At 44.1% G+C, this 144,179-nt stretch overlaps 1 protein-coding gene across 2 annotated transcripts; it reads right to left on the reverse strand.

Moving 5' to 3' along the window:
• Positions 1–12,296: 12,296 nt before the first annotated feature.
• Positions 12,297–107,072, reverse strand: TAF1B (TATA-box binding protein associated factor, RNA polymerase I subunit B). Of its 2 annotated transcripts, XM_044290126.1 has the most exons (16): positions 106,921–107,072; positions 96,704–96,802; positions 94,812–94,902; positions 93,862–93,959; positions 92,673–92,768; positions 92,445–92,586; positions 91,079–91,241; positions 84,436–84,535; positions 45,300–45,447; positions 35,429–35,603; positions 33,066–33,109; positions 31,327–31,417; positions 28,126–28,196; positions 26,152–26,374; positions 13,117–13,336; positions 12,297–12,835 (listed from the first exon to the last, which is right to left on the reverse strand). In XM_044290126.1, exons 1-15 carry the CDS (start codon positions 106,936–106,938, stop codon positions 13,141–13,143), a joined length of 1,755 nt encoding a protein of 584 aa, XP_044146061.1. In that variant the 5' UTR covers positions 106,939–107,072; the 3' UTR covers positions 12,297–12,835; positions 13,117–13,140. The 2 variants fall into 2 exon arrangements, with proteins under 2 accessions (XP_044146061.1, XP_044146062.1); XM_044290127.1 differs by lacking the exons at positions 96,704–96,802; positions 106,921–107,072 and having other exon boundaries at positions 12,298–12,835; positions 93,862–93,961; positions 94,813–94,830.
• Positions 107,073–144,179: the final 37,107 nt, after the last annotated feature.

Consider the following 144,179-nt stretch of genomic DNA (forward strand, 5'->3'; position numbering starts at 1 on the left):
AATGGAATTCAGGACATATTGTACCCGTGTTTAACCGGCTGTATTCCAGATGTAACACCTGGTTCCCCATGACAATCTCTAGTACAATGCATGAAATGGTCATCCACAGAAGACTTATGACATGTGTTCCCCCCAACAATAAAAGGACCTATAAGCTCTCCTGATATGCCTTTTCGTACATACTTGTATTCTTTGTGAAATATTTGAGACACATTTCAAAGTATTCCTATACTTAAAGGGGAGCAAGAACGGGGGAGAAGGGGGTTGGAAAACCTCCCCATTCTACAGGACCTGCAAAGGGCGCCGGCTCCCCGCTCATTCTCCTCCAGGGCTGTGATGCTCCACCAATGTCAACATCCGGCGGCTAGCAATTGGCTGCAGCAGTGTTTGGCTCCCCTCGTGTCATTTGGCTAATCTTCAGACTATCTAGTCCAGGGGTGCATAACCTTTTTGGGTCCAAGGGCCACATTGTCATACTGAACCACTTCCAAGGTTCACAATAAAACTTATACACAGTAGAGCCACATCATTATGACCACCAGCTAATATCCAGAGTAATCGCCGTGTGCAGCACGGACAGCATCTAGACAAGCTGGGAGTGACTCAATAAGGTCGTGGTAGGTGGTCACAGGTATCTGGAAGAAAAAAATACTAAGAAAAAAACACAATGCAACAACACTCTGCAAACCAAATAAAGTACAGTAATGCCATAATAATAGAAAACATTCTGGTGCTAATGCTATGCTTATTTAGTAAATTTGAGTTTCTTGTGCAAAATTATTTGGGCCCGTCTGCCAAATGTCAAGGCCAATATGATGATAAAAAGCAGAGTGGACCCAGCATGCATGTGGAACTTGCACTTCCTGAATTTTATGGTGGCCGTTATGGCGCATAACAGGTAGCATTTAGTGTTAGGTTCCCATCTTACAGAGATCGCCTTGACGTTTGGCAGACGGGCCCAAATAATTTTGCACAAGAAACTCAAATTTACAAAATAAGCATAGCATTAGCACCAGAATGTTTTCTATTATTATGGCATTATTGTACTTTATTTGGTTTGCAGAGTGCTGTTGCATTGTTTTTTTTTATCTTTGTGTTTCTAGCCATGGCAGCGTGCACCTGCGCATTGGGATATGCTGACTGACCCTCTTTTTTTTCCCAGGTATCTGGAGCCATGCTGAGTGCAATGCATCCCACAGCTGCTGGCGGATCCATAGAGTGAACACAACAATCGAGGTGGTCCCACAGATACTCAACTGGGTTCAAGTCTGGGGAATTAGGGGGCCAGGATAATACTTGGACGTTTTGGTCATGCTTTTCCAACCAATGTGGGACATTTCAAGCCGTGTGACATGTTGCATTGTCTTGCTGGAAGATCCCATCCGCCCCAGGGAAGACAATCAGCATGTATGGGTGTACGTGATCTGCAAGGATGGATTCATACCCAAATTGGTTGAGTGTTCTTCTAGCAATGGTTCCAGGATGTTTGTTCTCTGATGTTTTTCGCCTCACACGCCAACATCCATCCATCCGATGAAGCAGAAAACATAACTCATCAGACAAGGCTACCATTTGCCAAACAATGGAGGTCCAATTGTGATACTACCACGAAAATTGAAGCCTTTTTTGCCGCAGTAACTTTAGAAGCAGAGGTGCAGTGACCCTCCATCTGCTTCAGAGCCCCAAACATAGTAGGGTTCATTGAACTGTTGTTTTACATAAATGTCTGGTAGCCTCCTGGTTCATTTTAGCTGGTGAGTTGCTCCACTGTAGCGTGTCAGTTCACCGTCGCACACCTTTGTAGCTGAAGTTCATCTCTCACATCAATGGCACGTGGTGCTCCGTAGTTTTCACGTCACTTATTCACAATGGTGCCATTTGTCCACTCAGTATACACTTTCACCACAGCAGCATGAGAACAGTTCAGAAACTGCGCAGTTTCAGAAATACTGACACCCTTAGGCCAAAAGCCAATAATCATCCCTTTTTGCAACTGCAGACAGCCTATCGCACACCGTATATACCCACCAAGCCAGCTCACCACACAAGCTACTCACTGCCAATGCCAAAAGTAGGAAGTGGTCATAAAAATATGGCTGGACTGTATATGCCATAAATGTCTCAAGGTGCAGGCTCCACTACCAGGATTTCCACCTTTTGGGGAAAATAGAGACTCTCCCCCCCCCCCCAATCATTACTCCAGAGGGGAAGAGAGCAAGCATGCATGTGGCTCTGTCCACTGATGACTATGGGTGCTGTGGTAACAGCCTAGCATTTAACAACTCCCATTAGCTATATGCCTAGATTACTTCTCTGATGCATATACTGCTTTCTCCTAAAATGTAGGGGCCCAGAAAAAAAGTGTACCTGTCCATCCCTACTCCAGAGCTGTATGTCACTAAGCTTCTGACATGGAAACCACGTGTGAGTAGCCATACACAGACAAGCATTTCTGTATCCAGATGGTAAATAGCATTTCGGGCCACATTTGGCCCCCAGGCCGCAGGTCGTTGACCTCTGGTCTAAATGTTAGGCATACCGTACATAGTAAATTTGTCCCAATGTGTTGTCTGCTGTCACATAATCATGTCAGGCTGTCGCTGACAACATGTTATTACCGCCACTGATGAGGTACTGAGCAATATACCACTGAATGGCTTGTCCTCAGGATAGGTCAAGAATAACTGAATGGTAAGGGTCCAAAGTCCCTGCCGCTCACCTGTTGGAAGTGGTTGCAATGTTCGGCAATCGCTGTGGTCTCATCCCGTGGTTTCATGCCCATAGGACACATGGCCTTCCTGCAGCTCAGTCCAATTCAAGTGAAAAGGATTGAGGTGCAATATCAAGCACAGCCGCTACACAATGTACGGTGTAGCCTGGTACATTAAACAAAGAGGTATCTCACTAGCCCCACCTTTTGGAAGTGGCTCCATAAGAGTCAAAGTCCGATTTTTCAACAAGCCTTGGAGCAATGGAAAATAGCCAAGCCAAATATCCATCCGCAAACAGATGTTTTGGGGTGTTTGTACCTCATCAGTACGGACATACAGCATTTCCCTTGTCATGCCCCAAGGCTTTTTAAAAAGTAACCTTCCAAATGGTCGTGCTAGTGAGGTGGTTCGCTTTCCCCTGGAGGTACCTCTTTGCATATTATATTCCCATCGAGCATTGCCACTAAAGGCGGGTTTACACTTTGCGATGTTACAGCCGATTGTCGGGAAGGAAGCGTTTTTTCCCGACACTCGGCTGCTTGTTCAGTGAAGGAGACCGCTACATGGAGCGGTCTCCTTCACAGTATAACGGACAAGGGATCGCTGCTGCGATTGCACATCCTCATACAGCTGCATTGCTTCTGGGCAGCAGATCGCTGTTTAGACTGCACAATCTGCTGCCCAGAAATGATTGATGTGCCTGCACGAACAAAAGGATCAGTCGGTGATCGGTGGCACATTTAGGCCCCTTTCACACGAGCGTCATTTCCGCGCGGGTGCAATGCGTGACGTGAACGCATTGTACCCTCACTGAATCCTGACCAATTCATTTCTATGGTGCTTTGTACATGAGCGTTGTTTTTCACGCTTCATTTCTGCGTTGCGTTAAAATCGCAGCGTGTTCTATATTCTGCGTTTTTCACGCAGCCCTGGACCCATAGAAGTGAATGGGTCTGCGTGAAAAACGCATTGCATCCGGAAGCAAGTACTGGTTGCTAAGAGATGTTGTTTGTAAACCTTCCGTTTTTTAACACGCGCGTGAAAAATGCATCAAAACGCATTGCACCCACGCGGAAAAAACTGAACGCAATCGCAGACAAAACTGACTGAACTTACTTGCAAAGTGGTGCGAGTTTCACTGAACGCATCCGATCCAATCCGCAATGCCCGTGTGAAAGGGGCCTTAGATGGGTAGATTGTCAGGAACGAGCATTTGCAGGAATGGTCGTTGCCGATAATTTGCCCGAAAATAGGGCCAGGTAAATCCACTTTAAGGCTGGGTTCACACCTGAGCGTTTTACAGCGCGTTCCTACGTGCTGTAAAACGCTCAACAAGGAGAAACCAATGCTTCCCTATCGGCATGGTTCTCACCTGGGCGTTTTACAGCGCGTACGATCGCGCTGTAAAACGCCCGACGCCCCAAGAAGTACATGAGCTTCTTTGGGGCGTCTTGTCGCGCGTTCCCGTACATAGACTTTCGGGAACGCGCGACAATGGGCGTTCGCTTGTCTCTGTATGCGCGATTGTAAACGCCGGTACAATCGCGCATACAGAGCGCTCCATCGCGAACGCTCAGGTGTGAACCCAGCCTAAAGGGGTTGTGTCATCTCAATGGGGGCATATCGCTAGGGCATGCCAGAGATGGGATTTGCACCTATCAGACGATCAGGGCATATCCTAGCGATATGCCCCCATTGTCTGAGATGGGAATAACCCTTTAAGTCTCCATACACAGCTGGTCTCTTAAAGAAGCACTCCCACAAAAGTTTTTATTCTCTGACCTGTTAGAAACATAGAAGACAGCAGAAAAAAGACCATCTGGTCCATCTATTTTGCCCTTATATTATTTCTTTTTTATCTTCTTAGGATAGACATGAGTCTATCCCAGGCAGGTATACATTTACTTAGGCCCCTTTCACACGGGTGAGACTTCTGCGCGGGTGCAATGCGTGAGGTGAACGCATTGCACCCGCACTGAATCCGGACCCATTCACTTCAATGGGGCTGTTCAGATGAGCGGTGATTTTCACTCATCACTTGTGCGTTGCGTGAAAATCACAGCATGTTCTATATCCTGCGTTTTTCACGCAAAGCAGGCCCCATAGAAATGAATGGGGATGCGTGAAAATCACAAGCAAGTGCGGATGCAATGTGATTTTCACGCATGGTTGCTAGGAGATGATGTTAGTAAATTGATAAGTCAATTTACTGCATTATTTTCCCTTATAACATGGTTATAAAGGAAAATAATAGCATTCTTAATACAGAATGCTTACTAAAATGTGGATTGAGGGGTTAAAAAATAAAAATTAACTCACCTCATCCAATTGATCGCGCAGCAGGCATCATCTTCTTTCAGGACCTGCAAAAGGACCTTTGATGACGTAATAGCGCTCAGGTGACGTCAGCGCAGGTCCTGCTGAATGAAGATAGAAATCTATCTTAATTCAGCAGGACCTGCACTGACATCACCACGTGGTGAGCGTGATTACGTCATCAAAGGTCCTTTTGCAGGTCCTGAAAGAAGAAGCAAGAAGACGATGCCGGCTGTGCGAACAAGTGGATGAGGAGAGTTATTTTTTTTTAACCCCTCAATCCACATTTTAGTAAGCTTTCTGTATTAAGAATGCTATTATTTTCCCTTATAACCATGTTATACGGGAAAATAATAAAAAATGAACACCTGAATAATAAAAAATAGAACACCTAACCCAAACCTGAACTTCAGTGAAGAAGCCCAGGTTCAGGTCTGAGTACCACATTCCGTTTTTTCTCACGCGTGTGCAAAACGCATTGCACTCGCGCGGAAAAAAATGAACATCGGAACGCCATCGCAGTCAAAACTGACAGCAGTTGCATGCCTACTCGCGCAATGCACACGCGACGCATCCAAAGCAAATCAGAGACGCCCGTGTGAAAGAGGCCTTACTGTAGATTTCCCAACCACATCTGCTGGAGGTTTGTTCCAAACTCCATCCACTCTTTTAGTTAAATAATATTTTCTGACATTGCTCCTGATCTTACCCCCTGCTAATTTCAAATTGTGTCCCCTTGTTCTTGTGTTTAGCTTCTTACGTCTTTACTTCCCTTCTGAACATTATTTAACCCATTTCCAACCGTAAAACGCATATATGTTTGTGGTCGGGACTTTAAATATGGCGCCCGCTCGTGAGTGCAACGGGCGCCATAGCCGCCGGGTGCCTGCTGTTTTAAACAGCATACAGCCGGGGCTAATGTATGCAAGCGACGGTAATGTCAATAGCACACATTTAACCCCTAGATGCTGTGGTCAAATGTGACAGCGGCATCTGGAAGGTTAAAAACCAGGAGCATGCGCTCTTGCAAGTGCACAGGGTCACCCTTACGACGATTTAGGAGCTGGAAGTAGCTGTCTGATATCAGGACACTTGAATCCTTCTCTTTTGAAGTCCTCGCTAACACAGAGCTGCCAATACGATATTAAGAGGTTCCTTCTTCCCAAGTGCATTATTTCACCTTTCAAAACATTAAAAAGCAGTTTCCACTGGCACATGATATAAACTGTACTGAAGGTAATTTTCTTGGAGATAATATATCAAAATATCACTTTATTCTCAAATATAATAAATAAGGGAAAAGACAGGATGGAAAACCGTGTACAGAGAAATATAGGGCAATATACACAATTGCGGGACCATGTGTGACCACACAATAAAGCATGGATCACCTACAGGTATGAATAATAATGGTGCATGAACAATCGATCCTGCGTAGAAAATAAAAGAAAAACCCAACAGGGGGTGTATATTATACAACAGGATCAAAAATCACTGAATGTTCATGGACCTCACATCAACAAAGATATATATGGATAGACATCCCAGACTCAGACATATATAATATGTCACAAATAAAAGGCGGTCACTGGATATCAAATATAATGGTGTCCCATGGAAGGTATCCTGGGCCTAATACGGATGTGAAGTGAGACCATGTATAGATATACCATAAAACTATACATGGAACGTACCTGAAGACATGATGGACGCAAGTGTAAGCCCAAAAGCGCAAGACCCCGACGCGCGTTTCACCTCAGCGGCTTCGTCAGGAGCCTCCTGACGAAGCCGCTGAGGTGAAACGCGCGTCCCGCAATTGTGTATATTGCCCTATATTTCTCTGTACACTGTTTTCCATTCCATCCTGTCTTTTCCCTTATTTATTATATGCGAGAATAAAGTGATATTTTGATATATTATCTCCACTTGCTTGTTTTGCTCATAGATTAGATACTATACAGGTGGTATGTGTTGCTGTCTAGGTTGGACAGAGGTGTTTGTAGGTTTAATAATTTTCTTACCAGTGACTGTATTTATGAGTTATCTCCTGTCTTCTGATCCTCAGCTGTGTCATGTGACCAGCACTCTGACTTTCCAAATAACACAGAATCTTATGTGTGGACAGGAAGCCAGTTTCTCTATGTATTCCTATAGGAGCCTCAATGTTAGTCTCAAAGGAATGAATAGAGCAGTGTAGTCACATGACACAGCAGAGGATCAGAAGGGAGGTTATAACTCACAAATACAGTCATTGGTAAGAAGATTACCTTCACTACAGTTTACATCATGTACCTTTCATCATGTACAGTTCAGACAATAAAAAAATTTGTGGGAGTGCTTTTTTTAAGGAGAGTCAGTACCCTGCCTAGGTATAATAAGACTGCAGCGCTCAGCTTAGTGCCATGGCTCCTTCAGACAGAGTATTGGAAGGGGTCCCAGGAGTGGGATTCCCACCAATCAGATACTTATGATCTATCCTGAGGATAGCTCATCAATATTTAAATGGCTTCTGTCACCCCCAAAACACAATTTTTTGGGGGAATATAATATGCAAAGAGGTACCTCCTAAAATGCCAGGACAGTATAAATACCCCACATGTGACCCCATTTTGGAAAGAAGACACCCCAAGGTATTCCGTGAGGGGTATGGTGAGTTCATGTAAATTTTTATTTTTTGTCACAAGTTAGTGGAATATGAGACTTTGTAAGCAAAAAATAAATAAATAAAATCATTTTCCGCTAACTTGTGACAAAAAATAAAAACTTCCATGAACTCACTATGCCCATCAGCGAATACCTTAGGGTGTCTACTTTCCGAAATAGGATAATTTGTGGGGTGTTTCTACTGTCTGAGCATTGTAGAACCTCAGGAAACATGACAGGTGCTCAGAAAGTCAAAGTGCGTAAATTAATTTTTTTGCACCATAGTTTGTAAACGCTATAACTTTTACCCAAACCAATAAATATACACTTATTGAATTTTTTATTTTATCAAAGACATGTAGAACAATAAATTTAGAGAAAAATTTATAAAGAAATGTAGTTTTATTTGAAAAATTTTACAACAGAAAGTGAAAAATGTCTTTTTTTTTGCAAAAATTTCGGTCAATTTCGATTAATATAAAAAAAAAAGTAAAAATGTCAGCAGCAATGAAATACCACCAAATGAAAGCTCTATTAGTGAGAAGAAAAGGAGGTAAAATTAATTTGGGTGGTAAGTTGTATGGCCGAGCAATAAACCGTGAAAGTAGTGTAGTGCAGAATTGTAAAAAGTGGTCTGGTCATTAAGGGGGTTTAAGCTAGGGGGGGCTGAGCTGGTTAAATAAGGATTTTAACAAGCCCCCCCCCCCCCCCAAAAAAAAAATTGTGTTTTGGGGTGACAGAAGCCCTTTAAGTACTTTTGACCCCTTTAAGTCAGGAACCCTAGTTACTTGCAGCATGGGAAGACACTTTAGCCAACATGAATCAGTGTTTATACAAGACACATTATATAATTGTATTTAGCCAAATCTCCGAGAGCTGCGCTCCTGGGATTAATGTGCATTTGACTCCAATGTTAAACAAACATAGATAGCAATATAGTAAATAAAAAATAAAAAGAACACCTAACTACAAGGAAGCACATTTTCTTAAAATACTTCCTACTTCCTAATATAACTTGCAGGTTCTGTCATTGAGGCGTGCAGGAAGAAGAGAATCTTAAGAAAAGCTACCAAACCCCAGGCATGGCAGAATGTATTATCTCATATGGCAATCCTCATTGTATGTATAATACAGCTCTATTTCAATAGATTTCATTTCTTACAGTGTATAACTATTAAAAAGGAGGAAATGTCAAGGCGTCATGGGCCTCATTTCACAGGAAAAACTGTCCTTTTTGCTCATAACACGCAATCGGCTTCCATCTGTCCTGACTGCTCTGATTTATTAAATACGTGCAGTCCTTATAAAACAACAATTCTGGAGCAGCTTTTCTTACAACTTTGCATTAACCCGTCCCTCTGCTACTCCTCCTGGAAACGTATGACTAAGGGTACTTTCACACTTGCGTTGTTTAATTCCGGCAGGCAGTTCCAGGATCCTGATCAGTCTGAAAAATGCATTGCAATACCGGATCCGTTTTTCCGGTGTCATCAGGCAAAACGGATCCGGTATATTTTTTTTTTCTCATTTCTAAACACGGATCCGGCATTCCGGTACTTTGAATGCCGGATCCGGCACTAATACATTCCTATGGAAAAAAAATGCTGAATCTGGCATTCAGGCAAGTCTTTTTCGCTGGAGATAAAACCGTAGCATGCTACGGTTTTCTCTTTTGCCTGATCAGTCAAAATGACTGAACTGAAGACATCCTGAACGGATTAATCTCCATTCAGAATGCATGGGGATATGCCTGATCAGTTCTTTTCCGGTATAGAGCCCCTAGGATGGAACTCAGCGCCGGAAAAGAAAAATGCTAGTGTGAAAGTGCCCTAAACTGACAACTGTGCATTACCATTCTATGGAATTCTGAATGCATCAATTATGACTTAATCTAAAACCTAATATAGAATAATTACAAAATAATATATATATATAATTATATGCCAGTATATAAAATATATATAGATCATAACATTATCTGAACATGGTAGAAGAAGGCACCTCAATCTTTTTATTGCATCATCAATATGAACCTAAAACAGGCTGGAGAGGACGATTACATTATACAATATTTCCATCTGTTAACCATGATGTTATAATTAAAGGCGTAGCCCGTATGGGACATTAAAATTGATTTTTAACTCAGTCATTTTACGGTCTCCATTCTGTCCACAGAGGTCTTGGAAGCGGAGTTCTGTGCTGCTGTTTGCAGGGTCCTTGCATTAAAATCCCACTTCAGGCGCTGGTTAGCAGTATCATTCCGCCAAATAAGGGTTCAGTGCTTGTTTGCCCCTGCCCCCCATCTCTTTTGCATGAACCTTTGTTTGCTTACATGGTGGGTGCTCTAGATCTGCACCTATGGTTTATTGCTACCCCACTGGGATGGTTTACAGATGACACTCCACTTTATAAGGAACCTGCCAGCTCTAGCAGTCTCCTGATTGGATGCTGCAAAGGATGGTGACTGGCGAAACATTCATTGCGGAGAGCTAAGGACAATGAACACTAAAGCCAGACACACACCAGCGAGTTCAATGTGAGAAACTCACAGCGTGTAACGTCCTGTTCTGACCTCCGCTCCTCAGCATTATACTGATTTAGAAGGCTGTGTGACCCTGACACAGTCTTGGAATCTACTGAATTACACTGACAAAATACTGTGTGATCCTGTCCGAGGTCAGAATGTGACCTCACACTGAGACGCTGCGAGTTTCTCACAATGAACTTGCGTGTGAGTATGGCACAGTCTCCATGGTACTTGCAATTGTGGAAAACGGGGAAGGGGGGTTAATAGCTGGACTTTTTGGTTATGCAAACTGCATGACCATCTCCACAGATACACTTACAGCTCTCCCTCCATCATCTATATAGCACCCATTTCAGTCAAGACTGCTAATACACTCCCTTTTGGCTTCCTTCACACTTTTTTGTGGAGTAGATTTATCAAAACTGGTGTAAAGGAAAACTGGTTTAGTTGACTATAGCAACCAATCATATTCCACCTGTCATTTTTCAGAGCTTCTTTGGAAAATGAAAGGTGAAATCTGATTGGTTGCTATGGGCAACTAAGCCAGTTTACCTTTACATCAGTTTTGCTAAATTTCCCCCTGTATGTTTTAATTATTTTTTTCCAACTTTGTTTTTAAATACTACATTTTTCTGTAATTTTTCCTACGCTTAGGCCTCTTGGACACAAACAATACGGATTAGGTCCGGATGCGTTCAGAAAAACTCGCACCATTTCGCAAGCAAGGTCAGTCAGTTTTGTCTGCAATTGCATTCAGTGGTTCAGTTTTTTTTCATGCAGGTGAAATGAGCGTTCATTACACGATTACAAACAACATCTCTTAGCAACAGTCACGGTGCGGTTCACCATGACGTGTGTTGCCGTGCAGACTGGCTGCACGTCTTTTGCGTACTGGCTGCAGGCGATACCGTGCAGGCTTTTGGCTGTGGTGTCTAGTGTGTTCTCTGCCCGTGTACGTGTACCCCTTTGACTGTATCTATGTTTCTGTTCCTGTATTCTGGTTCCGTGTTGCCAAGAGAAATGCCCAGTTCTGTATCCGTGTATGCTGGTTGCCAAGGGCAACGCCCAGTTCTCTATCAGTGTATGCTGGTTGCCAAGGGCAACACCCAGTTCTGTATCCTTGTATTCTGGCTACGCCCGTCCATGTATTCGCCTGTGTATCTTTTATCCGGTTCTGTTGGGGTTACTTCCCCTGTCTGCTGTGCCTGGATGTGGCTTCCCAGGTGCCTCGTTACCCAGCTATTTAGTCCTGTGAGCTGTGGTTCTGGGGGGGTCAGTCTTCGTCTGTCCTAAATCCTGTCTGTGGCTGCTAGGTGTAGCACCTCGCTTCTGTTCTGGGGGTTTTCAGTTACCCTTCGGCGTGGGGTCGTCTGGTTTTGCATCAAGTGTCTGTTCTCTAGTGTCTGTGCTCCGGTTCCTGTCCTGTTATGTGCTTTGCAATGTTCTTCTCTGTACTTGCCTATCTTATGTATTATGTTATATGTTCCCTGTTTTCGCCTAGCAATGCCTATCTGCATCTGAGCGCCTAGCAGTGCGTAACTGCATCCGTTATCTGTTCCTGCCCTGTATGTTTGTTTCTCGTCTCCTCTGGAAGGGGGTTCCTGGCTTCCCCGGAGGGGAACCTCTGGTTCTGTTTGTCTGTCCCGCCGGAGGTTTCACCAGCCTGTTCTGGCAGGTAGGGGCCAAGCATTCCAAGACCTTCCTGGAGATGCGACCAGTGAGCCCTCGGGCCCAGTCATCCCCACCATCTGGGGCTCTGTGAAGGCTCCGCCCTCCGGGTGTTGCTGTTTTCCTCTGGTACTCTTGGTCCAGCGGTATCGTTACCACTTCTGTTTACCTGCCTTTCTGTTCTGTATCCCTGTGACCTGCTCGTATGATGTCCCGGAGGTCTGCCTTGGACCCCCGACACGTGACAGCAACCATCAGTGAAAACCGCATCACATCCGCACTTGCTTCCGGATGCAATGTGTTTTTCACTGAAGCCCCATTCACTTCTATGGGGCCAGGGCTGCGTGAAAACCGCTAAATATAGAACATGCTGTGATTTGCACACAAAGCACAAGTGATGTGTGAAAAACAACGCTCATGTACACAGACCCATTGAAATGAATGGGTCCGGATTCAGTGTGGGCGCAGTGTGTTCGCACCACGCATTGCGCCCGCGCGGAAAAAGGGGGCCTTAAAGAGATGTCTAAGGAATAACACCAGAAAAACAGCATACCTAGAGCATATTGCGTTTTTGTTTTGCAAAAAAACACAAAAATGGCATTAAAAAAAGTTTAGTCTTTAGTGGTTTTCATAAGGCACTTAAAACTTTAACATCTTTACAAAAACACAGAACAAAAAAATAAAATAAAAAATTACAAAGAAAATCCTAAAAATGGCAATAAAAGACAATTTTTTTTTTTTACCTTTAACAAGGATAATGTTACTGAACCTTTAACAAGGATAATGTTACTGAACACATACCAAGGTACCCAGTAACCTTAGATCCTTGTGAGGGTACTGTAGAAGTTGGCATTGCTCGGTATGACAGATTATCAAAGGATAATATAACAGTATAACAGATTGCCTTTATTCACATTTAGGGCTCATTCACACGACTGTATGTATTTGCGGTGTGCAAAATAACACGGATCTGCAAAAAAAAAAAAAAAAAAAAGATGAGGTCTATGTATTTTGTGGAACGTAACAGCTGGCCCCTAATAGAACAGTCCTATCTATCCTTGTCCGTTATGTGGACAGTAATAGGACACGTTCTATTTTTTTTTTGCGGAACGGACATACGGAAACGGAATGCACACAGAGTAACTTCCTTTATTTTTTCTGGACCCATTGAAATGAATGGTTACGCAAACGGTCCGCAAAAGAAACGGAACGGACACGGAAAGAAAATACGTTCGTGTGCATGAGCCCTACCTTGTACAAAACCACATCTCAATGTCACAGATTTATTCTCCTCTGCCTTTTTACAGGCCTCCTTCTAGGGATCTTGCTGAAAAGCTTTTCCTCCAGCAGGCTGACTTCATAATGGATGACATTGGGTTCCACTCTCAAGACCGTGGAGAAGAGCGATATGACAAAGCAATAGCTACTCGGGAACAGAGACTCGTCATATTGTTTCCAGTGTTCACAAAAACTGTCAGAAAACCAGAAATGAAGAAAAACAGGTTGAGAATAATTAGAACTTCAGGTCACCTTCACATAATTGTCATGGAGGCCTAGTACTTCAATGTGTGTCTCACATGAAGGTCACTTACCAACGTGACTAATACAGTACATACATACTAATGTTTTGGGGGGTTCTATCATGGTAGCAGGTCATTTTCAAGACTTCAAATCAGCAATCTCATTGATAAACCCTTACTTTCAGCTTTTCTCCATCCTGAAATGTCTGATAAGACAATAGATACAATTTAAAGGGAACCTGCCCACACTGCTGAGAAAAATAATGTTTTGAAATGTCCAATGGAGGCATTTTACAGCACGTCCACTTTCTGACATGAGTATCCTTGCATGTGAATGGCTTTTGTTTCTTGTTAGAACAGTTTACCCTTAGAGAGGGAATAGACATTAGTCATTGAGATGAGGCTCCTCGAGAGCAGAAAATAAAACATAATAGCCCCGCTCCAGCGATACAACCTGTACCTGACAGTTCTTAAGCCTCTCGCCTTTATGTGACACTCTAGCAGCTCGGCGAGGGATATTTACTAACACAGTAACCCACAGCAACCAAACCAGCCATCAACCTTCTTCCTCAGCCTGTTCTACAGCAAGCCACGCAGCAAAAGCAACTGTGACCAGAAGCCGTAAATGACCCCTTATGTATGAAAGCCAGGAAGCATTAAACTTTATAAACCTGGACAAGGAGACCATTTTGTACTGGTCAGTGAACTCCCTTTTAGACTTTGATAAAAATGATGTTCTTGAGGGGTGCTCCTCTCAAAGAAGAAGGGTCAATATACATAAGAAATGAAAAACAAAAACATGCCACATAAAAATCCAGTCTTGATCATGATTGAAAAATTTGAGAGGTGGACAGCACCTAATAAGAGAGTGGTGGGTGCACATCTCCTTTCGCGCGGATAACATAATCCAAACAAAAAAGAAAAATGGAGACAGCATGTCCTATTCAGATGGTTTTAATCATGGTTGGTCATGATTTTCACTTATGTAAGGGTCTTCCACAACTTAGGACAAATCTAATCAAAAGATGCAAATTTTGGCACACACCATTTTTGGCAAAGAATTTAGGACTTTTTCTGGTTTTACTTCACTGTCGTCACTTCTGAAGAGCAAGTGGAAACGTGGTCATGGTTAGGTAGGTGAGTAGGTGTAATAGGAATGGAATCCAGCACCAAATTGTGGGAGAAATCAGAAGATCACATCACGGTTTCATGGCATGTCAATGCCCAAAAATGTTTTTGTAGAAAAAAAGATCAAGTCTGCTTGATAAAAATACAATTTATTGCAGAAGTCACATTAAAAGAGCACATCTCCAAGACACATTTCAACTGAATCACAGTCTATGATTAAGACCATGATTAGGTTGAAACGCGCCAAGAAGTGCCTTTTTAAATATGATTACTGGAATAAAGTCGTATTTTTTTTTACCAAGCAGGCTGGATCCTTTTTCTACAAGTGAAGGTGAGTAGGCGTTGCACAAAATGGAGCATTCAGTCCAGTAGGGGTTGGCGAAAAAACTGGAATCTATCTAGACAAAAGTGTTATTTTTAAAGATGCAAGGGGAAACGCATATACAAATCCAGTGAAAGGATTCGCGCCCATTTGAAATACAAAATATAGAAAAATAGTCACGTTGATGGTGAAACTACAACTACCAGCATGCTCCAATCACTTTCTATGGGAGTTCTGAGAACAGCCAAGCAAGTGTGCATGCTGGGAGTCGTAGTTTCACTATTGCTGATCTCTGATCTAGGGTTTTAGACACTTTTTTCATCCCACATGGGACAAGGCGGGTGGGTTAATATGCTTACAATTCCGGTGCAAAGTAAGCCAACTAATAGGTGGTATAAACTGGGACTAGACCATAAACCTGGCCCATTTTTAGACTAAATCTTAGACCGTATTAGTAAATCTGCTCCATTTACTATACAGATACTACGTTTTAAAATACTGGAAATTATTCAGTTTCAAGTTACCAAGAACCTGAGACCAAATCCGCCTCAGTGAAGGGACGAGTGCGGCTTCATCTGTTCCCTGTATATTAAATTATCACTACTGCCTCAATGTGCTGAGCTGCCTGACAATTACTGCCTAAACACATTTTGGAAAAATCTGCTGTAATCTGTGAAGGTACTGGTAGGAGGTGCTTAAATACCCTGCAGCGCCACCACAGGAGAAGTGAGGCATTACACCGATTCCATTGAACGGCACGTAAAACGCACAGACGAACCAGAGCCTAAGAAGCTCTTTGGGGCTGCTCTCCTCTCTGCCTTAAAGAGGTTTCTTTTATTTTTGGAATCACACACCCTTTGCCAGTTAACCCTGACAGCCTGGTGGGAGTTGTAGTTTTGCCACAAGGTGTAAACCATCAGTCTGTTTTGGATAATTCAACTGGCTTTGGGCTTGCTCTGTCCATGAACGTACATGTATGCAATGCATATATCTTTTCTGACTTGGATTTTAGATAAATTTAAGCAAATTGAAAAAAAATAAAAATAATGCCCAAGGATATTGAAAAAGGAAAAGTACAAATTTTCATAATATAATAGTAAATCTAACTGTACTGCGTACATCTCCTCGGGGTAAGAAGGTGAGATTTGCATAAGATAATACATATATTTAAGTTGTCAGAAAAATGTAAGTCGCATTATTAGTATAAGTGGGAGGAAGGTGTGAAGAACAGACAAAAGCTTCCGCTCTTACTGTCTTATGAAGCGGACACTATCTTTTTATTGGTGTGCTGCTCCCTGGGTTCACATGAATCAGTTGTGTCCATCCAGTTGTTTCACACTTGAGCCGGACACCACTGACATTTTTGTGCATCGTATTTTTTTAATCCCGGTGGCCTGCCGGGCAATATCCCAGGATGTTCCGTTCTCAAAGTCAGCAGTTTCATAACGGATTACTTTTACTAGAACACTGCCATTGGCCTCTTTCACACGGTCAGTATTTGTAAGCCAAAACCAGGAGTGGGTCCAAAACACAGAAGAGACACAATTATTTCTATCACACCTTTTCTCTGTAGGTTCCACTCCTGGTTTTGGCTTACAAATACTGACCATGTGAAAGAGGCCATTCTCTGGACCAGGCTGTCTTGGCAATAAGTTAATCTAACTAATGTGATAAAGTGACGTTAAACACATAATTATCGTTATGGCACAAATGGTGACAAACGTAACTGTCAAGCCCCGAAGATTAAAAGTGAACTGAGCATTAAAAAAAAAGGAAAAAACTAAAGCTCTCCACTTTCCAGCGCAGTTATCACACATTGTCACAAAACCTATTAAAGAGGGAATTGTAGTTTTACAACCGCTGGAGAGCTGCAGGCTGACCATCCCTGGTATAGACCTCTTAAACTGGCCATACACATAAGATTATGATAGGTCAAAATGTGGCCGATCAGCTGAATGCCTGATTGTTTGTACAAATGATCCTGCCAGCAACATGCGACTAAATGGGCAGATCAACAACAACAGCATAATGCGCTTGCGCAGTGGTGGATGATTGGCCTATGATGGCGTTCAAGTCTAGTTTCAGCCGACAATGGCTGAAGAAATTCCTGACAAATGATGGTCATCTCAAATGGTCAATATTGGCTATTTCAGCAGACTTCGATCTCATAAGTATACTGGCAAGGGAATCAAGATCTGATTAAGCTGCCAGAGAGCAGTGGGTGTGCACCATACATAAGGAGTGATCCTGGCAGGCATCAGCTTTCACCAAGTGCTGGAAGGTTCCTGCTCATGCAGAAGAATTTACCTGCACACAAAGCTGCTGTAACAGAACACGCTGTTTACATTTCTCCAACCACCAGTGTCACGCTACATGTGTAATGACACACAAAAGAAAAAAACTTGGGAAGAAAAAGCTAGAAACTAATAATAAGCGTATCTATTGAATTCACCAACGGACCTGACTTTAGCAGGTGGGCTACAGATGAGTAACGACTATGATCAACACGGTTTCACTTACCAACAATACTCGATTGCATCAGTGACCTGCTGGTACACGTACGAGGATGGGTTTGGTTTTTCACCTTTAATCCAATGATCTTGGTGATCATGGCCTTAACCGTTATAATGATTCATAAACTATTCCATTAAAGTGTTAGGATGGTGGAAGAGAAGTGGTACTATGGAGTATATTAAGAATAAATGTGATATACTCACTAAACAAGGTCTTCTGGAAACATCACAGACAAGTAAAAGCTATTAGCATCCAAAAAGACTGCAGGAGAAGACAAAAGAACCAAGAGAAACACCCTAAAGTAAAGGTCTACCCTTGGACTTCATTGTTTTATCCAAATGGTCCTAAAATGATGTGCTTATTGTGTCTGGATCTCCATTTTTCATTTACAACTTCCCTGTCTAGAGGGTAAAATTATTTAAATTCTCTCCTCCTACAGGCACCACTAGGTGGAGCTTACCTGCAATCTATATAAAAGTAAGCTGAACACTCCTATGCTCCCTCTAGTGGCTGTTGAAGTCAAACTGAATTTTATCATTGAAACGGGTTGGCTAATGAAAACCATTTATCATCTCTTCATGGGATAGGTTACGATGACAAATATATGATAGCTGACAGTCGTGGTACTACCACTGACTACAAGAAAAAGGGTCCCATGTCCTGTTTAAATCAAGTGGTGGTCATGCTTAAATGACTATGGGACCAGGGGCGGATTGGTGGGCCGATGCCCCATGGGGCCACCCAAGTTCTCCTCTCTGCTGCTGACCGGGTACATAACGAGCTCTCAACAGTAATTAATGCTGTGACAATCATGTACCTAGCCAGCAACCACACATGCCTTCCCGAATTCAACTGCTGTGCCCCGAACCTCACCTCCTAAGCCTCCTGCTCTAGAGACAACTGGAGGAGCACAGAAGATGGTAGCTAATGATGGCAACCACAGAGGGACAGCTTTTGGGGCAGTATATTGTGGTAAACTGCTGGGATGGTATTGTTGACCCCGCCTACTTGTGTTGCCCCGCCTCTGTTAATTTGGACCTACCTACAAAATGGGGCAACTTTTAGTTTTTTTTCCAGGGACAATTTAAGTTCCCAGTCCACCCCTGTATGGGACGGACAGAGACAGCAGAGTACGTACAGTATCTGTCAGTCTCATAGAGGGCAAATGTACCTATGAGTGACCACTGCTCCAACGATCAGACCCCCAGCCATCTTGCAGGTACGAGATAAAGGTTTTTCATGGCCCGTCCCCTTTAATTCTGTGCCTATGAAGGCGATGTGGATCTCTGTGCTGTCTTCGGTATTGCTATTCAATCTACTTGCAATACCAGACATGGCCAATGGAGAAGTGTGGCGCTCTTTGCATTAAGAAGCCCGTTTTTGCTAATTCTGTACAACATCTGTACTCTTATCCTATTCTAACACCCTCATAATGGCATTTTTGCATTAAACTGTAATAATAACTGGGGCTGTCCACGACAGGAACTTAAGTGCAGTAAAAGCTTGGAAGAGTAAAACACCCTGTAAAACACCCTGTATGGACTTTCTTTGGTGACCTCTCTGACAACCAGGTAAAGCTTGACACACATTATAGCAACACTGGTGCCCTATGGATGTACTGGATACTGTTAAGTCCCCATTAGTGTACTGTTGGCAATATCCTTCTCCTCCCTCCCCATTAAAAACAGATAGGCGCTCAGATGGACAGCGAATTCTTGAGTAGTATTAATGGTGTGTGGAAGATTTTTGGATCTACACACAGAGCTGGTTCTGGACAGAATTACACCGGCCTTGTGGTACCTGGTCAGTCAGCTGTTCTTCAAAGGACAGGACATGCTCCAAATTCAGATATTTCTGTAGTATGGTTTGAATTTGTAGCATGTCATTTGGGTTTTCATTTTTTTTGCAATTTTTGAATACCTATGTAACATGATTTTTTTTTTTTCAGGGCTTCCACTGAGTCATGATAACCCATTGGTCATCAGTCCAGAAGTTCTTGTTGAAGCGGCATTTCCAGTTATCCGGCTCGCACTCTGCAGTATGAAGTAAAAGCTGTTTAAACGTGTGTCCTGAGATAATCCGTAATGCTTGGCCGTCTAAACCTGTATAACTTCCAGTCAAACGAGTCTACAGCAATATTTTATGAGCCATTAGAAGCTCCCAAATGCCCAAAAATGTGAATTGGCCTGTCAACCCTGCTGCACAAATATTTGTGTTTTGGAACTGATCTACATATTATGTGATTTGAAATGTTCTACAAATAGTAAGGAAAAAGTAAAAAAATAAAATACAGTCAATTTAGATTTATAGAAAAACTCTACAGCCCAATTTGACGAATCGGGGAGAATTAGAAAGAGTACTGACATATCAAGACTGAGATTCAATGCAAAAGCAGGCAAATACATGAGAACATAAAAGAACAAAGCTATGCTGACAACTTTTTCCCTTTGTACTCAAAACGTGGAAAAAGATCTGGATATCCAAATCTCTATAGTGCCTGGTACGCAAAGAATCCGGGACCATGGTGGGACAAGTGTCATTGTGAATAATACTCTTGCAGAACAGAGCTGGGCAGTGAGTAGACATGCCCCCCCTGGAGACACCCCCTTTCCACATACCCCATTGGGGCATAGTAAGAGGTTTTCCCACAAAAAGTATCACGTATCCATACTGTAGGTGATAAATATTGTATCGCAGGGGGTCTGTAGAACAGAGGGTCCCCTATAACCTCTTCAACAGATAAAATGTTCTGTTTTCTGACTTGCTTGCTCTTTCCCAGTTTGGACCACCTTCCTGGTATTGATCCTGACCTCCACATCCATTCTACACTATATGCCTGCATAAGTCTTCTGCAGCAGGCAATCAATGACTATTTAAAAGCTGGCCATACATATTACCTACATGTTAGCTGAACCGGTCAAGCATCTAATGTGAATAAAGGTCTCCTGACCGCAGAAAAGGATCGGACAAGTTGGATTTCAAATGCCAGATCCTTTCGTTCTTGGCCTGTCCTCTTTGCTTCCTCTTGGTCTGTCATCGAGAACACATGCTTGCTCGGCCAAGACGAGAGGCAAATGTCTGAGTGAATCGGGATTAATTAGCATCACCAGCCTATGGGCCAGGACCTGGGGATCCAACCATGAAAGTGATTAAAAATGTACAAAAGGAAGGATTTCTTAAAGGGAACCTGTCACCGGCATTTTGTGTATAGAGCTGAGGGCATGGGCTGATAGATGGCCGCTAGCACATCCGCAATACCCAGTCCCCATAGCTCTGTGTGCTTTTATTGTGTAAGAAAACAGATTTTATACATATGCAAATTAACCTGAGATGAGTCCTGTCCCTGACTCATCTCACGTACAGGACTCATCTCAGGTTAATTTGCATATGAATCAAATTGATTTTTTTAAGCAATAAAAGCACACAGAGCTATGGGGACTGGGTATTGCGGATGTGCTAGCCGCCATCTAGCAACCCATGTCCTCAGCTCTATACCCAAAATCCCGGTGACAGGTTCCCTTTAAAGGGGTTTCCATTGGTGGCATATCATTAGGATATGCCACCAGTGTCCTATAGCTGCGGGTCCCATCTCCGGGAAACTGCTCATATCTCCAGTTCGACCACTCTCCATTCCTTCTATGGGAGTTCTGAAAATAGTTGAGTGCTCGCCTGGCTATGTCCGGCACTCCAATAGGGGGTTAATGGAGAGGCGGCCATACATTCACTTCTATGGTACTTCTGAAAACAGCCAGGCGTGCTCGCTAGGATATTTTCGCGACTCTCATAGTAGTTAATGGAGAGCACGGTGTGCTCACCTTCACTTCAGGGGGCCTGCACCTATCAAAGATTGGTGGCATATCCTAGTAATGTGCCACCAATGTCTGAGATGACACAACCCCTTTAAGGTGGCCATACACCTTACATAGCGATCAGCCAAGCGTGCATGTGCACTTGATGGAAGAAAAGGATCGGGCATGTTAAAATCCTAACATCTTCCATTGGGGGAGAGTCAGGACACCACTGTGCACATCTCGGTATGAACATCGTAACTAAAGTAAACCACTCTAAGCACGATAGTATAAAAACAACCCATTACGTGTTATTCTTACAGCCCTTTCCTATGGCACATGATGAACAATTAACAAAAGCTCCAACTTCGTTCTTACATTAATATACAGAATAAAAAAAATCCTGCACTGTTCTCAAGGCTGGCGCCATAATCCATATGCACCTGACACCGAGCTTAGCTGCAAATCCAACAGGAATGGGCGTGAAAGTGTCTGTTGGAGCGACAGGAAATCTGAACAAGTGCACGACCTGAACACAACACCTTTTGTTCGCGTGGAAAAAAGGAGCCCTGTCTATATATGAAGCATAAATGACATGCAGCAGAAAAAAAATCTGGAATACGGATACTTTTTTCATTTTCCTTGTTTGTCTTGGCGGCCATGGACGGTTGAGGCTTTGTTTATTCTTCATAACTTAGTTACCCGCTTGCACGGCACAAACTTTGCCTTTGTGAAAAAGAAAGAAAAAAAATTTGGTTTGTGGCTTGTCCCGAAGATGGAAATTAATCTGCAGCCTGTAACAGTGTCTGGGCTTCCATTGTGACACACGGCACCGAGACCTCCCGTTTTAATCCCGCAATTCAATGCCCTTCTTCCATAGAGCTCACACTGTAATGTAACCCATACACGGGGGTGTTTCGTGTCAAGCAGGGAGAAAACGATGCCCCAGAAAGAAGCTGGTCTGGATTACAATACATGACCAAAGTTCCCCCTCACGCAGGAGCCTGAGAACAGCAGCGGCGTGTGAATATTGCCATTTTCTTAAAGAACTGATGCATTAAATCAAGACAATGGCGGCGAACAAGCTCGTTCGTGGTAATGATACGTTGCGCAGGTCACTAGATAATGAAGGTAACATAAGAGGGGACTGCTGATAACAATCCTATCTATAAAGCACAAGCATCACTAGAGTCTTGCGTAATTATGGCGCACTGTATAAGTGTGAGGCAAGGGGTTGACTCAAGCTAAATTCTGTGTATTCAGAAACGCCTCCTCAAAGCTCTTCTATTACAGAGGTTAAAGGGATTCCCTAACATTAGAAAGAAAGGGTCCACTTTATATGAATGGGGTATAAGCTGCAAAACCAGACGCAGCCTATGGACAATAGTGGCGCTGTTATGGAAAAATAAGACACATTTTCAGTTTCGATCAATCCCTTTTAACCCCTTCACAACTGCCGATTTAATATATACGTCCTATCTGCACATACCCCCGATGCCTCAGTTACAGTAGAAACCGTGCAAGTTTAAAAAAAAAATATAAAAAAAAAATAAAGACAGTATCCTCCAGAGGACTTTTAATGACCTCTTGGGGGACATATGTGCCAAAAATGAATAAAAATATAAGTACAAAAAAAATACAAAAAGAAAAAATATAAAAAATGCTGTCGCTAACAGAAACCATCGCCATAGTCGCCTCGTCCACTCAACTCTATACATGTTACATATCAAAACCCATTGGAATCATTAATTTTTGGGTCAGTTTTAATATTAAAGAAATAAAAAGCTATAATAAAGAAAAAAGACTTTTTAATAGGAATTAGCAGTTTTCCCCAAATTCAACCTTAAAAAAAAAAAAAGAAAAAAACATGGTAATAATACGTGTCAAGTAAAAAACATAGCAAAAATGATTTTGGTAATCAAACAAATAAAAAAGTTATGGTCACTAAACCACCATGTGCACAAAATCGCAAAAAATTGCCTGGACATTCAGGTCTTTTTAGGCCCAGTCATGAAAGGGTTAACAAAAAAACAACCCCAACACGGGTTAGAAAAAAAAATACCCTCCCAATGCCCGCAAACATCAGTAAAAGTTGCTCAGCTAGTCAGTGAGCTGGCGGCGGGGAGGAGGTGGCGTTATTGGAATTTATTTTTCAAAATTTTTAATCAATTTAATATTTTATTCCTGCACTTTTTATGATTATCCTAAAGGATATGGACACGGGGCAATTTTTATAAAATAGCATTTTACTCATTTTGGTCTAAAAATAATTTTTTCAGTTAGTCTTTATTTAAAACGTTCAGACTGATTTTTAACCCCTGTATCTCAGAAATGCTTAGATACAGGGGTTAAAAATCTGTCTGTTTTCAAGCTGTCACCTGAGAGCTAGTGTGTAGCTCTTGACCTCATAAAAACTCATTATAACTCAACTTTTATCAAACTGAAAAAGCCTTCAGGTCAGGGAGTTAAGAGCTATGCATGAGCCGCCAGATGACGGGAAAGTGACAGCTTGCAAACAGACTGATTTTTAACCCCTGTAAAATGCAATCATAAAAAATGCACACCTAACGAGTACATAGCTTTTATATTTTCAAATTGCAGGATTTCTTGAACCATTTTCTGAAGTTTCAAATTGCATGAGTGTGAGTGACCACAACAAGCCTGTGAAGCAGCAGAACTTCTTGTGACCACTGTATTTACCCACAAAGGATGGTCACCCAAACAGGAAGATCGCATACCCAGTGGAAAGGGAAGAAGCTGCAAAACTAGAGAAATTACAATTCCTCCACTGTGTGTAATATTATTTTGTATCTATGCAGACATTGCAGATCAAAGAAATCTGTCAGCAGATGTGATCCCAACAAAGTTGCTTAGAGTTATCAGTGGCAACCCCCCCCCCCCCCACACACACTCTTGATTGATGTCTTCTTTCTTATCTGATGTTCTTTCTAGGAGATGTCAACTTAAGGCGGGTTTAGACGAGCCAATGGAGCGGCCAATTGTTGGGAAGGAAGTGTTCCTTCCTGACAGCCAGCTGCTCGTTCAGTGAAGGAGACCGCACATTTACATGCAGAGATCTCCTTCACAGTATGAGGACGAGGGATCGCTATGGCAATCTGTCGCCCTCATACAGAATCATGGCTTCTGAGCAGCAGATCACTGTTTAGACGGCACAATCTGCTGCCCAGAAACAATGATTGGTGATGCCTGCATGAACGATAGGATCACCTGATGATTGAGCGATTTGCTCGTTCATCGGGTATTCGGCAGCACATTTAGATGGCCAGAATTTTGGGAACAGGCGTTCGCAGTAGAGTACGTTCCCGATTATCTGGACTATTATTTTCGTCTAAATCCAGGTTAAGGCCTCTTTCACACGTCCGTATGGCTTCTTCAATGTTTTGCAGTCCATTTTTCACGGATCCGTTGTTCCGTTTTTTGTTTCTGTTGTGTTTCATTTCCGTTTCATTTTTTCGTATGGCATATACAGTATACAGTAATTACATAGAAAAATATTGGGCTGGGCATAACATTTTCAATAGATGGTTCCACAAAAATGGAACGGATGCGGAAGACATACGGAGTACATTCCGTATGTGTTCCGTTTTTTTTTTTTGCTGACCTATTGACTTGAATGGAGCCACGGACCGTGATTTGCGGGCAATAGGACATGTTCTATCTTTCAACGGAACAGAAAAACGGAAATACGGAAACGGAATGCATACGGAGTACATTCCGTTTTTTTTTCCCGGAACCATTGAAATGAATGGTTCCGTATACGGAATGCAAAAAACAGCCCGTAGACGGAACGAAAGAAAAAACGTTCGTGTGAAGGAGGCCTAAGAGCGGAGGGCAGGAGGTGTTTCCACTGACAACACAGGACACTACATATGAAAGATCATGAATACATACTATCATTTTAACTATATCAATGCAAAAATGCAGTGTATGTTTCATCTCTTTTTGACTCCCATATATTCAGCTCAGGTTTTCTTCAGTTTCTGTCGGTGGGCGGCAGCTCATCACATATGACAATTAAGCACCTGCATCTCCCAGGAGTGCATTGCATTCAGCTCTTGTTAACCCCTTTGCATGTCTTCCTCCCATAAAAAATAACCCCTCCCACACTGTTCCCGCGATTCCACTAATAAATAGCATTGTCGCATATAATGCCCCTCCCCCAATTTCATTCTGCACTCTATAGAGAGAGATATAGCTATAGAGGTTTCTATGAATTTAAAAGTAGGGATGAATGAAATGAGTCTCGGCCACTTCATTATAAGATCGCTACACTGCCAATGAGGGAAGAAGAATGGAGCAGGGAGGCTACTGAGCATGACATTCCACCACTGAATGTGAGAAGGTGGACCAGAAAGATAAGCAGCAGGGGGTGCCACAGAGAGGAAAATGATCATTAAAAACCTGACAATATTTTTATTGCACTAATTCTTCATTTGACAAGCCCAATTCACTGCATAGTAATACTTCTTGTGGGATAAGCACTTTAAGAGCTTATGGGGGACTAAGGCTAGACTTCTGCTTCAGGGGCTAATTATTGTTCAGGAGACCCTCAAATGAATATATGAAGAATCTACACTAAACTCTTCATGTACAAGTGACCTGCAAGAGCCCTTCTCCAAGAACAGGAGTGGATCCAAGCACCAGGGAGAAGAGAAACAGTTCTGATTTTGGGAACTAAAGATGGACACGAAAATGGATCTCCTAAAAGTCAATGTGAGTGCAGCAGAACCGAGAGGTCTCCTGAGACAACCCCTATTTTAGACATTTTAACCCTGCCCTGACTTTCACTGAAGACTCTGTCTAGTTTGGATGCATCAGTCTAATGCTGGCATGTCATACTGAGACTTGTAGTCCCTCAGCTATATCAAGGATCCACATCCTGATACCACTGCTAACAAACTGCTCAGTTGCCTTCAAAAATGCTGCCCGCTGAAGGACAATCTTGCAATCCTAACCAAAATTGTAAAAGCATTCACATTGCGTAGGTTCTTACTTGCTGCTGCATTTTTTCACGGTGTTCAACCAGTATTTCTTCTTTAGGTGGAAGAGCGGTTTGTCTTTTTGCGTAATCCCCTTCAGGCTGTGAGCATGAAAACAGATCTTGCCTGTGTTCGGCTCTTCCCAATTAAACACGAAACTTGATGGGCCCGGATTCCCAGCATCAGGTGCAGCGCCAGCCAGCTTGCTAAACTGACTCTGCAGGTTCTTTGCCATCCCTGTGTGGACACAAACAAAAGATGCCATTCATTACAGCGCAGGCTAATTATTAAAGCCGTCCAGGCCCTTGTTTTGTGCAGGTGACAGCTATCCAGATGAAAGGCGAGGATGTGTGAAAAACGACCTGCAGACCCTAAAACCAACAAAGGGAACTGCATTTATGAGACGCAACAGTGCTGCAATACCGGCCACTGACCATCAATAAGAGTGGCGTTGATTCTAGCAAAGTCTACAACTCCTCCGTTTTGCAGAAAAGCCGCAGGATAGAGACTGCCGAACCAGAATGACGATAGTTAGGCTCGGTACACATGTACACTCTCTGTGCTTGATGGACAGGTTTGAAGAGTGTCGCCAAGTCCATGCATACATCTTCCATGTACTTTATTTGTGGCACCTAGTTGCATGTGCTTGGTAGCCCCCGTAAGTATGCAAATGCAGCTAAGGCTACTTTCACACCTGCGTTTAGGTGCAGATCCGTACAGACGGATCCGCATCTATAATGCAAACGCTGGTATCCGTTCAGAACGGATCCGTTTGCATTAACATGAACAATGCAAACGGATCGGTTTTGACTTACATTAAAAGTCAATGGGGGACGGATCAGTTTTCAATTGCACCATATTGTGTCAGTAAAAACGGATCCGTCCCCATTGACTTACATTGCAAGCCAGGACGGATCAGTTTGGCTCAGTTTCGTCAGACGGACAGAGCGGAACGGAGACTGAACGGAGCCAAACTGATGCATTCTGAGCGGATCCTTATCCATTCAGAATGCATTGGGGCTGAACTGATCCGTTTTGGGCCGCTTGTGAGAGCCTTGAAACGGATCTCATAGGCGGACCCAGAAACGCCAGTGTGAAAGAAGCCTAAGCCTCATTCATTTAAAGCGGACACGTACAGCAGTGGAGAGATGAGCCAGCACTGATAAGTCTCAGGTGTGAAATATATGACTTGGATCCTGCTCAAATTACACTTACAGCCTACATCAAGTAAATGGAGACCTATGGTCACACTGGGGGCTGCTCCAGACATCTACACCCAACGTAGCCACAGGGCTCCATTACCTGAAGACAAATGTCAAGAGAGAGTCCTTTTAGCCTCTGTCATGCCAGTTGTACATGTGTTTAGTAGACTACCAGTGATGGCCAGTTCGCAGTGTTCGCCCGCCAACACATGCAGGCTGCGATCTTAACTCACAAGTCCGGCCGGACTTCTGAGTTAAGATGGCAGCCCGCATGTGTTCGCGGGTGAACACTGCGAACTGGCCATCACTGTAGACTACATCCCCATTGACTTGCACTGGGGTAATGTTGGATCCGTCTTGCATCCGCATCCCAGGGCGGAAAGCAAAGTACAACATGTACAACAAAGTACAACACAACTAAACGGAACGGAATGCATTTTGGAGCACTCCGTTCTGTTCAGTTCAGTTTTGTCCCCATTGACAATGAATGGGAACAAAACTGAAGCTTTTTTTTCTGGTATTGAGCCCCTATGACGGATCTTAATACCGCTAGTGTGAAAGTAGCCTTAGTTTGACATGTCCGATCCCTCATGAAGCCATGCTGATATGGCGTTATTTTCTCATTTTCATTGAGGTACTCCAAGATAGCATTGATAAATGTTTAGCGGTAAATAAACCCTCAGTAGCCTGCCAATCACCATTGCTGGAAGGAAGCCGCCTGCAGCAAGCAGAGTATTAGCACTCGCCTTCAGAAAACGTTATTGACTCTAAACAAACAGTCCTTACGTTTCCTTTTCATAAGCCTCCAACTGGACTTCCGAGTATAATACAGGACACTTTTACTATACCAAGGAAATCTGAAATAAGAAGGAAAATGCAAATGAACTGATGCAATCTAAGAGAATTAGGGCAACCAATCTGGCCACAGTCAGGGTATCTACCTGGATTGTAGATACCTGAAGTAACGCTTAGGCTGCAGCTTGGAGAAACTGTGCACAAAGCTGTTATTCATGGACAACCCATGAACTGTATGATAAAAAGCTCTGCCACTTTCCCAATGGGGAAAATGTATCAAGAATGGAGTTCCCATATACCAGTCTTGGTCCCCTGTGCACTGGAGTAAGATGTGAATAATTTATTAAGAGGCAGATGTCTGTCTGTGTCTCCCTGCACTTCCTGATGCCTCCTCCCCCTCCCTTCTCCATAGACTTCTGTGAGCAGCATGTAATCTTGCCTAGTCTAGAGGCAATTGTTGCAAAGTTTCAGCAGTGAAGATATGCTTGAGGAACTGACCTCCACTCCTCTGACAGGATAGCATAGCATTATAATGATTTATAAGGCTGCGTGACCCTTTTAAGCATAAGCGGTACATGTTGAACCTTTAGTTTATTTTTAAGAGGTGTGGACCATATAACTTTCTGATTAAGTAACACGTTTACCTAATATCAGCATTTTTAGTTTTTGGGTTGTTGTTTTTTTTTTGCAATTTTTATTAAAAATTAAACTCACAAAAAAATCTCTCTACCTCACCGTTCCTAAACTAACATTTTCTGCTGAATCTGTCTTGAGATATGAGATGGAATATTAGCTCACTGAAGGATCAGATTACATGCTGCTTACAGAAGTCAATGGAGAAGGGAGGGGGAGGAGGCGCCAGGAAGTGCTGAGAGACACAGATAGCCATGCTGCCCATAGAAGTCTATGGGAAGGGGAAAGAGGAGTGAAGTCTTTGGAGAAGGGATGGGGAGTGAGCTGCTAGATGGAGAAAATGCATTTTTTCCACTTTTGATTTAGGCAAAGTGTGTTCGAAATATAGTGACCATTTAAGCTTTTACCTTTTTAAAGTTGGTAAAATTTGGAACCATGTTATATGGCGTGTTACATTTTAATAGAGTAAGACTATAAGAAAAGGTTCAGTTAGAACAATTTTTATTTTTGACTCCCCAAACCCAAATCTTTCAAATTCCTATCAGTTGTACCAAAACACCGATCCTGGAGGATGGATAACATTTAATGTGTTTGCCATAACAGCTCCGATAGGGACTGTTGCTAAGTGCACGATTACATTTGTAGATTTTTCAGCAGATGATCGCAAATGCTCGATCATTGGGCAATCCACATTTTTTGCCATTAAAAAATTATCGTTTGCAAATGGCAGATTGTGGTGTCTAATCACAATCTGCCTCCGGCAAACCACTATACAGTATGGGGATGAGCGATGGCATAGCGAACGCTCCTCCCCATGCTGTGAAGGCGATCGCTACATGCAATAGCAGCGGTCTCCTCTGCTAGCGAGCCGGTGATTGCCGGGAGGGAACGCTTCCCTCCTGGAATCTCTGCCACATTGGGCTGTCTAATACAGCCTTAAAGGGGTTGTCGCTAGGATATGCCCCCATTGTCTGATAGGTGCGGGTCCCACCGCTGGGACCCGCACCTTTATAGGGAATGGAACCCCGCAAGGTGGTGGCTGGAGGACTCTAGTCCGGCCACCACCAAGAGCACTCCCCATAGAAGTGAATGGGAGCACACCACACATGACCGGCCACCACTCCCCTTCACTTCTATGGACCCAACGAAAATAGCTGAGCCAGTGGCTCGGCTATTTTGGCTGTGCATGCGCAGTGCGCTCTCCACCACTTTCGGGACTCCGTTCTCGATATAGGCACGGGTCCCGCACCCATCAGACAATGGGGCATGTCCTAATGATATGCCCCCATCATCTGTGATGAGACAACCATTTAAGGCTTTCCAAAACCTTAAAATGCAAATCTGCCTAGTAATGCAGCAATAACCCCCCCTCCTCCCCTTCCCCACTTGCCAACACTCTGCGTGGCAAGGCTGGAGGGAGAAATGTTGGAAAGTGGAAACGTCAAACTGGAATATTTAAAAGTTTATTTATCCAGTATGTGGAAAATTACCTGGAAAATTGAGGGATAAAAATCAAAAACAGCAAAAATGTTTAGGGTAAATAAAAATTGAAATATGAAACACTTTTGCAATAGTTGTAAATTAAAAATGTTCTACCACTTTGTTTCTGCAGTTTCTATGCAGACTATGTATCTCCATGGCAACAGACAAACTCTGTGTAGTCTGATCCTGCAGTCATACGCCCTTCGTTTTGTCCTCCTCACAAATGTACATTACCAAAAAGGGAAAAATGGAAGAAAATAGGTGCATAGGAGTAGTAGAAAAAAACTGCAAAGTTGCTTCATTTTTTCATTATTAGGATGATTAAAAAGGTGAATATGGTTGTTTCTAAAAAAAAAATGTATATATACATATTTGGCTTGCCTTGTTGGATTGGGGCCAAAACTAACCAAAGGGAACATCAGCATGGAGTTTGTATGTTCTCTCACACAGCATGGGATTTGTATGTTCTCTCACACAGCACGGGGTTTGTATGTTCTCTCACACAGCACGGGGTTTGTATGTTCTCTCACACAGCACGGGGTTTGTATGTTCTCTCACACAGCACGGGGTTTGTATGTTCTCTCACACAGCACGGGGTTTGTATGTTCTCTCACACAGCACGGGGTTTGTATGTTCTCTCACACAGCACGGGGTTTGTATGTTCTCTCACACAGCACGGGGTTTGTATGTTCTCTCACACAGCACGGGGTTTGTATGTTCTCTCACACAGCACGGGGTTTGTATGTTCTCTCACACAGCATGGGGTTTGTATGTTCTCTCACACAGCACAGAGATTGTATGTTCTCTCACACAGCACGGAGATTGTATGTTCTCTCACACGGCACGGGGTTTGTATGTTCTCTCACACAGCACGGAGATTGTATGTTCTCTCACACAGCACGGAGATTGTATGTTCTCTCACACGGCACGGGGTTTGTATGTTCTCTCACACAGCACGGAGATTGTATGTTCTCTCACACTGCATGGCGTTTTTTATGGTTTTCTTCCTTGTTTTCCAGTTCCTGGCACACTCCAAAAACCTCTACAATCTTCCACAAACCAGAAAAATTTAAGTACCTGGCATTTTCTTCCTCTAACTTCCTGCGTGCTTCATCCATACACGGTCTCATGGTCATGTACCACTTCTCGAAATCAAATATTGTGATATCTGAAATTATAAACCAGGTGGTATGAGTACATGAATTCTCCATACGGCAGGCAGAGACCTCACAGCGAGAGAGGAAGAAGCCATTTGAGGCAAGGTAAATATTGTCTCACCCATAGAAAGCAGCTAAATGTAATCAAGAGACAATGGCTTGTTTGGCAATGCATCCACATAGGACTCATGTAACCCCATCTACAAGCCTGGTAAGGGTGACACTCTTCGAATCACTATGGGCTGAACTCAAGCTATTGGCCTGCTACTTGTCATTCTCCCGGTGGTGCAAAAGTACAAGTCTCAGCATGCTATGGAAACTGCAAACTGCCATGGCAATAAAGTCACAGAAAATAATGCACTAAAACAATAGATGCAAGCATTATATATGGACTAAGCCCCTCACTCTGATATGATCAAATCTGAGACTCTCAGCCAATATATTTCCCTCAAAACACATCTGTGCCTGCCTACCAGCGCCAAGGTGGTCTCAGTCAGACAGGTCCTACTCTAAACCTACCTATGCCATTGGGTATCTACGTCCAGGAGAGCAGACTCTGTACATATAGTGTGCTGCTCCTTGTCACTGATGAGAGGAGCACACACAGCTATATGTACAACCTAATCAAGGTCGCTTGTTGGATAGGCAGGGCAAAAGTGCACAATAATGTGTTAGTACATTATTTTCCGTGATTTTTTTCCTTATAAATGTTGCCATGTACATCCGCATATTGAGTTATCATCATGCAGGATGTTGTATCTTTTTCTATGATTTCAGATAAATTTATGTTCTTGAGGGAATGGCACTTTCAAGTGTGAATGCGCTCCTATTATCTGGGGAGTAGCATTCTTGTGCACTTTTTCCCTTCCTATCTCACAGGCAACCTTGATTAGGTGGTACATATAGCTGTGTGTGCTCCTCCTCTCATTGGTTGCTTGATGCACACAGAGGTGACTAGGAGCAGCACACTATATGTGTAGGGTCTGCTCTCCTGAATATAGTTGCCCAACGGCATAGGTAGGTTTAAAGTAGGGCCTGCCTGACTGAGACCGCCTTGGTGCTGGTAGGCGGGCACAGATGTGTTTTGATCAAAATATATTGGCTGAGAGTCTCAGATTTTATCATATCAGAGTGAGGGCTTAGTCCATATATAATGTTTGCATCTATTTTGTTAGTGCATTATTTTCTGTGATTTTTTTTTCTTCTAGGTTTTGTGTTCCCTTAAAAGGAGTAATTGACCTAGAAAATCGCTGTCTGTGTGCCCTACAAGGGCCAACTTGGGCTTCCAAAGATCTAATAAAGGGGGGGGGGAGGGTCCAGTTCTGGACTCCATTAGTAGAAAAAAAAGAAGAGCCACTAGAAACACAGGCTTCTGCTCAGAAACGTTCAGCAAAACCATGTATTACATAGCTGCCCACTCATTTTGCAGCTCGCTATGCTGCACCCAACTCCTTGCTCTGGTAACCTAAGGCAATGTATACTGTGACTGGAGCTAACTAGTGTATACTACTCAGGCAGCAAAGTCCTGGTGGCTGTGGAGAATTTAGCAGTGGTCAACATGGTTCTCTTACTCCATGACATGAATGGCAGGAATAACTCATGATAAATGCAGAAGAAAAAAAAAATATAAAATACATTTCAAACAGGACAGATCCTTACCGTTCTCCCCTCGATTCTCTTTTTGAGCACGCTTTGCTAACTGCCTGCAAAATTTGAAAATTAGATTACAAAAAAAGATAAAGACGAAAAACAAAAAACAAATATAATCCCAAAAGGTCAGATGGTGCAGATTTTCTGTACAGATTCCACACAGACTATAAGTAGTGGGGGAAAAAAAAATCGGCACAAAAATCTGGAAATATGCAGATTTTCGAATCCATGGCATGTCAATTCTATTGAAACCATCTGCAACACATGCAGGTTTTGCAACAGATTTGATGTGGATTTCTGGCCAAATCTGTGGCGGAGAATATCTGCCATGTGTGGCTTGTAAAGCGTACCTCCAGTGATGTTCTGAAACGCAGCCTGGAGAATTGGTGGCCCGGCTCAAACAAAAGCCTCTAACTGGTGGAGAGAGAGACAGCCTAGAAAGTGAGCGGTCCAGTAGACTGGGCAATCATACAATGTCAGAAATTTCCAGGAGACATTTCCTGAGTGAGATGGTTGCCTAACCTACTGGACTGCCCATCATGGTTGCCAATGGTCCAGAAATTTCTGGGCAGTCCTTAAAAATAGCTGACTTTTTTCCTGTGTCGGTTAAAAAAATTCAGGATTTTTCTGAGGCTGGTGGTGCTTGACTAGATTATTTTGGTGGTAATTATCATAATTTTACAGCTGATAGCAATGAGTTATTATCAGTGTATTGAGCTATATACCTGTTTTACTTATTATCTTAATCATTCATTATGGTTTTCCAATTTGTCCGTAAAAAAAAAAAAAAAAAAAAAAAAAAGGGAGTGTCCGTGTTTTTGGGATAAGTTGTCCAGAAAAAAAAAAATAAAAAAAATTGTGGTTGGCAACCATGCGCTGCCCATTTTCGAGGCAGGAGACACAATCTTGTCACTGAGACCAACTTCGAACATTGTCACAACTTTTGTGATTTGCTTCTAATATAAGTTGTTATCAAGGAAATCCATAAGAAATATCTAAACAATGGCACTTTGTAGTTTGTTATGGATGAGGACCTAGGGCAGGAAAAAACGTTGATGGCTTTGATACTGGTAAAGGCTTTAGAGAATACCATGGATGAGAAAGAAAACTAACCAAAAGATACAGAATCATATCAAGGTTAATGTTCAGCTTCACATACACTGTACAGTATTCTTCTTACTAGTCCTAATTTCAATGTTTTACAGTTTTTTTTTCATTACTTTTCTACAACCATCACACTACTAGACTAAATGTGTGCCAGTCTGCCTCAGTCTTCCTAGATTCCCGGGATAGGAAGCTTATGAAGTGAAAGCTAAAGTGAAGAGAGGATGGATGGGTGTAGGGGGAGGCTAATGAGCAGCATCATTTAAATGCACTCTGCTACCCTATTATAAACCCACAGAAGACTGTCTTGTCCGTCCTCTATGTACTTCAGCCGTCACTTTATGACTTCTCTTCATGAGTTCCCTTCCTGCACACACAGCTGAAGATCTTATCAGCAGTATGTAGGATCACAATTCTTGACAGCCAGAGAAGTCAGGAGAGCTGAGGCAGCTCTTTAGTGGGGTTTTCACTACTGATGACCTATCCTCAGGATAGGTCTGTTATGGATAACCTCTGACACTCCAGCTGTGGTAAAACAACAACTCCCAAGATGCACACTTGCTTGGCTGGTCTCAGAACTCCATTGACATGAATGGAGCATGCTGGAAGTCGTAGTTTCACCACAGCTGGAGGTTAGCCATCACTGGGATAGGTCATCAGTATCTGATCAGTGGGGGACCAACACTGGGGACCCTTGCTGATTAGCTGTTTGAGAAGGCACCGGCGCTCCTTCTCTGTGCTTACCATGCACAGTACAGTGTAAAGCGGCTGTGCACGACAGTTCTCTTAGCTTATCGGAGAAGGCAGAAGCAAGAGCCTGCTCCGCTCAGCTAGTCCTGGCATAGTACATGTGTACAGGGTACTTATGTACTATGCCAAGAGTTAGTAATAGTCCAGGGAGCAGGGGCAGGAGCAGCAATGAGCGCTTCTGCCCGTACTCACAGCGCTGCTGCGGCCCCATTCCTAAAATGAGTACTCCGTACACCGCCAAGCTGTCAGCGGTGTAGGGAGAACAGAGTTTTAAGCGCACACTGAATGGTGCGCTTTAGGGATATAAAAGTACAGTAAAAACAGAAAATTAATCAAGTATATTAGAAAAATGTTATTTAGGGGATTAGGGACAACATATTAAAAATTATTATAAAAGTTTAGTTACTCTTTAATTCCAGATGCGCTATTACATATTTAAAAATGGCTTTTTAGAAACTAGACAATCCCTTTAGGCTCAGATTTGACAACATGGGGGGAGGGTGTCTGTTGTGGCTTACCATTCCAAATCATCATCAAGCACAAATATTAACTTGAGAACAACGATGATTATCGCCACGGCTTGTATGTCATATGGGATCATTTTTTTTTGCAATCCAGGATTGTAGGTCAAAACTGTGACATCATCCAGCCTAGCTTTCTTTGCCACAAAGCAAGTCCAATGATGCAGCTCGTCTGATGAAGGAAAAAAAGATATCATCAAAGTACATATAAAAAAAGAAATAAATAAATTGATGTATTAAAGCAAGTAAAACCAGTATTACAGACTGGGCAATGATGAAGAAACAGCCTAGGTTTAATATGGCTCGTGGCTTTAACTATAGGAATGTTTGTTGAACTTCCCGTGCCCTGCTGGATTCTTCCATGTCCATCAGGTCATAGAGACATCATAGAGTTCTCCTGCTCAGAACCACCCTCTGTGTGCCACTCTGTTAGACATGAGCAATCCTTAGGGCTCATGTTCACGGCCGTTGGTCGGCCATTCCGTGCATTTGGGACCGCAATGCACAGGCAACATCCATGCGGATTCTGCAGACTGATCCAAAGCCATTCAACTTGAATGGGTCTGTGATCCGTCCGCACCGCAAAAAAATAGAAAATGTTCTACTTTTTTGTGGTGCGGAGGCACGGAGAGAAACTGTCACGACCTATCGCTGACCGTGTTGTGCCTGGGGACAGAAGGTCGCAGCGGATGGCTACTAACTCGGTCTCAAGAGATCCCTCCACGACCTAGTGGTGGGAATGGATTCCGATTTAGGTTTTCCCGCTTAGGTTTGCAATCCTTTTTGTCCCATTTAGGAATCTGTAGCTTTTCCTTCCAGCTGTTCTCTATCAGCCACTCCCAGCTACTATATATTCTCCCTTTCTGCTTCCTTTGTTGCCAGATATAGACCTTCTTTCCAGATCTTCTTTTCTGACCTCTGGTCGAGTTGGAGTTGCTGTGGAACGTGAGCTGTTGGATCTCCGGTTCTCTCCTGTTTGTGGTCTCCCTTTGGGGATTGTTTGTGTTGTTTGTCCTTTCCCTGTTGTTACCCTAGGTGTCAGTGGTGAGGACTAGTGCTCCCACAGCCCTATTCACTACCTAGGGCTTATTTCAGTGTAAGCCAGGGACGAGGCACGTGCTCGGCGTACGGGTTAGCAGCCCGTCTAGGGACATCTGGGCAGCCAGGGGCCAGTGCTAGGTGAGTTAGGGGGTCACCACTCCTCCCTCTCCCTAGTGATAGGGTACTCACCTTCCCTCCCCTCTGCACCGCACGTCTGTTACCTGCCATATCAGATGTGATAGAAACCCTATGGAAGCACTCAGTAGTGCTTCCGTTCCGCACTGGACCTTCCGGATTGTGGTCTCATTCAAGTGACTAGGTCCACATCCTTCATGCGTGGCGCACTCGGCCGGAGCCCGCATATTGCGGACCCGCTGTGCATGAGGCTTTACATTACAAGGATAAGGATAACCATTCATCTGAATTGCCACTTAGTATTACTATAATGGTCCCTGCAGGAGCAATGTCTTGCTGGCCACAGCTTGTCCTAACCTAATCAGCTGTTTGACGGGAGTGCCGTCACGTTTCACTGCTGAGGTGGCATCATTAGAAGACCAGGACGATGGTGTGTTTAGCCACAGTTTATAAGTCAAAATAAAATATATTTTAATGGCTTATTAGAAGGGTGCCTCACTGGTATTTGTTGATACTGTTACCATTGAGATAGACTATATAGGAGTCAGTTCCCATTGAGTTGGTGCTGATTTTGGCTCGCTTTTGCCTCAAAATCAGCTCCAAAAAAACGCATCAAAAAGCCTATTCTTTTTTATGGGAAGCAGCACTTGCTTTTTTTTTCCACGTGGAAAAAGAAGCCGCATGCCCTATCTTGGGGCGGAATCCACACTGTCTCCCATTGAATAGAATGGGAAGCATCAAAAAACTGCTTTGCATGTGGCCAGTTTTCTGCACAGTTTTTGGTGAGGATCTGCACCAAAAACTACAAGGTAAAAATGCAGTTTTGTAATAGCCCAAAAATATAAACGTCAAAGAACCAAACGAATAAAGAAAAAGAAAAACAAGCTTACAAAAAAAGAAAACCATAAAAGGGGTTTTCTGAGATTCTGAAACTGAAGACGCATCCGCAGGATAGGTCATCAGCATCTGATTGGTGGGGTCCGACACCCAGATTACCTGACAATCAGCTATTTGAGAAGGTACCGTCACTTGCAGTAATGCCGCGGCCTTCTCACACCTTTCTCTAGGCCATGCGTCACGTTCATCGGTCATGTGACCTAGGAGCAGATAAGCCGCATAGAAGTGAATATACAATGTACGGCACTGTGCTTAGTAAGCTGCGAGAAGACCGTGGCGTTCACAGGAGCACCGCTGCCTTCTCAAAACAGCTGATCAGTGGGGGTCCCAGGTGTTGGACCCCCACCTGTCAGATACTAATGACCTATCTAGAATATAGGTGACCAGTATAAAAATCCTGGAAAACCTTGTAATGTGAACATACCCAATCATTGTACAAACAAAAATCTAGGAAACATTTAATGAATACATGATACATCTATTAAAGTTGCTTAAGTTTTCACTTTAGATTTATTGGGACAATAGAGAAAAAATATTTGCGTAGGTGTATACTGCCCAAATCTAAGGTATATGGGGCCTACCTGACACTTGCTTGGGGGGCGCCAGGGATTGTGTGTACTAAAATACAACATGCTTGATCATTTTCCAAGCATGGGAGATAACTCTCTGTCAAAGATGTCTGGTATGAAATAAACATGCAAACCCAGCAGATCCAAACATACGTTTATACCCCCTATAGTATAAGAACTATGTTATGTCTACAGCTATGTTTAAAACTGAGGACCTAGGCAGGCGTGGCTAGGCTGCCGGAGTAGATGGCCGCTTAACTGAGGAGCTCCCGGCATACAGCGACCAGCCACAGCTACATCTCACCTTTCTGCAGCGCATACTGGCTAAATCAACGGGAACATACCCACAGAAGATGGGGAAAACAAAGAGGGTACTCCCCAGGATCGCAAACAACCTGGATCACTATTTTGACAAAGATCGGGGGAAAGATGGCGCCAACGCACAGGATCACACTTACAGCCTGGCCAAGCAGCAATTCACTTCAGCTGTACAGTCACCCCGCTCAGGCTCCCCAGCCTCAGTCTCTGAACAGCGCTTACCTGAACCCTCTCTACCCCCGACACTGGAGGACATCAGGGTGTTGCACTAGGGCAGGGGTAGGCAACCTCTGGCTCCCAGCTGTTGTGAAACTACAACTCACAGCATGCTCCATTCATTTCTATGAGAGTTCTTAGAAGCGCAGAGCAAGTATGCATACTGGGAGTTGTAGTTTCACAACAGCTGGGAGCCGAAGGTTGCCTACCCCTGCACTAGGGGGATCAAAGAAGCAAAGATGGCGGATGTGTGAGGAGAAGCAGTGTTCCTTCCATACACTGCTTGCAGACACAGGGGCCGAATCTAGGAGCACAAGATATGAGCCAGGTTGGTGCTGTTGCAGTTAACCCTTGACTGGCCACACAGCGGCCTGAATCAATTACAGATTTTCCCACCACAGATAAAGTGGCATCTGAGGCCACCATTAAAAGCATGCTTGTGGCCTTGAAAGCTTCCCTTTAAACAGACATGGCGCCATTGCTAGCCCCGCTTTCAGCATCTATTCAAAACCTGGAAGATAGGGTGCAACATATAGAAAGCAAAATGGAAGATTATGTCACAGATGCACATAATGATATGGTGGACGAAGTGGAAGCGCTAAAGGCCAAAATAGCGGACATGGAAGACCGCTCCCGTCGCAATAATATAAAGTTTAGAGGTATACCAGAAAAAATGTCAACTAGTGAGCTCCAGCCATATCTCCACAAGCTATTTTCGGTGCTCATACCGGATATAACCTCTCACGATTTGATAATTGACAGAGCACACAGAGTGCCAAAACCGCAATTTCTTGATAAGGAGGTTCCCCGCGACACTTTGGCCAGAATAAATTTTTTCCATACAAAAGAGGCCTTGATGGCAGCGGCGCGCAAGTGCAAAAACCTACCTCCGCCCTTCCAATCGGTTGAGGTATTTATCAGCAGCAACACTTTGCCAAAGATCTTTCATCCCTATAACAGCAACACTACGGAGCCATAACATTGCATACAGGTGGGGTTAGCCACGAAAACTGTTTATTTGTGCAGAAGGGACATTGCACGTGGTTAAGTCCTTTGAAGAAGGAAAACAACTCCTACACGACTGGAAACTCTGCATGGAACTGCAGAAAGAGAAGAGAAACCTTTCCCAACCACCGTTACATAAAGAATGGAACACAAAGCAATACCCGCAAGAGATGATCCCTTTCTAGCAACCAATATGCCGGAGCACCTTGAGTGACCGAACACTCTGGTAACTATATGGAACTTTTCCCCCAAGTTACTATAGGCGGCATTAGGCTGCATGGACATTCCTTTACCTGTTGCTCGTTTATGTTAAGTTTATCAGTTTATTCTTTACTACAGCGTCTCCTGGAGGTGTCGCAATGCCAACACTGTTTCTGGGGGTTAGATGGAGATTAAATTTATGTCACTTAATGCGAAGGGGTTAAACAGCCCTCAAAAGAGAGCCTATGCTTGGAGGGAGGCGTTAGCTGCAAAAGAGGATGTCTTCTGTGTGCAAGAGTCACATTTGTTGCAAACAGACGCCTACCGTATAAAGCCTCACCTCTTTCCAACCATAGTGCATGCACATAACAAAAAAGCAAAAGGGGTCTTTATTGCTGTACGAAATACATCGGCCTTTTTAGAGGTTTCTCGTTATATTGATCTTGGTATGCTCAATCAACAATATAGTATATACCCTAGTAAACTTATATGCCCCTAATGCACATTAACTGAATTTCCTGCGAATAATGGCATGAAAAAGGGCATATTGATTATTTGTGGGGATTTCAATACAGTAGTGGACCCAACAATTGATTCTACCAACACTTGTCGTAGAATAGAGAAAGGCTCGTCCTCGGTGCTACACACAGAGGGACTCTGATATCTGGCAGGCGCAACACAGTACAGAAAGGGAGTACACTTATTTTTCCCCTACACTCGCGTCCTACTCGTGTTTAGACCCGTTTTTGGTGGATCGCGATACCCTATTTCAGTCGCTGTCCACCACAATAGGTCTCATACTATGGTCGGATCATGCCCCGATAACCTTAACTATAAAGGAACAATCCCAAACACAAAGGGCTCCAGTATGGAGAAATAATACTTTTATAATGAGTCACAAAAAATATTCTCAAGAAATAAAAGACGCCATAGAAGAATACTTCAAATTTAATACAGGCTCTGTTGCGGACCCATACATAGTTTGGCAAGCGCATAAAGCATACATTAGGGGGTCTCATGATTAAAATTGGTCATCAGGAGAAAAAAGCAAGGGAGAAAAACATGAATGATATCGTAACCAAAGTAACCTCCCTAGAACACCTTAACAAACAGCAGCCAATGAGGGAACAAACAGCTCAAATTGCAACAGAGAGAGATAAATTACGTAATCTTTTCTCCTTTACCTATGAGAAGGCCTTATCTTGTACAAAGGCCAGATATTATATACAAGGCAGGAAGACTGTTAGCTGCAAAGCTGAAAACAACACACGCTAGATCCCAGATCTCTCATATATTACACCCCCAAACCCAAAGGAAACTTACAGATCCTAGAGATATAGTTTAGGTCATATTACGAGCAACTTTACAACCTAAAAGACCAAATTCCTTTACCCGATTCATTCCCCACGTTAGTCCATGACTTTTTAACTAATGCAAATCTTCCTTCTCCGAGACCCAGCTAGCGGATCTCACAAGCCCATCACGGAAGAGGAGATTGAGAAGGTGATCAAATCCCTACCAGCTGGAAAGTCCCCAGGCCCTGACGGCCTGTCAGGTGAATACTACAAACAATTTTCTAAAACACTTCTTCCCTACCTGTCCTCCATATACCAAAGAGCAGCAACAGGGATTCCCTTTTCGATAGAGATGCAAACAGTACTTATAATAACTCTCCCTAAAACAGATAACGTCCCGCAGAACTTTCGGCCTACATCCCTGCTCAATGCGGATATAAAACGGTTTTCTAAATTAATTGCAAATCGTCTGGCCCCAATATTGCCCTCTCTAATTAATATAGATCAAACAGGCTTTGTCAAAGGCAGTCAAGCTGCTGATAATACTAGAAGACTATAAAAATCTTTAACTATGCAGAAATTAGGAAAATTCCACTTCTTGCCATAACCTTAGACGCAGAGAAGGCTTTCGATAGACTCCGTTGGTCATTTGCCTTCTCAGTCCTAGATAACATTGGATTCCAGGGCCAAATTAAAAATGCCATCTCTAGTCTTTATGCGAATCCTTCCGCTCAGGTATATACTAATGGGGTCTTATCCCATAGGTTTAACATAACGAATGAATCTCGTCAGGGATGTCCATTATCTCCACTAATTTTCATCTTAGCCTTAGAGCCTTTAGCACAACATATCAGGAACACGGCAACAATAGGAGGAATAAATATTGGCCAACGCATATATAAGATTGCTCTATATGCAGACGACATTATACTTAGGGTACTTTCACACTTGCGTTGTTTGATTCCGGCAGGCAGTTCCGTTGCCTGAACTGACTGCCTGATCAGGCAAACTGTATGCAAACGGATGTCATTTTTTCTGACTGATCAGGCATTTTTCTGACTGATCAGGATCCTGATCAGTCATAAAAATGCCTGATCAGTCAGAAAAATGCATTGCAATACCGGATCCGTTTTTCCGGTGTCATCAGGCAAAACGGATCAGTTTTTTTTTTTTTTTTTCATTTTTAAAGGTCTGCGCATGCGCAGACCGGAAGGACGGATCCGGCATTCCGGTATTTTGAATGCCGGATCCGGCACTAATACATTCCTATGGAAAAAAATGCCGGATCCGGCATTCAGGCAAGTCTTCAGTTTTTTTCGCCGGAGATAAAACCGTAGCATGCTACGGTTTTCTCTTTTGCCTGATCAGTCAAAACGACTGAACTGAAGACATCCTGATGCAAACTGAACGGATTACTCTCCATTCAGAATGCATGGGGATATGCCTGATCAGTTATTTTCCGGTATAGAGCCCCTGTGACGGAACTCTATGCCGGAAAAGAAAAACGCAAGTGTGAAAGTACCCTTACCTTGACAAACCCAGGTGAATCTCTCTGCAAAAGGCCATGGCACTCATTTTGCAATTTGGAATGCTATCTTACTTTAAAATTAATGAATCCAAGTCACAGTCCTTGCCAATACAGATAAGTGTAGCCAAGCTACAAATCCTCAAATCCAGGTATCAGTTAGACTGTCAGGATTCTAGTATTTCGTATCTGGGAATAAAATTTACGCCCCCAACTTCACTTTTATACAAATAAAACTACTTACCATTACTAAATACCATAGAAAAGATTTTAATGGGTTTGCCACGAAAGAGATGTCATGGGTGGGCAGGTTTTAGTCTTTTCAAATGATGACTCTTCCCAAGCTGATTTTCCGCACCATGCCAATCCAAGTTCCGAACTCCTTTTTCAATAAAACTGGGGACCTATCCGCAGAATGGGTCATCAGTATCCGGTTGGTGGGGGTCTGACACCCAGGGACCCCTGCCAATCTGCTGTTTGAAGGGGTCATAGCGCTCTGGTGAGCGCTGCGGCCTCTTCCTAGGCTAGTGACATCACGCTCATCAATCACGTGGCCTAATAGTAGCTTGGTCCCATTCAAGTCAATAAGGCTGAGCTGCAATAGCAAGCACAGCTTTGTACCACTGGCTGACCTGTTAGGCTACTTTCACATTAGCGTTTTCAATTCCGCTATTGAGATCAGTCATAGGATCTCAATAGTGGAAGAAAACGCTTCAGTTTTGTCCCCATTCATTTCCGCAAAATGCATTCAGTTCCGTTTGGTTGCGTCCCCATCATGGACAGAATAACGCTGCAAGCAGCGTTTTTCTGTCGGTGATGTGGTGCGGAGCTAGACGGATCCGTCCTGACACACAATGTAAGTCAATGGGGACGGATCTGTTTTCTCTGACACAATAGAAAACTGATCCGTCCCCCATTGATTTTCAATGGTGTTCAAGACGGATCTGTCATGGCTATAGAAGACATAATACATCCGGATCCGTTCATGACGGAAGCATGCGGTTGTATTAATGTAACGGAAGTGTTTTTGTAGATCCATGACGGATCCGCAAAAAACCGCTAATATGAAAGTAGCCTTACATGTGCACTTGGCAGCTGAAGACATCTGTGTTGGTCCCATGTTCATATGTGCCCTGCATTGCTAAGAAAAATTAAGCTTTAATATATGCAAATGAGCCTCTAGGAGCAACGGGGGCGTTACCATTACACCTAGAGGCTCTACTCTCTCTGCAACTGCCGCACCCTCTGCACTGTGATTGACAGGGCCAAGCAGTGAAAACACCATTAAGCCTGGTCCTGTCAAAGTGCAGAGGGCGCGGCAGTTGCAGAGAGCTGATCCTCTAGGTGTAATGGTAACGCCCCCATTGCTCCTAGGGGCTCATTTGCATATATTAAAACATACATTTTTCTCAGCGCTGCAGGCACATATGAACATGGGACCAACACAGATGCCTTCAGCTGCCAAGCGCACATGTAACAGGTCAGACAGTGTCATAGGTACCAATCTGCTGACAGATGATTGGAAAACCCCATTCAAAGCATATCTGATGGATGAGATTTTGATCCTGGCAGAATCCTACAAGACCGCCTATGGATATCATTACCATGAAGGTTTGTATCAAAGCTAATACACTCTCCAAGGAAGCAGTTGTGTCGCCACCACCCATGGAAACCCTGTTTGTATGTCATTAGGGCCACGTGATCCCGGGTGATCACGTATTGTCAGAAGGAACGAGCAGATACAAGCTGACCTGTGTGTGCTGTCAACAAGCAGAACATGCAGACGATCACTTATCTGTCAAATCTCTTTGGTTTTTACATTTCCAGTCTAACCAGAATCTCTGCTTCACCTTCACTAGACGTCTATGCATTGTGCAATATCCATCCGTACTGACACTGAATAGCTGGTGCGAAAAACAAGAAATACCACAAACCATTGGCTGCCGGAGGGAAGAACCGACCAGCCTCAAAGGCTGGGGACGGAAATTCCCATACAGCGCAATGCGGAAGGCCGTGCAAAGCGTGCTTGCGCTGCAGTTAATTAAGCTGGAGCGATTCGTTTTTGGCCAAGTAATAAACATCTGAACCAGTCACAAGGAGATGGCATCACACATAATGAGGAGTCCAGATCTTCAACCGTGCCAGTTATCTTTACTCGTTCGGACCTGTCAGCGCTCCTAACATAATATTTCCGCAAGAATTTACCAGAATAAACAATTCCGGGGCAGCTTTCCTGCTTTATGTCATCCTTCTGTTATTCCTCCTGGAAATGTATGTATAAAATGACTATAAGGGTGTGACTATTCCCTATGTCAGAGCGATCAGTGCAGGGACACACAGGAATGATAAGCTTATCAATTTATACCGACATTTCTTGGAGGAGTTAGAAAGAAACAGCACCATGTAGGGTTCTAAGAAAGGCGCTCCGGCATTGTTAATTTGTGGGGAATATAAGCACCTACTCAAGGCGGGAGAGCTGACATATTTTACCTGCTCACTTATTTTACTTTATTGAGTTTTTATATGCAAATCAAGACTTAAGTGCACATAGGGTGGTCCTTAAAGGGGCTGTGCACCTTTTTTTGGGGTGGGGGTGGTTGACAAACATCTTGAAAACAAAAATTACACACCCATTGCCAATAGTTATGAGACATAATCTCCCCTACCTGGCAGATTCACCTCCATCAGATACTTCATGCAGAGCACATTCGGATGGTAATAGCTGGTTTCGGTTATCGGGGGAAATTGAGGTAATTTCAATAGTTTTCCAAGGTCACTTGCAAGCTTCAGAATATGGCTGTACACTGGGAACTGCTGTAAAGAGAAGAATGAAACTGCGGTGAATCGGTATTGCGGTTTATCAGCCGAAACGCACACGCGTTGCTGCAAATTGCTGTTTTTCTGTAATGCCGTTTATTGCACAAAACGTATGTTACTGCTAATTCCTGTGAATCTGTAACGCGGTATATCAGCCGAAACGTATGCATGTTACTGAAAATTGCTGTGAATCTGTAATGCGGTCTATCAGCCGAAACGTATGGGTGTTACTGCAAACTGTCGTGGATCTGTAATGCGGTATATCAGCCGAAACATATGGGTGTTACTGCAAACTGCCGTGGCTCTGTAATGCGGTATAACAGCCGAAACGTATGGGTATTACTGCAAACTGCCGTGGCTCTGTAATGCGGTATAACAGCCAAAACGTATGGGTGTTACTGCAAACTGTCGTGGATCTGTAATGCGGTATATCAGCCGAAACGTATGGGTGTTACTGCAAACTGCCGTGGCTCTGTAATGCGGTATAACAGCCGAAACGTATGGGTGTTACTGCAAACTGCCGTGGCTCTGTAATGCGGTATAACAGCCGAAACGTATGGGTGTTACTGCAAACTGCCGTGGATCTGTAATGTGGTATATCAGCCAGGTGGTCTGTGTGTGTGAAGTCTGAACCTCCGGAATCAGAGGAATGAGAAGCTGAGCAGCACACACCGAGGTACTGCAAAAGGAGGGGAAATAATACATGTAGATTGTTTTCATAATAGGCAAGATAGGACAACACCTTTATTTAAAAAAAAAAAAAAAAAAAAAAAAAAAAAAACATTGTAGGTTTAATAAAAGTTCTGGAACTGTAACTGTATCCATGGAAATGAGCGATTAAGAATAATGCATTGTCTCCCTGCTGGGAGTTGTAGTTTCACAACACCTGGAAACCCATGGAGATCAGACACCAAGCGCTGGTAGAAGTGCTTCAAGCCCAGATCTGAGATCAGCCCTCTGCTCTAAGATGACACGTTACAGAAGAAATTAATATATCTGTCAAGTAAGGAGCTGGACGAGCAGGTTACACCTAGTGCCTACACTTCTAATCTACACCCACGCCATATAATCCTTACATTGTCAATGATAGGCACAGTTAATAAACAAAACAAAAAATAAATAATAAAAAAACAGCCTTGGAATTAAGCTGAGCGTTTCCTGGAGAGACGGCCTGCCGGTGACGGTGGGTAGTTCTGACTTCTGCGTCTTCTGGAAGCCATGTAAATTAATGCAATGTAAGCACAGGTCAGTAACAGGGTGGGGAAAATAGCTTTTCTTAGGCCTCATGCTGGGGATCCGCAAAATATGGATACTGTCCGTGTGCCATCTGTGCTTTTTTTGCGACCAATTGACTTCAATGGGCCTGTGGACTGCATTTTGCAGACCAGAATAAGATGTGGTTCTATAATTTTGTAACATACTGTCCACATCCAAATGTCCATTATGCAAATTTTGAAACATGTCCTATTCTGGTCCACAGACCCATTGAAGTCAATAGGTCTGCGAAAAAATGCCGATGGCACACGGACTGTATCCGTATTTTGCAGATCTGTGGCTTGCAGTCTGCGAACTGTATACAGGGGTTGTCCCCTCTGGGGTCATAATGCTAGGATATGCTCCCAATATCTGATAGGTATGGGTCCCACCTCTGGGACCGCACCTATCCTTAGAATGCACACTGCGCAGGTGCGGCCGCCCTCCATTCATTTTTATGGGAGTGACGATTTTTTGAAATCCCATAAAAATAAAAATGGGAAGTGCACCGCGCAAGTGTGGCCACCGCTCGAATCACTTCTATGGGGACTACAGAATTAGCCGAGCCAGCACTTGCCTATTTTTGGCAGTCCCATAGAAAGAAATAGAGGGCGGCCGCACATGTGGGCTATGATCTAAAGATAAGCGCAGGCCCCAGAGGTGGGAGCCTCACCTATTAGACAATGGGGGCATATCCTAGCAATATGATTCCAATGTCCCAGATGGGACAACCATTTAATGCTGACCATTTAATAGTAGGAGGAGTCTGCCCTTGTTCTGCTCTAGCGCTGGCCAATCGCAGCGCAGAGCTCACAGCCTGGGAGGTTTTTTCTCCCAGGCTATGAGCTCTGCGATGCGATTGGCCAGCCCAACAGCGTAGGAGGAGGAGATGCCCAGCAGAACAAGGGCAGTCTCCTCCTACTATAACCAAGTCCCCGAACATACCGGAGGACATAACGGGAGAACGGAGCGGAACCCAGGGATAATAGTAAGTGCAGTGAGATCCCTGGGCGCCACTTTATATGTCATGATACTTAGTTCACAATGTTTGGACCGATGAAAGGTCCTCTTTAAAGTCTATAGTGAATTAAGAAACTCTATACAAAGCATTTTTTGCATAACGTTTTTAGCAATTTTGTCAAAATACAGCAGGCTCTAGGTATGATTCTATAGAAGTTGAAAAACATCGGAAAAAATGCCTGTTTTGCATATACAGTTGTCTGGTTTCAGGATATTGATGACCTACCCTCAGGATAGGTCATCAACATCAGAACGATGGGGATATGACTCCCAGTACTGCAAGCGATCAGATGTTTGAAGGGGTGTCAGAACGCTGCGTACCCTTCATGTTTACCTGCATGCTGTGTACATTGTAGCCGTGGTGCAGCGTAATTAAAGCTATTCGCCCTATTCACTTTAATGAGAGAGGAAGCTGTAATTATACAGCACTGCCTTGCAATGTAGATAGCGTACAGGTAAACATGGAAGGAGCCGTGGTTGATAAGATCTGCAGATCAATCTCTGTAGGAATGGAGCTTCTGAGGCGACATGAAGTACAGAGAGGAGGGTGAGGTGTGGCTAATGAGCAGCAGCTCTCGTATCCAGTCTCCATGACCACAGACCCACTTTACCACAGTCTGTCCTGTCTGTCCTCTGTGTACTCCATGTCTTCTCATGATCTCCATTCCTACACAGATTCAGCTGAAGTTCTTATCAGCTGTATTCAGGATCATAATCCCTGACAAGCAGAGCAGAGAGGAGGATGAGGCGGCTCTTTAGCTTAGTGCTCTGAAGTAACTTATCCTCCTGTGTGATTAGGACAGGTTTTGTGTGTACTAATAGGATGGTGGCCATTATATTTCTCCTTAGGATTGCTCCCTAGACAAAACGAGCCATTATAACTAATGAAAGGTATTTGGGTATATATTTATAATAAGGTAATATCTAAGTATTTTAATCTTCTTAATTCCTTGAGAACCCCTTAAAGACCCTGAGATTTTTGCGTTTTTGTTTTTTCACTCCCCTCCTTCCCATAGTCCTAACTTTATTCTTCCATTCACATAGCCTTTATGAGGGCTTATTTTTTGCGGGACAAGTTGTACTTTTTAATGGCACCATTTACGGTGTCATACCATGTAGTAGGAAGCGGGGAAAAAATCCAAATGGGGTAGAATTGGGAAAAAAAATGCAATTCTGATAAAGGTGTTTTTTTTTTAACACTGTACACTATGCAGTAAAATTGACCTGTTATCTTCATTCTCCAAGTCAGTACGGTTACAACAATACCACACTTGTATAATTTTTATTATAAAAAACTTTTTTTATAACCATATTCTGACCCCTATAAATTTTTTGTAATTATGTGTATGGGGCTGGGTGAGGGCTCATTTTTTGCAGGACGATCTGTTCTTTTTAGTGATATCAATTTGAAGTGTGTACGACTTTTTGATCACTTTTAAAAAAATAAATATTGGGTAGTTGAAGTGACAAAAAATGCCAAATTGGCTGTTTTTATTTTTTTCCCGTTACGCCATTTTCCGTATGCCATTAATATTGTTATATTTTAATAGTATGGGCATTTTTGCACACAGCGATGCCCATGATCTTTTTTTTATCGGTTGAGTATTTTTATTTTTAGGAAAGGGGGGTAAATTGAACTTTTAGGTTTTTTTTAATTTTAATTTATAAAAACTTTTTTTTAAGTCACCTTGGGTGACAATAACTGGCAATCATTAGATTGCCCATTGTGTTTATTGATGGCTAAATAGCCATGATTGAAGACTTAATTTGCACTTTACTAATACAATGCTGCCAGCTAGTGCCCTGTAGTGGTATAGTCCTGAAATAAGCTCTGAAGCCTGCTTGAGGCTTTGGGCTATTTCATAGATATAACAGGTTCCCCGATCTCAGTCGGCTGTTACCGGAGCGGAATCGCGCAACTTCCACTTCCGGACTGCAAAAATGCCGTGGTCACATTTGACCATGGCATCTGAAGGGGAAACTGTATGCGATCAGCCTTATGACTGATCGCATACATGATACATGTGCTGCGGGTCTCTACTATTTAAAATAGCAGAAACCCGGCGGCATTGGCGCCCGCTGCACATGCAAGCGGATGCCATGTCTGGGGACCAGACTTCCGCCGTATATATACGGCGGAGGTCCTTAAGAGGTTAATGACCTATCTTCAATAGGTTATCAATATGATGAATACGGACAACCTTTAAAAAAAATGTCTAACATATGGTTAAAAAAAAAAATAACCTGGCTTTTTTACCACTAAAAACTAATGCTAACAATTGTCTATGAAGAAACAGAAAAATCTAAATGAACACCAACGGGCAGACATTTCTTTTGGTGCAGTGCATGTCTACTGCATACCTCCCAACTTTTGAAAATCACAAAGAGGGACAATATATGCCAGCATGCATCGCGTAAATTTTTTTCATACTAGGCCACGCCTCTAACTCTGCCCAAAGCATAATTACTGACCCCCATCACAACTGGAGCGGAAAAGCGCGACTGGGGATCGATTAGGTAAGTGTAAGTTCCTTTAGTTTTTTACAGCATGTGGAGCCCCTGGGACAATTTTTTTTCTTGTTCTTCAGTATCTATTAAAAGTGTAACTGCCATTTCATTACCAAAAATGAAATTCCTAACATATATGATGCTGAAGGGAAGATATTCATAAAGCTTTATTTTTCAGGTAATTTTACCTTTCTGATGTCTGTATTCAGCCCTTGGCAACCCTATTTCTCTTTGCCTCTATTTTAGCATCTTCCTAAGGGCTCTTGCACACAAACATGTGCTGCCCATGCTGCGGACCGCAAATTACGGTCCGCCATGCACGGGCCCAGACCGTGGGCCAGCCGTATGCGGATCGCAACCCCATTCACTTGAATGGTGTCCGCGATCTGTCCGTTCTGCAAAAAAGATAGAACTTGTCCTATCTTTTTGCGGAACGGAAGCACGGAATGGAACACCACAGAAGCACTCCTTAGTGAGACCCATTCAAGTGAACCGTATGCGGGCCACAATACGGCCACAGAGGACACACGGTCGTGTGCAAGAGGCCTAAGATGGCCTCTGCTGCACTTCTTGTGATGACCTCCCCCACTACCCCATAGCAGTGTGTATCCTCTCAGATACAGCTAACCAGAGACAAGCCCTGCAATTACATGAAATCAGTAAGCATTAGTTTTAGCCTCTTAATAGTCACCTGCCAGCTCTGCAGATGCTCCCTCATTCTCCTCCACACGGACTTTAGCTGCTCATACATCTGGTTTGGTCCGGCTAGGCTAGAGGAAAAATCCACACCAAAGTTTGCCAAATTTGGCCCACAAAATGTGAAATCCGCTGCATAAATTGACATTCTATGGATTAAAATCCGTACTACATGAATTATGTGTCCATTCCGTTGTGGACGAGATTTTTATTTTTTTACATTTTTAATACTACTGTAAATTATGCAGATTTCCTACACACAATTCCCATGGAAAATCTTCAGCATTTTCGCCACTTGTGGATGCGGGTTGTCAAACAGAATTTTTGCACAGATTTCTCATCATTTCCGCACCAAAATCCACATTGCAAAGGGTGAAATCTGCACTAAAAATCAGCACAAACAGTTGACATGCTATAGATTTCAAAATCCGTATGGCGGCTCAATTTCTACACGGACACAATAAGCAAAGCGTACATGAGCTTTGTCAAATCTCATTCACTTTGCTGGTACTGTGTTAGGCCTCATTCACACAATTGTATTTTGTATCCGATCCACTTTATTTTTTGCAGGTTGCACACTGACCTGTTCATTTCTACAGGTCCACAAAAAAAAAGAAAAAAAAACATGGACAGCACACAGATGTCATCCATGTGGTGTCCACATGCGCGTGTCCGTTCCGCAAATTACAGAACATGTCCTAATCTTGCCTGTATTGCAGAAAAATAGTCATTTCCAGTAATGAAGTGCACACGGAAGGTATCCATATTTTGCAGATCTTTGGTTTGTAGACAGTAATATGGACACAAGACAAGAGGCCTAGGGGCTCATGCACACGAACGTATTTTCTTTCCATGTCCGTTAAATTTTTTTCTGCAGACCGTATGAGGAACTATTCAATTCAATGGGTCCGCAAAAATGACGGAAGTTACTCCGTGTGCATTTCGTTTTCCATTTGTCCATTCTGCAAAGTAATAGAACATGTCCTATTATTGTCCACATTATGGACAAGGATAGGACTGTTCTATTAGGGGCCAGCTGTTCCGTTTTTTGGGCAGATCCGTGTTTTGCGGACTGCAAAATACATACGGCCGTGTGCATGAGCCCTTATACTGCAGTTCTTCCGGGGGAAAAAACGGCATGTAATTCACAACGTAGGGTAGCCTAAGAAGTGGCTTGTATTCTGGACAATCAGTGGTCGCCAGTAAGTGGCATTTATCATAAAGAGAAAGGTAATACAAGCCACTTACTAATGTATTTTTATTATCCATATTGCCTCCTTTACTGGATGGATTCATTTTTCCATCATATTATACACTGCTCGTTTCCATGGTTACAGACCACCCTGCAATCCATCAGTGGTGGTCGTGCTTGTACACTATAGGAAAAAGCGCCAGCCTATGTGCGCTCCCATGGCCCCGGCCACCAGAGAGGCTGATGTTTTTTCCTATAGTGTACAAGCACGACCACCACTGATGGATTGCAGGGTGGTCTGTAACCATGGAAACGAGCAGTGTATAATGTGATGGAAAAATGAATGAAGCAATATGGACAATCACAATACATTAGTAAGTGCCTCCTATTAACTTCCTCTACATTATAAATGCCACTTGCTGAAGTGAGACAACCCCTTTAAAGTTGGGCGACATAGATAAGATATTATGATATCCATTTAAGGTGGGTAGTGACTGGAGACAATACCACCAACTCTGCTCATGTAATATATTAGACTCCAGATACACTCACCTAAAGAATTATTAGGAACACCATACTAATACGGTGTTGGACCCCCTTTTGCCTTCAGAACTGCCTTAATTCTACGTGGCATTGATTCAACAAGGTGCTGATAGCATTCTTCAGAAATGTTGGCCCATTTTGATAGGATAGCATCTTGCAGTTGATGGAGATTTGAGGGATGCACATCCAGGGCACGAAGCTCCCGTTCCACCACATCCCAAAGATGCTCTATTGCAGGGGTGTCAAACTCAAATGCATCGGGGGCCGCATCAGCAGTTTGGTCACCCTCAAAGGGCCGGTTGTATCTGTAGGACTATGTGTCCACTCACTGTATAATCGTATCTCTAATAGTTAATGGTTACCGTATGTATATAAATCGCATAAGGAGCGCTGACAGTGGCGTTGCTAGGGCTGGTGTCACCCGGTGCAGTAGAAAATGGTGTCACCCCCCAAGCCCTCCCCCTAGTAGTTATTAACCCCTTTTAGCAGTCCCCTGCTGGGACTGCTGAAAGGGGTTAATTATAACTACTGTGGGAGCAAAAGAGGGAATAAATAACTACACTGAAGAGGGGACTGAAAGGGGTTAATAAATACTGTTAAGGAGGGACTGCTGAAAGAGATTAATAACTACTGTGAAGGGGCTTCACAGTAGTTATATACCCCTTTCAGCAGCCCCCTTCACAGTAGTTATTAGCCCCTTTCAGCAGCCCCCTCTTCATAGTTATTTCCCCCTTTCAGCAGTCCCCCTTCACAGTAGTTATTAACCCCAGCAGTCCCCCCTTCACTGAAGGGGGACTGCTGAGTTTAATAAATACTGTGAAGACTGCTGAAAGGGGTTAACTACTGTGAAGGGGCTTCACAGTAGTTATTAACCCCTTTTTCAGCAGTCCCCCATTCACAGTATTTATTAACCCCTTTCAGTCCCCTCTTCAGTGTAGCTAATTATTCCCCCCTTTGCTCCCACAGTAGTTATAATTAACCCCTTTCAGCAGCGCCAGCCCAGTAGCCATTCACATACGTCTTTCCCCCCTTTCAAGTTTCACAATCACCAGCCTTCACCTTTTTATTATCATTATCACTTACACTCGATACAGGAGTCGGGAGGATCAGCTGTGAGGGAGGCGGTACTTACATCTACAAGCGCTCGCCGAGAGGAGGGAGGAGGCTGGCCGGGAGGACAGGCGCTGGCAGTGTGAGTCATACAACATGCGCCCACGCCGCCTGCTTCATTCATAAAGTGGGCGGCGCAGGCGCGTGACGTATGACTCACACTGCCAGCGCCCATCCTCCCAGCCTGCCTCCTCCCTCCTCTCGGCGAGCGATTGTAGATGTAAGTACCACCTCCCTCACAGCTGATCCTCCCGGCTCCTGTATCAGGTGTAAGTGATAATGATAATAAAAAGGTGAAGGCTGGCGGCCGGCGGCGGCTACGCGGGCCACATGACAAGGTCTGGCGGGCCGGATTCGGCCCGCGGGCCTTGTGTTTGACACCCGTGCTCTATTGGGTTGAGATCTGGTGACTGTGGGGGCCATTTTAGTACAGTGAACTCATTGTCATGTTCAAGAAACCAATTTGAAATGATTCAAGCTTTGTGACATGGTGCATTATCCTGCTGGAAGTAGCCATCAGACGATGGGTACATGGTGGTCATGAAGGGATGGACATGGTCAGAAACAATGCTCAGGTAGCCCGTGGCATTTAAACGATGGCCAATTGGCACTAAGGGGCCTAAAGTGTGCCCAGAAAACATCCCCCACACCATTACACCACCACCACCAGCCTGCACAGTGGTAACAAGGCATGATGGATACATGTTCTCATTCTGTTTACGCCAAATTCGGACTCTACCATTTGAATGTCTCAACAGAAATCGAGACTCATCAGACCAGGCAACATTTTTCCAGTCTTCAACAGTCCAATTTTGGTGAGCTCGTGCAAATTGTAGCCTCTTTTTCCTATTTGTAGTGGAGATGAGTGGTACCCGGTGGGGTTTTCTGCTGTTGTAGCCCATCTGCCTCAAGGTTGTGCGTGTTGTGGCTTCACAAATGCTTTGCTGCATACCTCGGTTGTAACGAGTGGTTATTTCAGTCAACGTTGCTCTTCTATCAGCTTGAATCAGTCGGCCCATTCTCCTCTGACCTCTAGCATCAACAAGGCATTTTCGCCCACAGGACTGCCGCATACTGGATGTTTTTCCCTTTTCACGCAATTCTTTGTAAACTCTAGAAATGGTTGTGCGTGAAAATCGCAGTAACTGAGCAGATTGTGAAATACTCAGATCGGCCCGCCTGGCACCAACAACCATGCCACGCTCAAAATTGCTTGAATCACCTTTCTTTCCCATTCTGACATTCAGTTTGGAGTTCAGTAGATTGTTTTGACCAGGACCACAACCCTACATGCATTGAAGCAACTGCCATGTGATTGGTTGACTAGATAATCCCATTAATGAGAAATAGAACAGGTGTTCCTAATAATTCTTTAGGTGAGTGTAGGTCATCAGTATCTGATCGGTGGGGATCCGTTTTTGCTGTCTGCAAAAAACAGATACAGGCCGTGTGCGTTCTGCATTTTGCAGAAAGGAATTCATGGAGGAAAAGCGGTGAATCACTGAGACCGCTGCTGGACTCTGAAGCATAGTGGGGCACATTTACTATAGTGTCTTCAGGAGTAAAACTGATTGAGCCTGTTTAGGAGGCATTTGTGCCTTGTTTGTCTAATTCTTATTTTGAGACCAATTCTGGAGTTGTTGCGCCTTATTTCCGACCTATTTATGTAGGTGCACTTCTTTTTAGTGAGTGAATTAGGCGCATAAACAGTCTTATTTCAACTCCTGACCAAGCTTATTTTTCCAGCCTGTTTTGAGGGGGAACTAAATTTTTTCCATTGGAAAGAAATAGAGTTGCAACTTTTTTCCGGTCATTTTTGCAAACTAATGAGACAAGTCTTACAAGAAAACAATCACTAGAGGTCAGACTTAAACCAAATACGATGTAGGCTACTTTCACACTTGCGTTCGGAGCGGATCCGTCTGGTGTCTGCACTGGCGGATCCGTTCAGAACGGATCCATCAGAATTTTTTCTGAAATATAATGCAAAGTGTGAAAGTTAGTCAGACGGATCCGTCCAGACTTTACATTGAAAGTCAATGGGGGACAGATCCGTTTGAAATTGAGCCATATTGTGTCAACTTTAAACTGATCCGTCCCCATTGACTTACATTGTAAGTCTGGACGGATCCGCTCGCCTCCGCACGGCCAGGCGGACACCCGAATGCTGCAAGCAGCGTTCGGGTGTCCACCTGCTGAGCGGAGGCCAAACGGTGCCAGACTGATGCATTCTGAGCGGATCCGCATCCACTCAGAATGCATTGGGGCCGTACGGATGCGTTCAGGGCCGCTTGTGAGAGCCTTCAAACGGAACTCACAAGTGGAGCCCCGTACGCTAGTGTGAAAGTAGCCTAAGGCTACTTTTACATCTGCCCTTTCCTTTTCCGCTATAGAGATCCATTATAGGATCTCAATAGCGGGGGGGGGGGGGGGCTGGGGTGGTGCTTCCGTTTTGTTTCCATTCATTGTCAATGGGGACAAAACTAAACTGAACGAAAGGGAACACACCAGAATGCATTCTGCTCCGTTTGTTTGCACTCCCACGTGGACAGCGATTTTCTGTCCGCGATGCAGTGTGGAGCAAGACGGATCCGTCCTGACACACAATGTAAGTCAATGGGGACGGATCCGTTTTCTCTGACACAATCTGGCACAATAGAAAACGGATCCGTCCCACATTGACTTTCAACGGAGTTCATGACGGATCCGTCTATGGCTATGTTAAAGATAATACAACCAGATCCGTTCATAACAGATGCAGACGGTTGTATTATCAGTAACGGAAGCGTTTTTGCTGATCCATAACGGATCCAGTAAAAATGCTGGTGTGAAAGTTGCCTAAGCTGATTTATTAAGGGATCATAAATTTGAGGCAATTTAAAAGACAGTCTTTTTTTTTACTCCTAAAAAAAGGCGAGCTTAATAAATGTGCCCCAATAATAGCAGAGTTTCAGATTAACCCCTTCAACCCCGGGCCTGTTTTCACCTTCCTGTCCAAGCCATTTTTTGCAATCTGACCAGTGTCACTTTATGTGGTGATAATACTTTAACTTATCCAGGCCATTCTGAGATTGTTTTCTCGTCACATATTGTACTTCATTGAGTTTAAAAAAAAATAAAAAAAAATATAAAAAAATTCAAAATTTGCCAAAAATTTGGAAAAATTAGCAAATTTCCAAATTTCAATTTCTCTACTTTTATAATAGATAGTAATACCTCCAAAAACAGTAATTACTTTACATTCCCCATATGTCTACTTCATGTTAAGATAATTTTGGGGACGTTACAAGGCTTAGAAATTTGGAAGCAAATCTTGAAATTTTTCTGAAAATTTCCAAAACCCACTTTTTAAGGACCAGTTCAGGTCTGAAGTCGCTTTGTGAGGCTTACATAATAGAAACCACCCAAAAATGACCCCATTTTGCAATTGGCTACTTGCTCAACGCATTAATATGTGATGGTAAAGGTAATATGTGTTATGTCAGGGGTGGGTTGAGAGGTGATTTGGGGTTATTTTCGCAGTTTTTGTGTATTTTAAGCTTGTAATCGATGAAACTATGACAGTACACAATGACATTTGACATGCACATAATGCCGTAAGGGGCGAGTCTGCTCCATGCGCAGCGGGTGCTGGCTGCTTACTACAGCTGACACCTGCCCTCATTAGCTGGGATCAGGGACACCTCTGATCCAAGCCATGTAACCCCTCAGATGCCACTTTCAATAGCGACCACGGCATCTGAGCAGTTAGGAGGAGGTTCCCTCTGTCTTGCAATGCAGAGTGATTATTATGGCAGTTGGGGGCTTACTGAAGGCCCCCAGGCAGAGACGGGGTGTAACAGGATGCTGTTAAAATCACCATAAGCTACAATATAGGAGTAATGCAAACTGATGAACAACATCTCTTTCACACAAGGTTTTATTGCGGATCCGTCATGGATCTGCAAAAACGCTTCCGTTACAATAATACAACCGCATGCATGCATCCATCTTATATAGCCAAGACAGATCCATCATGAACTCCATTGAAAGTCACAGATCCGTTTTCTATTGTGTCAGAGAAAACGGATCCATGACGCATCCCCATTGACTTACATTGTGAGTCATGACGGTTCCGTCTTACTCCACACCACATCGCGGACAAAAAAACGCTGCTTGCAGAGTTATTCTGTCCGCGATGGGGACGCAACCAAATGGAACGGAATGCATTCTGGTGCACTCCATTTAGCTCAGTTCAGTTTTGTTCCCATTGACAATGAATGGGGACAAAACGGAAGCGTTTTCATCCTATGACGGATCTCAGTAACGAAATTGAAAACACTAATGTGAAAGTAACCTTATTAGCAACCCTCAGTGAAAAACGTATTGCATCCGCACTTGCTTCCGGATGCAATGGGTTTTTCACTGAAGACTCATTCACTTCTATGGGACCAGGGCTGCGTGAAAAACGCAGAATATAGAACATTCTGCGTTTTACACACAAAGCAGAAGTGATGCATGCACAAAAACGCTCATGTACACAGCCCCATTTAAATTAATAGGTCAGGATTCAGTGCGGGTTCACGTCACGCATTGCATCGGCGCGGAAAACTCACTCATGTGAAAGGGGCCTTAGGACGTTAAAGACCAAGCACCTTTTTTTCATATTCTGATCGTCATAGAGCTACTGAGATTTATTTTATTTAATAAAACGTTATTTAACTATTATTTTTTACTATTTATTAGTTTCACAAGACTTGACAGGTGGTCTTCGCTGCTATATACTGCTGTATAGGATACTGACAGGCAGTATGAGGACTCATGCAAACAAAAGGTATTTTTTTTTTCTGTTTCCGTTCAGTTTTTTTACAGGTCTGTATGCGGAACCATTCACTTCAATGGGGCTTGAAAAAAACTTAAATGACGTCCATTACGCATAAAAAAATAGAACATGTCCTATTCTTGTCTGTTTTGCGGACGAGGACAGGCATCGTTACAACGAATTCACACAAAAAAAAAAAAACGATGCAACACAGATGTAACATAGATGTCATGTTTTTTTGCGAATCTGTGCGGACCGCAAAATACATACGGTCGTGTGCATGAGCCCTAAGGCTGTGCCATACACTGCAGGCAGGCCTAGGGGCCCTCATTAGGTACCAGGCTGCCGTGCTAAGGCATCAGCATCCCGCTATCTCATTTGGACGGAGAGAAAATGTCCAAACTATTACATTAATTATCTCACTGTAACAAAAGAAAACAAAATCATGGCAGAATTGCAGCATTTGGTCATCTCCCCAAACAATGAAATGATCAAAAAGTTGCATGCACCCTTATAGTACCAATAAGAACTTCAGTTTTGATGGGAAAAAAAAACACTGTTATGGGTGTCACAATATGGCAACGCAAAACAAAGTATATTTTTTTTAAAGATTTTTATTTCTTTAAAACCTATATATCTTTTGGATCTGCGTAATCATAGAAACATAGAATGTGTCGGCAGATAAGAACCATTTGGCCCATCTAGTCTGCCCAATATACTGAATACTATGGATAGCCCCTGGCCCTATCTTATATGAAGGATGGCCTTATGCCTATCCCATGCATGCTTAATCTCCTCCACTGTATTTGCAGCTAATCGTACTGAGCAAAAGAATACAGTTACCACATAGCAAATACTGTAAAAATGAAACAATTGCAAAATTGCATATTTTTTCCATTTGCACAGTCTGTGGAATTTTTTAACAGTCTGTTAAAGGGGTTGTCCGGGTTTGGCGCTGAACCCGGACATACCCATATTTTCACTTCATGCTCCGATGCTCTCCTTTGCCCTGCGCTAAATCGCAGAGGGCAAAGGCATTTTCAGGAGGTCCAGTGACGTACCGGGCTCTCCATAGGGACTGCTAGGCGCAGGCTTCCACCCAGCAGTGAGCCCGGTGACATCATCGGCACTGATGGGTGGGCTTTAGCGCTGCCCTAGACTGTAAAAACAGCTAGGGCAGCGCTAAAGCCCGCCCATCAGAGCTGGTGACATCACCGAACACACTGCTGGGTGGAAGCCTCCACCCGACAGTGTGTTGTTATAAATAAAAGAGCCCTTACCCTGCATGATCCTGCGCAGGGAAAGGGAGAGCATCGGAGTATGAAGTCCTGATGGATTCTGTGCTTCAGTTCCTCATATGCTTGCTTTCAGTGAATATAAAAATACCTACACCCAGAGGTTGAGAACCCATCCAGATCATGTCCTTGCTGTAACAGGTGCACAGCTTGTTACAGGAGAGAATTCTGACACACTGTAACAAGCACTGCAGCTGTGTGAACAAGACGGGCTTTGAAAGTAACCACTGTCAATATGGACAATGGCTTCCATGTTGTACGTCCGTCTGGCACAATGTACATTTCTTTTTTTGATTTGATCTCTTGCGCTGCATTGCACACGATTCCTCTTTACTTTGTCAGACTTTTCAGGGAACAGCTGGGTTTTCGGGACAATGTGCAGGTCAGGATCCTGCTGCGTTTTTGCTTTCTAACTGAAAGAACAAAAAAAACTTGAGCTTTTTGTCCTTCCTTTTAAAGGAAAGCAAACAGGCAATCCTTTCTGACTGAAGAGCAGTAGCCTATGGAACTATATGGTAATTATAGATTGAACCCCCCCCCCCATTTAAGGGGAGTTGAAAGCATAAAACGGCCCTTGAAACGCTGGGAAAAAATGTTTAATAGAAATCTCACAAAATATAGCCGGGTTTTGTGTTCTCGATTAGGTCATACCTGAGACAGGTAAGGACAAGCTAGAGTTTCTGTTACACAAGAGATTACTTCCAACTAAAAGCTGAGCACAATGAGCTTTCCAAACACCTACTTCCTGCTACTATGGAGAGGGGAGCGCCTCGCCCATGCTGACAGTGGGCTTTCCAAGCATCGCACAGAAACGCTGTATCGGTGTCAGTGAAGGGATGCCAGCTCGTGACTGCGCAGATATTATGCTCCTTAGTCAATCAAGACAATGCCGACTGCAAGACTTTGGGCAAGAATTCTGCAGCAGCCAGCGCTAGGGACAACTTACAGAATCAGTATTCCATGAGCGCCCTCTAGTTATGCCTGCAGGCAGCTAGAATTTTATCATTCAAAGACCATCTATGACCACTCCTGTCAAGTCTGTTTTAGTAACTATTTGCATTCCCTGTGTAATAACAAATCTGAAGCATCTATTCTTTTTCCTACTAGATGTTAGGAATCAATTGCCAGCAGTGTGCAATAATGGTCCATCTGGGTGTTACCAGTTGGGGAGGTGTCACTGCACAGTCTGACACTGGCAGCATTGATTTTAGGACCCTTTCAGACGAGCAAGTGTCTGGAATGGATTAGATGACACTCACATAATGCTGTCAGTGTTATCCAATAAATTCCAGAACTGTAAGGGTTACATAGCATCATAAATCAATATAATGCTATGTGACCCCGGCAGTGCTGGAAGGTCAGACCAGGTGCAAGGGGCCTTATAGTGTCAGACTGTGCAGGGACACACCGCCCAACAAGTAACACCCATCTTGACTCTTATTGCAGATTACTGGCAAATCATTCATAAACGTCTAGCAGGAATAATAGAGGAATGGCAGAACATAGTCATTGTGGCAAAACCAACCTTGCCACTGGGTTTTGGAGGGGCCTTGTTGCCAGCCTCGTGCCCCAGGATTATGGCCCATACTAACTTTGAAGGAGAAGACAGACTGGCCGCACAGCTTAAATCTGTGGAACTGTTTTGGACAGAAAAGCCATGATTATATCACAGGCAGAGGGGGAAATTCTATGTGGGTTGTAGCCTTTGTGCTATTGGTAATTGTATTTTGTTGATTGCGTCTCAGACAATGCTCATTGTATTTTGTTGATTGATTTACAGACAGAGGGAAGGGGGTTTTGTGTACAATTGCTGGGAAGGTTTCAATACTGTAAATGCATGTGATTGGCTAAAATATAAACTGTCACAGTCTTCTACAAGGGCCCCAGGGGGGAGTGTCCCTTCCTAGACCTGCATAAAAGGCTGAAAAATAACCCATTAAATGCTCCAGAATTGTGATTACACATGAAATGCAAGTAATTACTGAAACAGACATGTCAGGAGAGGTGACAGGGACCCCTTTATATGATATTTACATCTATGGAAGTTCTAAGGATAGCTGAGAAAGTGTCCATGCTGAGAGTTGTAGTTTCAAAACAGCTGGAGTGCCGAAGCATGCTGATCCCTGAACCAGGCTAGGGTGAATTGAGTGGGGTCCTGTCTAGAAGTCCGGGTCAGGTGTGATCACGTTTACACTGCGTGTCCCTGTCAAAGTGGAGAGGGCGTGGAAGTTGCAGAGAGAGCAGAGCCTCTATTAGTAATGGCCATGCCCCCTTTGCGCCTAGAAACTCATTAGCATATATTAAAACATAATTTTTCTCAGCAATGCGAGCACATGTGAACATGGGACCTACACAGATGTCTTCAGCTGCCAAGTGCACATGTAACAGGTCAGCCAGTGTCATAGGGACAAATCTTCTGACAGATGGCCTTTAAGACTAGTTGCTTCATACCTATGTGCTTAGAGAGTGGAAACTAGATGCAGAAGGAAACCATCAGGGTAGCAGCTGACAAACATCTTCCAGTAAAATACTTCAGAACTGGGCTGTTCCTTGAGACAGGAATCAAAAGTACAATGAATACCGTAGGGTTCACTGCAATTGCCAGAATAGAGAACAGGCTATTCAACATTTTTATCATGTCTCGAAACATTCCTAATACCTGCAGAGCCGAGTTCCCAGGTGTCACCTTTAATGTATGGTGCAGTCTAAATACAGACAACGTGAATGTGATATTTATACAGCGGTCTATAGAGCTATAGCGCTCCAAATTCTTCTGACACTAGGGGGCACTTACTACAGTACGTTTTATTATTGCGTTCAATGTATAAACAGTATGCAGCAAGCTCCCTCTAGTGGAAGCCGAAGGCAAGAAGAATATTACATCTGGAGATAAAGGGGGAATTTCTGAAGTCAGCTTTTCTTGAAACAACCAAAAGAATAAAACACAGGTCCTGAATAAAAATATATACGGTAACACATTTTATTAATCCATAATGAGTACATGAAATAGGTATTGCTGAAAACACTGGAGGAAAGCAAAAATCCCCCTCACAGAGTGCACCCCAGTGGTGCCCACAACACTCAATGTCTCATGAACCATCTATGAAGAAGCACCTTAGGTGCTTATATAATACTAAATAAATGTAGAATATAAGTAAATACTATTATACTCTGCTGCAGGGTCGTAAATGATTGAAATAAACTGTGAGAAATGATCTAGTGTCATCCATTATTTTTTTTATTAAAGGGGTTGTCTCATCATGGACAACGGGGGCATATCGCTAGGATATGCCCCCATTGTCTAATAGGTGCGGGTCCCACCGTTGGGAACCGCATCTATATCGAGAACAGGGCCCCAAAAGTGAAGGAGGGCGCACTGCGCATGCGCAGCCGCCCTCCATTCATTTCCTATGGGGCCGGCGAAAATACCCGAGCGCTGGCTCGGCTATTTCTATCGGCCTCATAGAAATGAATGGGAGCGGGGGCTGCGCATGCGCGGTACGCTCCGATTCACTTATATGGGGAGCCGGCTTGGTGGTGGCCGGACCGGAGTACCCCAGCCACCACCTTGCTGGGCTCCATTCTCGATATACATGTGGGTCCTAGCGGTGGGACCCACACCTATAAGACCTAGCGATATGCCCCCATTGTCTATATTTTCATTAGCTGTTATATTGATACATATACATATACATCCAGCTCCTTTTCCTTAAAAAACAATGCTTTTTTTTTTTGCTATTCCTGGATTGCCCACCTGGCTGCGTCTAGACCAGTACAGTCCGTGACTCCTTTAAAAAACTGGAGGTGAGTGCTGCAGTAAATTATATATTTTTTTTGCATATACAGAATCCTATTATGTCACATGAATAATACATGGTTGACACAATCAGTGTCATACATAGAGTAGTAAGGGCCCCATAGCAAGGACCAAACCAGGCCCCCCACACAGGACAGAAGGGTTTTTGCCTAAACCCTTTCAATGACACTTGGCCCAATTTTTCACAGCCTCGTTTGCTAAAAGTTGTTTCTTTAGAGCGGGGATGCCAAACCTGCGTCCCTCCAGCTGTTGCAAAACTACAACTCCCAGCATGCACAGACAGCCTACACTTATTGAGCATCCCTGCTTTAGAGGGTAGAGTTCTGATTAAGTTTTCACCTCCAGTAGAAGAGGAGATGATCCCAACTGGGCCCCCTCTTGCCCTGGGCCCCATATGGTAGTTTCGCCCCTGTATACAATTTATGGCTTCAAAACCTACATTATATGAGGTTGGTTCTCCTTTATGCGCAGATCTTTGGTTCCTGGACACGCCACATAGAAGAATGGCCAGAATCACGTGTGTATGATGTTCTTGTTGGACATCACGTGACCCGGAAGCGCGGACCGGTGGAGCCTATCACCATGCTGTTGCACCACCTTGCATGTTTTAGGTGAGCCTAATAGGGTCTTTTATTAATCTCCTGGATTAGTTGCCTATATATAAACCTAGCCATTTTAATCATTAGACACATCCTGAGGAAGCCAGTAGGTGAAACACGCGTCGAGGTGGGAACTCTACCTGGCGGTGCAGTATTACACTCTTAGGGTCCATTCACACGTCTGTGTGTGTTTTGCGGATCCACAAAACACGGACATCGACGGCACTTAGTAGAAAATGCATATTCTTGTCCGCAATTGCGGACAAGAATAGAACATGTTCTATTTTTTTCGGGGACGGAATTGCAGATCCGTAAGAGTGGGTCCACAATTCCGTATCCGGGCAGCACATCATGCTGCCCTATAGAAATGAATGGGTCCGCAATTCCGTTCCGCAAAATGCGGAACGAAATTGCGGATGTGTGAATGGACCCTTAGAATGTTTCAGGGTATGTGTTTGTTATATCAATTGTTTTGCGTGATTTTCTATTTAATTCATGTTATTGTACTCGCTATGGCAGTAGAGGAATTATAAAGGCTAGATTAGGCTGCAGTGACGGTCTTTTAATATAGGGGCCATGGTGCACCAATGTGAGCGACACTAGATTGTTCGTCACAGTTTATTTCAATCATTTACGACCCTGCAGCAGAGTATAATAGTATTTATACTCTACATTTATTTAGTATTATATAAGCACCTAAGGTGCTTCTTCATAGATAGTTCATGAGACATTGAGTGTTGTGGGTGCCGCCGGGGTGCACTCTGTGTGAGGGATTTTTGCTTTCCTCCAGTGTTTTCAGCAATACCTATTTCATGCATTCATTATCTGATATAATTTTATTCAGGACCTGTGTTTTCTTTTTTTTGGTTGTTTGTGGTTTACTTATGAGAAAGGGTCCATTGTTTATTTTTTGTGGTCAAATGTAGGAGATATTGTTTCTTTTCTTGAGTCTGCATTGCCATAATTTGCATCAAATTTATCAAATGTTGTTTGTGGCGCATCTTTAAAGGGATATTTGAGGATTTTGTTATTGATAGCCTATACCCAGGATAGGTCATCAATATCTGATTGTCGGGAATCCGACATCACTCACTTCCACAATCAGCAGTTTTAGTAGAGCGGCGGCGCCTGAATTTCACAGCTCTGTCCACCGTGTAGTGGACAGAGCTGGTTACTGGAGCCACCAAGCTGTTGCTGACATGGAGGCACTAGTGAGACTGGACGCTACTTCCACCCCACCTACCGGACGGGTACACAAAGCAGAGGACTGCTGTGAGCAATCGTGACAATGATGACTACCTACAGACCTAAAGAAACATAACGCTCCCCTATGACGTGACAGGCTGAGACTTGTCACTAGTTTAACCCCTTAAGGACATGTCATAGATATTCCTCCACACGTTCCTCAGGCATGCTATTTACCTGATCTGGCAGAGCACACCAAACTTCCCCTGCTGGTTCCACAAGTCCGGCTCAAGAAAAACCGGACAGTTCTCTGCTAGGAAAGTAATTACTGGCTCTGTGGTTTAATACAATGTTCAAAAGACTAAGGCAGGGATGCTCAACCTGTGGCCCTCCAGCTGTTCCAAAACTACAACTCCCAGCATGCCCTAATAGTAGTAGGCTGTCCAAGCATGCTGGGAGTTGTCGTTTTGCAACAGCTGGAGGGCAGCAGGTTGGGCATCCCTGGACTAAGGTATTCATCAAAGAACTGGAAAAGCCAGACCAACATGGCCACTGTACAGAGACGGCATCACATAGAATCACCACTCATGTATTCTATGTTCATATGTTATGGACTATTGATACAAAATGGATACTTGCTTGTTGAGCTAAGATGGCGGCCAGACATTCAGCCAACACCTATAAACTAGAATCTTACTTTGTGTTTTTATCATGTGTTTCTTTGTGGTTTCTGTTCAGCTCAAGCAAGCAGCTACAAAGAAAGAAGTAACGGTTTCACCCAGGGGGGAGGGAGAAGGAATTTCCTCTGGCCGTCAAGGTTACAGAAAAGTAGAGAGTTCATAGCCAATAGAAAATATATACTTTATCTTTCACCCCCCTCCCACTCCCTCCTCTCATGAAACCCATGTTGTTTTCAGAAATAAACCAGAGATACTGATTAACTCCATGTAGTGAGTTGTCTGTCTGATCTCTCCGTGCACGTATCTTAATTAATTAATTTGGAGCAGTACATCAACTGAACTGGCAGCTTTGTCAGAACCAGAACAATTTTGGCGCCCAACGTGGGGCTCGAGGATTGGACCCTCTGTTCCCGTACCCCCAGAGACCAGACGAGGAGAGGCGCACTAACGGACACCGGGATCGCAACCCGTGATATGAGGTAGGAAAATTGAGTCATCTTGCCTATAAAGTGTCCCCTGGTGTAGCCTCTTGGTGTTCGTCTGAGGGAGGGGTGCGGAAGCAGTCTGGGACGTCCTCGAGGGCATGAAAGTAAGAACCCCATATGTTTTCTTAAAGTCTTGATGTACTGTGTTGTGCCTATAAGTTGTGAAGACCCTGTTGACAAGTATCATTGACTGAGACACGGAGTTCTCCTGTGTTCCTGTATCGGAGTTCAGCCCGGTGTCTGACTCAAATCTCCATAAAGGGGACGATCACAGATGGGTGGAGAGCGGTTCGCGGTAGCCCAGAGTGTGCTGACCGGAACTCAAAGGTCTTCACGTCCAGTGATTACTCTATGCAGAGGTCTTTAGGCGGCTTCAGTAGGTACGAGAGATAATGGGAAATGAGGAAAGTGTCCCGAAGGGTTACTGTTCACCTGAACAGTACGTGGCGGACAGGAGAGGCAAACGTTTCATAAAAGGATTAAGTAAGTTGGAGAAGAGTTAAAGGTGTCTGTAAAGGAGGCATCCTCATAAAAGGATTAAGTAAGTTGGAGAAGAGTTAAAAGTGTCTGTAAAGGAGGCATCCTATGTAGTGCTACCTGGCAAGTGTTGTTAAACGAGAAGAGAGGGAAGTTAGAAGATGATTAATTGACAGACATGGTCCGTGTGTGGTTGGACTGTAGTAAAGAATTTGAACAGACCGGGGGGGGGGGGAACTAAATTTTGATGAGAAAAGACAGATATTTCTGTAAGCCTGGTGTTGCATTGATACATGACTAGCCACCACCCTATAATGGCGCCGGGAAGAAAGCAGGTGGGTGGACCTGCAAAACATGTGGTCAACAGAATCCCTGCTCCCGTGATACGTGCCTTCCCTGTGGGGTTCCCCACCCACAAAACCACACCTTGGTAACTACTCCCCGGCACGTCCCATCACTTCCCGTGTTAGCTACAGCGCCATCTTGACCCCAGGCAACGCCCATGAACGGACCTTTAATATCATTCGGTCCGGACCCCCCCCCGTCACTCCTATGTCACCCCTAGTGTCCCGGTGATCTCTATGCTGTACCCGATGATAAACCCGGACGGTACATTCATGCTACCCCACTCACCTGCCACCCTTACTCCTATAATGGTAGGGGGGCAACCTGATGAAGCAGAACAGGGGGATGCAGACGGTGCTGCAGAATCCACAATGGGCATACAAAATGCACCGGGTAATATGCAAACTCCTTCGCGGGGTACCCCGACAGACTACGGTGATCCGCCAACTTTACCCCTGGCACCACAGTGGACTGTACCCATGACCGTGCGCCCATCACGACGTTCACAAGATCAAATACTGCAGGGTCAGATTACAGAGTTACAAAAGAACTTACAGAAAATTGAGCAGGGAAACCTTGAGACACTGAAAGAAGCCCTAGCACTTAACCGGCCACAGGGACCACCAAAATATGTGTCTTTCACCCCACAACAGTTATTCACCATAGTGAATTTACTGCCTGACCCTGAGACCCATCCCATGCCCTTTTTCAGGAAGCTGTCCCAAGTGCATCAAACCTATGGGTGCACATGGTCGGACCTGCAAAGTATAGTGGAAAACAAGACAGGTGAATACTCCACACTGATGATGGATCAAATCCACATCCCTGAACTTAAAGGTGCTAACTTTGGCCCCCGGGATCATGAGTCTGGAGAATTCTTTATAGAACAACTACAGAAATGGACAAAAGCTAAATTTGCAGATCATTCCAAGCAGATCATTTCACCACACTGCAGGACAGCTGCGGGGGATCAGTTGACCCCCACCTTTTTTCTTTTCACAGAAATGTTGGTTTCTGCTGTGTTAGTTTAAGCTCCTCTTTCTGATAAGAAACTGTCTTGCTTCTTGGTCTTTGTGGTTTTTACTCAAATTATGTGACACCCACAGATGCCGGATGTCTGACAATAAAATTCTGCACTGATTTATATGAGCAAGGGGATTCGCTGCAAACCATTTTGCACCTCATCCCCAATACTCTCTGGGCCAGAGGACCCCAGGATATTGGATACCTCAATGTCCCACCAGTCACTGTGACCCTGAAGGACCCCAAAGTCCTACCATACAAAGAGACTGGACCCAGTAGCCAGAGAAGCCCCTTCCTGTGTCAGAGCTATCCATGCTGCCAGCTCTCTTCTAAACGTCACATCTGACGTTGTGCTAGGTCATCCCCTCACTATTCTGGCTCTCCATGACGTTTCTGCCATCCTCCAGCAGACTCAACCTAAACACCTCACTGCACAGCGCCACCTCCGGCTTCCGTGTAGTTTGCTTCTGCCAGATAATGTCACGATTCAGAGGTGCCACATCCTCCATCCTGCTGCACTCCTTCCTCTTCCAAGGGGGGAGTATAATGGAGATTCTGAAGATTTTATTGATCTACAGGCACACTCGAGCTGACACCTCTGAAGCCAGAGGAAACGCCCTAGCTGACCAAGCTGCGAAGGAAGCAGCAGTGAAAGAGGAAAGAGTCCAGTCAGACCAGATTATGATAACACAGGAAGACCTGGAACAAGAAGAAATCACATAGGACCTCCTGAAACAAATACAGAAACAGGCCACGCCACAAGAAAAATTGGATTGGCTAAAAGAGTCAGCCCAAGAAGAGAAAGAATCTGGACTGTGGACCCAAGGAAGGAGAGCATCTCTGCCCAAAGCTCTCTATCCTCTGATAGCTTCAATAGCTCATGGGCCCACCCACCAATCTAAGACCATCATGAAAGAACTAATAGACAATGGCCCCAGGGATAACCCCTGTCCTGGTGAGGCATACTCAGTCTTGCCTCATCTGTGCGCAGTGCAACCCGGGAAGACCTGAGCCTACACCAACCAAATGTCTCCCCAAAGCCCAGTACCCGTTCCAACGGATTCAAATTGACCACATCCAGATGCCAATGTGCCAAGGGTTTCAATATGTGCTAGTAGTGATAGACTTGTTCTCTGGGTGGCCAGAAGCCTACCCCGTCCAAAACCAGACAGCAACCACTACTGCAAAAAAACTGATGCAGGAGCTTGTCTGTAGGTTCGGAGTACCTGAGGTCATTGAGAGTGATCAGGGCCCAGCATTCACTGCTAGATTAACCCAAGAAGTCTGGAAGATGGTAGGGTCACACTTAGCCTATCACACACCCTACAGACCCCAAAGCAGCGACAAAGTCAAACGACTGAACGAGGTACTGAAGTCCAAGATGCTGAAAATGACTGGGGAGACAGGGCTCAGTTGGGTACAATGCCTGCCAATAGCACTATTTTCAGTTAGACACACCCCTAGGCCTCCACACCAAATTTTGTTTAGGACACGGCCTAGGATGGGACAGTACTTCCCACAGCAATTGCAAATGCATTATGAATCTGTTGCTAAATATGTGATTGCCCATAGTAAACAATTGTCTAACATATGTGCACAAGTTTTCTCTTCCATTCCAGATCCTGACTCCCTAGAAGGAATACACACTCTCAAACCTGGAGAGTGGGTGGTGGTCAAGAAACACGTCAGAAACACCCTCGAACCACGATACAAGGGGCCTTACCAGGTGTTGCTGACTACCCCGACCTCTGTGAAACTCGAAGGGAGGCTTACCTGGATCCACGCCTCACATTGTAAAAGAGTAAAGGCTGTCCCGACGACCCTGGAACAATAAGCCATGAGGATTCACATACTGATCATGACTTTGACAGTGGGCATATCTGCAGTGTTCACGCCACTGGGTAATGAATGGGACACTGGGCTAATGTCACATGTTTTCCTAGCTGGACACACTGTTATTGTCTCCAAGTACAAACCAAAGGTATGACATTTAGTCCACACATACACTCAGGTTGCAATGATTCAAAAACAGACAGCCACGTGCAGTGTATTGGTGTAGATGCTGAGAACGGAAAGGATCTGCCCTGTAACAACCGTACTGTACAGGATCTCCTGACAGGTATATTAGCTAACGACACCGAAAGTCAGTCAAAAGGATATGAGTTGGCGAAAGGGACACAATTAGCCAAACTAATTACCCGATTATTCAATAGCACAGAAGTTCCAGAAGATATATACTTAGTTTGTGGACACAAAGTGTACAAATGGTTATCCCAGAATGTCACAGGACTGTGCACCATCGCCAGGCTTACTCCTGCCACCTTTATAGTACCACACTCTGAAATTGGCATAAATGCAGTACCTAAACACACCTTGTATCATAGGGCCAAAGATAACACACCCAGACCAAATGGCAAGCCACATGTAGTAGAGATGAGCATTACCAACAAAATTGTTAGTTCCATCTTCATATATCCCATGATAGCGCAGATGTGGGATCATCTGGTAGTAGCAACAGACCTGGATGACCAAATATGGGAAGAGATGAGACTTATGAATACCTCAAACATTGTGCAAAACCAGTTAATCATTGTCACCAACCAACACACATTAGTTCTAGATTATGTTACAGCTAAAGATGGAGGTATGTGCCAGGTTGTGGGACCCTCTTGTTGCCATTACATAGACCCGCAGGGTAATTTGCAAGTTAAGGTGGGTATAGAGAAAATGGCGGATTTAAGAGATAAATGGCTGGATGCACATAAAGCTGATAAAGATACATGGTGGTCTGATACCTTCTCTTCCCTTAACCCCAATAACTGGTTCAAAGGTATTTGGGGTTGGCTCATGGGAATTGTCCAGGTAATATTGCAGGTAGCCCTAATAATACTGGTGATATATGTAGTGATTAAGCTCGTTCTTATTTGTGTGACCCGCTTTTCAAAAAGAATGAAGAAAACTGATGAACGACCTATTATGCTCCTCTATGATGAAGAAGGACAGAAGGAAACATCGTTCAACACAGCTCCCCCTCCTCACAATGATGCCTGGCTGAGATAGGGTGAGATGAATCCCAGGGTATTACCACAAGTCCGAGCAACCGGGAGCCTACCTATAAGGGGTAGGTTGTCGCCACTGCGGGTGAAGAGGATACGAATGGTATGCCCAGGGGATTCGCTAGGCGAAGGGAAAGTCTACAATCAAGTCTCCAAGGGGGGACTGTTATGGACTATTGATACAAAATGGATACTTGCTTGTTGAGCTAAGATGGCGGCCAGACATTCAGCCAACACCTATAAACTAGAATCTTACTTTGTGTTTTTATCATGTGTTTCTTTGTGGTTTCTGTTCAGCTCAAGCAAGCAGCTACAAAGAAAGAAGTAACGGTTTCACCCAGGGGGGAGGGAGAAGGAATTTCCTCTGGCCGTCAAGGTTACAGAAAAGTAGAGAGTTCATAGCCAATAGAAAATATATACTTTATCTTTCACCCCCCTCCCACTCCCTCCTCTCATGAAACCCATGTTGTTTTCAGAAATAAACCAGAGATACTGATTAACTCCATGTAGTGAGTTGTCTGTCTGATCTCTCCGTGCACGTATCTTAATTAATTAATTTGGAGCAGTACATCAACTGAACTGGCAGCTTTGTCAGAACCAGAACACATACATGTATGGAGCCATGGGAACAAACTATGTGATGGAGAAGAGGAAAAACCTGCTGCCAGAATACGACTGCAGCTTCAGATGATCTGCATTACAAAACATACAGGTTGATGGATGGCACTTTCCACCCACGTTTACAAGCTATGAAAAGTACTGCTGAGGCCCCCTAGTGGTGCGCTGTGATAGAAAAAAGAAGACCAACAGCTGATATCACTAGTTACGCTACTACGCACATCAGAGACCTGGGTTATCCGAAGACAGAAAAAATAATCCTAATATACTTTATTTTTCAGAACTGCTAGCAACAACCTACTTCAGTGCTCATCTCACGGTCCCTGAAGTTCTGAGCTTCTGCTGTTCCGACACAGGCAGAAAGGTTTGTACCCCACCTTGTGTGTTGGTGGTGTGATGGACGGGCTGTCTGTCTGGGGATATTGCATATTTGTACACTCTAATATTTCATCAGAATGTAATCTAAAGCTATTGTGTCCTAATCATAGTAGAGTCAACAGCCTACAAATGGAACGTTTGCTGGAAAATCTCATAAAAGGGGTTTTCAGGGGAAACCGGGTCAGTGACCTGTCTAGGCCAGTGATTGACTAAGCAGGCAGTCCAAGCGGTGCCAGTAAGTTGATCCTGAGACCTGGACATGGAGAGAAGCAGGGACGGGGATAATTCATCTGTGTAAGGGCTCATTCAGAAGACAGTATGTGTTTTGCGGATCTGCAAAACACGGACACCAGGTGTGCGCATCCCGCATTTTGCGGAACACACAAGGCAAGGCCTATGATAGAAATGCCTATTGTTGTCGGCAATTGCGGACAAGAATAGGACATGCTCTATCTTTTTGCAGGGGCCACGGAACAGAAGTACGGATGCGCACAGCATGCGGTGTGCTGTTCGCATCTTTTGCGGGCCCCATTGAAGTCCATTAGCAAATAGAATATGCCCTATACTTGTCCGCAAAATGCGGACCGCGGACCCACTGAAGTTAAAGGGTCCGCAAAAATGTTGATGCACTATAGACGTATACGTATTTTGCGGATTTGCAATTGTAGGACTGCAAAACACATACGGTCGTGTGTATGAGGCCTGATTCCGCTTAAGAATTTCCACTTCCTTTTTAGAAGAAGCTTTGTTTAAACACAAATACATTAAAACCTGGAGTACGCGAGGTCGCTCATTCAGGACCACACATCTAGACGCTGCCCAGTAAACAGCGGTCGTGTTCCCAGTGCTGACAGATCCCTGGTCTCGTACATTTTCCACAGGTAGGGGACAAACATGAAGTCTTGGGTCATGTGACCTGCAGCGTCTGGTCCTGGACACAGGACATGGGTGTCCGGTTACTGTGCAAATGACAGTGATTCAGGAATATTTCAGGCTTTTCTGCTGGCATATCATTTCATCAGACATCCCGGCATGTTTTCTCAAGCATTCCACCGTTTATACCGGTGTAAATATTTAACAAGGATAATAATCTCATGGCTAAGTGCCGTCCTTATAAGATGGACATGACCTACCCAGACTCCTGGGAAGAAGGATGGTAAATAAGAGCTCACAGTCCTGGCGCCCACATACAAAACTAATGCAATATGCTGTGCAGAGGCCATGAAATCCTACCAGCAATGCAGTGCTAATACATAAAAAACCATACAATTCATGTTATTGTATATTTAAAAGGGTATTCCATTCAGACGCAGTACTACATGTCCACCGGATAGCTCATTAATCCAGTCAAATGACCATGGCTGGAAGATTGTATGGAGCAATGGTTGAGCATGCACCCAGCGGGTCCTTTAAAAGGGGTTATCCTCAGGATAGTTCATCAGGGGGTCCAAGTCTCAGCAACCCTGCTGATCAGCTGTTCAAAGAGGTCACGGCACTGTGTGTACTTAGGCCTCTTCCTAGGCCAGTGATGTTACCGTACATTGGTCAAATGGCAAGTGAATGGGCCTGAGCTGCAATACCAAGCACAGCCACTATACAATGGACAGCGCTGTGCTCGGTGAGCTGTCAGGAGGTAAGCGGTGAGTGCAGTGACAGCTGATCAGTGGGGGTAACCTATCTGATACTGATGACCTATCCTGAGGACAGGCCATCAACATCAAAATCCCAGATAACCCCTTAAAGTCTACAGCACCCATGGGAACAGCAGAGCATGGGGGTTTGGGGTGAATGATGGGGTTCCCAGCGGTCAGATCTTCATCAATCTAGCATATATCACCTATCCAGTGGATAGGCGATAATAAATAATAATCTTTATTTCTACAGCACTGATAAATTCCATGGCACTTTACAGTCTAGTGCTTCTTGCTTGAATATTCCTTTTAAGCATTTCCATCAGGTGCCAAAGATCTCAGGCCCAGTCCTAAAGTGGAGTATATCCTCAGGATGGGTCATTAATATCCGATCAGTGGTAGTCCTGCTGATTAGCTGTTTGAAGAGGCCGTGGCCATACACTGCATAGTGGCAGTGCTTGGTATTGAAGCACAGGCCCATTCCCTTGAATACTACTGAGCTGCATATAGGCCAATGTGACCAATGAACATGACAACACTGGCCGATGACGCAGATTTTTTAACCCGTTCTCTACCAGCACCATACATGTACAGCACTGGAGCGAAGCGTGTGCAGCGGGCGTCATTGCCGGCAGGTCTCCGCTGTTTCAAACGGCAGAGACACTGGCAATAATGTGGTCATTAAAGCCTTTAAATGCTGTGATGTGGCCAGTGAGGATGCCAACAATTGGTTTCAATACGCTGGGTCTCTCTTTAGAGACCCAGGGTATTAAAACTGCAATTCTTATTTTGGCCAGTAGGTGGAAGCCAACATAAGTAATTAGCAATTCTGTACAAATCATGGGTTCAGAATAAAAAAAAAAAAAGGGTGTTGTAGGCTCAAATACGAGCTTCAAAATCAAAAAAAGTAAAATAAAGTTTGCAAATATATTTAAAACGTTTAAATCACCCCCTTTCCCATGAATAAAAAAAATGAATACATAAATAACAAAAAATATAAACATCATGGAGATCACAGTGTCTGAAAACAACTGTACCATTTATTAACTAAAGTGGAAAGGAATGTAAGAAGAAAAGTTTGCTCCCTGCAATAGAATGTGACCCGATTCCAAGGCAACCATCCACTTATATTTTTCCAATACGGCGAATGGTGTAACGAAAAAAGGGTCAAAATGGCCAATTTGCCATTTTTTCATCACTTCACTTCTCTTACCCCAAAAAAATTTAATAAAATATGATCAAAAAGTCACACACACTCCAAAATGGTATCAATAAAAACTACAGATTGTCCCGTAGACATTCAAAACCTATAAATATGTGGTATTGTTGTAATCGTACTGACCCAGAAAATGAAGGCCACAGGTCAGTTTTGCTGCACAGGGAACAAAACCCATAAAACTGTTGAGGAATTGCGTTTTTTTTTCCCAATACCATTTGGATTTTTTTCCCACTTCCCACTACATTGTACGCCATATTAAACGGTGGCATTAGAACGTACAACTTCTCCCGCAAAAAAATAAGCCCTCATATAGCTATGTGAATGAAAAAATTAAAAGTTATGGCTCAAGGAAGATAGGGAAGCAAAGTAAAAACGTAAAAATGAAAAACCTTCGGTATCCTAAGGGTTAAACAGCTGATTGGCGGAGGTGCTGGGACTCGGACCTGCACCATTCAGATATTGATAATCTATCCCTGTTTATTAGTAATAACTAGTCACACTGTGCATGAAATACTGTGTATGGTTTGGGGCAAGATGCTGTGTATAGGTGATAAATGCATAGGCAAAGAGATATCTTCAAGAAAGAGAACAGTCTAGTCAGTGCCAGTTCTTGGAAGCGGATCCCTAGGAGACAAAACCCGACTTTACAACAAGCCTTGGGATTTGATCAGTGAATATGGACAAACCAGATATCTATCTGTAGACAGCTGTTTTGGGTACTTGCCCCTCATCAGCGCGGAGTAGGAATCTGGCTGGCTGGGTGCGATGTCTTAAATGCAGCTTAGGCAGCAGCGGATGAATCTCATTAAAGAGACCATCCTGTATGACAGTGATGGCGAACCTTTGAGAGGCCGAGTGCCCAAACTGCAACCCAAAACCCACATATTTAATCGCAAAGTGCCAACGCGGCAATGTAACCTGAATACTACAGTCCAATATAGTGTATCTTCCATGTACTTTATCATTTAGCTATCATAGCCTGCCCACATTCAGTGCATTGCCTGTGCTGTTCATAGTGCGCCCTGCGCTGATGAAGGACAGGAAGAGTCTAAGGTATATTGGTACACCATAGACTGTTTCCAGGGCATGGGTGCCCACAGAGAGGGCTCAGAGTGCCGCCTCTGGCACCCGTGCCATAGGTTCGCCACCACTGCTGTATGACATAAATGAAAAAATAAATGCCTTTAAACTGGATCTGCCAGCTTAATACGCCAAACAGTGTTGGAGCAGCATATTACAAGTACAGTTCCATACAACCAGTAGCCATAAGGTGGCCCTAAAGAGGACCTTTCATGGATACGTAGTACATAGTGCAGGGATCTAACTGCACTTACAATTTTTTCTGGGCGCCGCTCCGTTCGCCCGATGTGGCCCCCGTTGCATTCTCCTGCCTGGTATGCTAATTTTAGCATCGGTATGCCATTAGCATACCAGGCAGGAGAATACAACGGGGGCCACAGCGAGCGAACGGAGCGGCGCCCAGAAAAAATAGTAAGTGCAGTTAGATCCCTGCACTATGCCCTACGTATCCTGATACTTAGGTTATAATGTCTGGACCCATGAAAGGTCCTCTTTAAGCCGACACAGTTAGCCCACCTGCGCTGAGAGCCAAAGCCCAGGGTTGCCAAGACATCACAGCCAAGACCCCGGCATAAAGGCTTCTTTTGTTCACAGATCCTCTTTATTTGTCATCCATTAAGCAGGAAACGGCTCAGAGTTATGTTGGCTTTTTGTTTCCTAATACCTGGATAGACTTTTATTTGTCATATAAGTCTTCAAAAGGTTTTTATTCACAGATGTAATGCCCTTTAAAAACCTGCACTACACTTAGATCATATTCTGCAATGGCTTTACATTCTCCAAGCCTTTCATCAATCATCATAAACCACATGGTCAAAAACATGTGGACACCCGAGCATTAAATTATTTAACGTCTCCTCCTAAAAAAACATTTGCAGCATTTTCCATCACATGATGCACTGCTCTGTTCCATAGTTATGACCACCGTGCAATACAATAGTGGTGGTCGTGCTTGCACACTATAGGAAAAAGCGCCAGCTTATTGGAGCTGTCGCGTTCTCGGCCACCAGAGAGGCCGCCGCCATTTTCTATAGTGTGCAATCACGACCACCGCTGTTGGATTACAGGGTGGTCATAATCATGGAAACGATCAGTTTATAATGTGATTGAAAAATGAATCAAGCCGGCAAAGGAAGCAATATGGACAATTACAGTACATTAGGAAGTGCCTTGTATTAACTTTCTCTACATGATAAATGCCACTTGCTTAAGTGAGACAACCCCTTTAAAGGTTTAGCTAACAGATGTTGGAGAATGGGCCCATTTATTAACTAAAGTAGCGAGGGACGCAAGAAGAAAAGTTTGCTCCCCTCAATAGCAAAACTTAGAATGTGACCCGATTCCAAGGCAACCATCCACTTAGTCCATTGTGCCCATTCCTTGGTTTTTCGACAATCTCCATTATATATTCCATTGCCCTCTATTGATCTTCCCTCCCATTATCTACAATAATCACAATCTGCATGCACTTCATCTATTAGTAGAGGTGGCCCGTTTAACACTGGATGTTATGTCCATGCAAGCAGATACAACCATATCTGCCCCGGGACAAGAAGACCACCTACAACTGCAGAGGACACCCACAGAATTCAATGGGGCCTGTGTCACCACAGCCCCTTCAGCTAGTATCTGACCAGGAACAAGGGAATATAGTGCCATAAGAGTGTATTATACCAATGCTAGTGCGCACCAGCCCATAATCTGTGATGCTGGGTAAAAACTTCAGAAATTTTTTTTTTTGTCATTGGAGGACATTGTGCCTCAAAAGAAGAGGGACCTCCACCCTGAGTCATCTTCTCTTAAACCACTTGCTTCTACTAAGTATTAAAGGCACATTAGACACGTGTGGATAAAAGAACAAGGTTTCATTTAAAGTCAACTAATCTCCAAGGAGATGTGAGGGACCTCGGGTAAGTTGAAAGCACGTCCCCTAGTCTGAGGGTGTGTACAGAGTAGAGGAACTACAGAGAGAAGATGAAAAGTCCTTTTCATGTCGGGCGAGGGGACATGTAAGGCTATGTACATGACTAGGCTTGTGGTGCCTACAGAAGGTCTACAATAGAAATGGTTTATAGGTTAAAAGTGGTTTGGTTTTTTGTGCAGAATTAGAAAGCGAGAGACACAATAAATAGGTGTATCTAAGGTAATAGGACTAACTAGAGCAAAGACAGACGGCTAAACATCACATGTACACGCGGAGTGTCTCGTTTCAGAATGTCTACAAAGAGTCCTTGGGGTGTCTCAAGTATAGGGCGTATGGGTCCCATTCAGCAGCACTGGTATAGCAAACTGCATTGTACTACTGTACTGGAGCAATGGGGGCTGCAGCAAACATTGCTGCTCCTGCCTGTGCCCCCTCAGCTTGTCTAAAAGCTGGCATAGCACATGGGTACAGATGTGCCATGGCAGGAATATGGGCACTGAGCTGTGAGCTTATGGCTTGAGCAGGCACAGCGATGTGCAAATACTGAATCTAAAGTGCAAAAGGCACCCAGGACTTTGGTCGAAAATGCATGCCACTGGTCCATTTATTTCTATGGCAGTGCCGAAGAGAGCCAAGTACAGTGTAGATAGTATAGAAATGAATGGAGAGGCACTATGCATTTCCAACCTGCTGCCCTGTCAATTTCAGGGGGCTCCACGGCGTACAGTGCTGTCGTTTTCAGTGGGTTTTCAAGTGGTTAGACCCCCACCTATCTAATAATTATCACCTAGGCTGTAGATAAGGGATAACTTTCTCTAATCGGAATACCCCTTTAAGCATAAAATAGTAAAAACTGGTAAGAATACAGTAGTAATACCCCAGTAAAATATTCTACTCCAAGGGCTTGGGCCTTCATAACTGTGGTGCATAAATTCAGAGGCCTCTTTGGGTTTTTCAAGAAATGGCAGTGAATCCTAATTAAAGGGGTGATCCCATCTTAGACCTTTTTGGCTTACCCAAACAAGGTGGGTCCTTTGCTCTGAAGACAGATGCCAGACCTACCACTGACACTTGCATCTATCGGACATTTATGTCTGAAACATCCAAAATGGGAATGCCTCTGGGCTTAAAGGAGGTAATCCAATCCCTATAATGATCCCCAGAATGCCCGGGCCCCTCCTCTAAAGCATACTTACCTGTGTCACCAGCAATGCTAAAGAGGCTGGTCACTGTAGCGGCCTGCTATTGGCTGTCCCTCCCGTCGCCGGATGTTTTGATCTACGCGGCGGGAAGATGCAGCGGAGGCAGTGCAGGGATCCGGAGGGACGTGGGTGCCAGGGAGCAGGTAAGTATGCTCTAGAGGAGGGGCCCGGGCATTCTGGGGGTCATTATAGAGATTGGATAATGCCTTTAAAGGGGTTGTCACCTGTTTAATACCAGCACCTTAATCTGAATATTTTTTATAATTACATGTAATTAAAAATTGAATATAGCCATTGAGTTATTTAATAAAATGTATCTGTATAGCACCACCTGCTGTTTGTTCTTTTCTTTAGTTCTCCATTTACCTCAGTACATGCTCAGTTCCATCCTTCAACTGACACCAGCCAAATCTTCTTTTAGAAGATGCTGCACTTACAGGGAGAGGGCTGTAGCAGAAAGGATACGCACCCCTGAGCTTTGATAGGGAGAGAGATCTGCGGCAGAAAGGACACGCACCCCTGAGCTTTGATAGGGAGAGAGATCTGCGGCAGAATGGACACACCTCCTGTGCTGTGATAGGGAGAGAGATCTGCGGCAGAATGGACACACCTCCTGTGCTGTGATAGGGAGAGAGATCTGCGGCAGAATGGACACACCTCCTGTGCTGTGATAGGGAGAGAGATCTGCGGCAGAATGGACACACCTCCTGTGCTGTGATAGGGAGAGAGATCTGCGGCAGAATGGACACACCTCCTGTGCTGTGATAGGGAGAGAGATCTGCGGCAGAATGGACACACCTCCTGTGCTGTGATAGGGAGAGAGATCTGCGGCAGAATGGACACACCTCCTGTGCTGTGATAGGGAGAGAGATCTGCGGCAGAATGGACACACCTCCTGTGCCGTGATAGGGAGAGAGATCTGCGGCAGAATGGACACACCTCCTGTGCCGTGATAGGGAGAGAGATCTGCGGCAGAATGGACACACCTCCTGTGCCGTGATAGGGAGAGAGATCTGCGGCAGAATGGACACACCTCCTGTGCCGTGATAGGGAGAGAGATCTGCGGCAGAATGGACACACCTCCTGTGCCGTGATAGGGAGAGAGATCTGCGGCAGAATGGACACACCTCCTGTGCTGTGATAGGGAGAGAGCTGCTGCAGAGATGTCTGATTTTCATTTTTTTACATTAAAGCTTCACTGAGTTTTTAAACAGTTTTGATAGCTGGGGGTCTGAATGCTGAGAACCTCGCCAATCCCTAGAACGAGGAGATAAAAGTGCCTGCATGGCATGCTTTCTCTCCTTCCTGCAGAGGATGGCAAGGCATCTCCTACAGCAAGAGAGCGATATAGGAGTGCCTCTCTCTCCCCATTCAGACCCCCACTGATCAAAACTTTTGATATGTCTTTATGACAAATCAAGCATTTTCTTGACAACTCAGTGACCCTTTAATCATGGGAAAACCACTTAAAGGGATTCTGTCAGCCAGATTTTTGATACTGAGCTGTTCATATCAGTCTCCATTATCTAATAAAAAATATACTAGTTTTACCCCCACCTGTCGTTTCATTTTTGATAAAAAAAATATAGGTTTTATTTATATGCTAATTACCTTCATAACATGCCCAAGGGGCTGTCCCTCTGGCCGTTTGTGCCCAGCCGCGCCCCTGATCTCTGAGCCCAGCGCCGCCCCGCTTTTAATTATTCACTCCCCTCCGGCCTTTTTTTCTCAGTGTACCATAATCCCACGCATGCGCCGATGTTACACACGTCTGGGCCCGCGCAGTGTCCTGGCAGCAGCCTCGTCGAGTGTAATCGCGCATGCACCAGCATTCTCCGCACTTCGCTCGACCCAGGTGTAACATCGGTGCATGCGCAGGATTACGACAGGTGGGAGGTAAAACTAGTATATTTTTAATTAGATAATGGAGACTGATATGATGATATGAACAGCTCAGTATCGAAAATCGGGCTGACAGAATCCCTTTAAAGTAACACCGGTGTCTCGATCCCACATCTGCATTCCTCTGACCAGCATTAATGGGTGCAGTAAATGCTTAAAGGAAATGGACCAGGAAACAGAGGAGCGGGATACTCCATAAAGCATTGTCACTCACACAGGGGACAAAAATCAACAAAGATCTACACAAAGTAATGAACACTTACAAGAAACTGTCACAAAATGTCAAAAGCCACACAATAATGACTGACAGCAACAATGTAGCAAATGTTTACAGTTGCATTTCCACCGCCTGGTCCTGTCAATCAAAGTGCGGAGGGTGCGACAATTGCAGAGCCTCTAGGTGTAATGGTAACGCCCCCGTTGCTCCTAGAGGCTCATTTGCATATATTAAAACATCATTTTTCTCAGCACTGCTGGCACATATGAACATAGGACCAACACAGATGCCTTCAGCTGCCAAGCGCACATGTAACAGGTCAGCCAGTGTCATAGGTACAGATCTGCCGACAGATGCCCTTTAAGAAAATGTCTTTATGCCAGCTCCATGGGCCACAGACACAGTGTTCTGGAGGGGACCTCAGTGACTTCTATGGTAGAGTTTTCTAGGCATGGTCTGAGACCCGTGCAGAGGTCATTGTACAAGGAAAGAGCAGAAAAGCTTAGACAATCACCTACTGTGAATGGTGGATCCTGTCTTATCTATACACAGAGGTGATATCACTACAGGCAGGACTAGAATGACAGATAATTGCAGTAAAGTGATATGTACAGACCAAGAAGTGCCGCCTATTATTAGGCTTAGTGGCCAGTGCTAAAAATGCAGGATATATGGGATGATTCATTTGTGATGTGATTCATTTTTCTATCACATTATACACTGCTCATTACCATTTGATTTGGTCTGGTATCAGGGAACAATGTACTGAGTTTGTTGCCTTCCTTAATGCTAGTAATGACCTGGGTATGTTCTTTACTTTGAACTTCGGAGGTTCCGAACTTGAGTTTTTGGATGTGACTGTCGGGGTGGTTGGTGACGAGTTGGTCACTAGTGGGTATCGTAAGCCCACATCGACCAACTCCTTGCTCCACCACGACAGCTTTCACACGTATGCGGTGAAGAAGTCGGTCCCTTACGGGCAATTTATCAGACTCGGGCATATTAATAGTACCAGTGATGGCTTTGAGAAACAAGCCATGGAGTTGATAGAACAACTGAGTAAGAGGAGCTACCCTCAAGAGATGTTAGACACAGCCCTTGATAGGGCGAGGAAGTTCTTACCAGTAGAAATAGAGCTTCAGATGGAAGTTCAGTAATGAAGGACAGATCAAGAAAAAGAGGTTTGTGTTTTCCTTTAAATTCAGCCCGATGGCGGAGGTTATAAGGAAGACTATATATAGACATTGGGAGATTCTCAGAAGGGATAGTGCACTTACAGAATATGCAGATAGACCATTGATCACCCTTAGAAAGAGTCACACCATTAGAGACAGGTTGGCGAGAAGCCGTTTTATCCAGGACACAAACCGCAGTTGGCTTCATGAGAGAAGACCCAAAGGCAATTATAAATGTGGCAATAGCTCTTTTTGCAGGTATAATTCCCAAAAGACCATCCTTAACATTGGAGGTATAAAACATAGGGTTACAGATTTTATTACCTGCAGAAGCACCTTCGTAGTGTATATGATCTCATGCGGCTGCGGTAATTTCTATATAGGCAAGACCATTAGATGCCTCTTTGAGAGGATTAGAGAACATATGAATTCCATACAATCAGCTAAGGGCTGCCCTAGATTTATAAAACATAGGAGGGAGACACATAATTGTAATTGTAGAACTCTCCAGAGTGCTGGCATTGAACTAGTTCCCAATACCCCTGCAGGTGGAGATAGGCATAGGTTATTGCTACAGAGAGAAGCTAGGTGGATTCTGCATGACCGTAATGATCTCAGTGTATTTCTGGGATGTTCCTATTGTTGTATTGTCTTTTAATTGTATTGTCTACCAGAAGGGAAATAGGGCGTCGTGCGTTGTCATGACAACCTTCCCCTGGGTTGCTAAAAGGCAGCGTGTTTGCACGCGCTTACGTCAGCGGCCTGAAGAGGCGCATTTGTGCGCAAAACAGCCATCGCTGCTGTGCATGTATGATGTCCGCCCCTGTGTACTCTGCCAGAAAAGTGTTACTCGCATCCCAGATGAAATGAAGGATTTTCGTCTAAACCACTGCTGGGTGAGTGCCGCCTTATTATCGTCTCCTATTTCTGGAATTTATGATAGTCTGTTTGAAGGCGTTGCACCACTGAGCTGCAGTTTAAAAAGGGTGCGCTGGACGTCCGTGTCTCAATGATCTATGCATAGGAGGCCATTAGGGTATGTGAGCTGTGCCGTCCGGCTTCCTCTCCATTTACCATGGCTACGACCACCTTGCAGTCCATCAGCGGTGGCCGTGCTTGCACATTATAGAAAAAGGCACCAGCCTATGTGCCCTCCCACAGTTCCAGAACTTTGTCCTATAGCGTACAAGCATGACCACCACTGATGGATTGCAGGGTGGTCATAACCATGGAAACGAGCAGTGTATAATGTGATGGAAAAATTAATCCAGGCAGCAAAGAAGGTAATATGGACAATAACAATACATTAGTAAGTGCCTTGTATTAACTTTCTCTACATGATAAATGCCACTTACTCAAGTGAGACAACCCCTTTAATTTTAGATGCACTGAAGAAATACGAAAAAACAGTTACCTGCACGTGGCCTTTAAATCTGCAGGGAGCATAAGCTCAGCATGGTACAGTCATTGCACATCAAATAGTCATATGCCCATCAGTCAAAAGACTCTGTGGCCAACCAGAGCCCATGCCATAAGATTTACAACACACGTACCTGAACCTCAAAGATATTTATATCCACTCCATACAGCCTGGTTTTCTCTGGGAAGAACTCTTGTGGATTGTAGTATGGGATGTGATGGTGGAAAACCAACCTGCCAGATTAAAAAAGAATGTAAAACTAGCAGTTTTTTTTTTTTATCTCCCCCCCCCCCCCCTAAATAAAAAATAAAAAAGTTATTTAATATAAACCTTCAACTAAACCTGCAAAATAAAAATAAAAAATATAGAAGAAAAAATGTAAAAGTTATGACTGCTATAGCACAAAGGGGGAAAATATTATTGGTCCTAAAGGGGTTCCCCAGGAATAAATAAAAAAAATGAAAATACTTAAATATTATTTTATAATAAATATATTCTTAAATACCTTTCATTACTTAGAATGGCTTGTTTTGTCTGGGGAGCAATCATTAGGAGAAATAAAATGGCCGCCGTCCTATCAGTACACATAAAACCTGTCCTGATCACACAGGAGGACAAGTTACTTTACCACAATGAGCCATAGTGCTGCCTCATCCTCCTCTCTGCTCTTCTTGTCGAGATTCATGATCCTGAATACAGGTGAATCTCTGTGGGAATGGAGAAGATGAGGGGACATGTGAGGTGTGGCTACTTTCACACTTGCGTTCGGAGCGGATCCGTCTGGTGTCTGCACAGACGGATCCGCTCATATAATGCAAACGATGGTATCCGTTCAGAACGGATCCGTCTGCAATATATTTCAGAAAAGAATCTAAGTCTAAAAGTTAGTCAGACGGATCCGTCCAGACTTTACATTGAAAGTCAATGGGGGATGGATCCGTTTGAAATTGCACCATATTGTGTCAATGTCAAACGGATCCGTTTGGCTCTGCGCGGCCAGGCGGACACCCGAACGCTGCAAGTTGCGTTCGGGTGTCCGCCTGCTGAGCGGAGCGGAGGCTGAACGCTGCCAGACTGAGGCAATCTGAGCGGATCCGCATCCACTCAGAATGCATTGGGGCCGTACGGATCCGTTCGGGGCCGCTTGTGAGAGCCTTCAAACGGAACTCACAAGCAGAACCCCGAACGCAAGTGTGAAAGTAGCCTAATAAGCAGCAGCATTTGTTTACAGCCTTCATTAGCAAAGCAACATTACCACAGTCTGTCCAGCTCTTTACCTCAGTGTTGTAAAGTAACTTGTCCTCCTGTGTGATTAGGACAGGTTTTGTGTGAACTAATAGGACAGCAGCCATTTTATTTCTCCTAATGATTGCTCCCCAGACAAAACGAGCCATTATAAATAATGAAAGGTATTTGAGAATATATTTATAATAAGGTAATATTTAAGTATTTTCATTTTCTTAATTTCCGGAGAACCCCTTTAAGGCTAAAATTAAATATGTCACTAAGGGGTTAAAAATGAAACAGTGTCCCTTGAGTTGTGCGCCAACAAGATTTACTGCAGACACACATTTAAAATCTACAATACAAAAAGTGACATTTTTTGGAGGGTTTTTCCAATTTTAACGGGACTGTCAGGAGTAGGGCTGCAACGATTAATCGATGTAATCGATAATCGATAACTGGATTCGTTGTCGACGAATCCAGTTATCGAATAATCGCCGATTCGTTGCTATGCGGGCGGGCGGTTTACTTTAACTCACTGCATCTTTATTTTACCTTACAATCGTGACGCTCCAGTAACAACTAACAGGCAGAGCGGAGGGCGGCGTAACGCCACTTACTCACGTGACGCACTGCTCCGCCTCCTTCATTCATAAAGTGGGCGGAGCAGTGCGTCACGTAAGTAAGTGACGTTACGCCGCCCTCCGCTCTGCATGTTAGTTGTTACTGGAGCGTCACGATTGTAAGGTAAAATAAAGATACAGTGAGTGATTAGTCTGCTGTGAGCAGCGGGGCCGGGGCTGTTATGGGGAGGGGGAAATCTGTCTATGGCACTGCTATGGGGAGGGGGAAATCTGTCTATGGCACTGTTATGGGGAAAGGGATCTGTGCACTGCCCATAACAGTGCACAGATCCCCCTCTCCATAACAGCGCCACGCACAGATCCCCCTCTCCATAACAGCGCCACCACAGATCCCCCTCTCCATAACAGCGCCACCCACAGATCCCCCTCTCCATAACAGCGCCACCCACAGATCCCCCTCTCCATAACAGCGCCACCCACAGATCCCCCTCTCCATAACAGCGCCACCCACAGATCCCCCTCTCCATAACAGCGCCACCCACAGTTCCCCCTCTCCATAACAGCGCCACCCACAGTTCCCCCTCTCCATAACAGCGCCACCCACAGATCCCCCTCTCCATAACAGCGCCACCCACAGATCCCCCTCTCCATAACAGCGCCACCCACAGATCCCCCTCTCCATAACAGCGCCACCCACAGATCCCCCGCTCCATACAGCGCCACCCACAGATCCCCGCTCCATAACAGCGCCACCACAGATCCCCCTCTCCATAACAGCGCCACCCACAGATCCCCCTCTCCATAACAGCGCCACCCACAGATCCCCTCTCCATAACAGCGCCACCCACAGATCCCCCTCTCCATAACAGCGCCACCCACAGATCCCCCTCTCCATAACAGCGCCACCCACAGATCCCCCTCTCCATAACAGCGCCACCACAGATCCCCCTCTCCATAACAGCGCCACCCACAGATCCCCCTCTCCATAACAGCGCCACCCACAGATCCCCCTCTCCATAACAGCGCCACCCACAGATCCCCCTCTCCATAACAGCGCCACCCACAGATCCCCCTCTCCATAACAGCGCCACCCACAGATCCCCCTCTCCATAACAGCGCCACCCACAGATCCCCCTCTCCATAACAGCGCCACCCACAGATCCCCTCTCCATAACAGCGCCACCCACAGATCCCCCTCTCCATAACAGCGCCACCCACAGATCCCCCTCTCCATAACAGCGCCACCCACAGATCCCCCTCTCCATAACAGCGCCACCCACAGATCCCCCTCCCCATAACAGCGCCACCCACAGATCCCCCTCCCCATAACAGCGCCACCCACAGATCCCCCTCCCCATAACAGCGCCACCCACAGATCCTCCCCATAACAGCGCCATCCACAGATCTCCCCATAATAGTGTCGTCCACAGATCCCCCCCATAACAGTGCCATCCACAATTTGTTTTAATATGGCCTTTGAACATATTTTTTAAAGTAAAATCATATAAACCGCTTTGTTTTGTAATTTTGTCGTTTTTCCCGATTAATCGTAGAAATTAATCGGCAACTAATCGATTATTCAAATAATCGTTAGCTGCAGCCCTAGTCAGAAGGTTGAAGGGGTGTTCCGATCTCATTGACATTTAGGTCTTATCCACAGGGAACAAAGTGATTTATTTTTTATTTATTTTTAATACCGTTCACCAATTGCCTTAGATATGGATAGCGATTTACAATACAGGTTGGGACTATTATGGTGACATTAAGTATGTGTATATTATTTAGTGTCTTGTAAGAATAAAATGTAAAAAAAAAAAAAAGTTAAACAAAAAAAGAATAAAAAATTCTGCTTAAAAAAATCTGCTTCCATGATAACATAAAGCAGGGATCTCCACTGCCATCAAGTACTAGCTACTAATGGATGTAATTAAAGAAAGTTTGAGACAAGGACGGATTGTTTGCTTTAAAAAAATATATATAGGGAATGCTGAGTATGTAAATCGAGGGGGGAGGGGGGTCTTCATTTGGGACCTCCATTAACTAACCAAAGTGACGAGCAACTACAGGGAGTGTATTTGGAGGACGCAGGACATACAAGCATTGCAGCTCATATGGACCTGCGGAAGAACCGTTTTCAGGTCACGCTGTTCTCTGGGGGTCCCCAGCAGTGACCAATGACTAATTTTTCTAACAGTTGCACTTAGGCCTCATGTGGATTCATAAAACACGGATGTCGGACGTGTGCATTCCGCATTTTGCAGATTGCTACGTCCTACTTACTTTTAGAACTGCCTATTCTTGTCCGCAATATGGACAAGAATAGGAAAGGTCCTTTTTTTTTTTTTAGCAGGGCTGCGGAACAGAAATTGTACCTGGATCTGAATATTTTTGTAATTCCATGTACACTTAGGTCCATATATATTTGGACACTGACACAAATTTTGTTTTTATTACCTGTTTACTAAAACATATTCAAGTTATAGTTATATAACGGACATAACGTCCAGACTTTTAGCTTTCATTTGAGGGTATCAACATTAAAATTGGATGAAGGGTTTAGGAGTTTCAGCTCCTTTACATGTGGCACCCTGTTTTTAAAGGGACCAAAAGTAATTGGACAATTGACTCAAGGCTGTTTTGTGGGCAGATGTGGGCAATTCCTTCATTATTTCATTCTCAATTAAGCACATAAAAGGCCTGGAGTTGATTTTTAGGTGTGGTGTTTGCATTTAGAAGATTTTGCTGAAAAGTAAACATGCGGTAAAAGGAGCTCTCCATACAGGTGAAACAAGCCATCCTTCAAAAAAACATCCAAAAATATTGCTGCACTATTAGGAGTGGCAAAATCTACAGTTTGGTACATCCTGAGAAAGAAAGAAAATACTGGTGACCTCAACAATGCAAAAAGACCTGGATGCCCACGGAAGACAACAGTGGAGGATGATGGCAGAATAATTACCATAGTGAGAAACCCCTTCACAACAGCCAACCAAGTGAACACTCTCCAGGATATAGGCGTATCAATATCCAAATCTACCATAAAGAGAGGACTGCATGAAAGTAAATACAGAGGGTCCACTGCACGGTGCAAGCCACTCATCAGCCTCAAGAATAAGAAGGCTAGATTGGACTTTGCTAAAAAACATCTTAAAAAACCAGCACACTTCTGGGAGAAGATTCTTTGGACAGATGAAACCAAGATCAACCTCTACCAGAATGATGGAAAGATAAAAGTATGGTGAAGGCCTGGTACAGCTCATGATCCAAAGCATACCACATCATCTATAAAACATGGCGGAGGCAGTGTGATGGTTCGGGCATGCATGGCTGCCAGTGGTACCGGGTCCCTAGTGTTTATTGATGATGTGACACAGGACAGAAGCAGCCGGAGGAATTCTGGGGTTTTAGAAGACATACTGTGTGCTCAAATCCAGCCAAACTGATTGTCCATCTGTATTATGAAACGCCGACCAATGACCCAAAAGATAAACCCAAAGCAACCCAGGAGTTTATTAAAGCCAAGAAGCGGAATATTCCTGAATGGCCAAGTCAGTCACCGGATCTGAACCCAATAGAGCATTTCACTTGTTAAAGAATAAACTTCAGAGAGGAAGGCCACAAACAAACAGCAACTGAAAACCGCTGCAGTAAAGGCCTGGCAGAGCATTAAAAAGGAGGAAACACAGCGCCTGGTGATGTCTATAAATTCAAGACTTCAGGCAGTCACTGCCAACAAAGGGTTTTCAACCAAGTATTAGAAATTAACATTTTATTTACATTTATTTCATTTGTCCAATTACTTTTGAGCCCCTGAAATGAAGAGATTGAGTTTAAGAAAAGCTTTAGTTCCTCACATTTTCATGCAATCATTTTGTTCAACCCACTGAATTAAAGCGGAAAGTCTGAACTTCCACTGCATCTGAAGTATTTTGTTCAAAATCCACAGTGAGTGCCGATCCTTTATTATCATTTTTAAGTCAACTGTCACCAATCATATCTTCTGTTAGAAGCGGCAGCAGTTACAGGGGAAGAGCTCTAGCAGAAAGGACACGCCCCTGAGGTGCAAGCTTGAAATAAATCTAGCAGAACAAATGGAATGTGGAGATCTCTGGATCCATGTGAGGTACAGGGCTAGTTCTAGCTTTGTTAGAAATAGACTGTCATGTACTATATGTCCTGATTTAAATTTTTAAAATCAATCATGGCATAAACCCTTTAAGGCTACTTTCACACTAGCGTTCGATCGGATCCGTTCTGAACGGATCCGATCATATTAATGCAGACGGAGGCTCCGTTCAGTACGGATCCGTCTGCATTAATAACTTAGAAAAAATTCTAAGTGTGAAAGTAGCCTGAGCGGATCCATTCAGACTTTCAATGTAAAGTCAATGGGGGACAGATCCGCTTGAAGATTGAGCCAGGATCCGCTCGCCTCCGCACGGCCAGGCAGACAGCTGAACGCTGCAAGCAGCGTTCAGCTGTCCGCCTGTCCGTGCGGAGGCGAGCGGAGCGGAGGCTGAACGCCGCCAGACTGATGCAGTCTGAGCGGATCCGCTCCATTCAGACTGCATCAGGGCTGGACGGAGGCGTTCGGGTCCGCTCGTGAGCCCCTTCAAACGGAGCTCACGAACGGACCTATGAACGCTAGTGTGAAAGTAGCCTAAGTAATCCAGAAATGTAAGAAGGACGCCTTTGCCTTTAAAGTGCACCAAACATAGTCGGATAACACGATGTAGCTTGCCATACACCTTCACTCAGCCAACATTATTTATTATTATTATTATTAAAGCGCCATTCCATTCCATAGCGCTGTACATATAAGGGGCGCACATACATAATACAGACAATTTCACTAATCATAAACAAGACGAGTTACAAACTGGTACAGAAGGAGAGAGGGTCCTGCCCATGAGGGCTTACAATCTACATGGGGACCCTTCTCCATAGACAGACTTGCTCAGCTCTTACCTCAGTAAGTCAGACAGTGTGACTGATGCTCTAACCCATAGTAAAGAGAGGTAGCAGAATGCGAGTGTCATCGGCATGGACATTCTTTGGTGGCAAGGTTTTTTCTTTATCTGTATACTTCCATCTACAGATCCTGATGGGGCAGAACTTGCACTTTCTACATCTGAAGACGAATTAAAATACAGGTCAGCTACAGTGTTCATATCAGAAGGGTCTAATACAGGTAAAACCTACGCAGCATTTAAGAGTCATATCGAATTTGGTTTAACACCAGCTTAATGGGCTATTCCAGAAGAAAACACTGATCGCTAATCCTTATTGGCAGATTTACATTTCGTTAGCAATGTGGGTGTGGGGATGTCTTTCTGCATAACTAGGAAGATTGGGCGCCCAGGAGTATGCCAAAGGTGGGTGGGTGGCAATCGCATTAATGGTGGACACATTGCCATCACCCAATATGCCGCCGTTTAGGGAAGATCATCCATGTAAGTATGGACAGTGGTGTGGGTGTAGGTCAGGTCTGCACTGTTCCCTACCTGATGTGACAGAAGGCCTTTCTTGAAAGTAAAAATATTACAGGTTATTAGATTTCTGGAGACAGGAAGCTGATCCAGAGATTTATTCCGATTACCAGATTTGTAGTCCGGAAATAATTTATGCTCTAATACAGGGATCCGCAACCTCCTGCACTCCAGCCGTTCTGGAACTACAACTCCCAGAATCCTCCTTTCACTGTTATGGCAGTTACAAGAACAAGCTGTGCATGCTGGGAGTTGTAGTTTCACAACAGCTAGGACTGCCGAAGGTTGCTGATCCCTGCTCTAATATAAGGTAATTGTCATCGGTCCACACAGTGGGAGGTTTTATGCTTTCCTCTGGATCCACACAGTAGGATTTAAGATTTGGCCTTTATGAACCTGTGCTTTATTTTAACCTGGGCATAACAGCAGGCACAGTACTGTGAGTAGCAGAAGGATGGCATGGTTAGGCCTCCAGGAAGGGGAGTCTGGGTTGAGAAGATAGGAGGAATGCTGGAACAGTAAGGAGTCATGGTGGTCTGGGCCAAATAGAGAAGATGAAGGAAAACAATGTCTACAATTACAGAAGATGTCACTGGATGTAACTCTTGTGTATTTTGCCTGTGACTGCTTTTGATCAGTGCTGGATTCTCCTAAATGTTCTACCAATACATGTAAGCCTAGCAAGTAAGATTTGGGGGATGATTTTTACATATACATCGAGGTATGTTCCACTGATCTTTAAGACCTTAGTAATGGACAGGAATGTGGAACTATAAAGGCTATTCACTTTTTTTTATTTTTTTAAACATCTCTGCAAACCAGCCTGTAAGAACCTGGAAATGTACCTGAAACCTCTGAGTGTCCTGAAGAAGGAAGACCAAGGCTGCTTTGCGAAAGTGTCTCCCCATCAGAATCAGTTGAGACATCGGTAGAATAAACATCAGACTTGCTGCCCACGTCCGAGGAGGCCTCACTGCTCTCTAGCGACTATGGCACAAACCAAGGCTTAATATTAGGTGGACACAATGACAAACCTTTATAAGCAAGAGGTCAAATACCAGCTGTGTACGTACCACATGCAACTGTGGCTTCTGTCTGATGGGTCTTTTGCAGTAAGCCTGTTTGGTCTGCCGTAGGTATAATCTCCACAGGTTACACATGACTTTATCCTGTCATACACAAATAATAGCATGTAAATGCCTCCTGACCTGGAAACATGAATACAGGGGCCACATATGTATAGATGGAGGCAAGCTTCCTTTGTGTTTATTGGTCAATGGAAAAACTTTGTGATGCTACGTCCACATCTGAGGCCAGCAGTCTGTTCCAGCGGAGGAGTAGAATACCAGAATTGCCATACCAGGAATAGATGGACACCGCCGTACCCGCTGGTTCCCCATTCACTATAATAAGGTCTGTCAGGTTTCCTGCTTTCCGATGAAAAAAACAAACAAAAAAAAAACGCTGCATGCAACAGAATACCAGATTGTCGGCTGCAGATGTGGACGTGACCTGAGATTCAGAAAGCTGCTAAAATCACAAAAGAAGACAGTCCCTTAATGCGCCGTATTGATTACATGGCTGATAAGGTACTGCTTTAGGCTACTTTCACACCTGCGTTTAGGTGCGGATCCGTCTGGTATCTGCACAGACGGATCCGCACCTATAACGCAAACGCTTAGATCCGTTCAGAACGGATCCGTTTGCATTACCATGAACAAAAAAAAAAATTTTAGTTTTTTTTGTTCATGATAGTGCAAACGGATCCGTTTTGACTTTACATTGAAAGTCAATGGGGGACGGATCCGTTTGAAGATTGAGCCATACTGTGTCAACTTCAAACGGATCCGTCCCCATTGACTTACATTGTAAGTCTGGACGGATCCGTTTGCCTCCGCACGGCCAGGCGGACACCCGAACGCTGCTTGCAGCGTTCGGGTGTCCGCCTGCTGAGCGGAGCGGAGGACAAACGCTGCCAGACTGATGCATTCTGAGGGGATCCGCATCCACTCAGAATGCATTAGGGCTGGTCGGATCCGTTCGGGGCCGCTTGTGAGAGCCTTCAAACGGAACTCTCAAGCGGAGCCCCGAACGCAAGTGTGAAAGTAGCCTTAATTGTATAAACTGAAGGTGTTTTATGAAACGTTGCAAAACTTTGTCAATCTGTGTGAACACGGTTACTTTGGTGGGAAGCAATTTGTGCACATACTCTAGAAAAGAATAAATCTGAAAAATATATAAAAAAAAAAGTCTTAAAATTACCTTAATGTCTGAACCGATCCCCAAGGCTTCAAGTGCTTCAGCTTGCTTGAGCAGAATAAACTGAAAACCTTCACAGATATACCACTCCCAGCCCCATTCTGGACAAAAAAAAGGAGTATGTTACTGCATATACTGTAAGATACTGATGACATTAGCATCAAGCTGTCCCCCATGGGGCTCACAAACTAGGTTCCCTATCAGTATGTCTTTGGAGTGTGGGAGGAAACCAGGGAACCCGGAGGAAACCCACACAAACACAGGTAGAACATACAAACTCCATGCAGATGTTGTCCTTGGTCGGATTCAAACCCAGGACCCCAGTGCTGCAAGGCACCAGTGCTAATAGATCTACAGAAACCTATCCTCAACAACATTGGGTACAGATTTACTAATCATGTCCAATATTTCAACAGTGTAAACTCATACCAGGTGACCCTTTTTCCTAGGCCATGCCCTCTTATCTAGTCACAAAAAGTGTCTAAAACACAGTTTTGTGGAACAAATGGATATAATTCGATTTAAGGGGCTTATATAGACATAACCTCTTCATCGGGGCATCTCTTGGCTTTTTCTTTAGATCCGGTGATGTATCGGGCTATGCTAGGAGGAGGCTTCGTGTAAAACAGGCTCGGGCAGCGCTAAAGACTGTCCATTAGTGCCGGTGATGTCACCGGGATCACTGCTAGACAGAAGCCCCCGCCTAGCAGTGTAAAAAGGTAAAGAAACAGCCCTTGCCACGTGGCATGAAATGCTCCAATGCTCAAATGAACCCAGAAATGTCCCCATTGTCTATGAATTATATGAACCATGCTTCATACCTGAAGGAATGAGAGAGAAAATCCATTGATAAAGACATCATACCCGTACTAGTACAGTATATCTACATCCTAAAAATCAGCCTATAACTGGGCATCAATGCCAAATCTGTTAACCCGGGCCCCAGCACTTACCTTTTTTTTTTTGTTTCCTTAATCCCCTGTTAATAGACTGAATTCTTGCATTTAGGTTGTTAACATTGCTTTCCTCAACCTCCTTGGTTTTCTGTAGGAATGAAAACATAAATCAGATGAGACCAACAGCACCAAGCCCCCTTTCTATCGGTATACCATGCACACTTGGTCCAGATAATTATGGAGATTTAAAAGTTACTGAGTTTTCGTAAAACTTTTGATAGGTCATAGAGACATATCAAAGGTTTTAATTGGTGAGGGTCAGAGTGCTGAGACCCCCACTGATCCCTAGAACAAGGACTGAGAAGGACTCATACATCGCACTCTCACGGGCTTATAGATTTGACACTGATGCTAGAAGGAGAGAGAGCGCGCTATGTAATCGCTTCTCTCTCCTTGTTCTAGGGATCGTTGGGGGTCTCAGTGCTAAGACCTCCACCAATCAAATCCTTTGTGATATGTCTCTATGACATATCAAAAGTTTTATGAAAACTTAGTGGCCCTTAAAATTTTATTAGTGTAGTTTCCTGAATTTCATGAAAAATGTAAAAAACATACAGAAGGGCCCCAGAAAGGACAACACCGTTCTGTATGCTTTATTAGGGTGTACACAAAGTGATCAGCCATAACATTATAGGGGGTATTTCAGTTAGAAGTATTCCCTATCCTGAGGGTAGGAGATAACTATTAGATCAGTGGGGGTCCTACTGCAGGGACCCCCAACGATCATAAGAACATGTGCCCCGCGCCCTGAGATGAATGGAACGGCTGATAGAGCTGCTGCTCCATTCATTCTCTATAGGACTGCCTGTAATAGCCGAGCTCTGTCTGCTGTCTCCAGCCGTCCCCTAGAGCAGTGTTTCCCAACCAGTGTGCCTCCAGCTGTTGCAAAACTACAACTCCCAGCATGCCCGTACAGCCAAAGGCTGTCCAGGCATGCTGGGAGTTGTAGTTTTGCAACAGCTGGAGGCACACTGGTTGGGAAACACTGCCCTAGAGAATGAATGGAGAGAACTTCTTGCCCTTTAAAAGCATTCACTTATGACAATGGCACCTGACAAGGGGTAGGACATATTAGGCAGCAAGTTAAAGAGGACCTGTCACCAACCCACAAAAAGGGAGATATTTATATATTCGATTTGGCCACGCTTCTCTCAACATGGAATACTTCCACTTATGAATATGTGACCCCTGAGATTTCTGGCAACACACATGACAATCTGAAGAGACTAGCCACAGAGGGGTCCCCAGTCACTTCTTTGCTAGGGGAGGTTCCCCCGCTGTGACGTTCTCCATCACACAGCCTCTTGATGCAGCATGATCTTCTGAGAACTGGGACCACGCAGTACCATAGCTTCCGACAGGATGGCGTCTCAATCAGGCCGGAGCGAGACGCCATCACGGAGAAGAGGGCTCTTCTCTGCAGAGGCTTGTCACTCCGGTCTTTCCCGTCAGAAACGATACTACCGCGTGGTCTCACAAGATCACACTGCATCAGGAGGCAGTGTGGCCGAGAACTTCACAGCGGGGATGAACGTCCCCTAGCAAAAAAGAGAAATGACTAGCCATACCTCTGTGGCTAGTCACTTCAGACTGATATAGGCCAGAAACCTCGGGGGACATTACTGCAGAACAGCAGGGAGTGCACGCATATTCATCAGTGAGAATATCCCATGCTCAGAGAAGCGTGGCCAACTAGAATATATAACAACCAATCAGATTTCACCTTGCATTTTCCAGAGGAGGTCTGAAAAATGAAAGGTGGAATCTGATTGGTTGCTGTGGGCAGTTTTCCTTTACACCAGTTTTGATAAATCTCCCGGTCATTAGATTTCCTCAAAAAAAAAAAAAAAATTATAATAATAATGAACAGAAGCCCTCGATGTACGTACCTCTATGATAGTGTGGCAGTTTTTGCAGTAGAATTTGCCTTCATCACTGATACCCCAGTGAACTTCTGAACACTGAGGACACGGCTGCTTATAGGATCTCTAAATACAGAAAGATTGTGATAAAAAATATTACAGACCGAGTGCCCAAACTGTAACCCAAAACTCACTTATTTATCGCACAGTGCCAATACGGCAATGTACCCTGAATATCAATATAGTATATCTTCCATGTACTTTATCATATAGCTTTAACAGCTTGCTACATTTAATGCGCCATAGTGCGCCCTGCGCTGATGAATGGTCTGGAAAAATCTAAGGCATATTGGTACACCATAGACTTTTTCCAGGGGGAGGGTGCTCACAGACAGGGCTCCGAGTGCCGCCTCTGGCCTAGGCCCTAGGAGACCATTTATTCTCTATAGCAAATTGCTCTGAGAATGGATGGAGCTGCAGTATGCACGTTTGACCAGCCGTGCCATTCATACTGGTGAACAGGACCCCAATTCTCATGATCGGTGGGGGACCTAACAGTTCAGAGCCCCACCAGGGAGTGAAGAGCTTGCTATTACTTACCACTCCGCGGTCACCCGCCGGCCCGTACTGCGCTGCACTGGATCCCGACACAATACATCGTCAGGTCATAGTGCACGTAAGCGCGCACTATGACCCGACGCTGAGTGACATCAGGATCCAGTGCAGTGTGTGAAGAAGAGGAGGAAGGAGCCGTGCCCCTACAGGAAAGGTAAGTATTTTATTTCACTGGCGCTGGGGACATGGCACTGAAGGGGTACAGCCAGCAATGGATGACATGGAGGGGCAGATGAGAGTGGGGAACATGGAGTGGCTGACTGATGGCAGTGGGGGACATGGAGGGGATAATCTGATGGCACTGGGGGACATGGCAATGGATAGCATGGAGGGGCTGATGGCACTGGGGGAATTGATGTACTTGGGCTGATCGCACAGGGGGGAACGAAGTGTGTTGGGAATGATGGCAGGGGGTCTTATGAGATTTTATAAAGGAAAAGTCTTAATTCATTTTTTCTTATTAGATTACTCGATTAATCGTAAAAAATAAAATAAATAATCGATAAAATACTTAATTACTGAAATAATCCCTTACTGCAGCCCTAAATGGGATATTCAGAAACAGCAAATCTATTCACGGGGATTTAGGCCCCATGCACACGGCCGTTGTTCACGGCCGTGTGCGGGCCGTGGAACCGCGGCCTGGATCCCTTCCTGTGAGCTGGAGCGCACGGCGTCACTGGTTGCTATGACGCCGTGCGCCCCCTGCTGCCGGCACAGTACAGTAATACACTGGTATAGATCATACCAGTGTAGTACTGTATTGCGGCGGCAGCAGGGAGCGCACGGCGTCATAGCAACCAGTGACGCCGTGCGCTCCAGCTCACAGGAAGGGATCCAGGCCGCGGTTCCACGGCCCGCACACGGCCGTGAACAACGGCCGTGTGCATGGGGCCTTACTCTGCAGAGTGTTACACCTGAACATATTCAGTATAATCACTGGGAAGCAAACCGCACATTTACTACATCTCATGGGTTTTCGCTTGTTTCCATAGCAAAAAAAAAAAAAGTGTGACTGCAGAGTTAAAGGGGATCTCCGGGCCTGTACCTCTTTCAGCTAAGCAGTGGAGAGAAGACACTGTGAGCAGTACTTCCCGCACTTACTTACTCTGCAGATTCCTCAATCCCAGCTGGGATCACGTGTACACCGGACAAGGGGCATGCTCTTCCTATGCTGTCAGGACCAGATGTGCTCCTCTTCATTCCTGTTCAGCTGCACAACGTGGATGTAGCTGAACAGGAAGAAAGAGGAGCACATCCGAGGAACAGCCTGCAGCCCATCTGGGATCGCGGAGGGCCGGTACTGCTCAAAGTGTCTTCTCGCCACAGATGAGCTGAAAAAAGAACAGGCCCAGAGAACCCCTTCTCAGGGATATATACCCTTATATTTGACCTTATTCTCGAAAACGTATCATACTCCCAAAAAAAGGAGAAGAGCTTGTTATTTTCTGGCAGGGGGAGCAACTCTATGCTAGACAGAGCACTACGCAATATCTATATTACGGTAAATTGTGGCGGGGGTGAGACGATCCATGGCTCACAACTCCTATTAGTGCGTGCTCCATAGCTTGTGATTATGGGGGCGCATGTGACAGTTATTATGGGGGCACGCTATGGCATGTGACAGTTATTATGGGGGCACGCTATGGCATGTGACAGTTATTATGGGGGCACGCTATGGCATGTGACAGTTATTATGGGGGCACGCTATGGCATGTGACAGTTATTATGGGGGCACGCTATGGCATGTGACAGTTATTATGGGGGCACGCTATGGCATGTGACAGTTAATATGGGGGCACGCTATGGCATGTGACAGTTATTATGGGGGCACGCTATGGCATGTGACAGTTATTATGGGGGCACGCTGTGGCATGTGACAGTTATTATGGGGGCACGCTGTGGCATGTGACAGTTATTATGGGGGCACGCTGTGGCATGTGACAGTTATTATGGGGGCACGCTGTGGCATGTGACAGTTATTATGGGGGCACGCTGTGGCATGTGACAGTTATTATGGGGGCACGCTGTGGCATGTGACAGTTATTATGGGGGCACGCTGTGGCATGTGACAGTTATTATGGGGGCACGCTGTGGCATGTGACAGTTATTATGGGGGCACGCTGTGGCATGTGACAGTTATTATGGGGGCACGCTGTGGCATGTGACAGTTATTATGGGGGCACGCTATGGCATGTGACAGTTATTATGGGGGCACGCTATGGCATGTGACAGTTATTATGGGGGCACGCTATGGCATGTGACAGCTATTGTGGGGGCACGCTATGGCATGTGACAGTTATTATGGGGGCATGCTATGGCATGTGACAGTTATTATGGGGGCATGCTATGGCATGTGATAGTTATTATGGGGGCACACTATGGCATGTGACATTGATTATCGGGGCTCCCTATGGCTCGTGCTGCTTATTATGCTGGCTCCTTGTGGTGCTTGCCTCTTAGGCTACTTTCACACTAGCGTTGTTTGAATCCGGCGTTCAATTCCGACACCGGAACTGCCCGCCGGATCCGGAAAAACGTGTGAAAACTGATTACATTTGAATCCTGATCAGGCTTTCGATCACAATAGAAAAATGCATTGGAAAAAACGGATCCGCCATTTATGGACTTTAACATTTTTTTCCTATTTTTCGGGTTTAACATGCAAAAGCCGGGTCCGTTTTGACTGAACACACGGTGCCGGATCCGGCGTTAATGCAAGTCAATGGGAAAAAAGCCTGATCAGGCGTTCAGTTAAAGTGTTCAGGATTTTATTGCAACAGGAGGCTCCCATTGTGCATTAACTTTCTTTACTACTCCCATTAGCAGCAAGAATAACTATTACAACAAGTTAAAAGAATTTTTTCAAGACAGGTGTTAGATATGTAAATTAGGTAGTCCAGGTAGCCAATCGGAGATCTCCCAAGTGTATAAAAGGTGTTGTAGTTGTAGGTTCTGCCTCTTTCTTGCTGCTCCCTCAGAGAAGATATGTATTTTTTTTTTTTTAATATTATCGTATTAAGATTGTAATTTATCGTCATTTCTATTTAAAGCAGTGAATATAAAAGTTTGCTTGTTATACCAAGGGCTGTGTACCGGTTTTAGGCAGAGGGGCGAGTACCCCCGTTCGGTGTGCGCGTTTCTCTGCCGCCATTCGTTATAATACTAATAGTAGTGTTCCCACGTCCCTTCTACTAACTCCTATCTAGGTCCTTTGAACTATTTCTCAGCCCCAATACCTCATATTTTACCTCCGTCCCGTCTCCGGTCTCTGTGCTCTATTTCCTGCATTCAGCGCCGAAGTCCCGTCTATCGCGAGATTTCGAGCGCTCCGGTCTTCTGACTGTGAGGTGATTGCGCGCGCTTTTCAAATTACCTCAGAGCGGCCAGTCACCTCACAGAGAGTGTACACTCTACAGTTTTTCTCCAGGTTTTTTTCCTCACACATTATTAAACAGATACACTTCCCACATATCTCCTGCCCAATTGTGAGTATATCCACCACGTTTACATCACATTATTTTTCAAACTTTTACATTTGCATACATTCAGTTACTTTGTTCTAGTCTGTATATATATGCGGATTGGGTGCATTCCTGAATGCGTGCATTAATGTATATGTAATATATATATATATATATATATGATATATATACACATATATATATATATGAATAAAACATTCATTTAAAATTTTTCCCATTTCTCTTCTCTATCCCTATTCTTTATTTAGCAATATGAATCCCTGTGAAGAACAGCCTAACCCCCAATCCACTCACCCTTACCAGTTGATTATGAGGTGTTAATTTCGGATTCCATTCAACAAATGGTTGATCAATCCGTTTCAAAATCAATATCTGTGGCAATGCAGTCTGCCATGGTATCTATTCAGGATTCCATCTCCAAATCCCTCTCCTTGGTAGTAAACCAAAGACCTCTAAATTACCCTTCTACCCCAACTGACAACTTCCTCTCAGCGGAAGATTCGGTTACAGAACTTGCCAAAGGTTTTAAAAAATCTGGCAAATCAACCAAAAAGAGGAGATTTACAGATGACCCAAAACCCCATACCTTGGGAAAAGGTCAAAATCTCAAAGAATGCCCGCATAAACCTGGCGGCAACGATAACGGTGGCGAAAATTCCCACAAAAGACCCTCCACCCGGGAGGAGATAACCAATAGCCGGGTTATGACAGCCAGTAAGAGGGCTAAGTTTATCTCTTACAAAGAAATATCGTTCTCATCATTATCAGATGATTCTGACTCAGTGTTGAGGGACGAGTTACCTTTTTATTACGAGGATGATTGTTCTGAGGACCATGAGGAATCAACCAACCAGATCCCAGATTCTCTGATCCTAGACAGTCAGGGTATCCCCTTTTTCAACCCGGATCAAATAAAACACCCTAGGTCCGGAGAATGGGTTCCCCAACCTCAAATTTCTAAATTTCTGGCACAATGGGTCAACAAATCCCTGGATAGATCCTCCAGGAATAAATTGAAGGCTGAATGTCCGAGACCTACTCTGCCAAATAAAAAATCCTTAACCCCAGAGTTAGATCCCATAATTTTTAAGTATTTGAACAAAACAGGAAAAAATCCCAAAAGAGGTCTGGACAGATCTTTCAAACTGTGCCAAGACAAACTGTTAGATTTATTAGGTCCCCTCACAAAAATTCTAGACTTGTCAGAACAAGCCGTTGTTACAGACGAACCGGTAGACACATCAGTTCTACGTGGTTGGGCACAACGGGCCATCTGTTTCTTCGGAAACATCAATTCCGCCCTGAGCGCGGAAAGAAGACGAAACGTCCTAATGAAGTTAGACCCTCAGCTCACCCATTTGGCCAATTCTGACCCCGATGAGTCCACCAATGGTCTCCTTTTTGGGGATTCCCTCATTAAAGAAATAGGGAAATTCGTGGGAGTATTTGCCTCCCTAGATAAGGCCAAAACATCCTTGAAAAAAGTAGGTCAACCCAAAATTTTTGGCAGGGCTGGGAGAGGCAGGGGCCGCTTTCCCAGCCGAACAGTACAATTCAGACAAACCCAACAGGCTCCTTTCCAATCAGACAGAGCTACCACCTTCACACCGCACACCACACCTTTTTTCCCTACCAGAGGACGCCCATGGAGAACCCGAGGCCACCGAGGTTTCCCTAGGTCCAGACCCTCATCAGGTAAGCTTTTCTATCCCAAATTATCCCCACTTCCCTCTAGGGGGAAGACTGAAACATTTTTTCCAAATATGGTCCTCTCTAACCTCAGACTTATGGATCCTGAACACCATCTCAGGATACCTGATAGATTTCCAATCCCTCCCCTCACAGATTCACATCCCTCAACCAATACACTTCTCGACTTTAGACCAAGACCTTATAGAGTCGGAGATACGAGATTTGTTCCACAAGAAAGCTATCATTCCAGTACCACACCTAACCCCAGGTTACATCAGCAACATCTTTCTAGTAAAAAAGAAAGACGGCGGTCACAGACCAGTCATAAATTTGAAAACCCTCAACAATTTCGTGACTTACCATCATTTCAAAATGGAGGGAATTCACCTTCTCAGAGATCTCTTACTCCCTCAAGATTGGCTAGTAAAAATAGATCTGAAAGACGCTTATCTCACTGTACCCATACATCATTCCCATCAACCTTTTCTACAATTCTTCTGGAACAATCAGAAATGGCAATTCACTTGTCTCCCGTTTGGCCTTTCATCAGCCCCTTGGTGTTTCACCAAATTAATGAAACCAGTAATATCATCCCTAAGATCCAGAGGTGTACGTCTGATCATATATTTGGACGACATCCTAATTATGGCACAAACACTCTCACTAATCCTAACGCATGCACAATGGACCATTTCTCTTCTAACCAATCTTGGTTTTCTGATCAATTACAAAAAATCTATCCTATCCCCTTCCAAGGAACTAGAATTTCTAGGCTTCAACATCAATACAGACTTCGCTCTGTTGAGCCTTCCTACCAAAAAACTCACATTGATTCGAAGAGAAATCCGTTCGGTATTAAACAGACAACTAATATCACTGAGAACCATAGCACGGATTGTAGGTCTCTTGTCGGCCTCCATACAAGCAATATTCCCCGCTCCACTACACTACAGAGCCCTTCAACGCTTAAAAGCGCAACATTTAAGAGAGGGATTGCAATATTCACACAAAGTCCCACTATCCCCGGAAGCCAAAGAAGAACTTCTTTGGTGGCTTCAACATATTCAGACCTGGAATGGGAAAATGATATTCAACTCCCTACCGGATCTGATATTAGAATCAGACGCCAGCCTATCGGGATGGGGCGCTCGTTGTGGCCCTTACTCCACAGGAGGAAAATGGTCAGACTCAGAGTCTCAACTACACATCAATTGTCTGGAATTACTAGCAGCCTTTTTTCGCCATGAAAAGTTTTGCAAAAGACCAATCACACTGCTGCATCCTCTTACGTATGGACAATATTGCAGCAGTTCAATACATCAACCGTTTCGGGGGCACCGCCTCCAAGATGCTAACAGACATTGCCAAAGAATTTTGGCACTTCTGTCTAGACAGGGATATCACCTTAAAAGCGGAATATCTTCCAGGATTGATAAACTCAGTGGCCGATTGGAATTCCCGATACCTTTCGGATTCCAGCGACTGGCAATTACACCCGCTAGTCTTTCAACAGATAAACAAATTATGGGGTCCCCTCCTCATGGATCTGTTTGCATCTCGACTGAACACCCAACTCCCCACCTTCTTCAGCTGGCGTCCGGATCCAGAGGCCTTAGCCATAGACGCTCTCTGCCAATTTTGGCCACGGGAACGTCTCTACGCTTTTCCCCCATTCGCACTAATCTCCAGAGTCCTACTTCAGACAATCGCACAAAATTCCACACTAGTGATCATCACCCCATGGTGGCCGTCTCAGACATGGTTTCCCACACTACTCAGTCTGACGATAGATATCCCGAGGATCCTTCCTTCTCCCCAGGATCTTCTCCAAGATCCTTCGGGACACCTACACCCTCTGATCCTTTCGGGACAACTAACATTAATAGCTTGGTTGATTTCAGGCAACCAACAATCGATCTCGGATTTTCACAATCTACTATTGACATCCTCTCTGATGCATGGGCCCCGGGAACCAGAAAGGCTTATAGATCAGCCTGGAAAATTTGGTTTCATTGGTGCACTCAACGAGACTTGGATCCCATTCAAGCACCTATAACCCACATATTAAATTTTCTTTCAGAAGCTTTCAATATGGGGAAGGCCTATAGAACCATAAACCTCTACCGTTCCGCAATATCATCAGAACATGCCCTTATTGACTCCATTCCAATCGGTAAACATCCAATGATTTGTAGACTCATGAAAGGCATTCGTTTTAGAAACCCTCCAAAACCTAGGTATCATTCCACGTGGGACGTTACTTCCCTTCTAAACCTTTTTTCTCACTGGGAGGATAATGAACATCTGTCACTAAAATTACTCTCCTTTAAAATCACGACCCTCTTATGCCTCATATCCATAAAAAGAGTCTCAGACGTTAGAGCCTTAGACATATCTCATAGATCCTTCACCCCTAACGGAGTAACCTTCCAGATAACCAGAAGAACCAAAACCAACCTGCACACAGTGTTCTACCCGGCTTTCCCTTCTAACGATAAATTATGCATTGTCCGTTGTCTAAAAACATACGAATCCATGACCCAACCCTTACGCTCTCCCCAATCTTCACAACTTCTTATTTCTTTTCAGTAAACCACATCTTCCAGTATCCTCCCCTACGTTAGCAAGATGGATTAAGCTTACCATGCAAATGGCAGGGATTAATACAACAATATTTGGCCCACACTCTATCCGAGGGGCGGTTTCTACTAAAGCATTTCAAAAAGGAGTTTCGCTCTCTGAAATTTTGAAGGCCGCGGACTGGTCTTCAGAATCTACTTTTAAAACATTTTATTTCAAACCTGACACTCACGTATCCATGTCTATCATTTAAATATGGTTATGTCATATAGCATAGAGTTAGCTTTAAACTTGCACAATGGGAGCCTCCTGTTGCAATAAAATTGGAGATTTTCCTAGCTATTGTAACGGAAAATATAGATTTTATTGAAGACAGGAGGCGAGCATTGTCCCCCCCTTTTTTCTAACCCAACCCTAATCATATTTCAAATATGTTTTCTATCTCCATAGCATACTAGGATATCTTCAATCCTTCATCCATCCTACAACGTTCCTGTTGCTCCGGTTTTACTTCATATAAATGTACTGTATACTCCTTTATGGTCAAGATCCGTTTAATTCCAAGTTACTTCATCGCGAGTCATCACCAAGAAAGAGGCAGAACCTACAACTACAACACCTTTTATACAATTGGGAGATCTCCGATTGGCTACCTGGACTACCTAATTTACATATCTAACACCTGTCTTAAAAAAATTCTTTTAACTTGTTGTAATAGTTATTCTTGCTGCTAATGGGAGTAGTAAAGAAAGTTAATGCACAATGCTCGCCTCCTGTCTTCAATAAAATCTATATTTTCCGTTACAATAGCTAGGAAAATCTCCAATTTTTGGCCGGAGGTAAAAATACTGCATGCTACGTTTTTCTGAAAAGCCTGATCAGTCAAAAAGACTGAACAGAAGACATACTGATGCATCCTGAGGGACGGACTCTCCATTCAGAATGCATTAGGATAAAACTGATCAGTTCTTTTCCGGATTTGAGCCCCTAGGACGGAACTCAGCACCGGAAAAGAAAAGCGCCAGTGTGAAAGTACCCTTATTACGAGGGCACTATGGCTCACAATGCTTATTAGTTGTGTTGAGAAAATTTGTCTTTTAAGTTCGGCGTCATCGAAGAACCCCGTTATGGATTTCCCAACCACGGACCATAACGGAATTCTATGACGGCATATACCACGGAAGCCTATAAGAGACATTCCGTCATAATAGAAGTCTATGGTCAATCCGTCTGGTTTCTGTTATGCAGGACTCCTGACGGATCCGTTATGCTGCCCCTAGACTTCTATTATGACGGAATGTCTCTTATAGGCTTCCGTGGTGCATGCCGTCATAGAATTCCGTTATGGTCCGTGGTAGCGGAATCCATAATAGGGTTCTTCGATAACCCGAACCTTGGACGCCAAAGCTAAAACACAAGTTCGCAACTTATTAGGGCGCATTCACACGACTGCATTTCTATATTTCGTCCATGTTTCATCCGTTTTTTTGTAGATCCGGTGTATCAATGCCTATTAACAGAGAAAGAATAGGACATGCTCTATTTTTTTACAGAGCTGCAGAACAGACACATCGACGCGGACGACATAATGTGCGCTGTCCTCATTTTTTACACAAAATACTGATTGGATGCACACCAACCAAAAATACACAGTCATGTGAATAGGGCCATATAAATGTATGACTTGTGCTGCCTTTGGGGGGGCATGCTATGGCTCAATTTATGGGGGCACTCTACATCCGTAGGCATGCACTGTATTGGAGGACCTGCCACTCCTCTACAGACTGCACAGGCTGCAGGGCACCATCCAGTGGGAGCACGTGACCGCGGCCATCATGGCGCGCCCCGGAGACGTCACTGCGCTCTACTCACTGTGTCCTCCTCGTCCATGACGCCTTCCGCCGAGGACTTCTCCAACGTTATTCTAATACACAGCACGTACAGCCCCGTGCATCACCGAGCGGGCCCCGCGGTTTCTTCTCTCAGCGCCTGCATTTGGTGCGTCACTTCCGCCGGGTAACCAGAGGCACGTGACCCTGTGAGTGCCGGGTGCCGCATAAAAAAATACAATTCCTTTAATGCAAAAGTAAGGATTTTTGTTAGAACACCGGTCCAACCACCAGCATGCCTTATTATATAACCTGACAATCTGTATACGGTATAACTCTACTGTGTGCATGCTTGGGGAGTACTTTTAGGGTACCGCCACCATGCTGCAGTTGGGATGCAGCCGCCTTGCAGGTGCACAAGCCTTGAGAACCAGAGGTCGCACTACGTTTTTTCCAGAAGAGTAAGAATACTCTTCTGACCATTTTTGAGGAGTATTTTTAGGCTGGTTTCACACTCGCCTTTTATGCGGATCCGTTCAGATAATACGACCGTCTGCATCCGTTCAGAACGGATCCTGTTGTATTATCTGTAACATAGTCAAGACGGATCCGTGCCATATTGTGTCAGAGAAAACGGATCCGTCCCCATTGACTTACAATGTGTGCCAGGACGGATCCGTTTGGCTCAGTTTCATCAGACGGACACCAAAACGCTGCAAGCAGAGTTTTGGTGTCTGCCTCCAAAGCGGAATGGTGACTGAACAGATGCAAACTGAGCGGATCCTTTTCCATTCAGAATGCATTAGAATGCAAACTGATCCATTTTGGACCGCCAGTGAGAGCTCTGAACGGATCTTACAAACGGAAAGCCAAAACACGAGTGTGAAAGTAGCCTTACCGAGGAGGAGTATGAAAGTTGCGGTAGTTCATATACATAATACGTAGGCCTGCACTCACTCACATCTGCATTGGAGCGTCTGTTGCAGATTCTGTCGAAAGACCAGACAAAGAAGCCTTGTATGCAGTACTTTTGTTGTCTGGTAAAAAGACAGGAGACTGAACGGATCCCATCATGGTCGGTGGAGTCTGTTCAGCTTCTTCCCTGTCAGGCCGGGTTCACATCACGTTCTTTTCATACATTTAATGTACACACAAAAAATTTATATGTTACCAGACGCCTCAGACAGACGCTATAATGCGGCATCCGTCACCATAGAATTCCCTTGTAAAAAAAAAAAAAAAAAAGATATGTTAGCCTACATGTTTTTTTTTTTGCTGGACTACACTACACTTGAAACGTATGACAAAAACCCAGCCTTTTGTGCCCAATCCAGCACTTATTATTTTTGTTGCTCTGCTCATCTAACGGTGCAGAATAAGGCCTTTTGCACACGACCGTATTCCCTCCGAGACATGCGGGCCATGCTGTGCACGTCGGGCCGCCCGCGGGGCTATTGTCCCGCACTCATATGATCTTGCTCTGGGACATATGGCCCGCTCACAGACCGTATGTCTCGGAGCGCATATGATCATGTGCAAGGGCCGTAACAGAAATAGAGGTGAGTATGCAGGGGGACCATCACTAGTCTAAATAACATCAGTGATAAAGTCCAGTCCAATATGGCGGCTCTTCCCTGTACTGCACACTGCACCACATACATCAGTGTGAGATGTGTGTGGTGATCACACACTGCATTGCACACTGCTGTCACCTTGAAGTCCTCCTCAGCTCCTCCGCCGCCATGTTTGCTGAGATCCTTGCACAGTGCGCCCAGTCTCCTGACTATAGAAACCCCCAGGAGCAGGCCCCTCCTTCCAGCTCCCGCCTGCTGCAGGGCGCTGTATCGCTCTGGCGCCCACCCAAACCAACCAATAGCAAAGCTCCTTGCTGTGAGGAGCTTCACTATTGGTTATCTCAGGCACAGGCAGCATCGCTGCGCTGCCTGTGTCGTTCACAGCGCGTCCTGCGCTGATGAATGTGAGGGAAAAGTCTAAGGCGTATTGGTAATCCTTACACTTTTTCCAGGGTGTAAAACAGCCTGAACAGGCGTCTATGCATTTGGTACGCTGATGGCGTATTGATAGTATACAGTATGTAATCAGTGCCAGATAGGTGCGCGTCCCACCCTATTTCCAGAACAGGGCCCCCGAAATGAACGGAGAGCAGCAGCGCATGTGTGGCCACCCGCCGTTCACCCCTATGGGACTTCGGAAAATAGCTAAGCACTGGTTTGACCATTTCTGTCAGTCCCATAGCGGTGAACGCAGAGCATGCATGATGCGCTCTCCTTCACTTTGGCATCCCTAGTTTTAGGATAGAGGTGGGACCCGCACATAGCTGATGTTGATGACATATAATAGTGATATGCCATCAGCGTATAAGATGAGAAAACCTCTTGGGGACTTATGACGTACCGGTACGTCATGTGTAGTTCCGATCACCACCTGTCCCGTGACGATTCAGACCTGTGGTTTGCGGCTTTTACGGGTCGTCCATCGGGGATTGTCAGTGTCATCGGGTCCCCGTGCTGCTGTAATGGGGACCCGATGGCATGGAAGGCAGCGCGATGCCTTCCTGTGACGAGCCTGTGAGATCCAGCCCCCTGGATCTCACAGGCCGGAAGCTGTATGAGTAATACTCACTGTATTACTCATACAGCCAATGCATTCCAATACAGAAGTATTAGAATGCATTGTAAAGGGGATTAGACCCCCAAAAGTTGAAGTCCCAAAGTGGGACAAAAAATAAAGTGAAAATAAAAAAGGTAAAAAGTAGGGGGAAAAAAAGTATACATATTAGGTATCGCCGCATCCGTATCGACCGGCTCTATAAACATATCACATGACTTAACCCCTCAGATGAACACAATAAAAACTGTGCTAAATAAACTATTTTTTAGTCACCTTACATCACTAAAAGTACAACAGCAAGTGATCAAAAAAGGCGTATTCCCACCAAAATAGCGCCAATCTAACCGTGACCTCATCCCGCAACAAATGAGCCCATACCTAAGACAATCGCCCAAAAAATAAAAATAAATATGGCTCAGAATATGGAGACACTAAAACATCATTTTTTTTGTTTTAAAAAAGCTGTTATTGTGTAAAACTTAAGTAAATTTAAAAAAGTATACATATTAGGTATTGCCATGTCCTGCTCTATAAAAAATATCACATGATCTAACCCCTCAATGGCCTGGTCCTTAAAGGGAGTCTTTCACCTAATCTGAGCGTTTTAGACCGCTCAGATCAGGTTATAGACTCTTTGACCCACATTACAATCGTACCTTTCTCTTGTGTGTCCCTCGTCAAGATAATTAAAATAACACTTTTTAAACTTATGCAAATTACCTTCTGAAGGTGCCCAGGGGCTGTCTTTAGTTGGCCGGCGCATGCGCAATATGAAAAGCTGTTCCTCTGCCCATAATGGGCAGAGCAGTGCGCAGGTGCAGGCCAGTTCCCAGCCCGCCGTCCTCTGGTGCCGCTCGTGACGTCCGCCGGCTGGAGGTGTGTTTTTCTGGGCACATCGCCCAGTAACGCCGCCCCGGGCACCTTCAGAAGGTAATTTGCATAAGTTTAAAAAGTGTTATTTTCATTATCTGGACGAGGGACACACAAGAGAAAGGTACGATTGTAATGTGGGTCAAAGAGTCTATAACCTGATCTGAGCGGTCTGAAACGCTCAGATTAGGTAAAAGACTCCATTTAAAGTGAAAATGAGCCGGTCCCTAAGGGGTTAAAGGCATTGTCCCATTCCCCGTCTATCAGAGTGTGGGTAACACCCAGAGAGATCTTTATTGTAGACTGCTAGCAATTCATTCATAAACTTCTAGTAGGATTAATTGAAGAACAGTACAAAGATGCCCCAGATTTGGTATTACGTGGGTAATGGGCTGCTTTAACCCCTTCACTCCCGATGATGCACATTTACGTCATTGGTCCGGTCTTTAAACATGGCGCCTGGTTGCAGGTGCCATAGCCGCGGGGTTTCTGCTATTTTAAATTGCAGAGACCCGCGGCTCAATCTTGGTACGATATTGCCTGTATACAAGAAACACATTTGTTGCAGAATGATTGCTGGCGTTTATCCCACAGAGATTTCTCATACAATAAGCCAAGAAGGCCGGAGTCTGTATCCTTGTTAGGAACTCTTTGACCTTCTCGGTCGCGTCCGAATACGTAGATCCAGGAGGGAGATTTATTATGCACGGTAAATCGTTTTTTGTTTACATTAGTTAAATGGCATAACAGGAAAAAACTGCCAATTTGCAAATTTTTGGTCACTTCAACTACCTAATAATTTTTTAAATAAAAAGTGATCAAAAAGTCGCACACACTTCAAATTGGTATCACTGAAAAGAACAGATCGTCCCGCAAAAAAATTAGCTCTTACACAGCCCCGTACACATAAATACAAAATAGTTATAGGGGTCAGAATATGATTATAAAATGTATTTTTTTCCCTCAAAGGTTTTAATTTTTCTTCAGTATTAAAACGCAAGAAAAATTATACAAGTGTGGTACAGTTGTAACCGTACTGACCTGGAGAATGAAGATAACAGGTCAATTTTGCAGCATAGTGTACAGTGTAATAAAAAATAAATAATAAAAAACACAGAATTGTGTTTTTTCCCAATTCTACCCCATTTGGAATTTTTTTTCCGCTTCCCACTACATGGTATGCAACCGTAAATGGCGCCATTAGAAAGTACAATTTGTCCCTCAAAAAATAAGCACACTAGATGAATGTCAGTCGTACCCAGTGATTTTGACAGGACCATTTGACCATCTGATGTGTGTGGGGGTTTTCCTACCTCCCACAACGGCAGGTGTTGGGCAATTTAGATTTCAACATGTCCAATCGTGTATAACAAACATATTCCACATGAAAACTTACAATTACTTGGCTTGGCCCTTGGGGATCTCGGACGCCACTTCCACACTTTGGCCGGGGGCTCGGCGGAGCTGATGTTGTGCTTTATCCTAATGAGAAAGATTTTATAATAAGGATTTGGAGAAGGGGCAGAGGGATAGCAGAGCAGGAAGAGGCTGGTGCTGCTACTAGGGGGTCATACCATGGGGGAGTAATAAAGCCCAACATAATGCCCCCCCCAGTAGTAATAATTCTCCTTATAATGTGACAGTGCAAAAAATACCCCCTTGTAATGCCCCCAGTTGAGCTAATGTTCCCCTAGTGTCCCCCATAATTTGCAAGTATAAAATACCCCTTCTTAGTGCCCCCCGTAGATGACCCCATAGTACTCCTCTCCCCCCTTCCCCATAGTACCCACCATAATGTGTCCCATATAAAATACCCCTTCTTTGTGGCCTCAGTAGATGCCCCTATAGTGCCTACCAATAATGTGCCAGTAAGAAGTGCCCCTAATAATGTGCCAGTAAAATGTGCCCCCAATCATGTGCCAGTAACAAGAGCACCCCCCATCATGTGCCAGGAAAAAGAGCACCCCCCCATCATGTGCCAGTAATAAGAGCCCCCCATCATGTACCAGTAATAAGAGCCCCCCCATCATGTGCCAGGAACAAGAGCACCCCTCATCATGTACCAGTAATAAGAGCCCCCCCTAATGTGCCAGTAAAACTATTGTACATATAAAAAAAAACACTTATACTTACCTCCATGTCAGCGACGCGATGCAGGCCTCTTCCGGCCTGTGTCCCGCGCTGTACGGCTCAGGCGGCGCGATGACGCCTAGTGGAACGAGGAAGGGACACACCTCTCCCTGCCCCGCCGCAGCACTTCCATCTGTATCGCTTCCTGAGGACGGCGATACAGATGACTATGGAGTTGAGCGCTTCCACAATGGAAGTGCTCATCTCCCTGTGCCCTGCCGCCGCCGCCCCCCACTTCTGAGCAGCTCGGGGGGCAATTCCAGGTGCCCCCCCCCCCCCCCCCCTGGATCCGCCAGTGTCCTCCAGCATGCTTAACCCAGTGACTTATTCCCATTGAGAACCCGTACATGGTAAGACAAACGTGCATGTGTATGGAGGGGTCATTTGTTTTTGTTTTTTTTCTTGAAACCACACCGATTATATAACTTAGGCTACATGCACACGAACGTTGTTTGTTTCCGTGTCCGTTACGTGTTTTTTTTTTTGGCGGATAGGATGCGGAACCATTCATTTCAATGGGTCCGCAAAAAATGTGGACAGCAAACCGTATGCTGTCCGCATCAGTATGTCCGTTCCGTAGCCCCACAAAAAAAATAGAACATGTCCTATTCTTGTCCGTTTTAGGCATTGTTAACAATGGATCCACAAAAAAAACGTATAGCATACAGATGTCATCCGTTTTTTGGGCGGACCGCAAAACACATAAGGTCGTGTGCATGTAGCCTTATACTTTTTAAACTACATTTAACCATTTGAAGGATCAGTTGCCATAAGCAAAGAAAGACTCTTTGCATCTTTGAATTCTCAGGTTTTACTCTCGATGCAGTATCTTTTGCTTCCTGCAGAGGGCACCAGAGCACTGGCTAAACAGCGCTATCATGACGACCAAATCCCATTATGTCTGACAATATTTAACCCATTCCTGCTTCATTGTTCCAGTGCCTAGGAAGCCAACCAGTAAGTCACAAACTATTAAAAGGTCGCTAACAGGTCTTGAGGGGATCACTGATCCCTTGTTTGGACTAATATGGCATCACAATGGAATGGAGCCTGAAATGCAGGAAAAAAGCTGTGGTAATTACTATTCCCCATAGTCTTTGCGACCTCCTACTTGCTGACTGACACATCCTTCCCTCCTCTGCTCCAGTGAATATGTGCTTCATTGGTAAGACATGAATTTGCCGGAAACACGCCATGTCATTGGTCTATTATGGAGATAACATCTGCAGTCTTGTGTTGTCTAACTGGAATATACTGTATATGGGTATAGAAAGGTCAAAAAACAAAAAAATCAGTTGGGGGAATTATTTCATTTGGGTCACAAAACTGGCATCAAAAAGTGACAGTTTCTGCCAGAAAACCATGTTTGAGGAAAAAAATTTGACTTTACGACACTTTCGCTTGGTTAGCTTTGCTCATTATGGGCACTCTTTAAAAAGGGTCATCAGCCTTACCCCAGTAGAGGGGAAGGGGCGTACAAAAACTGGTGTAACATGTCTAGACAAGTGTTATGTTTAACCCCTTTCCAACATCTGCCATACATGTACAGCGGATGTTGGGTCTTTAAAGATGGCACCTGCTCAGGAGCTGAGTATGCACCATAGCTGATAAGTGCCTGCTGTTTTACACAGCAGAGTCTGTGATCAGAGGCCACTCTGATCACTGATTTTAACCCTGATTGTTATTTGTGACCACGGCATCTGAGTAGTCAATTACAAGGAGCGCTGGGCTCCCCCGCGATGAAACCACTCGAGCCGTTCAGTTGCTATTACAGCCTCCGGCCTTCTGAAGGTGGGTTGACACAAGGAATGTGACAGTTGTAGCCCATGTCCTGGATACATCTGTGTTTGGTGACCCTTGAAGCACTGACTCCATCCGCAGTCCACTCCTTGTGAATCCTTGAATGGCCTTTTCTTGACAATCCTTTCAAGGCTGCGCTTATCCCTGTTGCTTGTGCACCTTTTTCTACCACACTTTTTCCTTCCACTCAACTCTCCATTAATATGCTTGGACACAGGACTTCGTGAACAGCCAGCTTCTTTAGTAATGACCTTTTGTGGCTTTCCCTCCTTGTGGAGGGTGTCAATGACTGTCTTCTGGACAACTGTCAAGTCAGCAGTCTTTCCCATGATTGTGTAGCCTACTGAACCAGACTGAGGGACCATTTAAATGCTTAGGAAACATTTGCAGGTATAGAATATATGAGTTTTACTTTTTGAATTGAATTACTGAAATAAATTAACTTTTTGATGATATTGTAATTTTTTGAGATGCACCTGTATAACCGTGAATATATTCTCCACTAGCAGACAGTGTGAGGGCTTCTTCTGTGATTTGATGGCTGCGGCTCACCATCCTACAACGTTCAGCTCTTTATTGGCGACACACATGTGAAGCTCCTGTAGACATATCGCCTGTGAACTCTGGCTAAAACTTTCATCTCTGCTAATTAATGGCTTGTTCATGTCTGGGGTGGCAGACAGTCCTCCTGGAAATCATGTCTCGTCAGATGCATAGAAGCTTCTGTGCAGATGAATCACGATTTAACAATTGTTACATGCTGCTAATATTACATCTACTTATTACATAAAAATATTGAGCCAAGCAGAACGCACGATTGAGAAGACATATTAAAAGGAAACTCTAATGTTTGAGTAATAAAGACTCAGGCAGGCTGCCAAGCTGTACAGATCTGTAATATGGCCCCCTGAGAGGCCTGTGGGGACATTTTGTGACTGTATATGCCCTTAATACAGAGGCGTATCAAATTTAACAGCAATCTCATACTTATGCCGTGGTCAAATGTGACCACGGCATCTGGGAGCATAAAAACCCGAAAGCACATGCTTCTGGGTTGGTACCAGCTTCCCCTAGCGAGGATCAGGGGAGCCGGAGTGTGTGCGGCAGCCTCTGTATTCATGAGTGATACAAGGCTGACGCACATTAGTTGCTGTAGCAGGGCTCCATAGGAACATAGTAAAATCCTCAAAGACTCCAATGCTAGTGCATTGGAGTCTATGAGAGAAGGAATCTGATGATTGCTTGGTATAGTCCCCTATGGGAACTATAAAATAAAAGTGTACAAAAAATAATGTTTTTTAAAATATAAAAATTCAAATCATTCCCCTTTCCCTAAAATAAAAATACATAACCAATAACAAAAAGAAACATTATGGGCATCACCATGTAAAAAAAAAAAACAGCCATACTATTAAAATGTAATAATATTTATCCCATACAGCAAAAAACGGTCACTTCACCTCTCATACAAAAATTTAAAATTGATCAAAAAGTCATACCTACCCCAAAATGGTATTGATGAAAATTACAGATAGCCCCACAAAAAACGAGCCCTCACTCAGCTCTGTACACTTAACTACAAAAGAGTTATAGAGGTCAGATTATGGGAATTTCAAGTTTTTTTGTCCCCCCCCCCCCCCCCCCATTTTAAAACACAAGTAAAACCGTACATATGTGGTATCACCATAATCATACTGACCTAGAGAATAAAAGAAACAGGTCAGTTTTACCGCACCGGGAACGCCGTAAAAACAAAACCCCTAAAACTTGCGGAATTACGTTTTATTCCGATTTCACCCCATTTAGATTTTTTTTTTCAGCTCCCCACTACATTGTATGCAATATTAAACGGCGACATTAGAAAGTGCATCGTGATCCGCAAAAATTACGACTATGTGAATAGAAAAATAAAAAAGTTATGGCCCAGGAAAGGGCAGGGAGTGAAAAACAAAAATGAAAAAGCCCTCTGGGGTTAAATTTGGTGCATGTTGTGCCAGCTGACTTTGTACTAACACTGGCATACCAAACACTTGACTTACAAAATATTCCCCTTAGGCCTCGAGCACACATATTCGTATTTTTCATCTGTGTGCTCGCCGCAGTTTTTGCGCATTGTGCACTGACCCATTTGTATATGTGGGGTCATGCACACATCTGCATTGTTTGTGGATCCGTGTGGCTCTCCTGCAAGCTATAGAACGTGTCCTATTGTGGTCCACATTGCAGACAAGAATAGTCATTTCTATTGATGGGAGTGAAAGAAATGCAGAGTGCAGATGGAGCGTATATGTGTTTTGCGGACTGAAATACGGACTTGAGGCCTTAGTGTCTGAGTGTAAAGCCAGCTGCACTGCCTCACTGCCATGTTGGATAGTCTGCGATGGTCACTTGTGTTCCCCAAAGAGAAAGGTTTAAGCTGAGGCCCTGTAATGCCATGGGGCCCTAGACTAACGCATTAGAACCAATATGAAGGCCATTTTCACAGTCCCGAGATTATGTCTTGGAATGTTTTTTGGTAGACCATAAACTTGAACTTCAGCTGGGACTTGGACCTCTCTGTTCTTCTGCACTGCTGTCACTCTCAATCCCTATAGGAACTCACATTATCACTCACACAATGGTGAAGATTTACTAATCCTGTAGCTGTCACAAGCATAGACAGGCTGTCTAGCCCTGCACCAGGTTTATCACAGAGGCTCAGCCTGGATGAAAGATGTGCTGATAGACACTTTGGTTTAGCTCTATGCAGCACCCTACAGAGGAAGAGCCAGGAGGAGGGGAGTGGTAGTTGTGGTACAGATAGGAGTGGTGATGTTTCACGGTGGCTGTGGTGGGACTGTGCAGCGAATGGAGGACGTACCCTTTCTTCCTTCAGGGCACACCCTGGACTCTTCGGGGGCTCCTGCCTGTGTTGGTCGAGGTGCCCTTGATGGCAGATAGATGGGAGGCAGGAGGGCAAGCGAATGGATTGCGGAAAACAATGACCAGGCCCGTTTGCTTACAATAAATACATTCTGTCTTTACTGAATAGATGATGGGAGTTGCAGTACATATAGCAGCAATAGGCACAGTTCTGATGTGTATTACAAAGTAGGCTCTTCCCAATGGCTGTGTATAGACAGTAGCAATGATTGTAGTATTCCTTCCTTAGTCTGTCTCTCTAAATACACTTGGCCATCTTCCCGAATAACCAAAGGTGCACAAATCCATCTCTTTCTGCAATTCCCAGTCTGCAGATCCAGATGGCCGGTCCATCTCAAAGCGTGGTGGGCACTGAAGCAATATACCCAGACCACAAGCAGTAAAGTCTTTTGCCATAAACGAGTAATACCTTACTGTCTTTATCCAGCATCGACTTGGTTCTCTATGATCGGTAAGAATTTTAGACTTTCTTTCTCTCAGCGGGTGGTCTCTCAGTCCAGTTGCTTTTCTCTGACAGCTTTCCAGTCTCAGCGATAAAGGTTCCCTGGACCAGACGTAAGCTTCCTGCAGCTCATACAGACACACTTTTCCTCTGGGCCTGCTCAGCAAGGAACTCTTAACCAGGGGGCAGGACCACCCCATCACCCAGGCAACTGTACTAAAAAGTCTGCCAGTTTAACTATATGTGGCTCATACATAACCATTTGGAATTACAATGCACAAGCAAAAAGAGAATACTCCAGCATCTAAATGCTTAGGCAACAAATCACACAATTTAACTCGTTAGCAGTGGTTCGCTGGGTCACTGTATCTATACCAACTATCAGTTAGCTTACTTTGAGACAGGATTTAATGACTGAATTGTAGCATAAAACGTCACATATTAGGCCCCTTTCTGCTAAACAAGTCAAAGGAGTTGTAGAAACCCATATTTTGCCAATTTTTTTAGACTGATTATTGACGCAGACAGTGGGCCAGTGTTTCTGGTGGTCACCTGTTAGCAGTGGTGTTTCCTACCTCTTGCAATAATCTCTCCTACAGAAAATGCAACTGGATTACATCCTTCAGAGGAAGGGTACGTTGACATCTGCAGCATGCCTGATCCAGCACTAATGTTGGCCGGAGAAAAACCATTGCATGCAATAGTTTTTGTCCGTCTGAAATCTGGCATTTATGCCTAATGGAAAGGGGAAGATTCACTGCCAGACCCCATTATAGTCAATGGGGAGCCGGCGGTGAACTGTAGAATCCATCGAAATCCGTCAGGCTTATCCACTGCCACAGATATGAACGCACCCTAAGGGTCCATTCACACGTCCACAATTTCGTTCCACATTTTGCGAAATGGAATTGCGGACCCATTTATTTCTATGGAGCAGCACCATGTGCTGGCCGGATACGGAATTCCAGATCTGCACTTCCGGGTCCGCATTTCCGATCCTGAAAAAATAGAACATGTCCTATTCTTGTCCGCACTTGCGGACAAGAAGAGGCATATTCTATTAGTGCCGGCACATTGCCGGACGTCTGAATGGAGCCTAACAGTGCCTTTACACACAACAGATTTTGTTGCAGACATTTTTACAACTGAAGATCAGTTCCATTGATCTGAATGGGGCTTGAAGAAATACATGTGTCTGCAACCACAACAGCCCCATTCAGATAAAGGGAAGTGATTTGAAATTGTGCCATGTATGAAGGCACCCTGACACATCATAATGTCACAAAACAAAGATGTGGTTCTCCAGAAAAAAGGACGCATGTCTAAACCATCCATAGTGGCCTCTAAGGGAAAAGGAAAATAAAAACGGTTTTAACACATTTCCACTCCTGAGGTTGTGAGAGAACAATGCATAAATCTTCTGTCTGTTAATGCAAATTTAATGCACTGAGAAATCTCTTAATAAGTTGATAAAACTCATATTACGTTGTTGTCTTCTAGATCGACAAAACTCTTTGAAATACAAAAGTTCCCATCATTTTGGTGTAAAGCTCTGTTCACATTTGCATCATTCTCTTTCCATCAGGCGTTTCAGTATTTTTGATCACAAGTAATTTGTCTGCAGGAACATTATGCCGTCAATAGTATCGGAAACCTGATGGACCCCATTATAATTCAGTGGCCTCTGGCAGGATTCATTGGTAATTGCTTGAAGACTGAACCCATCATTGGTCTTAAGGCTTCATTGGGTAAACACAACAGTGATTGGCCGCAGAGATGTCAAATCGGATGCTGACATCGAAGGAGCTCAGCGGAGCATCTCAGGCCTGCAGGAGAAGGAGTCGGGAAGCCCTTTACATGGGCCAAAAATCTGTACAATTATCAGGAAGGAACGTTCCTAGGAATGCTCCGTCCCCATAATTGCCTGTGTAAAAGTCCTACTGATCACCCAACAAACAAGGGTACTTTTATTTTTCGGGTGGTCACATCGTTAATGCAGCACCAAAAATGATTTGCCGGCAGCAGATTGTGCTGTGTAAACAGGAGCTGAAAACACTCTGTTGCCTCTGACTAGGCCTGTGCTGTCATTGAAATTGTATCCATAAGCTTTTTTTCCCATGTGAGACTGTAACTATCAAGTCCTTGCCTTTTGTAAAAACATTCTAACCATTAAGCCTGTTGTCTCCAATGAGAAGTGTAAAGCCATTGCTACCATTGCATCTGTGTCTGCCTGTTTTCTTCCACCATCTTTGAGTGGGCACCCACATATAACATTTAAGGGCCAGAAATACTCTTTGGTAAGGTTTGCCCACCTTTACACTCCAGAGCAACCCCTTGAATTAAAGAGCTTTTCCAAGATACAAACCGGATTCCAAAAAAGTTGGGACACTATACAAATCGTGAATAAAAACTGAATGCAATGATGTGGAGGTGCCAACTTTTAATATTTTATTCAGAATAGAACATAAATCACGGAACAAAAGTTTAAACTGAGAAAATATAACTGTTCCATCGTCTTGAGCCTTCTTTGTTGCACCTTCCTCTTTATGATGCGCCAAATGTTCTCTATAGGTGAAAGATCTGGACTGCAGACTGGCCATTTCAGTACCCGGATCCTTCTCCTACGCAGCCATGATGTTGTGATTGATGCAGAATGTGGTCTGGCATTATCTTGCTGAAAATTGCAGGGTCTTCCCTGAAAGAGATGACGTCTGGATGGGAGCATATGTTGTTCTAGAACCTGAATATATTTTTCTGCATTGATGGTGCCTTTCCAGACATGCAAGCTGCCCATGCCACACGCACTCATGCAACCCCATACCATCAGAGATGCAGGCTTCTGAACTGAGCGTTGATAACAACTTGGGTTGTCCTTGTCCTCTTTGGTCCGGATGACATGGCGTCCCAGATTTCCAAAAAGAACTTTGAATCGTGATTCGTCTGACCACAGAACAGTCTTCCATTTTGCCACACTCCATTATAAATGATCCCTGGCCCAGTGAAAACGCCTGAGCTTGTGGATCTTGCTTAGAAATGGCTTCTTCTTTGCACTGTAGAGTTTCAGCTGGCAACGGCGGATGGCACGGTGGATTGTGTTCACTGACAATGGTTTCTGGAAGTATTCCTGAGCCCATTCTGTGATTTCCTTTACAGTAGCATTCCTGTTTGTGGTGCAGTGTCGTTTAAGGGCCCGGAGATCACGGGCATCCAGTATGGTTTTACGGCCTTGACCCTTACGCACAGAGATTGTTCCAGATTCTCTGAATCTTCGGATGATGTTATGCACAGTTGATGATGATAGATGCAAAGTCTTTGCAATTTTTCGCTGGGTAACACCTTTCTGATATTGCTCCACTATCTTTCTGCGCAACTTTGTGGGAATTGGTGATCCTCTACCCATCTTGGCTTCTGAGAGACACTGCCACTCTGAGAAGCTCTTTTTATACCCAACCATGTTGCCAATTGACCTAATTAGTGTTAATTGGTCTTCCAGCTTTTCGTTATGCTGAAATTTACTTTTTCCAGCCTCTTATTGCTACTTGTCCCAACTTTTTGGGGATTTGTTGACACCGTGAAAATTTGAATCAACGTATTTTTCCTTTAAAATGATACATTTACTCGGATTAAACGTTTGATCTGTCATCTACGTTCTATTACAAATAAAATATTGACATTTGCCATCTCCACATCATTGCATTCAGTTTTTATTCACAATTTGTTTAGTGTCCCAACTTTTTTGGAATCCGGTTTGTATTTTTACTGATGACCAATCCTCCGGATAGGTCATCATTATCTGATCGGTGGGGGTCTGACACCCGGGACTCCTGCCAATCAGCTGTTTGAGAAGGCATCTCTGCTCTCAGTAGCTTAGTTTCACAGCTTTCCCTGAGCCATGTGACGCCACGTTCATCGGTCACATGGCCTAGACGCAGCTCAGACGCATTGAAATAAAAGGGGCTGAGCTGTGATACCAATTCCAGTCGCTATACAATGTATGGTGCTGTGCTTGGTGAGATGAGAAAAGGCCACTGAGCTACTGCGAGCGCAGCTGCCTTCTCAAACAGTTGATCTTTGGGTTCCCAGGTGTTGGATCCCCACCGATCAGATACTGATGACCTATCCAAAGGATTGGTTATCAGTACAAGTATCTAGGAAAACCCTTTTAAACCTCAGCATGGCACACTGTGGGGTTCAAGCAAGAACTGTCAACCATCTTGGATGCAACTTCGAATAGTTGTGTGGCAGACAGTCCTCCAAGCCCCAGCAAGGACCTACTGATAGTTCTGCAACTATTGTGCCATTCAGTTGTTCAAGAGACTATAAACATCCACTAAGCATAGCGTACCATGTAAAGTGACAGTAACAGACTCAATGGGGAGATTCATCAAAGACTGGGGTTGGACACCATTCTTTGAAATCTCCTGAGCTGCCAGAGGTTGCAACTAATTTATGACAAGGCTCAGACCTCCTCATAAATTAGTTGCATCCACCAGCTGTCCAAACACCAGAATAAAATGTACGGCAGTTTGGAGCTGCCGTAAATTTCTGTCTTCATTTGAAAACAAGCACAAACGAAGATAAATGTGGTAGACCTGCCGGCCCTGTCCACTCCCCATCCTCACCACATCCCATTCCAGAAGGTGGCGCAACTGGCACAGAAAATTTGAGGTTTGCAACCTTTTTTTCCCAGAATAAAAAATCATCATGCTTCATCTGCTATATGTGAACACAGAGCAATCTTTAAAGAGTCAGTGTACTTTCACACAATTTCATTTAATAGAGAATGGTGTATCTAGCACATTTCTACATCACTTCATTTAAAAAATATGCCTGCATCCACCTGAAAAAAAGCTGTAAAATCATGGCCACTGGGGGTCTCACTTCTACTTAAGTTGAAGTCCTCTGTCTGTCAGGAAGAGAAACGCCCCATGCTTGTGAGAGAAATGCATCTAGCTGTGCAGCTGAAACAGAATATTATGGCTGAAATGCCCAAACATAACTGTTCCTTCACAGTTCTGATTTTACAAAGAAGCACAGACATTATGAAAACTTTTTTTTTTTTTTTTTAACTCAGGTACTCTTTAAGTTTCAACTTTTAGCATATGTATTTTAAGCACACCTGAACCTCCCACTATAGAACTAAGTTTGGTTGACTTGTCTGGTGGGAAGTCAGAGTGTAACAGATGCTACAATGCACTCGTATTACGGCCATCTTGCTAGCAGTTTTGAGTGACTGTCAGTAGGATGGCCCCTTTAAATGTTTGAAGAGAATAGGAAGGAGCTGTCCTATTGAAGTGAATGGGGACGACAGTGTTGTAATCACACTGCTTGCCACCGTAACAGAGAAGAGAACACAGTGCTCATACGAGCGCTGCGTTCTATTCAAAGAGCTTATCGGTGAGGTTTCGGCAGTCCTTAGGATACGTTATTAATATAACAAAAGCAGACAACCCTTTTAAGAGAGAAAAAGTATAATCTACTTTTCCTCTTCAAAACTGCATCAGAAAGCCTGAAGGTGTCTGGGCAGCCTAAAGCTGTGGCTGCACCTAGACTTTTTGTATCACTTTAAACCCCTTCGTGATCAGTGCCATACATGTACAGCACTGGTCAGGTCTTTAAAGATCACGCCTACATGCGAAGAGCCATAACTGCCTGGTTTCTGCTGTTTTAAACACCGATCGCAGACATTTAACTCCTCAGATGCTGTGGTCCATTGTGACTATGGCAGCTGAGGCGGCAAGTCTCCCGAGGCCCGAACGGCTTCCCCACACAAAATAAAAATATATAAAAATTAAAATCGCCCCTTTTCCCCCTATTAAAAATAAAAAATGATCATTTGCACCGCCACATCTCAAATACCCATACCATTAAAATATAAATGTATTTATCCCGTATAGTGAACGCTGTAATTGGGGGAGGGGGGGGGGGGAATGAGGCTTCACACAGCTCGATAGACATAACTATAAAAAAAGTTATGGGGGTGGGAATATGGCGATACAAAAAAATGTTTCCAAAGTTTGTTTTTCTTTTTCAGTTTTAAAATACAAGAAAAACTATATAAACCGTATTGCTGTAATCATACTGACCCACAGAATAAAGATAACTTGTCAGTTTTACCGTATAGGGAATGTCGTAAAAACGAAACCCATAAAAACTATGAAAGAATTACGGTAGTTTTTTTCCCAATAACACTCCATTAAAAAAAATTCCAGCTTCCCACTACATTTTATGTAAAATTAAATGGTGCCATTAGAAAGTACAACTTGTCCTGCAAAAAAACAAGCCTACATACGTGAACGGAAAAATAAAAAATGTATGGCTCTGGGATGGCAAGGAGTAAAAAACAAAAATGTAAAATCGCCTGGGGCTGAAGGGGTTAATCGAGTGATGGCTGTATTCCAAAGCTGTAATTTGACTTATATGCAATCATGTGCACTGCCGCTGTTACGCAATAGTTAAAATCAATCAAAAGTGTTATGAAAAGTGTAGGTATAGCCCCAGCACATGCCCTCGTTTACAACCTGATTCCCTTTCGGGATAACATTTCTATTTTCCGGGCCCGTTTGGTCCGTGATCCATGCAATTAGTGATTTCTTAAGAATGACTTCCTGAGTTTGTTTCCCTGACAGATGTGGGAGGTTACCGTACTCCTACATAACGACTCCCTGATAGATGAATTTAATGTTCAATTCCTCCTACTCAATATCCGCCCCCTCCTTATTGCATCAGTGCTGTTCTTTATCTCCATGGGAACCATTACTTGTGACCTCATCAGATGGAACCAGGATTTTGCCCGCTTGTCTTACATGAATTGTAACCCTTAAGCTGCTGGTAGGCTGTAACACAGGAACAGCAATTTTTATATATATATATATATATATATATATTATTATTATTATTATTTTTATAATTTTATGTCCTTTTGTAGGCATCTTATACATACCGTATTTATCGGCGTATAACACGCACAGGCGTATAACACGCACCTTCATTTTAAGAGGGAAATTTCAGGAAAAAATATTAAATTTCAAATAAAGCCTCTGATCTGCCCCCTCTGGTAACGCAACCCCCCCTCCCTCCCAGTATTAATCATTGGTGGCAGTGGCCACAGGGTCTCCCTCCTCCCCCCCCATCATTGGTGGCAGTTTGCAGTTCCGATCGGAGCCCCAGCAGTGTAATGCTGGGGCTCCGATCGGTTGCCATGGCAGCCAGGAGTCACGCTACTGAAGTCCTGGCTGCCATGGTATGTTAGTGAGCAGAGAGCAGCGCATTATACTCACGTGCGCTGTGGCCGCTCCTTCTCATAGGTCTGTGCGGCGCATTGCTAATGCTGTAAGCATTAGCAATCCGCCGCACAGACAGAAGAAGGAGCGACCGGCGGCCACAGCGCACGTGAGTATAATGCGCTGCTCTCTGCTCACTAACATACCATGGCAGCCAGGACTTCAGTAGCGTGACTCCTGGCTGCCATGGTAACCGATCGGAGCCCCAGCATTACACTGCTGGGGCTCCGATCGGAACTGCAAACTGCCACCAATGATGGGGGGGAGGAGGGGGGCCCTGTGGGATATGGCCGACACATTCATTGGTGGCGCAGTGGCCACAGTCCCTCCCCTCCTACTCTGTCCTCGTTGGTCTTCAGCGGCAGCCGCGCACAGTGGGGAGGGAGGGACTCCCTCCTCCTCCCTCCGCTGTGCCGGCCGGCTCAGTCCTGCCTCTCTGGCCTCCGGAGGACACGTTTCAGCCCTAATCGGCGTATAACACGCATACATCATTTGCCCCCTATTTTCAGGGCGAAAAAGTGCGTGTTATACGCCGATAAATACGGTATATATTTTAAAGGGGAATGTCACACTGAACAGGAGAATGTTGTAACTTTAAATTGATGCAGTGGTCAAGACAAATAGCTAAAAACCGCTCTTCCTTTCAGAAGGTAGTTATGTACTGCTATGAATAGATATAATTATTACTGTATGTATACTGCGCTATCATCTCTCATGGTGCGGTGGAATCATGGTGCGGTGGAATGTGTTTTTTTTAGCAGATATACATTCATTACCCCCTGGCAGACTTCCTCTTGTACACATACCTGAAGTTCTGATGGCCTCAAAGGGGATCTCCATACTGGTTAGAAGGGTCCTCTAATGATAATTTCTACTCTGTGGGAAAACCGGGCAGTAAGTGTTCGGGTTCCCTGCAGCGCCACCACAGAAGAAAGGAGGCATTGCCCCTTGCCCATTCAAATCAGAGTTTCTCCACTCTGACCAGAAGATGGGGATCCCCTATATTAACTCAAAACTCCCTTAGGCCCTGTTCATTGCCAGCTGAATTTTGGGGTAAAAATGACAAGGGAAAATAGCCAGGCCAAATATCCATCTGTAGACAGCAAGCTATTTTCCATATTGCAAGGCTTGCTAAAAAGTCAGACTTTGACTCAAAGGGAGCAGCTTTGAGAAGGTGGCGCTATCACAGACAAACACCCCTAAAACATAACTTTTAATCAAAAAAACTAAAAATTAGCTTGGTGTCAACTCTTATAAACTGGATGACACAATAGGAGAGGTGGAAAATTAGTCCATAAATCCTCTCCCTGTATCTAGTTAATCCCTACCTAAGAACGGACTAGTCGCCCCGATAGGGGCAATCCTGTGTCAGGAACCTCTTTGTTACCCTAATCAGTCCCTAACAAAGGATAGAATCCCATCACCATCAAAGTGTATACATAAAAGACGCCCGTCAGTCTGGTCACGGTACTAGATTTTATAACTCACACCTTACTAGTATAGTTTTACATATAAGGATACAAATAGTGTTGGTACTGAATTACTGTTATTGATATTAAATAGATGATACTACTTATGTCCCATTAAGTCCCTACGCGTTTCACTGTGCCCTTCAGTAACAGCTCATCAGGGGACAACAAACAGATGGAAATGTATCCATATAAATCAAAGAAAACAAAATGATAATGATAAGGTGTGATGTAAATTATACCAAGTTGTCCAAATAATATGTTAGTGGCCCATAGATATTTCAAAACAAACCCCTGTAAGTAAACATGGGATCCCCCACCACATCCATTCAGTGCTAAATCGATTTAGATATTGGCAAACATATTGTATCATTTGTTTGGTTCACAAGACCTATAATTGCGCTTATGTCGTAATAACACATCAACATATGTGGGGTCAGATCCTTTGGTGTTTCTCTGGGGGCCCCATGTAAGATGGAGAAGGGGATAACTGCGCCACAAGTCCGTCAGTCGGTCCTCAGTATGGATCGGCATCTAGAGAAGTCGCACAGTTTTTAAACTAGCATGGGAGTGCATCGCTGTTTGTGCGTGATCACGTCAGCGCGCACACCGGCGCAACATAGGCGCTGCGTGTGCGCGGTGACGCCAACATGCATACCAGTGCAAGATGAAATAGTAACCTGGAGCGGCGCGCTCCACTGCATTTCTACTACTTGGGCCATAACAAAAATAACTTTATTTAGGATAACAAAGGTGAATCTCCTCATAGAATCAATACCTTAGCAGTCATAGTCCATTCTATAGGGCCACCTTTATATACCTCTTATTGGATACATCAAAAATAAATAGCTGGGGCATAGAAAGAAGACCTCTTTCAACAAGATATAATAAAGTATATATAGGAGATAGCTTTTAATTATATAACCATACAGGGTAGAATAATATACTATACCCCTTATATAGGGAAATTTTTGTTTTTATAGCTGTTTATACCCCTGTGTATGTGCGCTGGGGCAGAACAACTCCCCCATTCCTCCCACACAGGGGGAGGGGCCATTGGTATATACTACCCCTTCCTTACCCCCTAATAAGATAAAACATACTGTATATGGTTTGTCTCGTTTATTCCTGATGTCTCCTAAATGTTCCAAAATCCGTACTTTAAATTCCCTACAGATTTTACCTACATATACACTCACCTAAAGAATTATTAGGAACACCTGTTCTATTTCTCATTAATGCAATTGTCTAGTCAACCAATCACATGGCAGTTGCTTCAATGCATGTAGGGTTGTGGTCCTGGTCAAGACAATCTCCTGAACTCCAAACTGAATGTCAGAATGGGAAAGAAAGGTGGGCTACAACAGCAGAAGACCCCACCGGGTACCACTCATCTCCACTACAAATAGGAAAAAGAGGCTACAATTTGCACAAGCTCATTAAAATTGGACTGTTGAAGACTGGAAAAATGATGCCTGGTCTGATGAGTCTCGATTTCTGTTGAGACATTCAAATGGTAGAGTCCGAATTTGGCATAAACAGAATGAGAACATGTATCCATCATGCCTTGTTACCACTATGCAGGCTGGTGGTGGTGGTGTAATGGTGTGGGGGATGTTTTCTGGGCACACTTTAGGCCCCTTAGTGCCAATTGGCCATCGTTTAAATGCCACGGGCTACCTGAGCATTGTTTCTGACCATGTCCGTCCCTTCATGACCACCATGTACCCATCCTCTGATGGCTACTTCCAGCAGGATAATGCACCATGTCACAAAGCTCGAATCATTTCAAATTGGTTTCTTGAACATGACAATGAGTTCACTGTACTACAATGGCCCCACAGTCACCAGATCTCAACCCAATAGAGCATCTTTGGGATGTGGTGGAACGGGAGCTTCGTGCCCTGGATGTGCATCCCTCAAATCTCCATCAACTACCCTATCAATATGGGCCAACATTTCTAAAGAATGCTATCAGCACCTTGATGAATCAATGCCACGTAGAATTAAGGCAGTTCTGAAGGCAAAAGGGGGTCCAACACCGTATTAGTATGGTGTTCCTAATAATTCTTTAGGTGAGTGTATACTGTCAAAACCAGATACACGTCTCTCACAATACGGACCCACAATGACACTGCATCAAATAAACAACACCTCCCGTGTTGCAATGTGCAAAGCTGCGCGCCCAGAAGGTCTTTGTACCTTAGCTATCCCCAAAGGAATCCCCTACTCTAATTAGCGGTCATGCTTTACAACGCCCACATTTAAAGGTGCCACTTCTGCATTTTTGGAGCTAACTCTCTTTTCTTGGTGGTTCAAAGTGACTATGCAATAGAGTATCACCAATATTTCTACCGCTACGAAAAGTAATAGAGGGGTATCAGAAACTATATTCTTTTAAATCAGGGTCTGTTTTAAGGAGGGACCAATAACAATTATAACAATGATGGGCTGTACCCTAAATCAATTAATTAACTCAAAACGGGTCAGCCAATAAATTCTAGACAGATGCCGCAAGTCCTCCACTTACTGATGAAGGGACCAAGTGTAGTCCCGAAACGCGTTTAAGGAGTACAGAGGATTTTTGCCAACGGAGCAGTGATAACAGATACAAACAAAAGCGCTCCCCCAGCTCTATTACTATTTCTAAACCGGCCCGGCAGATCCCGATCACGTGACCAACACCAGGTCACGTTGACACCACATACCTAACTACAAGCGCGCGCGCGCCTAGAGACCACGAGGGACGCCGACAGCCGAGGAATCTAACTGCAAGCAACAACTGGTCGGAGCACTGAAGGAAGACATCTCCACGTGGCGGGTAAGTGATCTCTGTACCCAAGACAGTGCGGGACGCCGGACCGAGGTCCAGAGCACCAATTCCCCCACAGGAACCATATATCTTTCCAGAAATACAAGACCTTATGTTATACCTACTGCAATTTTGTTTTAAGCGCTACTTATGGGACAATATGTTACATACCTAATGTATAGTACCTCTCTACCATTTTTAAATTTTTATTTTTAGCGCTACCTTGGGACCATCTGATGACGAACTATACTATATAAGACTGCACATTTTTCCATTTTATTCAATTTTCTTCATTTTATCCCACACCACTATACTATTCACAAACTACTGGGAAAGGCTATCCCACCTATTTGAGCCAGCCACAAAAGGCTCTACTTCTCGTCCCACCACACCATACCACCTACGTCAACGGACTGAATACCACCCACTCTTCCCCACCATTCTCCACGGATTTACCCCAATATCACCTAATATCAGCCACCCCCCATCTGGCACCCGTACTAAGTGCCCAGACCACCACACCCACCTCTTTTTCTAACATACTTACCCAATTTTAATATACTTAGTATTTTAACTAAATAAAAACCACTATATTTATCCCATTTATGAGTGTGCCTGCTACCTTTTTACTCTAAATCTTCTCTTTTTGACTGGGTGAGTCAAAACCAGCAGTTTAGCACCTCAGCCATTCTACTGAACAGTTGAGCCGCCTTAATCCCATCCATCACAATAACAATTAAGGATATCCCTAACTTGATTTGACCCTGAATCATAGGGCCCAATTATACGTAGTAAGTTATCCTCCTTTTTTACCCGTGATTGGAGAAGTGTTGCTCGATTACTCTCACACGCAAATTTACAAGTCTCTTTGAGGCATTGGTTCGGGTAATCCCTCTGTTTAAATCTGTAGAATAATTGTGATGCTTCATACTCAAACTCCTCCAGAGCCGAGCAGTTACTCCAAATCCTTAAGAACTGACCCTTAGGGATCCCCCTCCTCAAGGGTTTAGGGTGAAAGCTTTCCCACCTTAATAAACTATTGGTTGCAGTTTGTTTACGACGGAGTGTGGTTATCAGTTGTTGTTCTCCCTTACTGATTTTTATATCTAAGAATGAAATCGAAGTGCTGTTTATTTCAGATGTAAAGTGTAAGCCAATGTGATTTACATTAAGCTTGGCCATAAATGCTTCAAAATCCTTAACAGATCCTGTCCAAAATAATAAAATATTGTCTATAAAGTGGGCCCATAAATGGATAAATTGGGTCCATGATGACAACGCCTCAGAAAAGAAGACTGTATCCTCCCACCAGCCCAGGAGCAAATTCGCGTAGGTTGGTGCACATGGGCTCCCCAAAGCGGTGCCCCTGAGCTGGTGGTAGATTTTTGAATCAACCAAAAAATAATTGTATTGAGAAGACCCAACACAAAATTGTTATGGTCTCTCAATTCATTACTCCTAGAGTCAAAATATTTGACTGCTCCTAGACCTTTACTGTGAGGTATCGAAGTATACAAGGCCTCAACATCAATTGATGCTAAAAACGTGTTAGCCTCGATGTTAATCCCCTCCAGTCTTTTCAATAAATCAGTTGTGTCACGAAGGTAGGAAGGTAATGTGAAGAGAAAGGGGCGTAAAATTTGATCAACATATGTCCCTATATGCTGGGTAAGGTTACCAATTCCTGAAACAATAAGGTGACCTTTTGAGGGGGTTCAAATCTTTATGGACCTTTGGTAACCAATAAAATGTGGCTATTCTAGGGTGCATCGGTAATAAATATTCCATCTCTCTCTGATTAATCAATCTATTTTCCAATGCTTCCTGTAATAGTGTATACATCTCCGCTCTATGATGTTTAGTTGGATCATGTTTCAATACTTCATAATTAGTCTGATCAGAAAGGAGAGCCATGCACATATCACTATACTGTTGGTAATTAAGAATAACAGTATTCCCTCCTTTATCGGAGGGTTTAATTATTAAGTTCTTATTATCACCCAGGTTTTTCAGGCCTTCGTTTTCCTCATATGTATAATTTTTAAATGTGGTTATCTTCGTCAGATTGGACAGGTCCCTAACAACACCTGCAGGGAATTTAAAGTGCGGATTTTGGAACATTTAGGAGACATCAGAAATAAACGAGACAAACCTATTTCGCTGGTATTTCCTTTCCTATGATTGAAGTGGTGGAAACATTGACCAGATATTGAAACAAAAGGCATCACAGTGGATATACTGATTAAACACGGTCTCATCTATGGGACCAAATGAGAATATTGACTTTATTTGCTTCATTTGAAATTTTATTAAAACTGGTTCATATATGTTTTATCTTAGGCATGCTCAACCTGCAGCCCTCCAGGTGTTGCAAAACTACAACTCCCAGCATGCCTGAACAGCCTACAGCTATCAGCCTACATTGTGGGAGTTGTAGTTTTACAACAGCTGGAGGGCCGCAGGTTGAGCATCCCTGTTTTATCTTATTAGGGGATAAGGAAGGGGTAGTATATACCAATGGCCCCTTCCCCTGTGTGGGAGGGATGGGGGAGTTGTTCTGTCCAAGCCCAAATACACAGGGGTATAAACAAAAATGTTCTTATAGAAGGGGTATAGTATAATATTCTACCCTGTATGGTTATTTAAGTAAAAGCTATCTCCTATATATACTTTTTATATCTTGTTGAAAGAGGTCTTCTTTCTATGCCCCAGCTATTTATTTTTGATATGTATCCAATAAGAGGTATATAAAGGCGGCCCTATAGAATGGAATATGACTGCTAAGGGATTGATTCTATGAGGAGATTGACCTTTGTTAGCTTAAATAAAGTTATTTTTGTTATGGCCCAAGTAGTGGAACGCAGTGGAGCGCGCCGCTCCACGTTACTATGTCATCTTGCGCTGGTCTGCACGTTGGATTCACCGTGCACATTCAGCGCCTACAAACAGCGATGCGCTCCCATGCCAGTTTCCATAATGAGGACCGGCTGACGGACTTGTGGCGCAGTTATCCCCTTCTCCATCTTACATGGGGCCCCCAGAGAAACACCAAAGGATCTGACCCTACATATGTTGATGTGTTGTTATGACATAAGCGCAATTATAGGTCTTGTGGACCAAACAAATGATACAATATGTTTTCCAATATCTACCTGTAAATCGATTTAGCACTGAATGGATGTGGTGGGGGATCCCATGTTTACTTATAGGGGTTTGTTTTGAAATATCTATGGGCCACTAACATATCATTTGGACAACATAGTATAATTTACATCACACCTTATTATTATCATTTTGTTTTCTTTGATTTATATGGATACATTTCCATCTGTTTGTTGTCCCCTGATGAGCTGTTTCCGAAGGGCACAGTGAAACGCGTAGGGCCTTAATGGGACATAAGTAGTATCATCTATTTAATATCAATAAGAGTAATTCAGTACCAACACTATTTGTATCCTTATATGTATAACTATACTAGTAAGGTGTGAGTTATAAAATCTAGTACCGTGACCAGACTGACGGGCGTCTTTTATGTATACACTTTGATGGTGATGGGATTCTATCCTGTGTTAGGGACTGATTAGGGTAACTAGGAGGTTCCTGACACAGGATCACCCCTATCGGGGCGGCTATTCCGTTCTTAGGTAGGGATTAACTAGATACAGGGAGAGGATTTAGGAACTAATTTACCACCTCTCCTATTGTGTCATCCAGTTTAAAGAAGTTGATACCAAGCTAGTTTTTAGTTTTTTTGATTAAAAGTTATGTTTTAGGGGTGTTTGTCTGTGATACCTGTTTTTCACTCCTTGTGTATCTGACCTTCTGACGGTTGACTAGCCAGAGCTGAAAAAGAAGGTGGGTCTAGCAAGATGGTTCTCTTACCTCTTTGCATATTTTTATTTTTTTACATGGAGCATTGCCAGTAAGTCTTCTAAAAAGGCTCCATAAACAGGTTGTCTCTTTAAAGGCTATGCACACCTTTGGAGGCAATTTTGATTTATGATTGCGTTTTAATAGTTTTGGGCTAAAAATCTTTTTTTCCAATTGGTCTTTATTAAAAATATTGACCCATTCTGTCTCAAAGGCTTTACTGTTTTTCTAGCTGTGTGACTGGTACTTTCACTTTGTGCCAGTCATGTAACAAACCTTATCTCTAAATTACTAAGAGGTCATAAACCAGGCATGGCCAACCTATGGCTCTCCATCTGTTGTAAAACTACAATTCCCACCATGCCCTGCTGTAGGCTTTTAGCTGTAGGCAGTCTGGGCATGCTGGGAGTTGTAGTTCTGCAACAGCTAGCGAGCCGCAGGTTGGCCATCCCTGTCATAAACACTTATTTAGGCCACATTCTTATCAGTAAGATAAGGATTGAGCTTTGATGAGCGTTTATAATGTCAGAGAGCATATATAAGGAGTCTGTCTGCTCCCCATATGACGGAAAAGACAAAAAATCCACAGGCTGCTAGTAGAACATCTCATCTCATAAAAAAGGATTCCATATTTTTAATAAAGACCAATTGAAAAAAGGATTTTTAGCTCAAAATAAGTACAATGCAATAATAAAAAATGCCCCAAAAAAGTGTACATAGCCTTTAAGGAGAGCTACGCAATGCTTGGCCTTGATTAGGGTCAGTCACCCAACACCCTCAACTGTAAGCTGTCCATACATGTGAAAACCGCACATTCAAACAATAGTTGTTCCTCCCAACTCCAGCGTAAACATGATTGCTCGGCTCAGGGAAAACACTGCTTCCACAGGAACAAAGCATCGTGTATGTTGAAATCTAATTTACCCGATTCTTCTTTCCTCCAGATATTTGCTGCCAGGGCATAGAGTCTCCCATACACATCAGGAATCTGACAACCCTCTTCCCCACAGATCAGCTGTTCAGGTCTAGCCCTTGAACTACACGTCAGTGTCACCTGTGTAGTGGAGGGACCTCATTACAGCATTATTCAACTCCCACTATGCAGTTGACGGAGCAGCTGATAGGCGGGATGTTGTACCCACGCCGATCAGTTAGTGATGGTCCATCCCGAAGATAGGCCATCCCTTAGTAAAAGCTGCACAACCCCATTAAAGTCTGAGAATACTTGAGGTCCAAGAGACCTTGTAGGTTCTATGTGCCAGCTTCCTGGAGCTCATGACCTACTGTACATTTCTACAAAAAGTATTTTTATGATGTGCCCCATACTCTTCATGATTAAACGGGTTGTGCAGTGAGTACATATTGATGACCTATTCTCAGGATAGGTCATTAATATCTGATCGGTGGGGGTCCAACACCTGACACCCCCCGCCGGTCCGCCGTTGGAAGAGGAGAAGGCAATTGAACGAGGGCTATTTTTTCTTCAAGATTACACTACGAGTTGTCTCGCTTGCAGCAGCGCTGCAGTGTACTTACACTGCTCCACCGAGACTTTGGAGACAATGCACAGTGTAATCTTGAAGAAGAAGTAGTAGTGCTCGTACCATCTCTGTCTCCTATTCAAACAGCTGATCCGCGGGGGTGCTGGGTGTCGGGAGTCTGCTGTGTCCTGAAAGAGGTAGTATGCATACAGGGGCGTAGCTAAAGGCTCATAGGCCCTGGTGCAAGAGTTTAGCTTGGGCTCCCAATCCCTCATTGCTTTTTGGCCAGGGGCAGGGAAGCACATTGCCTTCCTGCTGCCTGGGGCAAAAATTTAAACTGCACCCCCCACCATGCCAAATTCTTGACCTAACACCTTCCCTCCAGACAGAGGTGTAACTTGACCAGTGTGCACCTTCTATAAAACAGGTGTCTTCTCATGTGGTACAAGGGTCTTTGGGGCCCCTCAGGCTCCTGGGCCCGGTAGCGACTGCTACCTCTGCACCCCCTATAGCTACGCCCCTGTATGCATACCTTCCAACCATCCCGGTTTGCAGTGGCTGTCCCGGTACGGGCGAGGTATGCCCCGCTTTCTGGCAGCTGTCCCTGCGTCCATAGGAAGCAGAGACAGCTGCCTGTGTATTATGATGAAGCAGAGAGCCAGCATCGGCTCCCTGCTCCATCATTCCTCCCCCCTTCCGACTCTCCACACTGCAGGTCTGTGGGGGGGGCGGGGCCAGCAGTCAGCCTCGGCTCCTCCTTCTCCACAGACCAGAGCAGCTGATGTCCTGCTGCTGCTAGGAACAAGGTGAGTATGTGGTGTTTATTTTTTTTTTCTGTCTGTGAGGGGCACATAACTGGGCAAATTACTGAGGGCACAGCTGGGGATAATTCTATGAGGTGGCACATAACTTGGCATTGCTATTGTGAGGAGGCACATATCTGAGCATCTGTCACGGAAGGTGTACAGGAAACAAGACAATGCAAAATGAATATATGACTCACTGGATCCAAAACTAAGGAACAAAAAGGGAGACCCCTGCATAAGACCTGGCACTCTCCCTGACTGCTCAGCCTATGCGAATATCCCAATGGTAGATGATCGCATATCCTCGTACCTCGACTGTATAACACCTGAATACCCTATAATAGTGAGGGGACACGACCACCGGCTCCCTACACTAGACACGGAGGGAGTCAGGGTCACCTGGGATCCAGCAAACAGAAAATCACAAATGAATGTACAACACTTATCTTGTAGAAGACTGGGAAATAGGATCAGCATGCACACACACTCCAGGAAGTTGTATAAACCGCACACTAATGCATTATGGGGAGGAATTTAAAGGGATGCAATCAGTCCAACTACAAGACAGCTGAGAGAGGCTAACGAGATGAGGAACTGAAAACCAAAACAAAGGAAGCTCAAGGAGGAGGTTCTGAAAGGCATCTGTCAGAGCTTCTCAGATGTCTGGTGGTGACAGCATCGCTACTGTGAGGGGGCATATATCTGGGCATAATGTATGAAGGAGGCGCAATGTGGGCATAACTACTGTGTGGTGGCATAAAGGAGGAATAATTACTATGAGGGGGCATTTAGGGGATTGGTTGGGATTAGGTGTTTAGTTATGTTTTGGGCGGAGTTAGAGGCGTGGCCTAGTGCAAAAAATAAAATTCATTCATTTTGAAAGCAAATCTTTTCATTATACCTTATCTCTGTGTGGGTTTCACAACTGGTTTTGGCTCACAAAAACCGATGGAAATAACTGACCAAATAACTGATGTGTGAACTGGGGCTTATGGGGATGTCATGATCTGGAGGTGATAGGCAGCACTGATTCACACGCCCGTCGCTTTCCTGACCCGAAAGGACTGCACCATAGAGTTTTATGGTACATTCAGTTCATGTGATTACGGATCTATTGTAGTGTACTCACATGATCGTAAAAAACGATGATGCAGTCAATTTGGGTCAGGGGAGCCGCGGTCGGCCCAGAAAATGCGGCCAACACATGGACCATGTTTTCTGAGCAATAAGAGCTTCTGCGATCTCAGTCTAGCTGGACCTAACTTTAAATTTGCTCTTGCTGAAAATGACATGACAAATTTCATGTTCTTCTGGTATACTGCTATTCGCTTGAGTGAAACTTTTTTTATTAACCAATAGAAAAAGAACAGCTACTGGTTTGAGAAGGCGGTTTGACTTTGAGGCCCTTGTTATGGAGCCTTGTGTGTGGGAGTTTCACCAGTAGAGGTCGGCGAGGGGAAAACTTTTAATGAAGAGAAAGCAGTGAAGTAAAGGAAGAACGCCGAGCTCCTGTAACAGCGAGATGGTCCGGCAGAGAATGATCCAGACCCAGAAGAAAGCAGAAGATTAATCGTAATAAATGAAAGGGATAACACTGGTAAACATTCCTGGTAAAAAAATGTTTTCTCGTTTCCTACTGTCAGCATGTGAAAAGTTTAAATGAACGTCTTTTCTATGCAGCGGATTCATCCCTATACGGAATGCAATGTTTTGTACTCTATAAAGGAACAACTCCCAAAGCTCCAATGTTAAAGGGGTATTCTAATTTTAGTAAATAGATGTTCTATATATAATGCAAAGTTAAAGTCAGCAGATTTGTACCTATCACACTGGCTGACCTGTTACATGGGCACTTGGCAGCTGAAGGCATCTGTGTTGGTCCTATGTTCATATGTGCCCGCATTGCTGAGAAAAATTTAGTTTTAACATATACAAATGGGCCTCTAGGAGCAACAGGGGCGTTACCATTACACCTAGATGCTCTGCTCTCTCTGCAACTGCTGAGCCCTCTGCACTTTGATTGACAGGTCCAGGTGTAATGATGTTTTCACTGCCTAGTCCTATCCATTGAAGTACAGAGGCTCTAGGTGTAATGTCAACTCCCCCATTGCTCCCATTTGCATCATTTGCATATATTAAAACATCATTTTTCACAGAAATGCGGACACATATGAACATGGGACCAACACAGATGCCTTCAGCTGCCAAGCGCATAACAGGTCAGTCAGTTTCATAGGTACAGATCTGCTGACAGATAGCCTTTTAAGTATACTTTATCAATTCTTTATAGTTGTCATGATCTCTGCGTGCTGTATATATATATATATATATATATATATATATACACTGAACAAAAATATAAACGCAACGCTTTCGGTTTTGCTCCCATTTTGCATGAGCTGAACTCAAAGATCTGAAACATTTTCTACATGCACAAAAGACCCATTACTCTCAAATATTGTTCACAAATCTGTCTAAATCTGTGTTAGTGAGCACTTCTCCTTTGCCGAGATAATCCATCCCACCTCACAGGTGTGGCATATCAAGGTGCTGATTAGACAGCATGAATATTGCACAGGTGTGCCTTAGACTGCCCACAATAAAAGATCACTCTGAAATGTGCAGTTTGATCACACAGCACAATGCCACAGATGTCGCAACATTTGAGGGAGCGTGCAATTGGCATGCTGACTGCAGGAATGTCTACCAGAGCAATGAATGTTCATTTCTCTACCATAAGCCGTCTCCAAAGGCATTTCAGAGAATTTGTCAGTACATCCAAACGACCTCACAACCGCAGACCACGTGTAACCACACCAGCCCAGGACCTCCACATCCAGCATGTTCACCTCCACAATCGTCTGAGACCAGCCACCCGGACAGCTGCAGTAACAATCGGTTTGCATAACCAAAGAATTTCTGCACAAACTGTCAGAAACCGTCTCAGGAAAGCTCATCTGCATGCTCGTCATCCTCATTGGGGTCTGGACCTGACTGAAGTTCGTCGTCGTTGAGTGTGCAAACGCTCACTGGAGAGGTGTTCTGTTCACAGATGAGTCCCGATTTTCACTGTTCAGGGCAGATGCCAGACAGCGTGTGTGGCGTCGTGTGGGTGAGTGGTTTGCTGACGTCAACATTATGGATCGAGTGGCCCACGGTGGCGGTGGGGTTATGGTATGGGCAGGCGTATGTTATGGGCAATGAACACAGGTGCATTTTATTGTTGGCATTTTGAATGCACAGAGATACCGTGACGAGATCCTGAGGCCCATTGTTGTGCCATTCATCCACGACCATCACCTCATGTTGCAGCATGATAATGCACGGCCCCATATTGCAAGGATCTGTACACAATTCCTGGAAGCTGAAAACATCTCAGTTCTTGCATGGCCAGCATACTCACCGGACATGTCACCCATTGAGCATGTTTGGGATGCTCTGGATCGGCGTATACGACAGCGTGGTCCAGTTCCTGCCAATATTCTGCAACTTCGCACAGCTATTGAAGAGGAGTGGACCAACATTCCACAGGCCACAATCAACAACCTGATCAACTCTATGTGACGGAGATGTGTTGCACCGCATGAGGCAAATGGTGGCCACACCAGATACTGACTGGTTTCCCCCCCCCAGTAAGGCAAAACTGTGCACATTTCAGGGATGTCTTTTATTGTGGGCAGTCTAAGGCACAGCTGTGCAATATTCATGCTGTCTAATCAGCACCTTGATATGCCACACCTGTGAGGTGGGATGGATTATCTTGGCAAAGGAGAAGTGCTCACTAACACTGATTTGTGAACAATATTTAAGAGTAATTGTGTATGTAGAAAATGAGTTCAGCTCATGCAAAATGGGAGCAAAACCGAAAGTGTTGCATTTATATTTTTGTTCAGTGTATATATAATATACTTTTAATCCATATGCAAAGGAGCAGTTAAGTGCACTGAGGGCTGGCCCAAGCCACTCTGTACACCTTTGCTCCTCCCCTTTCCTCTGCCAGCACCTCTTGATAGGACCAGGTTTCTGCATAGTCCTCTGTCAATCAAGAAGCAGAGGGAGGCGCTGGCAGAGGAAGCAGGAGGAGCTAGGGTGCACAGAGTAGCTTGGTCCCGCCCTCAGCGCACTTAACTGCTCATTTGAATATAGATTAAAAGTGCTCTTTCTCCATAAGTAAGCAACAGATCGCTAAGTGAAAAGTATCATTACACTCAGCTGAGCTAGACCTACAAGACACTGGAGGCCCAAGGAAGCGTAATTTATGCGAAACACCTGTCACCTTATGGTGCCTGTGTGGCATCCTGCACCCCTATCGTCTGCCTGTACGTTTCTGTGTCTATGTGGAACAATAAAGTAAGAATTAGACTTTTATTGGTGAGTGCCGTCTTTCATATTCATTGGATCTGACCGAGACTGAGCACCACTAAAGTGTCACCATCGCAGAGAATGTTCCCTTAATATAAAAACCGTGGAGGAGAGTTGGAGTAGTGCCGTCCTATCTGTCGATCTACCTGTGTGCCTACAAGACACTGTGCCTGGTGTAACAGTAAATATCCTGGTGACAGACTGCCTTTAAGGGATTAGGAAATTATACAACCTTTCAATATGCAAAAAAAATAACATGTATTTGCTGAAAACAAAATATCCCCTAATAGATCCATAGTTATTTAGTTGGTTTTGGTAATGAGGCGCTTTTTGACGGAGAGGGCAGAGATTCCTGTAAGGTGGGAGGCCGTTTGCGAGCCGATAGGAAGATGAGTTTCCCAGTTTCTCATTTATGGCCTAGTAAAAGGTTCTGCAGTGGTGGACAGGCTGAGCGTTTCTCTGCCGCCTAACGCAGGGCGTGTGCGCCTCTTCAGCAGCGTGTCTTATTAACTGCTTTTTGTAAAGCAAGCGAGGTAACACCCTGTCGACAAGAGAAAGTAAACTATAACAACCTAGCACCACTCCCTGCAGTGATTAATTGTTAACCGTGCTCCTACCACGGGTCTTCTGCCAAATTTTTTCTAGACGTGCAAAGTAAACACAAGCACCAGCTAAACCTCGCAGAAGACAACACGTAAGCGCTTGCACATGCATCACTTCTGGTTATAAAACAGCTCTGTACAGCTTTTCAGCTGGTCATTCACATTTGATGAATGGGGGTATTGCCGTCTGGACATTTATGGTATATCGATATGCCATAAATGTCTGATAGTTGCAGGTATCTGATCAGAAGGATCCGACAACTGGGACCCCCAGCGATCATGATGATTGGATGGGACAGCTGAAGATAGAGTAGTGCTGCACTGCAGAATCCCATTGAGCTAAATGGAATAGCAGCAAGCATGTGTGACCATCACTTTCAGAGGTCAGACCCTACTGATCAGATACTTATCACCTGTCCTGTAGATAGGTAGCAAGTTCTTGTAATCGAACAACCCCTTTAAAGAGATTTTCAAACAATACAATATTGATGACCTATCCTCAGGTAACCTTGAAAAGTGCACTTCTCTATGATATCCTTAAAGGGGTATTCTTGTTTTAAGACGTTATTAAGGCGATCAGTGGGGGTGCTGCTGCTGTAACCGCTGCCGATCCCTAGAACGAGGGCTATCTCGAGTAAAGAGTAAGAGTGGAGTGGTATGTCACTTGCTCAACCTGCCGCTCCATTCATTTCTGGGTACGGGGCCCCAGTTCTTGCATTTGAAACCTGTCTAATAGGTATTCCCTATCTAATTCTGATCATTTCTGATCACCAAGAAACCCCTTTAAATAGGACCTGCCTGTCTGCTCTATTTGCTCTTCTTAAAATGGACATTTTGGAACACCTTTTCTTGGAACTCTCAGTTATACATTCCGCCGTTATTCCACCTGGAAATGTATGACAAAGTTAACAACTGGGTGTTACCATTCTTTTTGTCAATATAGCATGTCCCTATAGAGTCTGGCAGTATCGGACTATGTGGGTAGTCACCATTGACAAGTTATCACCATCTGCTTGTTCCCGATTGATTGCAATCATTGGTGACTAGATGGAAAGACCAACAATAAACCTACTATACATAATTATGATCAGCCATAACACCACAAACCACCCAAAAAAGTACTGGCGGCATCTTCTGTAATGGAAAACGCATAACAGCACAAGCTAGAAGTGTCCGTGATGACCTCTCCAACTGGTAGTTGGAATGTTCTTTCATGCAAAGGGGCTATTAAATGGTGTCCGCAAATTGTCTTAAAACGTCTGCAAATAAGAGTAGAGTGAGTAGGCAGAAATGGCGATGACTGCAGGCTGTGTAAAACTTTGACTCATTACTAGGTAAACCCAGTGAAATAATCACTAATGCCTAAATACACATCGTCTCCCGGTGCCAGGTATGAAGTAACAGTAGACATCCAGTGTGGAAATTTCAGAGGGTGTCCCAGCAGGATGCATTGTAGATAAAAAAAAACGAAGCATTACTCACCTCTCTGATTCCTTGTCTTCTGATGCTCTGCGGGTTCCCGTCAATCTCTGCTTCCTGGTCCCGGCTTGACACATAGGAAATGGCAGGAGATGCTGAGGTGGTGACCTGCCTCAGCTTGTGATTAGCTGATCGAGCATCTCCTGCCGGGAACAGGAGACCAGTGGTAACTGGTGGAGCATCAGAACGACAGTGGCGGGGAAATGGTGAGATGAGGAATGCGTTACTTTTTATAACCCATTTCTGCCCTTATTGAAAAAAAATAAAGAGAACTCTGAAACCCTCCTTTAATGATAATTTTTATTGAAATTATGATTTTTTTTTACAATTGGAACTATAATGTGGTTATCTTTAGAGACAATACTAGATGATTTCCTGGTGCTGCAACTTTTATAAAAAAAGAAAAAAACACAAGGACTATACCACTGTTAACACTGCATTTGAAAAAAAATTCAAATTGACATACTAAAAAAAAACTCTTTTAAAGGGGTTGTGAGGGCAGAGAAACTGTTTAACAGTACGGGGTGTGTCCCTGCACAGTCTGCCATTGGCAGCACTGATTGGATAGTGTGAGACTTTACAGAGACACACCCCAACTGGTAACACCCATTTGAACTTCAATAGGACTTCAATAGATCCACGATCCGCAAGATGTGGTCAAATATAGGACTTGGAAACAGGTGCTTCTAGGTATGTGCCTCCGCGCTGCAAAAGATAGGACATATCCCATCTTTGGCCGCTATCTTTGGCCACATCTTGAAGATCGCTGACCCATTGGGTCCACACCACGATGTGGGCTGCGCACAGCTCGTGTCTGTGTTTTGCGGATCCACGGTTTGCGGTCCACAAAAAAGGCAGAGCCATCCTGCGGTCGTCTGAATGCGGCCTTAACCTCATTTGCCAGTTCTTTGCCCAAGTCTCCAACCTACCCAGATCCATTTATGGCGGTATAGTGTCCTATTTTGTGTTAATTACTGAACACAGTTTAGTACTGTCTGCAAATACTGATATTTTACTGTGCAGCCCCTCTACAAGATCATTAATATATAAAAAATAAACTAAAGCTTGGAAAAACAAGAAAAAAAGCATAACCTGCTGAAGAAAGTTTGTCTTTATCTCTTTCAACTTGTACAGAAAGCAGTTTTAGGAGACTTCCTGCAGTCAGACAAGTCCCTCGTTTCTCGCTGCCTCTCCATCTTCGGCTGGAGACCGGCTGTTATCAGTTCATGTGCGGCGCTTACACTTCAATAGACACCTAGAGCACTGTGAAAGCACTGGAAACTGCAAAAATTAGCAGCTTCTTACAGAACCTCTCCTGTGTGTATGGAGGGATATTAGACAGTACCAGTGCACTGACACTACAGAAAGTGCTACCCAGCTTTCCCAGATGCCTGAAGGTCACATTTGCCTATGTGGCCAGTAAGTATTTCTTGCTGTCTGTCTAGACAAATCTGACATCCATCAATGTGGGAAGGCTGGATTACAAGTCTCGTGGATCTGTACACACTATCCAGATAATGTTACCCTTACATATTGTAATCCAGCTTTCCCAGGACCCCGAAAGACCAATCAGCCTAGCTATGGCACTGTTTAGGAGTGAGAAGGGGGATGTATCTTGGTAGATTTAGTATTGTGCATTCTCTATTACAGTTTCACATGGAGGTAACACAACATTCCCAGGACCATGAAAGACAAGTCTGCCTAACTATGGCACTGTTTGGGATGAGGAGAGAGAAGAAGAGTTGATTTAGGCAGAACTAGTGTTTACCAGTCTCTATTACAGCTCCAGTTAATGTGTTCCCAGCTTTCCCGGGACTCTGTTTAGCTAGGCTACGATATGGAGGATTTGTCACTGGGATTCTTACTCCTTACTCAGCTTTTCCAGGCCCTGGTTAGCAAATCTAGCGAGGTATTCTACAATACTGGGTATATATGAAATTCATAAACAGGCTGGTCTGGCATTCTGCAGTCAGTGGGGTGGTGATGGGGGCATATTGGTTATATAAAATACACACAACGCTTCCCTGATACATTACATGAATCTATCCTATGATACCAGGGCAAAATATTATGTGGTCACTAATGCAGCTGCAGAGTGTTGTCACCCAATTCAGCTATATGTATTATGGCGGGTGCTATGTCTATACTACAGCTGGTACTATGGCAGGTGCTGTTACCAATCTATTTTGTACTATTACTAACTAGGAGATTCCTTCCAACAAAATGGCCACGCTCACTGTGTAGACAAAAGTTATCCAGACTAAACCTAGCCTTCTCTTTCTAAACCTCCTGAATTCTATGCATTCGCCTGAGAGAGGGAGAAGACACGACTGCAGCCTGAAT

Source organism: Bufo gargarizans, chromosome 4, assembly GCF_014858855.1.
Source record: "Bufo gargarizans isolate SCDJY-AF-19 chromosome 4, ASM1485885v1, whole genome shotgun sequence".
NCBI lineage: Eukaryota > Metazoa > Chordata > Amphibia > Anura > Bufonidae > Bufo > Bufo gargarizans.

What these genes read in the sequence shown, in the direction of transcription:
- TAF1B (XM_044290126.1), bottom strand. An exon ending in AAGGAAACAAAAAAAAAAAG is followed by an intron (nt 93,960 to 94,811) that starts GTAAGTGCTGGG and finishes TTTTTTGTCCAG; the next exon opens with AATGGGGCTGGGAGTGGTAT. An exon ending in ACACTGTCTGACTTACTGAG is followed by an intron (nt 84,536 to 91,078) that starts GTAAGAGCTGAG and finishes TTAATCTGGCAG; the next exon opens with GTTGGTTTTCCACCATCACA.